The sequence below is a fragment of the Balaenoptera ricei genome, chromosome 6 (assembly GCF_028023285.1).
Source record: "Balaenoptera ricei isolate mBalRic1 chromosome 6, mBalRic1.hap2, whole genome shotgun sequence".
In the NCBI taxonomy this organism is placed as follows: domain Eukaryota; kingdom Metazoa; phylum Chordata; class Mammalia; order Artiodactyla; family Balaenopteridae; genus Balaenoptera; species Balaenoptera ricei.
In genome coordinates, this window is record NC_082644.1 from 27,921,876 (window position 1) to 28,053,078 (window position 131,203).

The 131,203-nt window shown below is 42.0% G+C and overlaps 2 protein-coding genes across 2 annotated transcripts; one reads left to right on the plus strand and one right to left on the minus strand.

Moving 5' to 3' along the window:
• The first annotated feature begins 1,088 nt into the window (after positions 1-1,088).
• Positions 1,089-80,456, plus strand: LOC132366910 (dihydropyrimidinase-like). Its single transcript, XM_059924365.1, is given in 10 exon segments — positions 1,089-1,415; positions 15,669-15,827; positions 21,159-21,338; positions 22,599-22,788; positions 35,836-35,992; positions 37,242-37,278; positions 37,280-37,384; positions 39,468-39,610; positions 69,569-69,776; positions 79,804-80,456. Coding segments are annotated over 10 exon segments (1,560 nt in total). The 5' UTR covers positions 1,089-1,151; the 3' UTR covers positions 79,921-80,456.
• A 29,484-nt stretch (positions 80,457-109,940) lies between these two features.
• LOC132366909 (dendritic cell-specific transmembrane protein-like) lies at positions 109,941-115,675 on the minus strand. Its single transcript, XM_059924364.1, is given in 4 exon segments — positions 109,941-110,054; positions 110,981-111,289; positions 114,648-115,357; positions 115,360-115,675. Coding segments are annotated over 4 exon segments (1,410 nt in total). The 3' UTR covers positions 109,941-109,979.
• Positions 115,676-131,203: the final 15,528 nt, after the last annotated feature.

Genomic DNA, 131,203 nt, shown 5'->3' on the forward strand with positions numbered 1-131,203 from the left:
CACCCAGGCGAGTGTTCTGAGAATGCACGGGGAGGATTTCCTGCTAAAGAAACTCCAGTGACTGTTGGCAGAACGAGGAAGAGAATAGACGATGCAGCAGCATGCGTCCACCACGCTCCCCACGCTTCCTGCGGCATTCGATCTCGGTGCTCTTGATATCCCGCATTGCCGTCTTCCCCCACGCAGGGCTCCCCGAGCTCCCTTCTCTCTCACGGCTCCTCCTCTGTCTTCTCTTCATCCTTCTCACCTGGGAGGAAGGGGGTGGTCCACAGCTGTCCAACCCTATCCCCTCAGCTTGACCACGTGGAGGTCACACTCAACTTGCCATCACCTTCTTGGCGCCTTTATCCAGCTGTTCCCTCACCCAGAGCATCGTCCCTCTTCCCACCCCTCCTCTCTCCATGTCCACGTCCTCTGCGTCCTGCTTCAGATACCTCTTTGTGAATCTTCCATATCTAATTTCCTTCAAGGCAGAAATAAACTCCCCCTTTCCTCTAAACTCGTATCTTTAGCCTCTCTCGAAGGTAGAATTTTCTGGTTTCTTTATTGTTATCCATTGAAATATGTATGTGTGTCACTGTTGGCTCTTAGCTCCTTGACGACGAGAATGTCATTTATCTTTGTTCCTCACATAGTTAAGAATATTTAAAAGGAAATCCAGATCAAGTGGTTCTTCGGGGCGTGGGTATTTTCATTGCTGCTGGTGGTGTCTGTCTGTCTGTCTCCCTCCCTTCCTCTCTCTCTCTGCCTGTCTCTCTGCGTTTTGGTACAGACACACTCTTCATAAAGGGAAGAAATGAGGTGGATTTCTTTCCCCAAAGTGCCTTTTCTTAGAAAGGAAAACAAACGTCCCTCGTCTTTAAAAGTGCCTCCAAGATTTTTCCCTTCCAATGACTGGAAGGGAAAAAAATCTCGGTGTACATCCAGGGTCTGGACGTACACCTGGATTCAGGTCGGTGGAACTTTCAGGTCAGAACCCCGCTGACCCCTGCGCCCGCCCCAGCCTTTCGCGCAGGCCCAGCCCCCCGGGGGTGGAGCCGCTCCTCCCCCACCCCCTCGCAGCGGGTCCTTGATAAACCCGGAGCCGGGCCAGCGCGCCCGCCCCGTGCCGCCGGAAGGAGGGCGGCTCCGCAGCGTGTGCGCCCCTCGCCATGGCGGCGCCGTCGCGGCTCCTGATACGCGGTGGGCGCGTGGTCAACGACGACTCCTCGCAGGTGGCCGACGTGCTGGTGGAGGACGGCGTGGTGCGGGCGCTGGGGCGCGACCTGCTGCCGCCCGGGGACGCGCCGGCCGGGCTGCAGGTCCTAGACGCCGCCGGCAAGCTGGTCTTGCCCGGCGGCATCGACACGCACACGCACATGCAGTTCCCCTTCATGGGCTCGCGGTCCGTGGACGACTTCGACCAGGGCACCAAGGTACCCGCCTCGCCGCGCCCTGCACCCCGGGACGCCCGCCGAGCCCTCAGCCGCCTCTGAGGCTGCCCCCCCGGGGTCTGGCCGGGCCGGCTCGCGCCGGCGTCGCGCGGGGGCCTGAGGGGGCGGGAGCGAGGCGCGGGGGCCTGAGGGGGCGGGAGCGAGGCGCGGGGGCCTGAGGGGGCGGGAGCGAGGCGCGGGGGCCTGAGGGGGCGGGAGCGAGGCGCGGGGGCCTGAGGGGGCGGGAGCGAGGCGCGGGGGCCTGAGGGGGCGGGAGCGAGGCGCGGGGGCCTGAGGGGGCGGGAGCGAGCCGCGGAGACCCGAGCGGGGTCAAGGCGCCCACGCTGAGCTTCCTTCTTCTAGGTGGCCCTCCTCGGTGGCATCAGCCCGGCTTTGGCCAAGCCGGGCGCCCCCTACTCACTTTGGGTATTTGTCCGGTTTACGGCAGCCTATTCCCGCACCCTCGTTTCTCTGCACCCCTCCCCCCGAACCGCTCTTTTTCACTGGGTGTTCTGTGGAAGTCCACAAGTCCTCCATAAAATCGATAGACTCTTTTAAGTCGACACTCCCAGACATTTGTCCCCATCATCCATCCCCAACCCAAATCGAGTGAAAAATCCATTCACCCGGAAGTTACTGGCGTCACTCAAAAGTTGCCAGTGCGCGGAGGGTGATGGCGATGAGCCCACGCGTCCACAGTCTTTGCCTCCACCCACCAGCCGAAAAAGTACGACGCGGACAGGGGTTTCCAAGAGAACTGTTGCAGGAATGGTCTCCCAGCACTCGCACTTGACCTGTCCCCACCCCTTCTCCGCCGTGCTTGCCCCGGGGACATTAAACACAGACCCTGATTCTTGCAGTTTGAGCACCTGCATCTTTACTGATGGTGTAGGAGGGTCAGATCACAGGTCCCCAGGTGAGGGAGGCTTGGGTTTCTCTAGACACAAAGGCCTAGAGGCTCAGTCTATGAAAAGAACCTTAAACGGATCTTCAGAGCTCCCGAAACCAAGATCAGGAGATGAACAGGGCAGCCTTACAGGAACGCAAAGTTAAAACTGCCCGCAGCACTTTGGCCGGAGCCAAACCTACACCCTCCTTGAGGCTTGCGTTTGGGGATGTGGTGGGAGCAACGGCTCCTTGCAACGTGGAAGTATCGATACCCTTAAGGTCTAAAATGTCACTCACGGAAGCGCGGGTTTTTCCTCGTGGGCCACGCCCTGGTGTGTGTGAAACAGATCGGGCTGTTTAGTGCAGGTGCAGGCTGCAAACACTTTCAGAGCAGTTTTGAGGATATATCCGTTACCCAACCGATTTCTAACCGTTTTACTCTCCTTACACCTCTCTCCCTCCACGTTCCCCAGTCCTCTAGGATAGACCAGAATGTTTCACAGAAAAAAGAACCATCTGACCCAGAGAGAGGGGTCTGGGGCAGGCTGCTGACGCCAACATTTGCAAAGCGGCCTCCTATTTACTAATTATCAACCTTTATCATCAGGCCAATGGTCAAAGTCGTTTGTAGGAAGGATCGTTATCTGTTTTGAAGAGTATTCCTTTTTCTCTCTTGCTAAAACGTGAAATTTGCTAAATTTCATTGAATTTATGTTGACATTTAAAATACATTTTTTAGATATCCAAGCAATACACGATTATAGACAATTGGAAAAAAATAATAGGAAAGTAGAAAGAGGAAAAGTATTACCCATAATCTCCCAGTCAGTGACAACCCATGTTTTGGTGTATTGTCTTTATGGTTTTCATATGCTTTATTTTACATAATTGAGGTTGTATTGTGCATGTGTGTATGAATGTGTGTACCTGTGTTACAAAAGTTTTGTAACCTGTTGTATTCAGTTATAGTACATGCACTTTCTGTTATCACAGACTCGTCATTCACTAAGCGCATTGCTGATGGCAGGGCATTCCATTGACACCCCCGTTTGCCAAGTGGGGACCTGCTGCTATGGCTGACCATCAGTCACCAGACCCACTAGCGTTATTCCCCCTCATTATTTCCCTTTCTCTGATCAGGGTTCCCGATGAAGCAGCCAAGAAGAGGGGTTAGAATGTTGCCAGGGCAGGACATTCCTTCTCATTCTCAAGTTTATCTGTGCATGCCCCAAGACCCTGGGAGGTGGTTCTTAGTTTTCTATCTGTTCTTGGCCATTCTGGGATTCCAGTGTGGAGAGATTTACGGTTCCATACTTAGAAGGCAGGTTTCTGTAGCATATATATATATAGTCTGTTCTCACCATTTGAAAGAACTTACTCACCAGTTGATTCTGTAGGCGTTTCTGTACTTAAAGGTTGTCAAAACATTAAAGGAAAACATGTTTTTCATGAGCTTAGGATCACAAGCGGAAAATGATATGGTCCGAGATAAGGTCAAAGATTTAGCAAAGACTAAATTCACGTGGAACATTAAACAGTACTCACAAAAGGGCCAAGTTGCAAAAGTCTACTGCAAAATTGGTTGGTTGAATCCCAGGACATCCCCATCCCCCAAACAGATGAGGCTCCGTAAAATGGAACCAGCCAGGTAAATACAGATAAACATGAGCATTAAAGTATTGGCCTGAGTTCTGAAAGAAGGGCATTGTGGAGTTATTTTGTCCTCTTTTCTAGAGTCTTCACGATAATTCCCAAGGCAATGTTGATGGAGTTTCTGGTTTGGGGAAACAGGGACAAAGAAGTCTTTTGTAAATGCTCATCATATTATATACCAAACTTGAAAAACATCTTATGAATACTGTTAAGTAACCTTTACTTTATCAAGTCCGTGCTATGTACTAGACACTGTGCTAAACTGTTCATTGTCTTCCAACAATCCCAGGTGCCATTGTCTACTCTTCGCAATTGAAGAAACTGAAACTTAAGTCACTTGCCCAAGGTCGCACACCTGGTAAGTGGTAGAGTGGCTCTTCAAATTCAGGACTGCCTGCCATCCCTAGAGCTCTTACCTACTAGGTTCTCTTCCTTTCTGAAATGATGATTGAAAAAAAGTCTAATGTTTAGATTCGTCAGAATGGCAGTAGGTAGATGAAAAAGCTGTAAATGTAAGGTGTGTGTTACTGTGAGAAGTCTTTTGTCAAAGACAGAGCAAAGTCATCTTTCAGAAATACACTAGCCCTTCTTTACCTTCCTGACACTGGAGGCAGTTAAGGTTGTCAAAATAAATACACATCTCATGGTGTGGGTTTGTGAGACATTTATGCGTGCATTTATAGCCACATCATCCCTAAGGCTACAGAAATGGGTACCTTAAGTACAGAAAGCCATAAAGTAAGAACGATATATCATGCTTTCAGGAGATGGGCCCCAAAAGGTTAGACCAATAGCTGTGTGCTTCCTGCAAGCATAATGCTAATCATTTATAATATCTGACAAACAGAAGGGATACTATTTGTGGTGGTCTATGTATTGATCACTAGATTGTGATGGACCCCAGTTTTAAAAATGAAATATAGGTCAACCAAAGGTTACATATTTTGGAAATCTAATCCGTGTCAGAGGTAGGTTTAAAGCTTATAATTGATTTAGTTAATTACAGGTAAAAGCTTTCCATCTGATGTAAGTAATGGAAATAGCGTTCTGCTTTAAAGAAATCATATTTCATTTTGTTGGTCTAGACTGGATGTACAGTGGTCTTCCAGTAATTCAGTATCCATCGTGAAAGACAGTGGGAGTTTTTTATTCAAATGGGTATTGAAAATTAGATAAACTTGAAGGAAATACGACTTTGCTTTTACTACAGCCTGTGATAAGAGAATGAATTAAAAGGACTTGGCCAGTCTTCAAGTATATGTATTTGTATTCAGACATAGATACAGCTTGGCGTGGGTGGACTCACATTGAAAACCTGGCAGCATCAGTAGCTGGCAAAAGGATCTTTTTTTTTTTTTTTTTTTTAATTGAGAAAATGCAGAACACTTTTTTTTGTAAAGGACAAAAAGTCCTCAAAATTATCAAGAGAGAAAATTATACTTTGCTCTGGAACATTTTGGTAAAATGCCATGGAGGTGATTACTTATAATAAGGCAGTGGAAGGTACATGATTAAGCACATATTTATGGTTGTATTTATAGAGCTTCCTCACCTGGTAGAAGAGCTGTGATTCAGAGAGCTTGGTTACAAACCAAATCCCTTTTTTTGTTTCTTGCTGGCGCTCCAGGATGGTTTTCAGAAGCTGTGCATGCTGACTGCATGACCTTGGGCAAGTCACTTCCTCTACTGGTGGTGTCAGCATTTCCGTATCTGTAAAACAAGGCAATAGTTAGAACATCTCGGATTAAATTTTTTTTCTAAGTAATGAAAAATACATATATTTATCATTCAGGAAAATGCTGGAGCATTATATTCGCTGATCATACATAGTTGAATGAAGACACTGCTTTTTTTGTTTTTAAAAAGGAAAATACAGAAGAGTATAAAGAAAAATAATATATAAATCATCTATAATTTCAGCATTTTGCTTTTAACATTTTCCTTTCAGATTTTTCTATTTGGGGGCACATATAAACATTTTTCCTTCTACTAAATGGTGCGTACACTTTGGAATCAGCCTTGTTGGTTAAACCTTTCCCCCACGGCCTTCACTGTTGTCAGAGAACGTGATTTCTGTGGCCTGTTGACATCTCCGAGGCTAAGTCCCAGATCTTTCTCTCTGGTCTTGTATCTCTTCCGTATCAGGCTTCCATTTCTGCCCATCGACAATGAATGTCCCACAGGCGCCTCAAACTTCAAGTGCTCGACCCATTTTTCATCCTCTGTTTCCCCAACTGTTAACAGCTCCACTCTCATCTTGTTCGTGTTGGACATTTTGGTGGTTTCCAGCTTTTTTGGCTTGTGCATAACAATGTTGTGATGTAATTCATCACTCAGATTCCTGATGATTGACGTAGAAATCACCCCTCAGGGTGAAATGCCTGGGCCAGTGAGTGTTAGATCCATCCTAAAGGAGTCTAACATACATCCAAATTGCCTTTCAATTTATGCCCCCCTCACAGCAGTACATCCTAATTCCCATCTCACTGCATCCTAGCTAATTGTGGATATTGACGTTTTTAAAATCTATGCTAATTTAATAGGAAAAACATAGAATTTCGTAATGTTTTTAAACAAGCATTTCTTTAATTGCTTGTAAGGCTGAGCTTTGAACATTCTTGTGTTAATAACTTCCATGTTCCAGCTGTAAGAGTGTATAATTCTGTCATTTCCTTCAGTGGCTATTTACTGATTACAAAGTTAATCTTTGCACTAATCAGAGGAAGAAAATAAAACCATCTCAAAGATTAATTTGAAACCACTTGACATTAAATAGGGCTTTGGGCCTATTGAAGGTATTGTGTGTTAGGAATCCTTTCACTGAATTTTACAGAATCTGGGACTTGCCTTCTTTCAGTTTTCATACTTGAGTTTTGCAGGCTTTTCACTTCCACTGCTTGTTTTCTCCCTCATTTATCTGGACTGTATGCCTTCAGTGTCTGACAGGGGTAGTCAGGATTCAAGGTTTCCTTGACGTTGCTGTCGGGAAAGAAAAATTTTTCCTGTAACCTCTTATGTTTAGTTTTTGGGGGCCCACAAATTAAACTGACAAAAGACAGATTCACAAGAGAAAAGACAGATTTTTAAAATTCATGTACATTCAGTGCAAATTCACAGAAAAATGTGCTTCAAGGAGGCAGTTAGAATTTGGGGCTTCTATATCACCTTAACAAGGGAAGGGGAGGGGAAGAAGGGCACTTACGGAAAAGCAAATGATTTTTAGGAAAGACCAGTGGGTTCTTAGGGGAATAGATGGAGATACGATAGTTCATGACGAGGTCTATTTAGGTGCAGTGCAGGCTTCTAGTCTCAGGTGGTAAGAGTCATCTTCCTGGAAAGGCATTTATGACAATTCAGTTCTTTTGAAAAGCTCTGCTTTTAGGCAGGTAAGGGAGTTCAGGAAAAAAAGCCTATTCTCAAATGCCTTCAGCTCAAAATGAGTTTTATGCCGCGGTGGCACATTCTGGACCTTGTCACTGCCGTCTAATATGGAATAACCTTAAGCTAAGGAATTTTCAAGTTGATAGTTATGTTCCGTGAATTCAGTCAACAAATAGTTCTTGGGAACCCACTACGAGCCAGGCATTATTATGGTTGGGGTTATAGAGATGAAAACTGTGGTCTTTGCTCGCAATGGCAGACAGACTGGAGGTATATGGGGTTCTAATTTATCTTGGCTTTAATAATAAATTATATACAGTGGACTTTTGGACTTGTAGACTTAACTTGGACAATTTGTGACTATTTTTGAGTGAACAATTTTTGATCTGGCATTTCCCCTTGTGCTTAGTAACCATTTATAATTGCTGGCATCGCTGGGCTGCATTTCCAATAGGTGAGCCTCAGCAACTCCCCAGAGCCTTCTCCTCAACACCGTTCTGTGCTTTTTCTCAGATGTCAAGTGACAGTTGAGGGAGGACACTGCAATTTTTCTGTTATGCTTCATTGCATCTAATAGAGGAATTTCATGTTATAGTGATAGTCATGCGTTCCTGAGCCCTGAGGATCAGTTCACACGTAAAAGCTTAAACTAAAACAAACCATAATCTTTTTTTAAAAACAGGAAATTATTGGAGGCATAGATATAGAAATAGGCTATAATTCTGTTTTGTTAAAAGTCCTCGTTAACGCTGATGAGGTAATGGGCTTGGGACAAAACTGAGCATTCAGCTTTCAAGTGTGCTCAGAGTCTACATTCTACAGTAACATTTTCATAGAAGGATTTCAGAAACCACACAGCCAGGGCTAGCAATATTTTTGAGAAACGAAATCTCACATGAATATGCAACTTGCGCAGCTTTCCCACTTTGCTGTTGGAAAAGTGAACCATCTTAATTCTTCCATCTCATAATTTCTGGGAGACATTCATTGGCCTCTCTTCCTTTCTTCCTTAAACATTTAAAGAGTATTTATGTACCAGGCACTGTAACAGGCACAGGGCCTATGGAGATGAAACTACATCAGCTAAATCAGAATCTCTGGGGGGCAGGATAAAAGTTCCCTAGACCATGCCAGTGTGCAGCCAGGGTTAAGAGTCGCTGGACTAGGTAGAGAGGGGACAGGGAGAGAAGAGTATGGGTGACTTGTCTCTCTGAGGTGGAAAGGAACTCAGACCATGCAGGGCTTTATGGGCTGTGTAATAATTGTTTTCTTCATCCTGAGAGCAGAGGGAAGTCAATAACAGATTGGAAGTGGCCCAGACTAACTGGTCTAGTCTAGTCAGAAGATGAGGGTGGCACAGGGCAACGGAGGTGCAGACGCAGGAAGTATGGAGACTCATGGAGTATGTAGGGGAAGGGATAGGTTGCTGATGGATTGGATTTGGGGATGTAAGGAAGGGAACAGGTAGATGTCAAGGGTGCCTCTTGAGTCTGTGGTTTGCACAGTGGGATGGGTGATGGTGTGATTAATATTTCACATTTGGGGAGGCAAGGAGTGTGGAGAGGCACTGTGGAGGACATCTTTACAAAGCTGGATATGCTTCTAGAGTTGGAACGTAAACTGGGATCATGAAGTTTGTTCTCATAAGTCTTAGTGACTATGAGAAATCTGAAAATTCAGCCACGTGTTTTTCTCCCTAAGGCTCAAATGTACTGTTGGATTTCTTTTTGTTTTATTTGGGTCGAGCAGGTCCTCTGATAAATTTTAGTGAAACAAAGTCACTTGTTCTAGGATGAGCTTAGAAATGAAAATTCAGTGACCCCATAAAAGGAAAGAAAATCCTTGGGATGCTTTCAATAATGATTTACAACCTAATACAGTCTTAAATAAAGTCTTGTGTTCTGTCATATTATGACCCCACTGTTGGTTAAGAGTTTATCCCAATTTATGTTCTATCACGTTTTCACCTAAGACAGCACATGCTCTTTTCCCCTCCAGACAAGGTTTTAGACAAATTGGAAGGTTTTCAAGGGAGAACAGCCAAAGTAATTAGGAGCTGAAAGAACTGATTTATGAGCCAAGATTAGAAAAGGCAAACGCATTTTGTTTGGCTAACTGACAAATAAAGGAGAAGTCAATCAGCAATAAATACAAAGGAAACAATTAGGTTTTATATAAAAATATGAAAGAAATTTTCACCCTTTACTGGTTCTCCCTCCCCTGAACTCTCTTCATTCTTCAAATGTTGATCCTGGTGAACATTTTGTGAAGTGAATCTAGAAGCATCTGATGTTAAAAGCAATTCAATGAATACTGAAAATATCCAAGGTGAGCTAGGAATGAGATGTTCTGATGAATTGGTTTGCTGGATGAAGTTAATTATCCCATGGCTAACAAGTGTGTGGAGGCCAAGAAGCACTGATATGGGCCTTTCCTTGTAACTCTTCTAGGGGCGCATTATTTCAATGGCAGCTGTCGCAGTGATGAACATCACATGAGCTTAATGAAGTTGCGTCTCATTTGTGAATTTACAATTTATAATTTGATGGGACTTGTTTTGTTTTGGTATGGCTTTGGGTTTCCTAAATGCTTGATTCATTTTACCAACCTATGCCTTTCTCCAAGTAATGATTCACTGATGACCTGGGGCAACAGGCTGGAAGTCAGATCACACTAAATGGAAGATGGGATAAGGGGGAATGGCCTGCATAGGGTTGAGGCCCAGAGTAGGCTGAATGTAAGACCTCCTGCTCAAAGCTGTATCCTCCTCCATGTTCCCAATGAGGATTTACCAGCTGTGAGACCCTGGAGAGTCATTTGACCTCTCTGAGCCTCATTATCGTCAACTGTAGAATTAAGAAAAGCAATTTCTACCTCTCAGGACTATAGCAAGGCTTCGTTCAATGAGCTAACGTGTGTAAGATGCTTAACCCAGGACTGGGCATTTGAACAAGCTCTTCTTTCAAGAGGCAGATACTTCCCGGGAGGGGCAGGTCTCCTTCACAGCTCCTGGTGTCCCCTCTAATTGGGATTATAGAACTGCAGCTCTGGCACGTGGCTCCCTGGATCCGGTGGAAAGAAGGCAACGTTTCAGATCTTGAAATAATAGGGATTTGAGATAACTTTGGGCAGCCAGGGGACCCTGGATAACCAGAGAGAACCGAAGAGGCAGGAGGAAGAAAGAGGTTCCAAGGAGGCTGGGGTGCTGACTGTCCGGCCACTGTTTGCCAGGTCCCAGGGTAGCAGCCAGGATCCCTGCGGCAGGTGGATGGATAAAGCCCCAGGGGTTTGGAAAAAGACAGGTTCCGTTTTCAATCCATTGCCTAGGATTGGCCCAGGCTATCCTGTCCCAGGCACTATAGTTTTTCTAGATCTGTTCCCATTTTGAGGGTGAGGAGAAGGAGGAAATTAGGGAGGAGAAACAGAACAAGAAGAAACCAAAGAAGACAAGTGGCTGCTCCTTTACTGTTCATTAGGGAGATAGAGCATTTGTGATAAATCCTTATTTATGGGCTTTTAAATGATAGCCCCAGGAATTTCAGTTTGCTGTAGTTTAAAAAGCAAAAAAAAAGTGGCCATTTGACCATCACATCTTCAGTCTCATAAGAGGCCCATCGAAGTTGAACTACTTAATTTATATGGCATATGCATGCATACCTGGATTTGTATCACATATATGTAAAATCTTTATTTTTTCTTCTTTTGAAAGTTAGGCTTTGTTATAGAAAATGTAGCAACTACTGAAAATAAAATTTAACTAGAGGAAAATTAAAAAGATCTGTAGTCACTCCACCCAGAAACAGCCACTGGCTCAGACCTGTTTTGTTTTCTTGCTAAGGGTTGGTATGTTCTGGAGCATGTTGCCATGGCGTCTCTGTCTCTCTGGTTATTTCCCCTGACCTTGGGACCCCTCTGGCCTCCTCTGCAAGGTGACTGCCACATCTTTCTCCTGCGTTTGAGTGCTCTTCTGCATCGGGGCTGCGTTTCTCTGTCTGCAAACACACAGAGTGGACATGTGCCTGAGCACCTCATGCTCAGGGTGCTCTCCGCAGAATTCATGCTCCCTCCAAAGACCAGATCGGCTGCCCTCCTCTGTCCCCTCATCTGCCACCTCTCAGTCACTCCAGCCAAAATCAGCTCCTGGACTCCCGTCACCCCCGCAGACAGCCGGCCACTGCCTTGCCTTCTGGGAACCATTGCTTCACACATCCCAGTCATCTTTTTGTAAAGTACAGTTGGTTTACAGTAGTATGTTGGTTTCAGGTGTACAGCATAGTGAGTCAGTGTTTTTGCAGATTATACGCCATTATAGGCTATTACAAGATAATGGGTATAATTCCCTGTCCTGTACAGTATATCCTTGTTGCTTATCTGTTCTATACATAGTTGTTTGTATCTCTTAATTCCATACTTATTTGTCCCTCCCCATCTTCCTTCTCTCCTTTGATAACCACAAGTTTGTGTTCTCTATCTGTGAGTCTGTTTCTCTTTTGCATGTACATTCTGCCCTTTACCACTTTTCTGCTGATGCTTCCTCACGGACCCTTTTCTCAGAGTTTCTCCCCTGCTGTCAACTGTTACTGAAAGCACTGGCTCTGGAGCCCAATGACCTGCGTCCAATCTTGCCTTTGTTACTCTCTAGCTGTGAGATGTGGGGAGTTATTTCATGGTGCTGTTCTCAGTTTCCTCAACCCTGAAAAGGGGTTAACAATATGACCTGCTGCAGAGCTGATGAGATGGTTAAAACACTTAGGACATCAGAATAGTTCCTGGCACATAATAAGCACTCACTACAAGTTAGATACTATTATCCTTATCGGCAACTGCACATTTATGTCCTAATGCTAATTCAAATCCCAGCTTCCTCTGATCTGTTTCCTTCCTCTGAATTCCCAGGAGTCTTTTCCTCTTCTAGGGAGCTTAGCAATTTTAACTTCCCTTTAGCAATTCCTATACCACATTTACTATGGAAGTGTACTTGCTACCTATTATTACCATCTGATTATTTTATTATAATTGTTTGTGCATGTTTCTGTCTCCCCCTCTAGACGGTCTGATTATTTGTGTGTGTCTGATTATTAGTGTGTCACATGGTGGAGTGACCAGGTGAACCACTGGGGTGTCCAGTTTCTTCCGTTTAGTCCCTTAGTCCTTGCTCTGTACAAGATCAAGAAATGGGCAGATCAAGAAATGGACAGTGTCAAAACACAAGAAACTGGTGATGTTGGTTGCTTCCTGGAAGTCAGAATTGGAGGGAAGACTTTTCATTGCATTGTGTGTAACAGCCCACTCACTCCCTGTAATGGCTTACTTGGGTAGACATTTTTTTGGTAATAATTTTATTAAGATGTAATTGATCTACAATACCAGTTAGCCATTTAGAGTGTACAGTTTAATGTTCTTTAGTATATTCAGAGAGCTGTGCAACCATCACCACAATCAATTTTAGAACATTTTTATCTCCCCAGAAAGAAGCCCATACCCTTTAGCTATCACCCCAACTTTCCCCAACCCCCCTGGCTCCAGGCAACCACTATTCTACTTACTGTCTATGGATTTATCTCTTCTGGACATTTCATATAAATGGAATCATATGATATGTGATCTTTTGTGACTGGATTCTTTCACTTAGCGTCATATTTTCAAGGTTCATTCAAGTTGTAGCAAGTGAATCAGAACCTCATTCCTTTTTATGGCCAAATAATATTCCATTGTATGAATATACCACATTTTGTTTATCCATTCATCAGTAGATGGGCATTTGGGTTGTTTCCACTTTTTGATTATTATGGATAATGCTGCTCTGAATATTTGTGTACAAGTTTTTGTGTGGACATGTTTTCATTTCTTTGGGGTATATACTTAGGAGTGGAATTGATGGGTCATATGGTAACTCTATGAGGAACTGCCAAACTCTTTTCCAAAGTGGCTGCATCATTTTATTTATATTTCTACCAGCACTGTATCTAGTTTCCCCACATCCTGCATGTGATAGACATTTAATATGGAAAGAATTGCCCTTTAAGCTTGATTTTCTAGTTCAGTAGACACTAAAAAAGTACTTTCTTCCAACACTTTAATTAACAGCACTTTCTATTAGAAAAATGCCCTTCAGCCTCAAGGGATATCTGTCAGAAGACATTTTAGAAGGAAGAAGGTGAGAAGGTTAATCTGCATTCGAATAAAAATATAGAGCCTAAGGAATTTTTTCTGGTATTGTCATTATACCAATAGGGATTTCTTAAGAAATGCAAATATGCATTGTTTTGCCATGCATAAGGCAATTGTTATCGAAAGATAAAGTACAGTATCCTGTATAAATAGTGAGATTTCTGAGAGCAAAAAGAGTTGGAGTGGGACCAAGTGACTTAAGGACAAATAAAAATCCATTGAAGTAAGCAAGAACAAGGAGATAGAATAGAGCTCATGTAGCAGCTGGGACCTTGGGAGCACTCGGCATGTCTGGGGGCCTGTGAGTGGGGGGGAAGGTGACAGGGGTGCAGACCTGGGAGGGAAGCTGGTGGCACTCCCTTCTTTGTTGTAACATGACCATGTTTCTGGTGGTGAGATGAGTCAATGTATGAAAAGTGGGGAAATGCCTGCTTCTAAAGCAGTGGTGCAAAGGCTCATCGCTCATTGTGGGCTGAAGCTTACGAAGCACTTACCGTGAGTCAAACACGGTATTAAGCACTTTATATACGTCACCCCAGTTTAATCCTCCCAACAACCCTATGGTTCAGGTACAATTATTGTCCTCACTTTACAGGTTAGGAATCAAAGGCACACAGAGGTTAAGAAATTGCTGTCTACACTCCCATGTTCATTGCAGGATTATTCACAATAGTCAAGATATAAATAAATTAACGTGTCCATCTGTGAATGAGTGGATAAAGGAAATATGGTGTATGTGTACAATGGAATATTATCCAGAAAGAGGGAAATCCTGCCATTTGTGACAAAGTGGATGGACCTTGAGGACATTGTGCTAAGTGAAATAAGGCAGACAGAGAAACACAAATATTACATGATCTCACTTATATGTGAAATCTAAAAAAACCAAACTCAGAGAAACCAAGAGTAGAATGGTGGTTGCCAGGGGCTGGGGACGGGGCGCATGGGGGGAATGGGGAGCTGTTGATCAAAGGACACAGACTTCCAGTTATAAGGTGAATAAGTTCTGGGGATCAAATGTGCAGAATGTACAGAACAATACTGTACAAGGAAAGAAGGAAGGAACGAATTAAGGAAGGAAGGGAAGGAGGAAGGATGGAAGGAAGGAAGGAAGGAAGGAAGGAGGGAAGGAAGTGGTTAAGGAATTGCTCAGAGTACCATAGCTGATAAGTGCTGAATCTGAGCTGTGCCCTGGAACCAATAAGCCTCTTTGGTCGGTGCCCTTAACCAGTGCACTAGTATATCCCTGCCTATGTTTTTTTTTTTTCACCTACATTGTCTGAACACAGCAGTTAAAACCACATTTAACCATCTTTTAATCTTAGTTTAAATAAAATCAAAGCCAGTAATTAGTCAAAGACATGATTTAATAACTTAATAGTTTTTAATCCAGTTGTAATGTAACATAGTGTAACATGCCAGGGAAAATAGAAGCTTCGAGGCAGATCGCGCAGGGCCTTGTAGATCATGTTAAAAAGATGAAACGCTATTCCAGAGGCAGTGAGAAGCATTCAGTTTTAAGTCTTGGAGTCAAGGGGCCCCATCTGTGCTTTGGAATTTCCCCCTAATTGCAAAAAGGGGTTTGCATTGGAGGAAGTAAGAGCAAAATTGGGGACATAAAGATCAAGCTGAGGGGTGACACTAAGACCAGAGCATTGGAGATGGATTAGAGGGGACAGCTGAGAATTAAGGAGTCACCAGTTGGTTGTGGGGAATGAAGGCGAGGTGGGAATCACATGAGTCTCCCAGGATTCTGTGTGGAACACAGTGTAGTTAGAGATACGGTTCACCAAGATTGATTCTAATGAAATGGATTGTACAATGATGTTTTCTTGAGAAGAAAAATGTTTGAATCTTCTCTGTTTTTCCATTTTGGTTTTTCTTTACAGCCTTCACTATTTTCTTTGGTCAAAGCCATTTTCATTTCATCAGACGTGTCATTCTTTTTGCAGAAGCAATTCCAGCTCTTTTAATACTTCAAACTTTAATTTATGGGACATCTATTCATGTCTCTCTAGATCTTTTCAACAGGCAGCATCTTTGTGCAATTTCCTGGACCCATCAAGTTTGCCCGAGTGCTTGCAAATGCATGTTGTTCAAGGAGATAAATGACTCAACTAGCAAACTGTTGGCTAACCTGTTGAAACTCTCTTGTGATTCCAGGCTGCCCTGGCAGGAGGCACCACCATGATCCTTGATTTCGCCATTCCTCACAAAGGCCACTCCCTCATCGAGGCCTTCGAGACCTGGCGAAGCTGGGCTGATCCCAAAGTCTGCTGTGACTACAGCCTTCATGTGGCGGTGACATGGTGGAGTGAGCAGGTGAACCACTGGGGGGTCCAGTTTCTTCCATTTAGCCCTTTAGTCCTTGCTCTGTGCAAAGATCAAGGAACAGGCAATGTCAAAACATAAGAAGCTGGTGATGTTGGTTGCTTCCTGGAGGTCAGAATTGGAGGGAAGACTTTTCATTGCATACTCTTTTGTACTGTTTGAATTTTGAATCATGTGAGGTATTATCAATTTAGAAAACTAAAAAAAATTTTAAAGCATATGAAGGTGGTAGGATAAATCCCTTATACTCATTCACAAAAGACTTTCCTAATATTTACTTCATGAATTGTAAATACTTTAAATGTAATTTTTAAAAGTACTGGACTTCTCAACTTCAACAATACAGGACACTTTTAAGCAGTCTTTTCCCACAGATCAGAACTTTAGTTAGAAATGTTTTTAATATCTGGGAAAAAACCAAGGAAGCAACAGACTGGGAATGTGTTCAAGGCCTTCTCCCAGCTGTGCACTAACCTGGTGCTCTGCGAACATCGACACCTGGTCAAAGCATTTCAAAACAGAGCTTACACAACCTTCCGTATCTGCTAATTATTTAGGTCATGGCAGAAATGATAACATGATTCAGACAGAAAAGACAGTTTTGAGAGATGTTAAAATATGTGTATTTTTTTTCCCGTGAAAACATGTATGTGTACTTTGGAAGAAACTTTTACTTGTGGTTTAAATCAATAACATGTTTTTCCACATTGAACTTAATTCAGAACTCGTTTTGCCAGAAAGGGCTCACGGGATGACTTTATTTGAAGTTACCATGTAACTTATGTCCCTCCTTCCTCCCAAAATTTGGACTGTAGACACCAAGTTAATATAAAACAAGTAATCAGTCTTTAACAGATAGTTCAGCAAACATACTAGCAAGGTTTATAGTCCAGAGAAAAAGTTAATTTTTCCCCAGAAACGCCATTCTAACTGAGGCATCTTATCTCTTTCGTGCTTTTAGGGTCTTCCTACCTTCCTACCTTCCTTCTTCCCTCCCTCCCTCCCATCCTTCCTCTCTATCTCCCTTCCTTCTTTCCCTTCTCGCTTCCTCCTTTCCTCCCTCTCTTGTTTTATAAGATAGAGCAAAGGTGAAGATGTTTGCCCTTACCAGTGTTTCTCACACTTTAATATGCAAATGATTACCTGGTGAATATTGTTAAAGCACAGATTATGTTCAGTAAGCGTATTAGTTTGCTAGGGCCGCTGTAACAAAGAACTACAAATTGGGTGGCTGAAACAACAGAAGTGTACTGTCTCACAGTTCCGGAGGCTAAAAGTCTGAGATCAAGGTGTTGGCCATGTTGGTTCCTTCTGAGGGCTGTGAGGAAGAATCTCTTTCATGCCTCTCACCAGCTTCTGGTGGTTTCCTGACAATCTCTGGTATTCTTTGATTTGTAGGAGCATCACCTGAATTTCTGCCATCATCTTTACATGATGTTGTGTGTGTGTGTGTGTGTGTGTGTGTGTGTGTCTAAATTTCCCCTTTTAATAAAGACACCAATCTTATTGGATTGTGGTCCACCCTGCTGACCTCATCTTTTTTTTTTTTTTTAAAGGTTTTTTTTTTTTTAAATTTATTTATTTTTATTTATTTTTGGGTGTGTTGGGTCTCCGTTTCTGTGCGAGGACTTTCTCTAGTTGCGGCGAGTGGGGGCCACTCTTCATCGCGGTGCGCGGGCCTCTCACTGTCGCGGCCTCTCTTGTTGCGGGGCACAGGCTCCAGACGCACAGGCTCAGTAATTGTGGCTCACGGGCCTAGTTGCTCCGTGGCATGTGGGATCTTCCCAGACCAGGGCACGAACCCGTGTCCCCTGCATTGGCAGGCAGATTCTCAACCACTGTGCCACCAGAGAAGCCCTGACCTCATCTTAATTAATTACATCTGCAATGCCCCTATTTCCAAATGTTGACCTGAAACAGATAGACTGCTGGGTATTTCTCCAGCAAAGATGGGTTTATTTGGGATCGGCAGAGAATTGCAGTTCAGGGTCTGCAAGCTTGGCCAGCTCCGTGCAAGTCCCCGCAGGGTAAGGGAAGGAGCAGGCTTTCATAGAGGGGGAAAGGAAGCTGGGAGGGCTGTAGTAAACAAAGAGCCCGTGACTTTTCATTGGCTGAGCCCTTGCCAAGAAAGGAGTCTTTTTTTTTTTTTTTTCCCCTGTGTTGATATGCAGGTGTGAGAGCTCCCCCTTCTGGTCTCCCGACATCCGCTTAATTGAGGTTTCTATTTATTAATTTTTTACACAAGTGAGGTCACATTTGGTACTGGGGGTTAGGACTTCAACATATGAATCTGGGGGGACACAGTCAACCCATAGCAGTAGTTCTGGGGCAGGGCCTGAGATTCTGCATTTCTAACAAGCTCCCAGGTGGTGCTGATGGTGCGAGAGCAATACAGTATAGTGAGACTTACCCATGGGTATGGATGTGGATGACAGGGACGTTTAACGAGGTCACCTTCAGAAAGGCTCTTCTACTCAGGGAGTAATAGGTATTTCATCTGAGCAATGCAGATCATAATTCCCTTTGGGAACCCCATCGTGTGAATATTCCAACAATGTTTAAAGCATGTTTTTTCTGACTATAAAAAATAATAGACTCATGGTAGAAAATATGAACTTGAAGCTTAAAAAAATGAGGCACACTATCCCAAGTCCTACCTTTGCTGTTGTCACTTAATGTACCTTGGAACCCATTCCATCATTTCAGTGATGACCACTCTCAACATTTTGGTGTTTGCCGTTCCTTTTCATGCATTTATTCATCCAACAAAAAGCTATTGAGTGGCCACTATGGACCAGGCACTATTCTAGGATATAGCAAGGGACAAACTGTACAAAGGCCCTGCTCTTATGGGGTGGAAATTCTAGAGGAGGAGGCAGGCCATCAACAAGTAACTATATTATATGCCAGGTGATAAAAGCGCCATGGAGGAAAGTAAGGAAAATTAGTAAAGGAATAAATAGTGATGGAAGTGAGTAACTTAATATGTGATATTGTCATTTTTAAAACTTTACTGATTCAGTAGGGAAAAGTTGCGTTGGTTTAAAAAATAAATTTATTTATTTATTTATTTATGGCTGCGTCGGGTCTTCGTTGCTGCACGCGGGCTTTCTCTACTTCTGGCGAGCAGGGGCTACTCTTCATTGCTGTCTGTGGGCTTCTCATTGCAGTGGCTTCTCCTGTTGTGGAGCACAGACTCTAGGCACGCGGGCTTCGGTAGTTGTGGCACGCAGGCTCAGTAGTCGTGGCTCACGAGCTCTAGAGCACAGGCTCAGCAGTTGTGGTGCACCTGCTTAGTTGCTCCGCGGCACGTGGGATCTTCCCGGATCGAACCCATGTCCCCTGCATTGGCAGGCGGATTCCTAACCACTGTGCCACCAGGGAAGTCCCTATTTTGTACTTTTTAATCAGTAGGAAGGTTAACATTTTTTCCATGTTTATTAGTCATTTGTATATACTGTTTGAACTGTAACATTTTTTACCTAGAATGTTAGGGTTTTTCTTATCAAGTAGAAACAGCAATAACTCTTTTTAAATTTTTTATTAACTAAAAGCTATAATTCTATGTCTGTTATACATTTTTATGTTTTGTTGTATATTTTTGTTTTATATTTTATGTTATATATATATATTTATTTGTATGTGTGTGGGGTTTTTTTTTTTTAACATGTAGAAATTCAAGCAATTTTATTTGATCAAGTCTTCTGACTTTTCCTTTGAAGTTTTTAGTCTTTGATGAGACTAGAATTGGACCTGCAAGGGCAATTACTAAGCTAGTTTTGATCTGAACTTGTCCCTTACCGTTGGTGTGATGTTAGGATTTATAATAAGAAATGCATGTCTGGTCTTCGTTCCCATTTCCTGCACAGAGCTCCTAAAACCCCTGGAATTTCCTAAGTGATGAGAGCAACAAAGGTGTCTTTTATTATGTTAAAGAGGTGATTTTTAGACCGCACCTAAAGATGGGGGCTGATTGACCCAGGAGCCAACTGTATTATTAGAGGGTTGAAAATTTCAGTCCCACCCAGCTGACCTCCGGGGAGGGCAGAGGGGCTGGGGTCTGGATCAGTTGCCAATGGCCAATGCTTTAATCAATCATGCCTGTGTAATTGAGCCTCCGCAACAACCTAAAAGGATAGGATTTGGAGAGCTTCCAGGATGGTGACCAAATGGAGATCTGGGGAGAGTGGCGCTCTCAGAGAGGGCATTCAAGCCCCGTGCCCTTTCGCCATTCCTTGCCCTGTGACGTACCTCTTCCATCCAGATGTTCATCTATATCCTTTATCGTTTCCTTGTATCATAAACTGGTGATCCAGTAAGTAAAATGTTTCTCTGAGTTCTGTGAACCGCTTTAGCAAATTAATCGAACCCATGGAGGGGGTTGTGGGAAGCTCTGACTTATAGCCAGTTGGTCAGAAGTGCAGGTAACAACCTGGACACCCCATAGCACTGAACGCTTAACTTGTGGAATCCAGTGCAGTCTACCTGGTGCAGGTAGACAGTGTGAAAATTGAGTTTAATTGTAGGATACCCCCCTGCTGGTGTCTGGAGAGCTGCTTGGTGAGGGTGGGGAACCTCCCCACCTCCACACATTGGAATCGGTGATCAGAACCTTTTAGTTGGCAACCCAGAAGGCTCCTGAGGCTTCTGACAGGTCCAGAGTCGCTCAACTCCCAGGAGCTGCCAGTGGCTCAGTCTGCATCTTCCACTACCTTCATCTCTGAACTCATCCTGTAGGTTTCAGATTTGACCCCAAACCCTTACTTCGCATTAGCTCTGATTCCTTCTAGAGACACAGTTGCTTCTGTTGCTGCCAGTGGCTTTGTTTTCATGTTCTAGAATAATTTCTTCTCATCAGGAGATAGATGCTGAGAATTTCATAAAGTATAACAATGAAGTATTTGGGGGAAATACTATTAACTCTTTCATGATTTAAAAGTATCGTAGGGACTTCCCTGGTGGTCCAGTGGCTAAGACTCTGCACTCCCAATGCAGGGGGCCTGGGTTCGATCCCTGGTCAGGGAACTAGATCCCACATGCCGCAACTAAAGATCCCGCCTGCCGCAACTAAGACCCAGCGCAGCCAAAATAAAGAAATAATTTTAAAAAATAAAAAAATAAAAGTATCGTAGCAACAGCAATTCATCACATGAAATGAGGTCTAACCTAGGGGAAGGATCAAGACCTTAATTACATTTTTCTGGAGTTCAACTGATGTCCTTATTTTACTTCATTTTCTTCTGAATGCAAGATTTTGGAGAATGCTGATATTATCTTTAAATTAAAGAGTGACATTTTGTTGTGGTTTTTGTGCCCTTTTAGGTTAAAGAAGAAATGAAAATCCTTACCCAAGATAAAGGTGTGAACTCCTTCAAGATGTTTATGGCCTATAAAGATCTGTACATGCTGAGAGATGGGGAGCTGTACAAGGTCTTCTCTCGGTGCAAGGAAATTGGAGCAATTGCTCAAGTTCATGCAGAAAATGGAGACCTAATTGCAGAGGTAAGTAACTGCCTTCCAGAACTTCCACAGAAATGAAAATGGCCATAACTTAAGGTGAGGATGACTGGCCCCATGTAGGTAAATTCTTTTAATGGATTGGAAGAAAGGAAATTCAGAAACTAATTTTATGTGGCTTGGAAACACGTGACTTGAATTACTTGCTGCCTGGCTCTGAGTTTTTTGCAGGTGGTATATGTATTGGAATGAGGAGTTCCCTTTTTCAAATCAGTTATTAGATCTCAGACAAGGTTTATTCTAAAAACACAAATATTTTTCTTTGTGTCCCTAGCATTTTTTTTTTTTTTAGGTAGCTCAAGCTGCTGGTTCAGAATGCCAAAGTGTGGACATCGGTGAAATCTGATGACTAAAGCAGTGCATTAGGTAGCTGTTTAAAGCCCCATTCTTTTCAGAAACTGGGTATTAAAATGTGCTGTGGAGGAATCTAGATGATATTTCTCATGTTAGTTCCATTATTAATGCCCGAAGGGTACACCATCTGCAAAATTTAAAGAGCTGTCTCTTACCCTTTATGTTAGCTGATCTTTCTCTCTCCCTGGGCTCACTTCCCATTAAAGTCAGTGAGATGGAGGCCCCATGGCCAGGATGGGGGGGGGGTTTGGTGGGCAGGGGGGCTGATAAGAGGAAAGCATGAGCTGTAAGCTCAAACACACCAGGTTTAAACTGGACTCCTCCGCGTCCTAGCTGTGTGACACCAGGCGAGTCATTCTGACACTCTGAGTCTTGACTTCCTGCCTTTTTTGTAAGGAAGGAATAACACTTTTGGAGAGAGGAAATACTGGTCTAATATCACTCCGTGGATTGGGGGAGGAGGCAGTGAAGAGAATGAATCAGTAAAACGTAGAACTAATTACATAATAGCATGAGTCGCTTCATCAAGGATATAATATGGGGGACTAGAATACTTTGTTTTATTATATTTTGTTCTGAACCAATAAAAAGTCTTAAATATGGACACTACTTTTCAAAGACTGTAATTAGAACAGACCTCATTATCTTTGTCACCTTTTCAATCAAAATAATTTGATTGTGAAATATGTATATGAAAAATTAACACATGCTTTGAGAGTAGTAGATTATTTTTACCCAAAACACACACTGTCTACGCCACAGTCACACACACCTATACCTATTAGATCTAAAATAAAAGCCTGGCAGTGCATTCGTTTCACAACAAAATTATGGGAGTTGTGGTTAGTAAACCTTTCTCACCGGTGTGCATGTTCCTGCTGCCTTTTTTAGGGAGCGAAGAAGATGTTGGCTTTGGGGATAACGGGTCCCGAGGGCCATGAGCTGAGCCGCCCAGAAGCGGTGGAGGCAGAGGCCACGCTGAGAGCCGTCACCATAGCTGGCGCCGTGAACTGCCCTCTGTGCGTCATGCACGTGATGAGCAAGTCCGCAGCAAGGGTGATAGCAGATGCCAGGAGGGATGGTAATTCCTGAACTGTAGCCTCGCTTACAACTAGTACTGTTAGCTGAAGAGTAAGGTAAAATAACGCCAACCCCTGCTTTTGCTTATCAGAAAGTTGCCCATGAATTTCCACAACTTTTCTTTCTTTTTTATTTTGAATCTTTGAATTTTATTTTTTTATACAGCAGGTTCCTATTGGTTATCTATTTTATACATATTGGTGTATATATGTCAATCCCAATCCCAACGATTCTTCCTCCCTTTTTATTAGCATCCTTTCTGTGTTCTCGCAGTCTTACACGTCTGTCTGTTTCTGCCCTCTTCAGGCGCAAGCCCCGCTCTTCACACCACTAACTGCCAACTCTCCAGTGAACTTTACAGAAGCTTCCCTGGCTCTTAGGCACCTCCGCTAGCCCTTCCAGTACCTGAATCAGGGTCAGGCAGGGCACACAGTAGGTGCTCCACAAATTTCTTTTGAATCGAATTGACTCGTCTCACAGCAACTTGGTTGTTGGCGCGATTGAAGCAATTATCCAAATAGTTTTTATGACAATTCTTTTAAGATTTTTAAAGCAAAGTTATGTTTACTCCAAATTGCTTAATTGCCTCACTTCTATAGTGTAATTTTATATGTAAACAGTCATCTTAAAAGAAAGAGAAAATCTCCTATTTTTGATAAGAATTGAACATGGAAATAATTTTATTCATTGGCCAGTAGTGGGAAAGGAAGAATGAAAAACAAATAAGGTGTGTTTTATTCAGTACTTTAGACCCTTCTGGGATGTGGTACTGGTTTCTATCTCTCACTTTTAGGAACCTGGATAATCAGAAATCGTTGTGTAAATCATCCTGGCTATTTGTTTTTTTAAACTGAAACTGGCTGCATTTTTATAACATGGATCTTAAAAACTATGAAAATAGATTTGGCATGTCTATAATTGACACTAAAATAAATTTTTTCAAAATTGCTTCTTGTTGCTTGAGTTTCAATAAGGATTTTGTGCAAGCTAAATGCATTTTTAAATGTAATATATCAGTATCGTGTACTAAGAGTCACCTCAGTTTCACACAGGAGTTAATAAGGTCTTACTACCAGCCATTTCTGGTTGCTTTTTTTCCCCACATATAGTATAATTTCAGTATAAAAGAGCACACCACTTCAAAAAGAATCTGTACTTCAATTTTAAGTTATAGCTTTAGGTTTTGCCACCAGATGGCGCCATTGCTAGCTCTATGAAATTGGTTTTCTCTATTTGCTTTGCAAGTGGTGTACCGTGTGTCCCATAGCCTGTCAGTTAGGTCCGTAATGTCAGAATATGGTTTAACAAACAGCAAAATCAGCAGAAATGGTCAATCTTAACCCACCAGCAATCTGTGATTTTGCCAGTTCTGTCAGGAAACAGTTTCTCGATTAGAGTATTTATTTTGCATTGGGATAGAATTCCATTAGCAGCGGAGTAAGTCTAGGGAAGGTTTTAGAATGTAAATCGTAGGCAGAAAACTATTAAAATTAAATATGAATATTTTAATTTTATTTTAAATTATTTTTAAATATAATTTTATATTTTGAATATGTAAAACGTGTACCTGGCCCAAAAGTCAAAGTGATATATTAAAAGATATATTCTCAGAGATATCTTGCTTCCTTCCCTAGCTTCTTCATCACATACTCCATAAGTAATTATTTTTATTAATTTATTTCTGGCCTACCTTGTAGTGTTTCTCTCTATGAAAAAGGAACATATCTATATTTTTATTTCTCTTTCTTTCCTACTTGAAAGGTAAAATCCATAGTGTTCTGTATCTTGTTTTTTCCTACTTGAAAATATGTCCTAAAGGTCAGCTCATATTAGGTATAGAGAGCTTCCTCATTCTTGTTTACAGGTGCAGAGCATGCCACTGTATTTGTTCAACTAGTCTCTAATTATGGATATTTGGGTCGTTTCCAATCTTTAGCTGTTACAAATAAAACCACAGTGATGTCCTATGCCTATGCTATTTCATATTTGTGGAAGGTGTATTAGTCTCCTATTACTGCTGTAACAAATTACAGCAAACCTAATGGCTTAAAACAACACAAATTTATTATCTTATAGCTCTGGAGGTCGGAAGTCTGCAATCGGTCACACTGGGCTGGAACCAAGGTGTTAGCAGGGCTGTGTTCCTTCTGGAGGCTCTAGGGGGTATGCCCTTCCTTGGCTTCTCTAGCTTCTAGAGACCACCTACATTCCTTTGTTCCTGTCTCCCTTCCTCCATCTTCACAGCCAGCAATGGTGGATGGAGAACATTGCATTATTCTGATCACTCTCTTCTACTTTAAGGGTCCTTGGATGACATTGAACCCACCTAATTAATTCAGGATAATCTCCCTATCTCAAGATCCTTAATTTACTCACATCGGTGAAGTCCCTTCTGCCAAGTAGGGTTAACATATTCACAGGCTATGGGGATTAGGACATGGACATCTTTGGGGCACCATTATTCTGTCTCCCACAAAAGGGTAGCCTCAGGGTAGAGTCCTAGAAATGAGAACCTGGAAATGGTTCAAAGGGCAAGTGCATATCTACTTTTTGGACGTTGCTAAATCCCTTTGCAAAGGGGTTGTAAACATGAAATACTTAAAATGTCAGCCCAAATGATTTACCGTAATAACACTTGTGAAAATACTCTAACGCGCAATTTTCAGAGGCAGCAGAGGTCCAGAATAAATTAGCACGAGAGATTGTTCCATCGCTGGCATGTGACCTCTCACAGGTGGTCAAGCAGTGTCAATCCATTCACATGGTGACTGCATCAGCCAATCCAAGGGCAGATCCATGGGGAGTACAGAGTGACAAGAGCTGGTGGACACACTGACCTTTTATAGAAGATTCCTCTACTCTGTATGCATGTATTATCTAACGTAATTTCTGAACATAAAAGAGCAAGATAGATCTATTCATTGTTATCTTGTTTAAAGAAGAAAAAATTCAGCCTTATAGATTTGTAATATGAACATCTGTAGATACCTTTGCCAGCCCATTCCATCATCTAGGGCCTTGCCACTCAGAGTGTGGTCCCTGGAACACAGTGCTGACATCCCGTGAGAGCTCGTTAGCGATGCAGGTCCTTGGACCTCATCGCAGATGCACTGAATCAGAATGTGCCCTTATAACCAGAACCCCAGGTGATTCCTATGCGTATTGAATTTGAGACTCACTGCCCCAGGAGGCACAAAAGATACCCGATTAGTAACTGTCTCTATTGTAGTTGCCTAGCAATACAATGCTCTTATTACCTTGGATTTTATTGTTGAATTGCCAACTATATGCCCCAAAGATAGCGACCTGAGGGTTAATGATTATAACAGCTAACTTTGTTGAGTGCTTAATATGTGCTTGGCACATATTTTAATATATCCTTTATCTCATTTCAAGTTTTATTATATATTATCTCATCAATGCATTGTAATATACAATATTTTTTAAAATTGTCATAACAATGCTTCAAGCTAAATTTTTTCACTGTTTTGTGACTGATGAAATTGAGGCTTGGAAAAGTTTGGTAAATTAAGCCCATGATCACTTTACTAGTAGGTGCTAAACCTGAAATTCAAGTCTATCCAACTCCAAAGCCCACATTTTTTCTTACCCTCCACCCTGTTCCAGAAGAAATCAGTTTACAGAGTTGGGAAATGCAGATACCAAGTTTATATTTAATTGGTTTTGTTTATTGGCCTTACATTTTTAACAAATTTATTTAAAATATTGCCATCATTTTGTTATTTTTTTATCATTGTTAAAAGGAGAAAACATTCCAGAAATGGAAATGATCAAGAATCTATTAAGTAAAGAGTAAACATCTTCTATCTCTCTTAGCTCAGTCCTTGGAACTAGCAATTTTTAACCATGTCTGTTTTTTTGGTGGTTTCCTTCAAATTTCTAAACCATAAATTTGTAAGTAGTGACTTATAAATTTTTGACAGTATCACTTGACTCTGAGTGATGAAAAAAGAACAGTCTAGCCTACATAAATCTTACCTCTCACCTCCTGAGTTTTGTTAGTAGTAAATGTTCACTTCAGGTAATATTACTTAAATTTATGTATTTTGGCTATTTTTTGTGTGTGGTATCTCTTTATTCTCTACTAGGCTGAGAAGGAATTGAGAGGCCCAGCATCACCCTCTCTGCCCCCTCCCGACTTCTTTCAGCCGTATTATTATCTTTACATGGACAGGAGTTACCGCATTTTCAGTTGGCTCTAGAACTAGAATCAGGTCTTCCAAGCTTTGTCTATAGGTTAGGTCTAAAATTTAGAACTGTTATAAAGTAAGATTGTGGAAATCTTCTTCTTGGTAGAAACAATTCAGGAGAAGAGAACCTCAGAGGAATTTCTATCACTAACCTGAGAGTGAAAGCTAATGTCATTTAACTCTTGGAGAGGCCATCGCCAAGTGTCAAGGTGAAGTGGGTTTCCTTTCCTACACTCCCATAAGATTAACGGCATGCCTTATTTTAATTGGCTACATATTTAGACCATTATTGTCTTGTAAAGTTTTTTTGGGCTTGGAATTTTTCCAGTTAGCTCTTTTGAATATAGGTTCAGAAAAGAAACATGTACACCTTCTTTACTATATCATGAAGATTTTCCAGCTTCTACCTCATACCTTCTATTGAATGGAATCAGCTTCTATTGAAATGAATCAGCTCTTCTTGCAGAGATATTTTTTTAGGAGGAGAATCTTTTGGCTTTCTGCTTTATTTTTATACTTTCCAAGCTGTAGAGATGCCATCCTTGGATTTCTTTTCACAGAATCCTAGGTTGGATATACTGTTTCTTGGATCCCATCTCTCCCCTTTCCTTGAATTACTGTGAAGATTCTCATGTAATTTTTTTTTTTTTTAAATACTAATTGTAAAGTCTGCAGTGGATATATAGGTGTTCAACTTTTTTCCAGATTTTATGTTTTTGTTTTTAAATTTTGTATTTATTATTTTTATTTTTGGCTGTGTTGGGTCTTCGTTTCTGTACGAGGGCTTTCTCCAGTTGCGGCAAGTGGGGGCCACTCTTCATCGCGGCGTGTGGGCCTCTCACTAGCGCAGCCTCTCTTGTTGCGGAGCAGAGGCTCCAGACGCTCAGGCTCAGTAGTTGTGGCTCATGGGCCCAGTTGCTCTGCGGCATGTGGGATCTCCCCAGACCAGGGCTCGAACCCATGTCCCCTGCATTGGCAGGCAGATTCTCAACCACTGCGCCACCAGGGAAGCCCCTCTCATGTGATTTTTTTAAAAAATATTTATTTAGTTAGTTATTTCGCTGCATCGGGGCTTAGTTGCCCTGCAGCATGTGGGATCTTAGTTCCCTGTGTCCCCTGTGCTGGAAGGCAGATTCTTAACCACTGGACCACCAGGGAAGTCCCTCTCATGTGAGTTTTAAAGGAAGAGTGTTAGAAGGTAAATTTTCTGATTCTTTGTCCTCAAGCTTGTTTGCAACTTGAATGGACATAGAATTCTAGGTTCAGAATTACTTCCTTGTGAATTATAAGGGCACCATTTCATTCTCTTCTGGCGTCTAGTGTTACTGATACATAGACAAATGCCAATAAAATTCATGTCCGTTTGTGACTTTTTTCACCATCCGGAAGATTTTTATATTTCCTCTTCATTTTAGACTTCCAGAAATTATATTAAGACTATGTTTAGCAGTAGGATTTTTAAAAATTCACCTTCATGTTCAGATGTCTGTTTAATCTGAAGGCTGATCTTTTTTTTTTTTTTTTTAATGTATTTATTTATTTTTGCCTGTGTTGGGTCTTCGTTTCTGTGTGAGGGCTTTCTCTAGTTGCGGCAAGCGGGGGCCACTCTTCATCGCGGTGCACGGGCCTCTCACTGTCGCGGCCTCTCCCGTTGCGGAGCACAGGCTCCAGACGCGCAGGCTCAGTAGTTGTGGCTCACGGGCTTAGTTGCTCCGTGGCATGTGGGATCTTCCCAGACCAGGGCTCGAACCCGTGTCCCCTGCATTGGCAGGCAGATTCTTAACCACTGCGCCACCAGGGAAGCCCCTGAAGGCTGATCTTTGATTCTGAAAATTTTTCTTCTATTATTTCCTTCATATTAATTTTCTCTGTTCCTCTCTTGGAACTCCAGTATAAGACCTCTTGAACTAAGCCTCCATGTCCTTTAACTACTTTCACCTCTGTATTTTAGGAAAGGATTTTGTTTACTTCTTCTTTCCTTCTAATAAACTTTAATTTTGGTAATCATATATTTATTTCCAAGAAAACACTTGTTCTCTGATAGCTCTTTTTTTTTCCTACAGTTGCTTACTTTTAAATTTTTTTCCTTCAATAGATGAGATCTTTTTGACCTCATTAGAATACTAACAGAGATTTTTTTTTTGTTAATTCTGTTTCCTGGATTATCTTTGTTTCTTGCTGAGTCAATTTTTCAGTTTTTTTTTTAAACATCTTGGCCCTTCTTTTTATGTTGTTTGTTTTTTCTTTAAGTGTCTGGTGATCTTGGGCTGTCTGTATTCATGACTGGACAGTTCAGGTGATTAGAGTAAGGAGCTGGTGTGGATTCCCTCTGCTGTTGAGCAGGCCCCGCCCCCAAATGAGAGCAGCAACAATGAGACTATGAACTTTGTGAATGTAAATGGGGCGTGGTCACTGGTGAGCTTCGGTTTTCAGGTGAGCTTCACTCTGTAGCATCAGCACCACCTTAGAAAGCTTTGTTCCCCAGGCAGAGGGTGGGATGAGGGCTAACTGCCCCAACTCATCCCCTTCCCCACACCAGGAGGAATGTCTGTCATGACCCTTCTGCTCGTTTGAGTTCAAGCTGTAGCTGCTTCTACTTTCCTTTATAAGCATTGCCATCCCATCAGCTTTCTGTCTTCCTACAATCTGTCATAACCTCTGGTCGGCCATGGTTCCTCTTTTTATTCTCAGCACAGTTTTGGATTTTGTTCATCTGTTGTACATCTTCACCAGGGTTTGATGTGAACTGGGAAGCAAGAGACGGGAATGCATGTTCAGTCCATCAACTTTCTTTCAAAGCCTGTGGTTTCCCTACCATGATATTTCCTTTTAGCATTCAGCACCTGCAATAAAAAGTGAAAAGCAGGTTACAGGGAAAAGAAGAAAGCTTTCACATGCAAGCCATGGAAAGCTGAGTTGCCTTTGACCGTTTGCAAGGAATTTCAATTTCATGCTTATTTCAAGTCTCAGTTAATCTAAGTTGAGTAACTAGGTTAGTTCCCATCTTTACTGTGAGAAGCCACTTTTGCAAAAAATGAGGCAAAGGAATCAGAAGGCTGTCCCTAGAGTGTTATCCTTTTCTTCCAGAAGCAGAATCCCCCCTCCCTTGCTCCATACCCCCAGTATAAAGTTGGACAAACCAGCTGAAATTGTATCTCATATACAAGTTCCCACCTGCCACTCTCAGACCTGTCTCACTCACTGTACTCTAGTCTTTGTCCAAATAGTATATGTGTCAATATATGTCATTTGTTTCAGTGGCAGAGGTACTTTTTACTTTGGTTTGAGTAGCTTTGGGTATCGATGTTCCTTTTCTGCCGTGTATTGACATATGGAATTAATAATGTTTAAAAAAACATATTGTTCACCTCTCCTTCCCACCTCCCAGTAAGACTTGCATGCATATGGATTCATTACTTTTCTGGTGCTTTGCTTAGAATGGTGGCGATTTCTCCCAGCAACTTACTTGATGCTCTCTTTGGTGTATATCTGTTATAATAAATTTGTTTACCAATTAATGACTGAAATTTTCAGTACTTTTTTTTAGTTCCCTGTTTAACTTGTTATAATTTACCTTAATAAAGCTAATTCTATTTTATATCCATATTTGTGTCTTTAGGGTATAAATATGACTCTCACTTGAACTTATTAATAAAATGTTTTCTTTATGCTTTTCATAAAAAACCAAGTTATTGGACATCTAATATATGCTTGGCACTGTGCTCTTGGCATTGGATTTGCAAAAATGATTAAGATAACTTTGGTTCTCAGGTAGCTCACAGTGAACTGGGCTACATGATGGTTGGGGGTTTTTGTTTGCTTTGCTTTGCTTTGGTTTTGGTTTTCCATGTTGTAGAAAGCTTTATTTTCTAGGCTTATTGCTGTAAAATATAAACTTCTCTTACAGAGAGGTTTAGATGTCCTATTTTCCATTTTATTTAAACTCTGCCCCCCCCACCCCCCACAGCGTATTTCTTTTGTATTTGGGGACTAACAGGGAAAAAGGGCCACACAGAGGCCACTCTCTGCCCATGTGGTCACACTGCCCCCTGCTTGTTGGTGCTGAATAGAGAAAACCAAATCTCACGCAAGTACTATGAGCTGATGCTTGGTAACCAGTGCTTTTCCTAAGAAAGGATTGATGTGTGCCCGAGTTAAGGTGGATTTGAATCTCAGGCTTCCTTTTTTCTGTCTTGTGCATGAACATCCGAACATCCCTTGTCCTTTAAATTTAGAACAAGATGATTTACCTTATGTCCAACTGCAAAGCAGTTCAAGACTGCCCATTTTAAAAGATTTAAAAAAAAAAAAAGAATTGTGTAACCATAAGGAAACTAACATTTGTAGAATGTATTTGTTTGCTGCTCTAACAAAGTACCACAGACTGGGTGGCTTAAAACAACGGAAATTAATTTTCTTACAGTCCTGGAGGCTAGAAATTCAAGACCTAAGTGTTGGCAACATTGGTTTTCCTGTGGGCACTGAAGGAAGGATGCGTGCGCTCCAGACCTCTCTCCTTGGCTTGGAAGGGCTGTCTCCTCCCTGTGTCTTCACGTTGTCTTCCCTCTGTGTGTGTGTGTGTGTCCAGATTTCCTCTCCTTATAAGGACCCCAGTCGTATTGAATGAGGGCTCACTTCTAATGACCTCATTTTAACCTAATTACCTCTTTAAAGCGCCCTATCTCCAAATACAGTCACATTCTGAGATACTGGGGGTTAGGACTTTAACATGTGAATTTTGACAAGGGACACAATTCAGCTCATAGCATGAAGTGACTGCAGGATCCCAGGAAGATGCTAGGTATTTTCGTATACGTTAAGTTGTTTGATCCTCACAAAATTGCCACACTAGAGGGACTTTATGATCCCATTTCATAGATGAGAAAAACTGAGACCAAGAGCAATGACTTATCATGCACAAGGTCACCAACTAAAAGCAAGATCAGGATGTGAACCTAAATCTGTGTGATCTACTTTATTATGCTGCTTCTACATATTTTCCTTCTCAATTATTTTCTTTCTTTGTAAGTGTAATATTTTGAATGCAAGCAAAGCCCAGGAAGGTTCTACTTTATCCTTCTAGCTGGGAGAAATTATTTTTATAAAAGCGTTTGGCCTTCTGTTTGGCAGGCAGTGCTTCCACTCCTGGGCACCTATGCCAGCTTCTCTGCATCTTTCAACCTTTTCTAAAAGATCCCATGACTTGATTACATGCTGCTCCCAAATTCAGACAAGATGTTAACATCTGCTCTGTCACTTTCATCTAATAAACAATGGGCTGTCTGGTCAGGGATGGGGCGTAGTTTTGGTTGGTTGGACATGTTTCACTATTTGGAAGTCGTAACAATCTCTCAGAGAGCGGAACTCCTTTAACTGGGAGATTGCATCATAAGTGAAGACTCTTTTTTGGTTTTGAGCTAAAGGATGGAGAAAGAAGGAGAGAACACGTATGGGGAGACAGGATACAACATAATGTGAAACTTGCTGAGACAGTGGGAGGATATTAATGATGGATATGTACTGTCTCCCAGGAGTTGCTGAAATCGTCTGGTCTCGAATGTAATCAGGAGAGTATCAGACTAGGACAGATTTAGGACTTTTCATTACTAACCTGTTAAGTGTAGCAAATCAAACCAGTAAGTGAAATTGGAAAATTGCTTAACCATGTGCACAGATCTTATGGTTGACTTTTAAAAATACATGCTCTTTACCAAGAAATGAAAAATGATACTTTTCCTACTAACATACTGCGTATGTATGGTATGTTATCAGTATACTAGGATTCTAATTCTAATGTACCACTCACTACCCCTGTGTCATAGACAAATTAGTCTTATTGAGTGTCAGTTTCTTTGTCTGTCAAATCAGTGTTTGGGTTGCCATGAAGGTCAAGTAAGGTATATGATCTTCAAGCTGTATTTGCAAACTCTAGAGTGCTATACATACATTAGATATGTTTATTACTACTTTATTTCTGGCCCAAATCTAACAGAACCCGCCATTATGCTTAATTAATCTAGTTTGATTCTTCAATTTATGTATTATCCAGGCCCCTTGTTTCCTTTTTACAGCTTGCATGCTGTTTAGTCCGTTGAAAAATGTCTTAGAACCATTGTGAAATACAGGGAAGAATAGTTAGAAATTTTTACTTTTTTATTTTTTCATTTTTTTAAGTACTTACAGATAATTAATGGGGAGACAGTTGAAAATAACCCTGTTAACGAAGAGATTGTTGTATATACCAAAAAAGTGGCACGTCATATTTTAAAGGTGCTAAGCCCTTCCAAGGAAATTACCTGTCATCTGGTTTCAAAAGAGTCCTGGCAAACTCCTGGTAGATGCTGACACTTTTAATTTTTCCTGAGAGCTATTAAAATTGTAGAAATTTTGGAACTGTATTCCCATACCACCTTGATGGGCCAAATGATTGAACAGAACATGTGATTAGACTCTTTCCTCTGTAATGAAGTACCAGGAAAAATCCTGAGTTGGCAACTTGTAAAGCGATTGCAGATCAAGAATCTGAGTTTTTCATCGTCCAAGCATCCATAAGAAGTTCTCTTGGAATAGGAAGGTCTCTTTGTACCTGCAAATACAATACCATGCCTGTCCTGTTATCTCTCCAGTAAATAGTGCATTACCTCTTAGTTCATGTTAAAAGTGATTGTTTCTTGTTCGGTACACCAGAAGGAGATACTAACGGCATTTCCTCTTTTCTGGGAATAGGACAGTAAGAAACGGGGTGGGATTCACCTAATGTGTGTATGTCGTGAAAGTGAAGGCTATTAGCCGTGGCTAAGTTCTTGGAGGATAACTTTTATTAACAGTAGTTTGATGCTAGGTTACATAAGAGGCAAAGTTGGTTAGGCTTCAAGCAGCCTTGCTTTCAGGGTTTTTCAAATCCCTAGGCTCACTGGAGGAAGATGGCTCATTTTGGGGAGAAATGATCTGTGAGGTAATAGGGTGCTACGTTCCAACTCAATATGACTCAGGCAGCTGGTGGCCATCCACGGTCAGGACTCTGAGGAAATCAGTGCATTTCAGTTGTGTATCAGGATTTTAACTAAAGTCTGGCATCTGGTTAACCAGAGTGAAGTAATTGGGATGCCAGCTTCTCCTTTCTGTGCACTCTCCTTCATGACTGCTTGGATATGAGCAGGTTGGTGCCAAAGAATCTATTATGCTGACAAATCCTAATCAGAGATAGGCTCCTGATTTTAAATTCAAATTCACTACAAGCTATTAACTTTTCTAACATAGTGTGCTTTTGATGGCCTCATTTGCATGATTTTATAAATATGCATTCCTGGCTACAATTTTATTATCTGAGGGTTATTTTATTTAACATAAGTTTTTAGAGGAGGTTTATACCTTAAGGGTGTGCAAAGATGATCAATCTACTTGCAACAGAGATATAGTGTGGTTGGACTCCGTATGACCATATGATCATTGTCATCAGGATAGTATAGTGTAGAGGTTAGGACCACTCAAGTCAAAATGCCTGGATTCGGACCCTACCTTCTCCACCCCATCTATGCTGAGTGCATGTAATTTAACTGTACAGAAGTTACTTAATCCTATAAGCCTTAACCTCATCTTTTTTAAAAGTTTTATCTTTATTTATTCTCTTAAAATATAGTTGATTTACAATGCTGTGTTAGTTTCAGGTGTACCGCAAAGTGATTCAGTTATACACATATATACATATATATATATTCTTTTTCGGATTCTTTTCCCTTATAGATTATTACAAAATATTAAATATAGTGCCCTGTGCTATACAGTAGGTCCTCGTTGTTTATCTGTTTTACATATAGTAGTGTGTATTTGTTAATCCCAAGCTCCTAATTTATCCCTCCCTCCCTTCCCCTTTGGTAACCATAAGTTTGTTTTCTATGTCTGTGGGTCTATTTCTGTTTTGTAAATAAGTTCGTTTGTATCATTGTTTTTTAGATTCCACATATAAGCGATATCATATGCTATTTCTCTTTCTCTGTCTGGCTTACTTCACTTAGTGTATGATAATCTCTAGGTCCATCCATGTTGCTGCAAATGGCATAATTTCATTATTTTTTATGGCTGAGTAATATTCCATTGTATATATGTACCACATCCTCTTTATCCATTCACCTGTTGATGGACATTTAGGTTGCTTCCATGTCTTCCATTTAGGTTGCTATTGTAAATAGTGCTGCAGTGAACATCGGGGTGCATGTATCTTTTTGAATTATAGTTTTCTCTAGATATATGCCCAGGACTCATACTTTAATGGAGATAATAATAGCTTTTCCCAGATAGGGTTTTTGAGAAGATTCCATTAGAATGGCACATATATCAGCCAGCTTTTGCTAGGTTATGCTACAGTTACAAATTAACCGAAAATATCAATGGCTTACAATGGCAGAGATTTATTTCTTATTCATACTCATATCCATCATCGGTTGGCTATGCCTCTGCTCTATAGTCTCTTCATTCTGAGACACACCTGAAGAAGCAGCTTCTACTGGTCTCATGACAGAGGGAGAACTCGTTGTGGCTTTAACAGGTTCTGCTTGGAAGCAGCACATGTTACTTCTATTCATATATAATTGGCCAAAGGAAGCCATGAGGCCAAGCCTAATATCAGCCAGTGGGTACAATCATCTACCACAACACGCAATGCACACTGACTGGAGCATAGTAAAGGCTCAGTAAACAGTAGATTTTACTTTTCAGTCCTGATCAGAGAGGTAAATTGTAGTTTCTGTAGGACAGAGAAGACTAATATTTATGTGTTTGTCAAATGGCTCTCTTAAGAGCAAATCGAGGTGCTGAACGCTTCCCTTTGAACTTTCCAGGGAAGGTGGTCTATGGAGAACCCATCGCAGCAGGTCTCGGCACAGATGGCACTCACTACTGGAATAGAGAATGGCCCCATGCAGCCCATCACGTTATGGGTCCACCCCTACGACCGGACCCTTCAACGCCTGACTTCCTCATGAATCTATTGGCTAAGTAATAGTTTAGTAGATGATTGTTAGATGTTTTGCCAAAAGAAGATGTTTTGCTAGTCCCAAAACTTGAGTGTTTTGAGTGTAGGAGATCTTGTCCTACCATCTGGACCTTCCATTGACCTCCCAGTCTTCTGTTCTACTTGATCTCACAGGCCCTGGGGAATCCTTCATCTGGAGACCCAAAAGCATTGGCTTAATTGTGTTATGATGTGGTGTAAAATCTCTCCTGGCCACAGAGAAATCAGATCATTTTTACTGAAATTTTCCTCTGCTCTGATTTTTTCGTTGTCTTTTCTATCTCTTGCTGCCTAGGACCAGGTCTCTTCAATATGCCCCATTTTTATCGTACAGAATAGTCTTGAATATTTTTCTATGCTGATATAACCCAGGAACCAGATGTGCTTGTTGTATAGATACAAGAGATGATGATCTAGGGCAGAGCCACTGGAGAGGTGAAAGGCAAAATCCTACCCTCTGAGCGGGTTATCCCCATGAAAGGCCATCCAAACTATTTTCAGATGCTGTTTTGGGAGACATTTTGATCATTTTTTCTTGAGAAATACACCATTCGTGGACATTCAGACATTCCCCATTCACGGATACTCAGATCCAGGTTAACAAAGAGCTTTTCCCCACAGACTGTCCAAGAGTTCACTTGCCATTTCCTTTCAGGCTCCTACCTCCTTCAGCCTTCTACATCCCCGAGGTGACTCACAGGTCAAAGCACAATTCCTGTTGCTCGTGACCTCAACATCCTCAGCCAGTGTCCCACCTCTGCTCATCACAACATTGCCATGTGGCCAGGGGCTGCCTCTGTTCATGTGAATCACCCTGGTTCATCTTTGTGTAGTTCTGTACTCACAAGAAATGTTCACTTATGTTATTGCCAGTGATCCTGAATAATTGTCATCAAGTATATATAATTACCAATTTCTAGATGAGAAACTGAGCATTGGACAAACTCATAGTCATATAACCAATAGGTGATGGAGCCTAGAACCCACTTTTTCTGACCCAAGCACGATCCTTCATCATGCTTCATGTAAGAGTATTATTCTCCAAAAGTGTTTCCTGGAATAGAGACAGGCATGGGTGAAATATGTACTTGAAAAAAGCTGCTCATTCTCCATTGCAGTTTTCTGACTATCAGTTGAGAATGGGGTCCAGAGACCAGGGAAGGTTATGGTAGCTTCCTCCTGACATATTCTATCTACTCACCCCTATTGCTCTTGTGTGTTTCTCTTTTACATTGGTGATCTAGCCATAACAGGGTCTGACCACTGCACTTTTCAACACCTGCCAGAAAGCTCTTGGGAAGGATGATTTTACTAAGATTCCCAATGGAGTGAATGGTGTTGAGGACCGGATGTCAGTAACATGGGAAAAAGGCGTGGTGAGTTTCACAGGATTCAGTCTGTTTTGCCTGATTTTTCAGCCAGAATCTGGCCCATTTTAGGACCAGAGTGGCAAAAGCCTTCATAGAGAAGTTTTTTGATTGTTTTCACTAGAGTGGAAACTGGGAATACAACAGTATCACCACCACCATGCCATCCCCCAAGATAATAATGAAAAACAATTTTCTTCTCTGCATGGTTTAGAGGATGCTTTGCACCATGATGCAGACATTAGGGGATAAATTTAGATTGGGTACCTAGAGGATTATTCTTGAAATCTTTGAAATGTAATAGCACTTCGACTTGATTTCCATGTCTTTGAATCCTAGTTCCTCATGTGTCACTGATATAAATACTTGGAATGATTGAAAGGACATGAAGAATTTTTATTACGTTCATACCTCCTTTTCATATAAAAATGTAGATATCCCTTTTAAAGAACTTTTGGATATTATGTTTTAAAAACTGCTGTATGAGGTTACATAAATAATAATCCAAAATATAGAAAGATTTTTTTAAAAATTTCATGATTTAAAATTTTCTACCTGAGGATGAAGAAGAATCAAATGGCTGAATGTTCATATGTTAGCCTATCCAGCCAGCTGACAAGTGTAGTTGTAAAGATCAGCAGTGGAGACTTGCCTGGTAAGACCTGAGGTCCCCATTGTCATGCCATTCTCACCCATCTCTCAGAACCCCTCCCTTCAATGGCACATTAATCACATCTCACACCTCAGAATCCCTTACACATACCCCTCACTTCTAGCTCTAATATTTTACCAGGTCTTGTCAATTTTATTTCCAAAATGCCTCCTTATTTCCACCATCATGTCCACCATTCTACTTTGAGTCCCATGTCTTGTTTGGACCATTGCAGTAGTCTCACAGCTGGTGCCCCTGCCTCCACTCTCTGGCTTACTACAATCTATCCCATACTCTAAGACCAGAGTTGCCTTTCAAACACCAGGGTCTGTTCATGCTACTTTCCTCTCTAAAATCCTTTAATTTTCAGCATTACTTATTGGATGATATTTGAACAGTTAATTTACATGCAAGGATCTTCAAAACATCTCTACAGCCCTATCTTCTACCAATTGTCCTCTCCACCCCCTGCTACCTCTACCCTAATTCTAAGCATCCCAGATGACTTTTCTTCTCTTTCTCTTTGCTTAGACTTTCTTGATAACAGTCCAACCTTTCACTTTGAACTTGTGTGAATTACAATGAGTCCCTTCATTACAGCAGATTTTCATAATATATAAAGTATAAATGGCTTTAAAGTGATCAGATACTTCTTCATAATATACAGGAGCCTATGTTATTTTCTGAAACATTCAGATGGTTTATTTAGGGGAAAATTACTTTCAGGACATGGTTCTTAATGTTTTTATGAGATGGGGACCCTTTGATAATTAAATAAACCTTAAGGATGCTCTTGCCATGTAAATGTACATAGGGATAAATTCTCAACATTTAAAAACAAATCATTTTAGAGGGATCACATCCCACTGAAGTTTGTCCATATTAAAATCTCTTAGAGCAGACTGTCCATGACTGTTGGTTCATGTAAATTTCAGTAGCACAAAATTGAACCTCTTAGTTGATTTCTAAAAGCGTTGTCACCTGAATTATAGGTCTATCTTATTTTAACTCTATAATATTCCATATAATGTCTACATGATCATCTCATAAATCTTAGGCCCAGATTATAAATGTAGTAGGTGGTGGTAGTAAACTTTAAACAAGAATTGGAAATATTGTTACCAATATTTAGCTCTTGTCTGTGTGATTTTGGAAAGAATGGGAAAAATTAATGGGGCTGTTTTGTTAAGCTGATAGGTTTTTGAAAAATTATCTTCAGGCTTCCATATATAACCCCATTCATCCCCATCATTATCATTATGATTGTTTAAGATTTATCAGTAGTCACAGATGTGTTTGGCTTCACGATGTAAGAAATTAGATGCAGTTTTATTTGGTTCTAAGAGAGAAAATTCTTATACTTTGATTGACAGGAGATTTTTAGTGTTTTATCATTTATCAGGAAAAGAAATGTATTTTCTTCCTTGAATTGTTTTACAGCACAGTGGCAAAATGGATGAAAACTGGTTCGTGGCAGTTACCAGCACAAATGCAGCTAAAATCTTTAATCTGTATCCAAGAAAAGGAAGAATAGCTGTGGGCTCAGATGCTGACATTGTGATTTGGGACCCAAAAGCCACACGGTAAGTCTAAGTTTTTGTATTGGCTTCTCCATGGAGACAAAGCACTAACTTGCAAAGAAATTTTCATTGGCCTTAATCAGCCATTTCTTATTAGGTGATTTATTTAGCCAGGCTCAGGTATTTTGAGCCTATGCACAAGACAAAGGTTTTGATATACAAACATTCTTTTGTTTTCCTTGGCATAGAGAATGCAAAAGTTGTGTTGCTTCCCATTCCCTGGAAATGCATGTGTGTATAAAACCAGTATGAATTTCCCACTTCAGTGCTTGGCAAACACCTGAGTTCACATGGAGGAAAGGTGCAGAGCAATGAAGGAAAGGCTTAGTTTGAAAAGGGCTGCATTGAAAACTCGAAATAATTACAGCCTTTTTGCAGCTTCCAGATAGAAAAATTCCAGCACAAAGGATGTCACTTTTAGTTAGCCAGATTTTCCAGCTGAGTTCATCTTGAGCCTGTCATTCCCAGTAGACTCCGGCTTTTTGTTTCCAATTTCCATAATTCTATGTGAGCATCGCAGGTTTGGCTGATTCCACCAATTCAGAAAAGTATTCAATAGAAGCTGAAGCTTTGTTAATTTCTCCTTATAGGATGTTGGCACAGACGACACCTGCATCCTGATTTCTGTTTTTCATAAACTCTGCAGCTGTAATGGAGAAAATCCCACGTACTTTAACATTGCGTGTGTGTGTGCATGCACGCGTACGTGTGCAAACAGGGATACGATAAGACCTTCTACCTTTACTGAATAGGCATTTATTCAAAGTCTATTAAGGGTTATGTTGTAGTAAACGGACGTCTATGTAGGCATACCTTATTGCACTTCACAGATACCATGTTTTTAACTAAGTGAGAGTTTGTGGCAAACCTGCATGGAGCAAGTCTATCAGCACCAGTTTTCCAATAGCATTTGCTCAGTTTGTGTCTCTGCATCATATTTTGGTAATTCTTGCAATACTTCAAGCTTTTTCATTATTATTACATTGGTTGTGGTGATCAGTGATCTTTGATGTTACTATTGTAATTGTTTGGGGACGAACTGAGCCCCTGTAAGACAGTGAACTTGTGTGTGCTCTCACTACTCCACCAAACGGCTGTTCCCCCGTCTCTCTCCCTCTTCTTGGGCCTGCCTGTTCCCTGAAACACAACAATATTGAAATTCGGCCAGTTAATAACCCTACAGTGGCCTCTAAGTGTTCAAGTGAAAGGAACAGTTTCACGTCTCTCACTTTAAATCAAAAGCTAGAAATGATTAAGGCAAGTTGAAAGCTGAGATAGGCTGAAAGCTAGGCCTCTTGCACCCAACAGTTAGCCAAGTTGTGAATGCAAAAGAAAAGTTATTGAAAGAAATTAAAGGTGCTACTCCAGTGAACACACGAATGATGAGAAAGTGAAACAGCCTTATTGCTGATACAGAGAAAGTTTTAGTGGTCTGGATAGAGGATCCAACCAGCCACAGCATTCCCTTAAACCAAAGCCTAATCCAGAGCTTTAACTCTCTTCCATTCTATGAAGGCTGAGAGAGGTGAGGAAACTGCAGAAGAAGAGTTTGAAGTTAGCAGAGGTTGGCTCATGAGGTTTCAGGAAAGAAGTCATCTCCGTAACATAAAAGCACAAGGTAACGCAGCAAGTGACCCAGAAGATCTAGCTAAGATCATTAATGAAGGTGGCTACACTGCACAACAGATTTTCACTGTAGATGAAACAGCCTTATATCGGTAGAAGATGCCACCTAGGACTTCCACAGCTAGAGAGGAAAAGTCAGTGCCTGGCTTCAAAGCTTCAAAGGACAGGCTGACTCTTTTGTTAGGGGCTAATGCAGCTGGTAACTTTAAGTTGAAGTCAGTACTCATTTACCATTCTGAAAATCCTAGAGCCCTTAAGAATTATGCTAAATCTACTCTGACTGTGCTCTCTAAATGGAACAACAAAGCCTGGCTGACAGTACATCTGTGGATATTGCTGAATATTTTAAGCCCCGCTGATGAGAGCAACTTCTCAGAAAAAAAGATTCCTTTTGAAATATGACTGCTCAGTGACTATGCACTTGGTGACCCAAGAGCTCTGATGGAAATGCACAACAAGATTCATGTTGTTTTCATGCCTGCTGACCCAACACCCATTCTGCAGCTCATGAATCAGGAGTAATTGCAACTTTTAAGTCTCATTATTTAAGAAATACATTTCATAAGGCTATAGCTACCATAGATAGTGATTCCTCTGATGGATCTGGGCAAAGTCAGTTGAAAACCTTCTGGAAAGGATTCACCATTCTAGATGCCATTAAGAACATTCGTGATTCATGGGAAGAGGTCAAAATATCAACATTCACAGGAGTTTGGAAGAAGTTGATTCCAACCCTCATGGATGACTTTGAGGAGTTCAAGACTTCAGTGGAGGAAGTAACTGCAGATGTGGTGGAAATAGCAAGAGAACTAGAAATAGAAGTGGGGCCTGAGGTTGTGAATGAATTGTTGCAATCTCATAATAAAACTTTCATGGATGAGAAGTTGCTTCTCATGTGTGAGCAAAGAAAGTAGTTTCTTGAGATGAAATCTACTCCTGATGAAGATGCTGTGAAGGTGTTGAAATGACAACAAAGGATTTAGAATATTCTGTAAACTTAGTTGATAAAGCAGAGGCAGGGTTTGAGAGGATTACCTCCGATTTTGAAAGAAGTTCTGCTGTAGGTAAAATGCTATCAAACAGTACTGCATGCTACAGAGAATTTTTTCGTCAAAGGAAGAGTCAATCGATGCGGCAAACTTTATTGTTGTCTTATTTTAAGAAATTGCCACTGCCACCTCAATCTTCAGCAGTCACCACTCTGGTCAGTCAGCAGCCACTAACATTCAGGCAAGACCCTCCACCAGCAAAAACATTAGGACTTTGCCGAAGGCTCAGATGATGGTTAGCATTTTTTAGCAATAAAATAATTTTTCATTAAAGTATGTATATTGTTTCTTTAGACATAATGCTACTGCACACTTAATAGACACAGTATAGTATAAACATAAGTTTTATATGCCCTGGGAAACCAAAAAATTCATGTGACTTGCTCTATGATGATATTCAGTTTATTGCAGTGCTCTGGAACCAAACCTGCACTGTCTCCAAGGTGCGCCTGTGTTCTTCCAGATTCATTACTCTATGGAGCCTCCTCTTCAGCCACCCCTTCCATCCCATTTCTCACATTCTGCAGTTTTCACACTGCAAAAGATGAATAAGCATAGTGCAAAAAATGCTGACGGTGGCTTAGAGAAAATTCTTAAAGGGTTGGAGAAGCAAGATGTAAGTCAAAGAAATCCAAAGAGGGCTAGATCATTTCAACACATCCTCCCAAGTAAAGATAATATTTCTCCGTGTTTCAAAAGGACATTAAAACAAGAAAAGAAAATCAAAAAGGTCTCCAGTTTTTTAAAAGTCTCCGAGAGTCAGAGAAATAGAACCCTATGGTTCATCTGCCTCCAGCCAAACTAGATAAATATAAAATAACCTTAGTAATTTTGTGTAACACTTTCTAAGGTTACAAAACATTTTTGCATTTCTCATGAGATTCTAACAAAAACCTTCTGAAGTAGGCATAAAAATTATTAATATCTCATTTTACAGATGAGAGAGTGGACGGACACTCAGAGACCTTAAATGACATGCCTGGGTTCTCCAGCTTGGCACTGATGAGCTGGGAACAGGATCTACACATCAGGCTCTTGGGCTGTGCTGGTTTTCTTTATGCTTAGCGCTTAGTTATACACAATAAGCAGACATCAATAGAGAAGACTCAGCACTAGTAATCACATGCCAGTATGTATCATTTAACTAAAAGACACATATATAAAAATGTAAATATTTAATTTTCTGATATCATTACTGTTACAAAGTGAAGGAAAGATATTATATAAGAAATAGTAGAGAACCGATGAGCGAAAGTGATAGAAACTTAAAAGCACAGAGGCTTTTTAGCTTGACCTTAAGTTAGTTATTCTTAGGCTAGAAATGAAGGAAATTAAGCAGGTAATATATAGACCTTAAAAAAGAATAAGAACTAAACATCTGGATCATTACGGGCTATTCTGAAACAACTGACTAGGAAAAGAAGGACAAAGAATGTTATAGAAATCAGTAGCTAACACTGGTGAGAGAGTGGTCTAAATTTATATAGTCTGAAAACATGACTCAAAGAGACATAATCACAGCCTATAAATATCCTCCAAGCAACAATATATGTGGTAAGTAAAGGAAGTGAATTATTCACAACCTGGAGTTCAGGTCATTTTTCTTTGTCCAGTTGTCTAAGGAAGACAATGCTTTACACCTGAGCTGGTGTTGTCCTCAGACTTTACAACAGCAGAGGAGACTTAAGGCTGGTACTGCTGGAGATACCCAGGTGTAGGGTTAAAAAGAAGATCCACAGGGAATGGCCTTCCCATGGCTCTCCACCTTGCTAGGAATTAGACCGGACAGTTTGAGTGTTTTCATTTCTCCCTCACCTTTGAAAAGGAATACATATTTGGACAAGGAGAAAGTGCATTTATCATAGTTCATATCAAAAGAGAGAATTTGACAGAAACTGAATGCTGATCCCTTATCCAGGTCGATCTATAGCACCAGCCATCTCTACTCTTGGCCTGCTTGTTAGGAGAAAGTTGCTCATCTGAGCTGGCTGTTCCTGGCCAAAATTTATGCTGATGACCTCAAGGAGGACCTGTCTGGTGCGAGACAATGTTTTAAGCCTTCGCTAACTGTCCGCACGTCACCCATAGCTTCCCCCTGTCTCCAGCCACTCCCCCACCTCCGTGACGGTTTGCCTCTCCTCGCCTCGCAGACTGCGTTCTCTGGAATGCCGCACGCCCACCGACCACACTGCTGCGTCACAGCCTTTATTCACTGTCTTTCTCCCTCGTTAACATTCTTGAAGTCTAATTCCATTTTTTAAAATAAACGTGTTGTTTCAGAATAGTTTTAGATTTACAGAAAAGTTGCAAAGTTAGCACAGAGACTCCCAAATGCCCCACGGTGGGTTTCCGTTATGATTATCTTACGTTGCTCCGATACATTTGCTACAATGAATGAACCAGTTTTGATAGGTTAGTATTAACTAGAGTTCATACTTTGAGACTTTCTTAGTTTTTGCCTAATATTCTTTTTCCATTCCAGGATCTCATCCAGGACACCACATGACATTTAGTCGTCATGTTTCCTTAGGCTCCTTTGGTCTCTGAGAATTTTTCTGACTTTATTTTTTTATTTTTATTGAAGTACAGTTGATGTACAATGTTGTGTTAATTTCTTCTGTACAGCAAAGTGATTCAGTTATACACACATACATATATATATATATATATATATATATATATATATATATATATGTTCTTTTTTATATTCTTTTCCATTATGGTTTATCACAGGATACTGAATATAGTTCCCTGTGCTGTACAGTAGGACCTTGTTGTTTATCCATTCTGTATATAACACTTGGCATCTGCTAATCCCAGCCTCCCACTCCATCCCTCCCTCTTGACAACCACAAGTCTGTTCTGTATGTTTCTGACTTTATTTTTGATGACCTTGACAGTTTTGAGGAATTCTGGCCAGGTATTTTGCAGAATGTCTCTCTGTTTCTTTTTTTTTGTTTTGACGTTTCTCTCAATGTTAGCCTGGGGTTATGGGTTTGGGGAGGAAGACCATAGAGGCAAAGTACTATTTTCATCACAACCTTTCAAGGGTACCTACTATCAACGTGACTTCTCACTGTCGTTGTTGACCTGGATCAGCTGCACCGTTTTCTCCACTGTACAATTAGTCGTTTCTTCCCCTTTCCATATTGTACCTTTTAGAAGGAAGTCACTATGCACAGCCCACACTTAAGGAGTGGGGTATTATGCTCTAGTTTTATGTTTTAATTGATTCTACATCCCCAGAGTCTGACCCAGTTCAGCACAGAGTAGAAACACAATAAATGTTGAAGGGGTGAGTGAGAAGGATACAGGTTCCACACTGCATGGAAGATTGATGTGATTAAGACGTGGCATAAACTCTATTATATACTTGAAAGTTGCTAAGAGAGTAGATCTTAAATGTTCTAACCACAAAACAGAAATGGTAATTATGTGACATGATGGAGGTGCTTTGTCAGTAATCATTTTGCAATATGTAAGTGTGTATCAAATCAACACCTTAGGGACTTCCCTGGTGGCGCAGTGGTTAAGAGTCCACCTGCCAATGCAGGGGACACGGGTTTGAGCCCTGGTCCTGGAAGATCCCACATGCCGCGGAGCAACTAAGCCCGTGCGCCACAACTACTGAGCCTGCGCTCTAGAGCCCGCGAGCCACAACTACTGAAGCCCGCACGCCTAGAGCCCGTGCTCCGCAACAAGAGAAGCCACCGCAATGAGAAGCCCATGCACCGCAACCAAGAGTAGCCCCTGCTCTCTGCAACTAGAGAAAAAGCCTGCACGCAGCAACGAAGACCCAACACAGCCATAAATAAATAAATAAATAAATAAATTTTTTAAAAAAATCAACACGTTAAACTCACACAATGCTATATGTCAATTACAGTTCAGTAAAGCTGAGGAAAAGTAAAGAAATGACATAAAGGAAAATTGGAAAGATTTTATTCAACGACAGTTACAGTGAGAGGAAAAGTAAGAAGAATAGCATTTTCTCACACTTTTAACGTATGGCAAGTTATCAATAATTGTTGAAATGAATGAAGATGAATAAAGGAGAAAAGATTCTCTAAGGAAAGAAGAAAGAACTGCTTCACGGGTCTTCTTTTCCTTGTGTCCCCTTCATTTTTTTTTTAATTCTTTTTTTCTCACGTCTTTTTTTTTAATACATATTTAATTTAATTTATTTATTTATTTATGGCTGTGTTGGGTCTTCATTTCTGTGCGAGGGCTTTCTCTAGTTGTGGCAAGCGGGGGCCACTCTTCATCGTGGTGCGCGGACCTCTCACTATCGCGACCTCTCTTATTGCGGAGCACAGACTCCAGACGTGCAGGCTCAGTAATTGTGGCTCACGGGCCCAGTTGCTCCGCGGCATGTGGGATCTTCCCAGACCAGGGCTGGAACCCGTGTCCCCTGCATTGGCAGACAGATTCTCAACCACTGCGCCACCAGGGAAGCCCCTGTCCCCTTCATTTTTGAGGTTGGGGAGCAATTAGCTTTTTAAGCAGCTCTTATAATAAATAAGAGAAGAAAATGAAGTTAACAGAGGGCTATCTTCCTGGTTCTTTCATTCAGTCAGCAAGGAGCACCGCTGAGAGCCAGGCATGAGGATCAAGGTTGTACAAGAGCCAGGCCCTGCCTTTGGGAAGCTGACAGTCTATGGAGAGGAGATAAGAGATAAACTCAAAGGGTCTCAGCCTCAGGAGGAATGTGTTAAGGGTATCACGTGGGAGGCAGAAACAAGATGCTACGGAAGCCCAGCGAGGAAAGATCATTCTTGCACTAGTGCAGTCGTTGGCATAGGACCTAGGGTCACATTAGAGAGGAGGGGAAATGAGGCTTCTCACCCTGAGAGTCAAGGCTAAACATGGAGGTGAGGTAGACTGAGGCATTGGTAGCAGGGTCTGGGTGGAGGCAGTTAAGGCCGGGGATTACAAGCAGGAAGACCAGGTTCAGGCTGTGGAAGGGAGTGGGAGGATGAGGAGGTCGCGGGCTGCCTATCTCCAGTTTTAATCCTGTTCATTACAGACACAGGCAATTTTAAAAAGAGCTTATCTAGTGAAGAAGCATCATTTAATCCAATGAACAAATCGATATATCTGTAGGTTTTTTTGTTCTTGCAAGATACTCCTTTTGATTTTACCTAATTTTAATATTAGCTAAAGGCTGGTGATGTGAAGGCTTTCTGTCTGACCACAACATTAGAGTTGGAACAGAATTTTCCTTCGAAATTTCCTGAAAGGTTTTTAGCAAAAGCAATTAATTGCCCTGCTGACTAACTAGTTAGTATGTCAAATGACAACAATGTGCATTTCACCCCAGAGCCTGAAGGGGGCGCCCACAGCCCACATTGAGCCAAGGGCCCCAACCAGGCCATTCGAGCTTCTGGTTATGCAAGAAAAAGCCAGCCTTTGGAGGATGGATGCGTTTGCTAATGATGTTTGGCTTCATGGAACATAGATGTTTTCCTTTTTTTTTTTTTTAATTCTCATTACTTATTAATGGCATGTAGAAGTATGCTTGCAACACAATCTGTAACCTTAAAAATGGACTGCATTAAAGTTGCTGAAGGAGATCAAGGGAAAGATAGGCAGTGCAGCCATGTTTCTTTTTCTTTTAAACTTATAAAAAGCCGGGTGATTCCAGGGTGAGGGATCTGACATGTGGTGCTGGATGCTGAGAGAGGATTGGGAGTGGGCGTCTGTAGAGAAGGTTTGGACACCCTGTTGAAAGGTTACCTAAGACGTTACTAGCCTGTAAAAAGTTCCTGCAAAAATCAACTGCAATAGCTCTTCTGTGTCATTGCACAATCAAAACAAACTGCATTTGGTGCATATGGAGCATTCACCTTTTTTGGAAGTAAAAAGAGTCTGCTGTATTCAGTGTGACGACCCATTGAGCCAGTGCCTATTGCTTGTGACAGAGGTATGTGCCCTAACACATCACTACTTGGGTCAGAGCTTGAAATTTAAGGACACATTGCCTATCTAAATGTTTGGCCCATTTCTGTAGGATATCTTAGAGCTTAGAGTCAGGAGGACAAAATCAGGATTATGATTTTCATGTAGTGTCAAGACAGAATCTTGTGGTATCATGTGGTGGTAAATACAGAGACCAGTCAAATTGGCCAACTTGTTAAAAACCTTATTAGAGAAGATGGCATGTGAGTTACTTGCAAGCCTATAGCAGCAGCAATAACTCATGTTCTGGCAATTTAAGACTATCCTATGAGCTTCCGTTCTTCTGCATTCATTAAATAGCACTTAGTTACCATGGCAACTGTCCCTTTTCATTATTTGTGAGCGGTAGGGTATCTCACAGACTCTCAAGCACACAAACACACAGCTAACACACTGTGTGCACTGGAACATTTAATGAAGACTTCTAGGCTGGACTGTATTTTGCAAAGCAGGCATACTTTGCTCACAGTTATTTTCGTTTATTATTTTTAACTCAATTATGGCAGGCTTCGACCTTGAATACACCATTCTTGAAGGCATTGTGCTGTCTTTCCTGCTTAATTTCCTTCCCTTTCTCATTGAAGATAGAGATAAATGAATTTAACTATATTCAGAGAAGAGTAATGACTTGCAGCTTAATGAAAGTGCCCCTCTGAGTTCTAGAGAGGGCCTTGTGTGTGAAAAGGAGAAGAATGACTATTTCATCCTTGGCTAGTGGGGAGTGTGGGACGTGGGGAAAAAGAAGAAATAGGGAGTAAGGTGCCCTCTGGTGAATAGTGATGACTGTGGCTGATTATTACAGCTATGTTATCCGTGACTATTTCACGGAAGCTACTAAGCATTTTCCCTTGAAGTTGCACATCGTGTATCATTTAACTAACTTGTACACTATCATCTTCCTTCTCAAAAGAAGCGTTGGCACACACACATGCTAGCACGCACTCACACACAGGCACATAAACACAACTACCGTGTCTCTGCTTGTAAATGTTGGTCAGCCTGAAAACTCTGCTTTTAATGCCTGTTTCTAAGACTGTTTATAACTCACTCCTCTCCCAGTCCCCAAACCCACACCATCACGTCATGTGGGAGGAGGGGAGAGAGACCCAGGCCTTGTACCACGTGTGTGGCTGGAAATGAAGACGATTTATGCCATGCTTTTTCACCGGGTTGTCTTGCAGACGTTCATGGGGGCAGCATGGCGTCAGGTGAAGGTTAACCAAGGCTCTGCTTTTGCACAGCTATCCGAGGACCCGTCACATAGTAGTTACCATAGATTTATAGAGTAATTTTGACAATTTTCTGGCAAATGATAGCAAAGTTTCTTGAGGAATAAATGACTTTTGCTAATCCACACAAAATCCAGCCCACCTTCTCAGCTGCTGGGGGCAGGAGCAGAACCAGAGCATAAAGAGAAAAAGGCTTTGGGGTTCAATTCCTACTCTGTCTGCCACATACTAACTGGATGTGACCTTGGGAATGTTATTTATTTTTCTGAATTTCAGTCTGTTTATTTGTAAAATAGGGATGTTGATGATGGTTGACGTTTATCTGATAGCATTGTTGTGTTTAAGATAGTGTACGTAAAATGCTTGGTATAATAAATGTAATAAAAAACAAAATATCTGAAATGCGTGGTACATAATTAATGTTCAGTAGTGCCTGGCGTGCAGTAGGTGCTCAGTAGTAGTAGGTGGTCAGTGTCAGTAGATGATCAATTGATCCAATAAGTGGGAGCTATTATTAACTATAATTGTGATTCAAAAGCAGTAATGACTTACTTCAGACCAAACAGGACTAAAATTATATTTCATGTAAAGCTCCATCTCTTGTGTTTCTTACACACCTGCAACTTGCAGCAAGAATGACTAAAATTAAGGAGCTTAGTGGATTCTTTAGGCTAAGATAACCTGATTAAATCAGAACTCATGTGCCCCCAGAGCTGACTCCTTTGAAAAATTATTTGCAGTGAAACAGTTTCAACAAACCACCTAAGATCCATTTTGTGACCTTCAGAAGACATTTGCTTTAAAAAAAAGTTTTGGACTATGCATGAAAAAAGCTAGCTTGCTGATTACATACGGGTGAAATTTTAACCACTATTTATTCCAGGTTGTTTATTTAAACATGTTCTTATGCAGCTGAACCTTTCAAGTGAACTAGAAATGATTTCCAAGGACTTCACTACTAATAGCTGCAATTTTCTTCAAATGATACAGGAAAAACGGCTTAGGGACAGACCACAGTAACCCATATTCTATCGTTGACAATTTGCCTTTGCCAGAGTAAGCATAGTTTATTTTAAGCATTAGGATTTGGGTAACAAATAAGCACCAAGGGGAGGTGGTTGTATGAAACGCATAGGCTTTTCTAACCTGCTATATTTTTCTTCCTACCTGACATATGTTATAAATTTTTCTGTCTTTGGCATTTGCCTGTCTTATTTACAGCTGTATCCCTAGGTACCAAAACAGTGCCAGGAATATATAGCAGCTCAATACTTATTTATTGAGTGGCTAAACCAGATATTAATTGTCTCGGGCCAGTGAACAAATGTGATTTTAAAATTTTGGTTGGGCTTTGTTTATCTGCTTCGGAAACACGTCCAAGATCGAGGTTTTACATTTTTCCCTCTGAGTTGAAAAAAAAAGAATTCTGGCACTTCTTCCTTCTCCTTCCCCAAAGCAGTACTTGACAAGGATACGTTCCAGAGTCAGTGGCCAGTAACATTGCCAGACCTGGCCTGGCCATGAATGTGGCTTAAGCCAGATTGGATCCTTTTGTGGGTTAAACGACTCTGTGTTTTGGTCCCAGACTCATTTCTAATTCTGGCCAGTTATCTTAAAAACATGGGCCCTTGGTTATGGAGGGGTCAGAAGATGGAATGAAAATGGATGGAGGGAAATTTCGTATCAGTACCTGAAAAGAATCCCGGTGTCCTTATATTCTTAAAGCACAGCAAAGAGCACGACTTCCTACAAAGGCCTTTGGAGAAAGCATCAGTTACTATGCATTGTTCTCTTTAGAGGGCGATCACAATTGGAAGTCTATTTGGAGGCAGTGAGTAATTTAGGGAAGCACAGTCTTTTCTAATGGCCTGAACAAAGCTCAAAAAACAAAACAAAAACAAAAAACCTTAATGTAAGCTAATTTACTTTTTTTTTTTTTAAGAACAGGGGTTCTTGGGACTTCCCTGGCAGTCCGGTGGTTAAGACTCCTCACTCCCAGTGCAGGGGGCACGGGTTCAATCTCTCATCGGGGAACTAAGGAACTAAGGTCCCGCATGCTGCATGGTGCGGCCAAAAAAAAAGAAAAGGGGGCGGTTCTTAAAGTGTGGTCCCTGGACCAGTAGCATCAGCATCAGCTGGGAATGTATTAGAAATGCGAATTCTCAGGCACCTCCCAGAGCCTGCTGTCTCAGAAACTCTGGGGGTGGAGCCCAGCAACCTGTGTTTTCACAAGCCCCCCAGGGGATTCTGTTCCTCACTCAGGTTTAAGAAGCACTGGTTCTCATAGTGTGAGAGAAGACTTTGGAACTCAAAGTCCAATTAACTCCCCAAACAGAGTTCTCTGTAGCCCTGCTTGATTAGTACTAGTTTTAGGAAACTTAACTACCTAACCAAACTGTTCAGTCCTTCCTGGGATGGTTGTAATTGTTAGGATGTTCTTACTTTGGTTGCATTAAAAATTCCCTCCTTCCAGCTGCTAACATGTTTGGCCTCTGAAGCTATGAGGAATGTATCTACATTCTCAGATAATAGTTCATTCATTCATTCATTCAGTCAAACATTTGAAGAAAGACATTGGCTCCAATAAGTCATCCCATCACCAGATAAGCATCCTCAGATCCCTCAGTGGATCCTTAGGTCCATGATAGCAGAATCCCAATGTCCTGACCACACTTCTGCTCACCCTTCTCTTGACGCACACTTGTCCACATCCTACAAAGATGCAAGTCCCAGAACTGGATCCGATTCTGCTCGTCATAGCACGAGAGCAGGAACATGTGAGGCTGATTGGTTTTATAACTAAATGCAGAACTTTGCATTTCCTTTATGACATTTTTTTCTGCGATGTACCTTATGAAATTGCCATTTGTAGGTTAAAAATGGGAAATGTGAGCAATTGTGTGGAGTTCTAATATCTTATCACATTTATTCAGTCAATAATATAAAAACTTATATTGGGCCTTCTCTGGTGTTTATGTTAAGATAACAGGATTATGCTAAATGGTTTTTGTTTGTTTGTTTGTTTGTTTCACACTTTTAAGTCCATTTGAGCAGATAGTAATTTACAGTGTCCATAATTCTTCAAAGATGCAATATTTAATATAAACAGAAGTCACAAAGAATAATGCAGTTAACATTTGTGTATTAACCTTCCCAAGCCCATCTCCTCCCCTCCCCCAATAAATACCTTGAATCCTGGATTTGATGTTTATTACTCCCATGCATTTCTTCCTATTTGTACGATATATATATATAGGTGCATTCCCAAGCACAGTATATACACAATAAATATATTTTGTGTATTTTTGGCTTTATATGGATTGTATTGTACCATATATATTATTGTGCAACTTTCTCAATATTATGTTTATTGGCACCTAACCATGTCGAAATGTGTGTAGGTGTTTCATTCCTTTCTACTGCTGTATCGTATTCTATTTTATGAATATAGCATGATTGATTATATATCTTCCTATGCTGGTGGACATTTAGGTTGTTTCCAGTCTTTCACTGTTTCAGACAGTGTGTACATGCTTGTATACATGTGTGAGAGTTTCTATAGGACATCTGTCTAGTCCCTGATTTGTTTTACATCAAATGCTGTCCAATTTTTGCCAGTAGAAAGATATAAAATTGCTCGATTCTTTGTAAGTAAATGCAGAACTATCCATTTGTCTCTATTACCTCTTATCTTGTCCCACATTCATTTATTCAGTTATTAAGAACCATATATTGGACCCCTGCCATGTGTCAAAGACCACAGTAGGCAGCTGAAGACAAAAGTGAGGCATAATCTCACTCCTTACTTGGGTGGCAGGGGCAGGGTTAGTGGAGAGGTGGTGGCTTTTGCTTTTTGGCTGCAGTCATTGTTTTGTGAGCTGCGAGCCTGACATTCCAGGGATCTGCTGTCACTAACAGAGTGGGATGGAATGTGGAGATGGGGTGTGGGTGGTAGGAAGTGGGGTTAGACAACTTGGGCTTACGATCCCTTCCTGTCCCCTGAGGTGACACAGCAAATATCCACCTGTACACCTGGCTTTGTACCTATTTTCTTATTCTAACTGCATCCCCAATCCCTGAGATACAGAATATTAGCATCAACCAAAGACACATGAACACAGACATATAACGGATTCCTGTTCATCAGGGCCTCTGGTTACAGCCTCACATATTTTGCATAAACATACGTGTTGGCCCTGATTTCCCCACTTTATCGTGTATACACTGAGATGAAGTTTATGTGTACATATAGACGCATCTGTATACGTGTATATATATGTAGCTTCATGCAGAGTGGTGAGCTGGGGGTGCTGAGCAGGGCACCCCTGAGTCCAAGGTCACAGCTTCCTCGCTGGGCTGCAGGGCAGCAGGCTGCGTGCTCTGTCCTCGGTGACAAGTGCGCACTTGGCATATAGGTCTCTGCAAATCTGCCAGGGCTCCTGGATCTCACTTCCCAGCACATCCTGCTGGCTGGGGGATTCTTCGGGCACCAGAGGACAGTGGACATTTTCCATTTAAAAGGTTTCCTGTGCCTGCAGAACACCTCCTCGGTGCCCTCCCAGAAGAGCGGGCTGTGCAAAGCAGAGAGAGCTGGGGGAGGAGAGTCAAGGTACATTAAGTTGATTTTGCAGCGGCAGCTGGAGTCACATTAAACCTATGGCCTAATTTCCTTTGTCTAACTTGATTTCTTTTTGGCTGGAAGGGAAATGGATCAGTCTTGCTTTTTATGCCGAGATTATGCTGCCTGAAGGAAATTCTCCATCAGTTCCCTGTGCCTGCCTTCAGTCCTGTAATTGGGACTGGGCAGCGACCTCCCCGGCGGCCTTCTGGAGGGGGTCACACAGGCTGCCCCTCCACGCAGAGCTTGGCGTTTGTGCCAGGCCTTTCTGCAGGTTTCTCTGGCCATACTCTAACATAGACAGCTTCATTTTATTTACTTTCTTCTTTCCTGTGAAGCCCTTTGCTCCCTACCTTTTCTCTATCTCTTTTCCTATATTTGGAATGCTCTCTGTCTCTCCAAAATTTCTTAAAGGTGGTTTCTTTATATTTCTGATATAATATTTCCTTCCTGTCTCCCCTCCTCCCACCCCACCCCAATGTGATTCTGCCCGTTTTTTTTTTTTTTTTAATCACCAAGGAGGGACATGTTTATACTTTGCTCTTGGTTCTATTCTCCTACCCAGGCATTTAAGGAAAGCTAAGAGTCTGGAGGCAGAAAAATGAAAAGGCAGTTTAGCCACACACAGAAAATAGGAGCATTTATCTGTGCGGAAGGGTTGCTGAGTTCCTCGCATGGTGGGGATGGGAGGAGAAAGTATTAACCGGTTACCTACAAATGTATTTATTGCGTGCTCACTCTGTATAAGAAATAGCGTTGCTAAGTGCTGTGAGGGACATAAATATAAGATTTAACACCTACCATCAAAGAGGCTGCATTCTGGTTGGACAGACAAGATATAAACATGGGAAAGGATAAGATAACTCTTGGAAGAGGAAAATTAGAAGCGCTCAACACATCAGTTCAAGAAGTGGGGAGGGTCTCATGTGCTTGACTCCTACCAATGAGTGGTCCAAATAATTGTCCTGAGTTGAGGTCATCAAGCCTTCACAGAAGACCGGGTTGGGCTTGGGAAAGGGCTTTGACCTAGCTGAATCCTTGGGGACGGTTCTGGATAAGTAGACGGGGGCAGTAAAGCCCTCCAGATGGAGAAGTCAGGGATAAATGAGGGAAAATGGAAAAGATAATTCAGTGGGCAATCAAGAGACCCAGGAGGCTGGGCAGAGGGGTCAAGGTGGCAGGCAGCTGGAGACAAGATTAGTCCTGGCCAAACTGCCAAGGGCTTTGAATGGTAGTTTGAGTACAGAAGATTTTTCTCTTAGGCAGCACGAGCTATTGAATGTCTTTGTGTGAGGATTTGAATTGATCTAAATCTGTACCTCCCTATTTTTACATGGCATAAGTGGAAAATGGTTATTTGTAGAGTACACGGCACTAAAGAGAAAGGGATTTGGAGACTGGGAGGAGAATATAGCAAAAGCAACTTGTCCTGGTTTGCCTGGAACCTTCCCAGTTTTCCCATAGCACTGAAAGTCTCATGTCCAGACAAATCCTCAATGACTGCTTGTCACCTGGGAGAATACTTGTGGTCAAAGGTGACTAGCCTATGAGCTCTGCCCACACCTGGTCACCCTGGGATCTCAGAGTTTCAATCTTGCATCCGGGCTCATCAGTTGGGAAACCTTGATTAAATAGTATTTTAGGGTTATGAGTGGGCAGGATGGGTTGGAGTCTGGAAGCATGGTCAGGAGGCTATTGGTGGAGTCTGGCTTGAGGGGATAAGGCCTCAAACAAGATGATGGCAAGGAAAATGGGGGGAAAAAAATTGATTTAAGACATTTTTCCCCCAGGGAGGAAAAGTTCTCCTAACAACCAGGAGAAAGATTGAAAATTGAATGAGGTAAAGGAGTCAGAAATGACTTCAAAACAACTGCAACTTTGTTCATTTATGACCCAAGCATTTATTGAGTGCCAACTGGGTGCAAAATATCATACTCAAAGTTGAGTGAGAAATGTGTTCCCCTTATATAACTTAGGACCTAATTGGACACATTAAATAAAATTTTTTAAAAAACTCTTCAAATAACTATAATATAAGGTAAAAGGTCAGGGTGTGTGGCACAGTAGTTAAGGGGCATGGGATTCAGAGCAGAAGTGGGTCACTAGATTCAAATCTCAAATACTAGCTGCATGACCTTGGACAAGTTACCTTTTCAATTCTCAGTTTCCTCTCAGACCCACAGTAATGTAGATATGCTAATCATAGTGCCAAGCTCTGGGCCTTGTTGGAAGGAGATAATACCTTCAACATGGTGCATGGCATATGGTAAAACTTTAAGCAACATTAATATCATTATCATTATCACGTACAAAGTGGTAAGACACGAGAGATTTACTACCTAGCAGGGAGGTGTCAAAGTAAATGACTTTTTTTTTTTTTTTAATAATTAATTAATTAATTAATTTATTATTTTTGGCTGTGTTGGGTCTTCGTTTCTGTGCGAGGGCTTTCTCTAGTTGTGGCAAGCGGGGACCACTCTTCATCGCGGTGCGCAGGCCTCTCACTGTCGCGGCCTCTCTTGTTGCGGAGCACAGGCTCCAGACGCGCAGGCTCAGCAATTGTGGCTCACGGGCCTAGTCGCTCCGCGGCATGTGGGATCTTCCCAGACCAGGGCTCGAACCCGTGTCCCCTGCATTGGCAGGCAGACTCTCAACCACTGCGCCACCAGGGAAGCCCTAAATGACTTTTATAAAGTGAGAACCTATAGGAAAAAAAAAAAAAAAAAAAAAAGCTTAGACGAATCAACAATAGTTCCAGAATTCCAGTTTGTTTTGTCAATCATAGTTTCACTCCTGTTTATGCATATCCACTTCTGCACATTTAGTTTGCGATTGGCGTGTCAGTGGGGTGCAGTTGTACCTGCAATTTAGGTAAAATGCCCCTTAGATGTCACATTGCAAAGGGCCATTAATCAGTGTTGGATGTCTGACCCTGTGGGGCAGTGGTCTCCAGAGAAGGGTCTCTATATAATTTCTTTATTTTAGTTATAACTTGGATTACTTTTTACAGTTTTAAAAATTTTTTTTTTCTTTTGCTATTTTAAATCCAAATTTTTGATTATGTCTATTGGATGAGTTACTAAGAGCAGAATTACTATATCAAAGGGTATATGCATTTAAGGGTTCTCTGCATATGTGGTTACCTCCTCATGGTTCCTCACCAACTCTGGGTACAATCTTTTTTTTTTTCCCTTTGATTTTTGTTACTTTTGCAGGTAAAAATTTTTACCTTTCAGCTACAAATTGCATATATTTGAGCACTAAGGAAGTTGAATACTTTTCCATGTTTATTAGTCATTGGGTTTTTTTCCTTATGAAGAAATATCGGTTCATGCCCTTTGTTCATTTTTCATTTGGTAAAGTGTTATTATTTGTCTGTTCATTTAAAGGGGTCTGTCTTATTTCTTGCAAACTCCCCAGGTTCTTTTGAGAAATAAATGCTATAGTTACATGAAAGTGTTTTGCATAAACTGTAAGGACCTATATGCATGTTATTATTATTGAAAAATTGACCTTGTTCATATGTTAGAGTCATATTTATAACAAAGAGGTCCTTGCAAATTCAGAAATAGACTTGACTAGAGTGTGAGCTCAGTTCCCGTCGGGATTTTTGTCTGTTTTATTCACTGCTGCATCCCCAGTGCCTAGAACAGTGTGTGGCATGGAGTAGTGATCAATAAATACATGTTAAATGAATGGAATATGAGATAAACACATAGATGGATAGAGATTTTCTACAATGTTCCACCAAGTTGACTTCATTTCATTTTCTTTTTTGCCTCAAGCTGGAAGCAAATAGAGTTGTGTATGGCTGGTAGGTCAGAGCTGTGAAATAGTGTTCTTATCATTCTGGACTTAGGAAGCTCATTTCTTAGAACCTAACTTTCTTTATGGTAACATTGTAAGCCTAATTAGTAATTCTACCTCATTTATTTAAGTGATAAACCAGAGACAAGAAGAGTTTAGTGACCCAAGCATGGCTTTCAGCAGTATGATAGAAGACCCAAGTTGTTGTTCTATTTTTATATAAGAGCATTTCTAATTCCTAAATCTATGACAAGCCTCCTAGTCTGTCCATGCCTCACTTGTGGTTTCTGGCAATTATGAGAATAAATTGTACACAAGGTCTAAAATAAAACATGACAGTATGCCTTAAAATTGATTCATTCTTTGGTTGCCTATTTTGCGGGAAAGGTTTTGCGTAGAAATTTATGCTAATGAGTTTAATCTCCTATATAGACTTAAATTCAACTACCCACAGGTGCCTGGTACCAGCTTCTTTTCTAGAGTTTCTCTGCTCTGTTTTTATCCCTAATTATCCTACCTCACATTGTTTTCCTTTTAAGGTGCTTTAGTGTTTCTGGAAGAAGATGGGGTAAAATTTCATATAAATGTGCATTTTGCTCCAGACTCGTGTTCTGGATGGATCACTTACAGTGGGAGGCAATACATGATGGTTAAGTGCTTTGTTTTTGAGGCACACAGAATCTTATTTATGATCTTAGGTGAGTTACTCAGCTTCCCTGAGCCTCAATTTCTTCATTTATAAAATAGGTATTTAAAAAACCCTGCTTCCATTGGATTGTAAGGATTAAATAAAATAATGTGTGAAAAGATGTTAGCATAGGGTTTGACAAATAAGCAAGCAGGAAATAGAGGCTGCAACTGAATATTATTATTTATTATTGTCATGTTCATCATAGATGGCTGGGCCATGGCTCTTAGCCACTGAGGTGCTATTAGCAAATGTAAGAAAGGCAAGTGAAAATGTCAAAGCAAGAGACAAGGAAAGAGAGAGATGCCTGCAAGAAACAATCCCAGAAGCACCCCATCCAGGATGTATCAGTCAGGGTTCAAACAGAGAAGTGGAACCACCTGGAGATACAGATATAGATACAGATACAGATGTATACACACATGCATATATACATATATGTGTGTGTGTAGATATATGTGCACATGTCTATATACATAGGTATACACATACATGTATGTATATATGATTTGACCTTTCACAACTGTAGGAGCTGGTTGATCAGTGTCTGCAAGGCTGCTGTCTTTGCATCTGATGCTGGAGCTTGAAGTCCAGCGGTCAGGCCATCGGGAGGGGAAGGTGGAGGTCCAGTGGGAAGTGCAGAGACAAGGTGGAACCACAAGCGCAAGCTGGGCCCGACAGGGAGGACGGAGTGACACCAGTGCCTGTTCTTGTTGCCTCTGCCCTTGCTGGTGTGGCGTGGATGTCAAACTTTGGTCATGGGCCCAGACACACACTGGGCCCAGGCTCAGCCCCAGTGGCTCCTCACGCCAGATGAGCCCGCAGATAATTGGAGCTGCACATTGGCCGCTGCTTCACTTCCACCCTCTGAGGCCTGGGTGTCATTATCCACGTGGTTATCTGTTTTGAGCTGAAGACACTGAGGGGTACAGAGAGGTTATTCATTTGCTTCAAATCACACAGCTGCAAAGGGCAGAGCTGGGATCCAGAGCAGGCCTGGTTGACTTGTTGACTAATCTCTTAAACACTGCAAAGTTACAGCTGCCCCAAAAGGCAGGGAAGGAAGGCATACCTACCGCCCAGCGGGTAACATGTGGTCTCTGGTGACCTTTTTAATGAGTGAAGAATGTAGTGCTTTCATCCTTGGAGCAGGGGGTGCTCACGGATGGTGGAGTGTGGTGAAGGAGGGTGGAATGGGGGTTCAGCCTGCCCGTGTTTATTTCCTCCCGACCGCGTACTTCCTGTGTAACTCGGACAATTTACTCAACCCCTCTCAGTCTCCATTTCCTCGTCTGTTAAATGGAGATAATGAGTTCTTGAGAGATGAGGTGAGGCGTGCACATGGAAGAACCCAGAATATAGCTTAATGGACATTGACCACACCTGGAACTTGCTGGGCCCCTAATTGAAGTGACTTGGAAATAGAATCATGTGACGTTCTGTTTGCCTCATCACTTTCTCGGGAATGCTGGAGGCCAGGGCTCTGTTCTTAGGATTGCGGAGCCGGAAATTCTCTCTGACTTTTGAGGAGGTGCTGTAGCCCATCCTGGTGGATTTCACACAGTTCATTGGCCGCCTGTGTCCACGGATCTCTTTCCTGGCCGCAGACTTTGCTCTTGTTCTTCACTAACACATCTCACTCCCGATTGTCACGAAGTTATCTTCCAGTGTCAAACTACATTTCATCTGCCAGCATTTCTGCTCACTACCTCTTTTTATTTTCCTCAGCAGGGATGGAAGGAAAATAGGTCATCTTTTTCGTTTCAAAAAAAAAGAGTAAAGTTTAGAAGTGCCACAGACATTTACGTGATCCAGCGTTCTCTTTTCCATCCCTTTATTGAGAACCCTACTGACTTCCCTTTATATTCCAGTAAGTCTTCTTTCTTCCTGAAATATGGTATTAGAGCTGAACATAATCATAAATACCTGGCCGACTCTGGTTTGCAAGAAGGATAGTGTGTGAATTTGACCCATTGTATTCCTGTGTAGAAAACGCACATCTTTTTCTGCCCAAGTTGTGCCCCTAGATAGTCTGTCAAACAATGTCATCTTGCCAAGGGCAAGGCAGCCTCCCAGGAAGGGTGACAATGTAATTACAAGACCAAGTCCACACCCCATCCCAGAAAGTTATTTCTAACTCTTACCAATATGTTAGGCCAACAGCCTCACCTTCCGAAAGCTAATAATCATACCTCACCTATAAGAACTTATCTGTTTAATATTCATAGGACATACATCCTAGTATCATGCTAGCTTTTGCTGATTCACATTCAGCTCCTCTTCCTTCAAGACACTAAATTATTTTTAATTCCCCACTTTCTGAAAACTAGTATATAGAACATGAAATATTTATGTTAAGTAGTAATGTCAAAATTTGCTCATAACTTAGTTTTAGATAAACAAATATGTATCTAAAATGCCTTCTATTTGCTCAGTGCTGTGCAAGGCACAGGGGGTGAAAGATGTGGGACCTACTTCCAAGGTCAACTTTCTAGAATCTAAATCCAGTTTATCTAACCATGGTCTGCACCACCATCCATGACCTGGATGACATAACTCCAAGGACGAAATAGCCGGCTTGCCCGATCGGTTTATTTCTTTAAGTCAATGCTTGGGCAGCATTATTGTGAACCTGTATTAAGTGTTTTGTTGTCCATGTAGCACCAGTAGAGTTCCAAGTTATTGTCCAATTTAGATTTAATAATGTGGCTGAAGCAGTTCCCATTTTCTCTTCTGTGGGAGGCGGTGCAGAAGTCTGCATCGAGGATGAAAGATTGATGGGTGCAGTGAGCAGCAACTTTGCTTAATAATGAGAATGTACTTGAAGTAGCACCACTTAGCATTTCCAGAGATGTGGTTGCTTTGCTCCCCATTTATATAACTTGTCACGTCCAAGAAACTGACAGAAGAAGTAGTCTGAAATAGACAGTTGGAGCACATGTCAAAAAAATATTTTCCATCATGATCACATGGAGAATGACCAATTTCAGTTTAAGGAATTTTTAATAGCATCCTAAATCCCTTGCCGCTAAACAGAAGACAGACTAAGAAACACTAGGAAGTAAGGAACGAGCTGCTTCCCATTTGTTTTCTGGTGGATGAAGAATGTTTTCACTGACTGCATGCTTTCCAAGTAGCTTCTCATAGAGCTTTCAAGGGGCAACACTGTCTAGTGGTTAAGAGCCCAGCCTTTTATCTCATCTGAGCTGCATGAACTTACTAGCTGTGTAACATGGGGTGAGTTATTCACCTTTTTGTGTCTCATCATCCTTGTCTATTGCATGGTGCTGTTGGGAAGCTTTAAATGGTTACTATTCCTTCATGTTGAATATACAAGATGTCATATAACACAGTGTAGAGAGATGAGGTATATTTTTAAAGAAGCCACTAATGGACCTGATATGATTCTTTCAACCTTTTTTTTGGTTCTCATGGCAACCTGGTAAGGATCCATCCATGCCATGGACAAAGTGGCTGAGTTGGAGGCAGTATAACAAAATACCTAAACAAGTCATTTCTCTGGGGTCAGGAAGACCCACATTGTTTTAAGAAATTATCTTCCTTTCCCCAGTGTTCTCTTTGAATGCACACGGGCAGTCTCCCACAGGCTATTTTGCTTCAGTGATTTTCTCATCTATAAGAGCACGCAGCTCTTTGATAGGAAGCTATTTGCAAAGGGACAGAATGTTTTTCTGCAGCTGTGACGTGAGTGGTATCAAAGTTATTGACACAGTTGAAAAATAGCTTAATGTTATCTTCAAGGCTTCCGCTTTCCTGTCGGCTTGAGCCTTGGAGATGTGTATAATTGGGACTCAGTAAGACAACCTTGACACCCCTCTGCAGAGAAATGTGCCCGTTTGATACAGGCTCAAAGCGAGTTTGACAAAGAGCAGCTTTTCCCTTGGGGCAGGGTGACCACGGAGAATCTGCTAATGAAGAGTTAATGGCCCAGGAACCCCAGCTTCACTTACCAGACGGGAAGGCTTTAATCATTCCTATCCTTCCTGTCACCACCAGGACAGGCCAACAGCCTAGCCATCCAGTCAGTAATTAGAGAGAAGGTATTTCTCTACTCTCCTGAGCTGACTGTCATATTGTTAAATTTGAAAACTATTTGATGATGAATCTCACAGCTCTTTGGTTTGACTGATGAGTGGAATCAGAGCACCGCCCCACATTCGCATCTGTTCTGTGGACAGATTTGGTGGAAAATAGTTTCTGGTTTCTTTTTGAGTCGCAGACCTTTTGACCTGTGCCTTGGAGACATCCATGGGCTCTTCATTACAGGAATTACTCTCCAAAGGACAAGGTCTTCATCAGTCAGCGTCTTTGGTTGCAAACCATAGCAACTAACTTACACGCAGATGAGCAAAACCACACTCTGTGGGAAGGCCATGGGGTGCCCACAGATCAAAGGAATAGTCAGTGCTCCAGGCTTTGAAAGGACAGAGTCCAAGGCAGCCCTGGACAGCCTGCAGCAGGAATTGCTCTGTGTTCAGGGATGCACCCTCCAATCCCTTAAAAAAACATTTCTTTTTGTCATTCTACCAAAGATTCAAATTCCCGGGAAACAATGCAGTTCCCCCTCTCTTGGCTAGGGAAGAATAGGGCACCATGCCTAACCATCTTGCCAGATATCTCCAGTGGGGGAGAGATGTTTCTTAAAGAAAAACTGGGGGAATGCTGAAACCAGAAGAAGGGAGAGTGTATGCTAAGGGATGGAACTACAGAGCTTGCTACACTGCATCCCTCAGAAGAGGATCACGTGTGTGGCTGAAATGCACTGCAAAGCTCCATGTCACCTGCTCCAATTTATCTCACAGTGTTGCTGAACCTTAGGACGGTGACATGTTAGCCCATTGACTGAATCCCTTCTAGTTAGAGCCCAGACGTGTGTTCCTGCTTTCTTCTAAGATGGTTGAAAGCAAAAGATGGATCAGGCAGGGTTCTTAGCTGCAACCAAGAGAAATCTGTGCTAGGTGGTTAAACAAAAGAGGAATGTACTAAAAGAACTGGGTGACTCAGAGGATCTCCAGGAGGGCCAGAAGACCAGGCTGAGGAGAGGGCCAATGCCCCAGGCCTACCATAGGGCAGTAGAGAGCCCCAGCGCTGCCCCTGGGCTCAGTTGCCATGGATCGCTTCACTGAGACGGGGCTTGGACCCTAGTGCTAAACCCCTGTCACAGCTGGCCTGAAAAACAGGATTGACCCATCTCTACCTTCACCAACATGGATCCTGCAGCACCTGCTTCCTGAGTCACCAGCTTGCCCTGCAAAGTACGGTGCTGGGGCACCATTTTGGAGGAGACCAGGCGACATGACCGGGCCCCAGCTGCAGAGGGGCCTGGGAAGGCATGTTCTGGCTTCTGCCTTAGAACAGAAGGCCTCTGCCTTGGAGGAAGCATGTTCAAAGGAACAGCAAGTGTCCTTAGAAAGGCAGTTGTGTGACTTTGAACTTGTGTTCATTCCACTAATGGACCACATCTCCCATACAGCACTAGTAATGAATAGATGTTAAATACATTTTGTAATAATTTTATAAACCTTATGATGATATTGCATTCTATTTTTTGTTGAAAACAAATATTGAAAATGTACCACAATTTTTTTAATCTTCTTATGACGGGGTCAGAGATAGACCAGTATGCTCAAAAAGTGGCAGTGATTCCAACCTGTCAGAGGTTCCTTCAATATCAAGCTGTATGAACCTTGGGCAAACTCTTACACAGCTGTATTTGAGCATTACCATCCAGGACATGGTGTAATAGTACTTAGCTGCGGACTTAATCGTGTTGATAATATTGGTATTGCTAAGTATTTTTAGGTATCAATAAACAAATGTTTCATCTAACTGGATAAGATACAACTAAGAATGATAATTATAACAATGTTCCTTTATTTCTTTATTTATTTATTACTAATGAGCTTGTACAGTTCACCAGAAATGCTAAGTACACAACAGAACTTTAGGACTGGATGTTTACATTCCATGTAAGTCAGTGTTCTATTATTTCCAAAACACTGTAATTATCAAGAGATCATTACAATTGGTTCAGATAATGCTACAACACAGAGGAAAATGCAAGGTTTTGCCGTGGGTTGTCAGGGTCAGCTTCTAGGAACCAGAAGCTGGCCCTTCCCTTCCCTTCCCTTCCCTTCCCTTCCCTTTCGTTTCTGTTTCATTTCCTTTCTTTTCTGTTTTCTTCTCGTCTTTTCTTTTCCAGCTTTATTGAGATATGATTGACATGGGACCAGGATTTTTGAGCAGCGTCTTGGGGCAGGGAGGGGGCATATCTGAGCAGTGAGAAGGGCACCCAGGGAAAAGGAAGACTCAGAAGTGTGGAAGTTCCTAAAGAACTGGAGACTCGCAGCTCTGGCTGGAAGGAAAAAGTTGGGTGAGGAATGACACCCTGTCAGACACCTTCCAGTGTGAAAGTGGAAGCACATTCTTTTTGCTGATGGTGATAATGCCGAGAATTTACATTTTGTGTTAATTTGACCTCATTGACATAATACCTTATTATAGAGAATCACTTAGATGTTGCCTAATTGCCTTCTTTCTCTTGCTAACCCCAATGCTGAGAAAGTCAAAAAAATGGCCTTTGTTTTGGCTGCGGCAGAGAAATCTGATTTGATATTTTGTTGTCACAGATCTTTTGCTTTCATATTTATTTGTTTTTTCCTAGGCCACCCAAGCACTTTAATTTGTATATTTCCTTTTGCATTTGTCCACATGCATATGTATTTTCCCATGCTTTCTGTAACTTTTTTTCCATTTAAATTATATAATTATCATTTTCTTTGCTTCCCCAGTGTATTCTTATTTCTAGTCTTTCACAGAAGCCCAATGTTCCATTGAGTAATCACTGGGAAATTGTTATGCTTCAGTTTTTCAATAGTTTAGATATTGTAATGGCAATTTTTGTGTATAGAACTTATTTCTTCTGTTAGATTATTTTCCTAACAGCATCTGTAACTCTTAACTTCCTGCTTGGAAAAATAAAGTTTTATGTCTTAGGGTTTTCGCTTTTTTGCCTCCCATTCTTGTATGTAAATAACCATTTCAGCATGAATTATTATGCATTTTACTTTCTCTGTATAGCAGCCTTACTAATACATCTGTCCAGACATGCTTATATAACATTGTACAGTATAAGCCCAAGAGCTTCTGCCATCAGTGTAACTGTGATATGCAGGAAAGCAGTAGCCCAGACTATGGAAGTATCGAAGAGAGATTGTGATGGTCATAAAACGACACTCTAGCCTGAAGGTCTAAATCTCCTCTATGTTGTTTCCTAGATTTATTTTCTTTAAGTTTGTGTCTTTCATCACCAACTCATAACTTATCATAACTCATTCTATACCTAGTAACCCTTTAACTATTTTATTCATTTTCCTACTTTAATGACATTACTTACTATTTGATCAGTACTCTTCCCTCCTCCTTAGTGTTTGAAATTATTGTTGTTGTATTTGTACCTGCCTCCTATTTGTTAACCTTTTAAATGTTTCTCTGTACCAGTAAGTTGGTTCCTAAGGATACTGAAAGCTCTTTTTGTGCAGCATACACTGGCCATAGGACCCAGTGATGCCACTCATGGGAATTTACACTAAGAAAAGCGTTCACACCAAACATATACATGAATCTTTATAATATCTGTATTCATAATCATCAAAAACTGGAAACAACCCAAATGTCCTTCAGTAGGTGAATGGATAAACACTCTGTGGTGTATTCATACATTGGAATACTACTCAGCAATTAAAAAGGAATGACCTATTGATACACACAACAACTTGGATAAATCTCAAAATAGTTATGCCAAATGAAAGAAGTCAGCTTCAAAAGGTTACATACTCTATGATTCCATTTACATGACATTCTTGAAAAGAGAGTGCTCTGGAGATAGAGAACAGATCAAGGATTTCCAGGAGTTATGCGTGGGGGGAGGTTATGACTACACAGGGATGGTATGAGTTTTGGGGGGCGATGGAACTGTTTGTGTCCTGAATGTTGTGAGGATAACAAATCTATCCAGGTGTCAACAGTCATAGAACTAACACTAAAAATGTAAATTTTATTGTATGTTAACTTAAAAAATATGAAAAGATTCCCGTTTCATCAAAGTAGTCGTAGGTCCTTTGACAAGTTATTTAACCTCTCTAAATCTCAATTTATTTACTTGTCAAGTGTAGAAAATACTCTCTACCTTGAAGAGGTGTCATAAAGATGAACTAGAATGTCATAAAGTATCTACCTGACATACAGGAAAATCTTCTTTTTCTTTTCCATGCTGATATTTCTCATTGGGAGCAGATTCTTTTTCATGATTATTATTACCTGGGCTTTTTTACAGTTATTTGTCTCTTGGGGAACAGACTGGAGGGTTTCAAGCAGAAAAGTGACCTGATCTGATGTTCATTTTTAAAATATCATTTGAGCAGCTTTGTGGGGGGGTGGTAAGGAGTGTAGGAGGGTAAGAATGGAAACATGGAGGCCAGTAAGAGGTGTTGGGGGTTGTCCAGATGAGAGATGATGGTGGCGTGGACTCGGTGGGAGCGATGGAGGGGGAGAGAAATGGGCAGGTTTGGGATTTATTTTTTTTTTGGAGGTAGAACCAACAGGCTTGATGATGGTTTGAGGAGTGAGGAAAGGTGGCTGGGGGTGTCATTTACTGAGATGAGAAACTCAAGGGAGGAGCAAACTCGAGTGTGTGGGCTGGAGTCATCATGGAAAATCAAGAATTCTGTTTGGATGTGTTAAGGAGTGGAAACCAAACAGATAATTGGGTACAGGATTCTGGAACCCAGGACCAGGTCAGCGTTGTGTCGTTCATTTCCACTGGAGGTGCCACAGTGAGTCTCCCAGCTCCTCCCCTCCAGATTAGGGTTGCAGGGGAGCTTTTAGCTGCTATTCCTTTGACCTAGCCTTGGGATTTTTAGCAAAGCACTTTTCTTTAATCCATTCCTGAGAGCAAGCGCTTGTAGAAACTTCAGATTATGCTTGTATGATCCACTGCTGCCAGATTTTCTTTTTCCTTTTCCATTTAATGTGATTTAGGGAAAGGCGAACACCCAATATTTCCAAATATTCAGCTTAGAAGTCATTTCATACTGTGTAAGATTGAAAAGTATTAATAAACTACTGAGACTACTGATGAATATGCAAATACATGACAAAATATGCTGAGGTTATATTCAACATATTTTGTTATTTTTATTGTCCTCAAATTTCCAGTTTTGCCACAGACAAGGGAAAGAAATTCAAGATATAATTTTCCTTTTCAAGGTATAATTTTTTCTATGTTGAATTTTTTAAAGTTTTATTTACTTTTTTATACAGCAGTTTCTTATTAGTTATCTATTTTATACATATTAGTGTATATATGTCAATCCCAATCTCCCAATTCATCCCACCATCACCACCCCTCCCACCCCCGCTTTCTCCCCTTGGTGTCCATACGTTTGTTCTCTGCATCTGTGTCTGTATTTCTGCCGTGCAAACCGGTTCATCTGTACCATTTTTCTAGATTCCACGTATATGCGTTAATATATGATATTTGTTTTTCTCTTTCTGACTTACTTCACTCTGTATGACAGTCTCTAGGTCCATCCACGTCTCTACAAATGACCCAATTTCGTTCCTTTTTATGGTTGAGTAATATTCCATTGTATATATGTACCACATCTTCTTTATCGTCTGTCAATGGGCATTTAGGTTGCTTCCATAACCTGGCTATTGTAAATAGTGCTGCATTGAACATTGGGGCGCATGTGTCTTTTGGAATTATGGTTTTCTCTGGGTATATGCCCGGTAGTGGGATAAGCATCATAAGAGACTACTACAAGCAACTCTATGCCAATAAAATGGACAACCTGGAAGAAATGGACAAATTCTTAGAAAGGTATAACCTTCCAAGACTGAACCAGGAAGAAATAGAAAGTATGAACAGACCAATCACAAGTAACAAAATTGAAAATGTGATTAAAAATCTTCCAACAAACAAAAGTCCAGGACAGATGACTTCACAGGTGAATTCTATCAAACATTTAGAGAAGCGCTAACACCCATCCTTCTCAAACTCTTCCAAAAAATTGCAGAGGAAGGAACACTCCCAAACTCATTCTACAAGACCACCATCACCCTGATACCAAAACCAGACAAAGATACTACAAAAAAAGAAAATTACAGACCAGTATCACTGATGAATATAGAAGCAAAAATCCTCAACAAAATACTAGAAAACAGAATCCAACAACACATTAAAAGGATCATACACCATGATCAAGTGGGATTTATCCCAAGGATGCAAGGATTCTTCAATATACACAAATCAGTCAATGTGATACACCACATTAACAAATTGAAGAATAAATACCATATGATCATCTCAATAGATGCAGGAAAAGCTTTCGACAAAATTCAATACCTATTTATGATTAAAAAAAACTCTCCAGAGAGTGGGCATAGAGGGAACCTACCTCAACATAATAAAGACCATATACGATAACTACCAATTAACGATTGCCTCTGGGAAGGGAGGGACAGGGATGGAATTTGAGGGACAGGGAGGTATTGAGGAAACCTCCACTGTGTCTGCAAAAGTTAAAATTCTGTGGAGTGGGTATTGAGTCAGTGTGTTCATCATACTAATCTATGTTTGAAATATTTTATAATTAATATTTTGTTCTTTAAACATATACATAAAAATAACTTAAAATTATAAACGAGAGACAGTGCCCTTCTTCCACTCGCTCCACCCTTATTAATCACCGTAAAGAGTGATCTACTGGGTTTTTCTCTCAGAAAATGTAATTACTTTGCAAGAAAATGTTAATGCTATGTTCTATTCTTAAAGTCACTTGTTCCAGTGATAAAGCTATGGCTTAATAGAGTTGCTAAATTTTCTTCTAAGTCATTCTTTTAATATTTCATATTTGTCAAATGAGCTGGTAATGATTGGGAACATCTTTGTTTTTACGTCAGGACCATTTCGGCAAAAACTCATCATCAGGCTGTTAACTTCAACATCTTCGAGGGCATGGTGTGCCATGGGGTGCCCCTGGTGACTATTTCAAGAGGCAAAGTGGTGTATGAAGCTGGAGTTTTCAGTGTCACAGCAGGAGACGGGAAGTTTATTCCTCGTAAACCATTTGCTGAATATATTTACAGACGGATCAAGCAGCAGGACCAGGTGAGTTGGGGCTAAGTGGGCTGTTAACACGGGCTGGATTGTCACTTGCTCCTGGATGCTGGTGATGGCGTTGTCACATACAATTGGTTAACATATTCACAGGGTGTTAGAAGAGGTTATGAACAAATACAGCTGTCAAAGAAAAAAGTCATTATTGGATGGATGCAGTTTCTTTTGAAGATTGGTGTCTATCGGGTTTCCTAATGGACCAAGTCAGGTTTTCCCAGGCAAGTGTAGGGCCCCTGTGGGCCTTTTGACAATTGCTGTTAGTCAGGGTCCTCTGAGAAGCAGCCATCCAGATGGATAAAGGTGTGACTTTTTTAAACACCTGGGAGAGAAAATGGGTGGGAGCCCGGGAAAGGCTGGGAGAGCCCTCAGCCTGCAGTTCAAGCCTGGCCCCAGTGAAGGAGAGAGGGAGAAAAACAAGTGGTGGAAACATCCTAGACTACTATACAGACGAAGAAAGGTTGAGCAAGGCCTACAAGCAGCCCTTGAGCCATCTCCTGCATCCAGCCACGTGGCGTGCTGTCATTGGCTGAGAACAGCAGTGGGAGGCATGTCCTCAAACGGACAAAAGGATGGAGTTCGAACTCAACTACTGTCCCTTGAAACATCAAGCTCCCTGTCGTTGAAGGTCTGCAAGGTGTATTCTAATGACCACCAGAGCAATGGCGGAGTTTGAGGTCAAGGTAAATATGAATTCTACCTTGGCTTCCCTTTTCCTAGCTGTGTGGCCAAGAGCAAGTTTCTCTAGCATCCTTGGTCTGTTTCCTCATCTGGAAAATGACAACAGTGTGTTCTCCCCAACAGATTGCAAGAGTCAAATGAGATTTTAAAACGTAAGGCACCAGTAGGAGGTCAGTAAACATCAGTTCAGTCTCTTTGCTTTCCGCCTTTGATGACCGAATTTATAATAAAGGCCTCCAAGTCTTTGTTATAATCCAGTTGTTAAAAAAGAGGTGTTTGTTCTTTTAATATGTCTTGCATTTTCCAGTGTTTGTTTAGCTCACGCAGTGTTTTAAACAGTTTTAAAAATTCACTTCACTACATACAGTAATATATCAGAATTTTCAGACTAAAACCATCTAAATTGCTGGGTTTGGAGAGAGGCAGGGCACCGTGTGCCCTCAATTCCACATGGTAAGAACAGGCCGGAGCTGGATGGCCAAGCCCTACAGAGGCAGCCTTTCTGATTTTCACCTACAGGCTTCACTCATTAATGTTCCCAAACCGGCTGTGTAGCCATTAGAATTTGTAACCCTTGGGTTAGTTCTAAGGCTTCTGTGTCTTCTTTCCATTTTAAAATATATTTCTCTTTTTCCAAAGTTCTCTGGCTGTTTTCCGATTCATTTCGTTTGGGTCTTGTAGTCTCTTTGATTTCTCCTCTAATGTCTTGTGAAAATTTTTTGCTTGTGGATTCTCAGAGTTTGTTAGATAAGATTCATCCTTTTTAACCACTTCCTAAAGCTTTGATTAAGTAAACAAGTGCTCTAGAATGCTTTAAATTCTCAGGATGCTACAATTCTTTATATACTGTATTTCAGTCAAAATATTTAAGGTTGCAATTTATTTTGCTGGGAGTTAATTTGTAAATATTGACACTGACAGGTGACAGGTAGGTAGAGGCTATAAGGTTTCCATGTATTTCTAAACATCACATGGTAAATAACAGCAATACTAACATTTACTGAGCTTTTACTGAAGGCAAGGCACAATGCTAGGGGCTCTGTCACTGTAACAACCCTGTGAGCGAGGGAGTATTATTTTCCCCACTTTAAGTATTAGGAAACTGAAGCTTCAGGAAATTAAAAAACTTGGTCATGTCACATAGCTAGTATATGGCAGGACCAAAACATAAACTCCGGTTATCTGACGACAAAAGCTGTATGCTTAAGCAATAAACCATATAACGTAAACCATAAAGATTGAGTTAAATGAGTTAATGGGAGATAAATTATTCTGAACTAGGTTTGGGGAAAAAATCTAAATGAGAGGCCTTGATGGCAGCTAGTTTATTCATGACACTTGTAGTAGTAATCCAAGGGATGAACAGATAAGCGTTGACTTAGAAGAGATAGTACCGACAGAACTGGGTGATGAATCATGTGACACTTGAAGTGAATCCAGGACCAGCCTGCTCCAGGCTGTCAGTACCAGTTGCCCACCAGCAGGGACACTAGACTAACTGGGAACCCCTGACAGACTGTATTTAAAGGACTGACTTTGCCTAAGTCTTCCTCTTGTAGGGAAAATATGCCGAGATCACCGAATGACTGGCTTCATCAGTTCTCCTTTTCAAATTGTTGTTGGGTATTTTATTGGCAAAATTAATGCCAACATCATTTTTTAGGAGTTCACTATCAATTTTGTGAGTTATTTTAGTTTCTCAATATTTTCTTCTGACACCAACTTTTTAGGTATTCTAGTGCATTATTGTTTTTACAATAACAATAAATAATAGTTGCATTATAATATATTGTTCTGAGCACTTACTATCTGCCAGGCACTGTATTTGGTGTAATTTATATTCATTATTTTACCTAACCTGCACAACAAGCCATGTGGGAGATATTATCATCCCCATTTTACAGAATAGGAAACTGACTCTCAGCAAGATTAAGTAACTTTCCCTGGGCTGAGCGGTAAGTAAACGTAAGAGCCAGGGTGTGTGATAAGACCTTTCTGATTCCCGCTGTACATGAGACCTCTGTAGAGCAAGAAAAGAGAAGAAAATGATTGTGAAACTCAAATCATGGGGAATGCATTATTTTAAAAAGTGTTGATGTGGAAAAAGTATCAAATAAAATGAATAAAATGAGGTTGGGGGACTGTGTGGAGATGTTTCAGACCTTTTTTCTCTCCATTAGGCGAAGATAATTTCATAGAAGAAAAATATTACGCTAAAGTTAAAAAGAGTTGTTAGGAATCCTAGATTTTAAATTCACATGAGGTAATTAGAGCTCTTACTTTGGTTTTCATTTGAAATATTCAGATTTCTTTGTAAGTGAGGATAAGAGTTTGAAGGCAAGCAGGAAAGGCCCATACCATTTCTCCTGCTCTCCTGTTATCCTTCCCAAGAAAATTAATCACTTGCCACTCTGGACTCCAAAGCACAGATTGTAGAGACACGCCAGTGTTTGTCAGTCCCAGAACTCAGCTGGTCTCCTGGCTAGAATTTTAGTTCTTTGAGGAACTTACTTTCTTAGTCCCAGTACTTCCTATGTAGTAGGCGTTTGATAAATAAACAAATTGCAAATGGAAGGAGCAAAGACTATAGTTTCAGAGGTCATAGAAAGGACTTGAAATAAATTTACACAGAAGATTGCCTCTTGCCTCGTCCCAAACAGTGGGGTTGTCTGTGAACTTGATTCTTATCCACGATTTTATTACTTAGTGAAACTTGGCATCGTGCTGTGCAGCTATCACTGTTAACGGATATTGTGAGGAATTTCAAAGGACAGAAATGACATTGTAATGCAATTTGACAGCTTCAGGGAATTGTTTACTTTATTTTAATATTTAAACAGGGGATCCTTAAGGGAAAAAATTTAAATCAGAAGATGAAACCTCAAAATTTATTTGATAAATGTTACATAATAAAATACATATTTCAATTCAATATAAAAAGTCACTTAAGGAAGAGGGTTGGGGGATTCAGGAAAGAAAAATAAAAGAGGAAGGAAAAAAAGGACATGGTCCCTCGGTATCCATAGGGTTTGGTGCTCAGTATCTGCAGATACCAAAACCCACAGCTGCTCAAGTCCCTTATACTGTTGGCCCTCTCTATCCATGTACTCAACCAGCTGTGCACATGGAGGGCCACGGTAACAGCAACTTGGGTGTTCAAGTACATTTTGAAAGAAGAAAATCAACTTACATACTATTCATTCTTTACCAAAAAAAACAAAAACAAAAACTTTTTAAACTCAAATGGTTTATTATTCCTAGAATTTTTGTGTGTTTAGGGTATTATAATTTTTACCAAAATTTGGAAGCACAGACATTCTTCAAGTCATCCCTTTTTCTCTTTTTTCAGTAATAAGCAACCCAATCTATTTTGGAAAATTAGGGTCACATTGCATTTTCTAGAGAAGCAGGGATAACTTCATGGAGTAATGCATGGTTTCAGAATACTGCTGCCAAAGCCTTTAAACTGGCTTGTGCCTTTGCAACCATAAGCATAATTTGCCTTTTAGATAAGATAAAATTAAATGGATGGCTGATCTAGTCCTTGAAACGGGTGTTCTCCATTTCCGAAATAACAGTTTGTCAATGTCTTTCTCAATGTGGTAGCTCAGAGAAAATAATTTCATATCATCAGCTGCCATGTAATTCTGATTTCCTCGGATTGATTGCTAGTAATCGCAAAAGGCGATACATATGTTGGAGCCAGCTCATTTTGGCTTATGAGAGACACTTGCATGTATCCCTTCCCAACTCCTCATTCAGTGGTGTCAGTAGCTTGAAATCAGCCATGGTGAGAGCATTTACACAACAGAAATAGGCAAGTGCTATAAATCAGGGCTTTAGGAGTGATGAGAAAAGGGGAAGGTGGGTTGTCAACATTTACCAGTACATCACTGTATACAGGGACTTTGTAAGTACTCTCTTTTCATGTTTTATCTAACCAATGTTCATCCAGTAAATACTTATTGATGACCAATTATGTGCTCACATTGTTCTTGAGAAATAGCTCACAGGGTATTTTGAGGATTAAATGGAAACATTTGGTGGATAGTAAAACATTATCAAAATGCAAATGTTCATGTTATAGATCACCTCTGTTGAATCTAGTGATTCATAGTCCCCTGGAGAGCTCAGTCCTGTGAGGACCTCTAAGAACCTTGAAGTTCACCAGGTACTGAATACCTACCTCTAAATTCACCAGCCAGGCATGGATTTCATTCTCAGGGAGTCGCTGCTCATTTGGACCGTTTGGTGTTAGGTCAGTGTCTGCTGTTTGGTATTTGGAAGTTCTGTTGTCTTTATCGCTATTTTAGTATCTTAGCCTCCATGATCAACATCGTATTAGTAACTTCTTGGGGTTCAGGATTCTTGTCTATGGTCTTAAAAATCTCAGAAAAATCTAGCATCCTAGCATTTTACTCTCTGCAGACAATACAGGTAAATTTTCTATCAATTTTAAGCTTCCTCTTTTCCCTGATCAGCTAACCAAACACATTTCTGCAATCATGCGGGTATAGTGATTGCAATTAATATTTATTCATAGCACTTCATATCACGATACAATTCTCATTTTTGTCTATAAACTCATCACAGTGACAATCATCATTAAGTACTATGAACTCAAATGGAGCTCCCATCTACCTAAGTAAACCACCAGCACCCTGCTGGGTGAGGTGCCATCCATGTTTCCTGTTTTACTTAGGATAGCCTCTCACAGTGTTTTACCCTCAAACCTTTCTCTTTGATTGTGAACCCACCAAGATGGGAAGAACTGCTGGCGGGGTGTGCTCGTCTAATTTTGGCCAGCCTGTACTGGGGGAAAAAGATGTCCCCACCCAGATCAGTCTTCCAAAGGTGTGCGCTCAGGATCCTAGTCTCTTTTAGGTGCTCCTTAAGAAAGCTTTCAAGTGATTTTAGATAATGCTACCCTCAGGAGATTCTATTGCCCAATATCATCTAAAAAGTTCTAAAAAGTCCTACAGTCAAGAAATCTTTCATTTAACAAATGTTTGTTAAGCACCAGATACAATTCCATATTCCAGGTGCTGGGGATACAGGTGTAACTAAGACAGCAGTCCCTGGGCTCAAAGAGCTTTAATCCTACTTCTCTTTCAACTATAGTTTGTGGGTGCTTAAGTTCTAGTTCTGTTTGAGATGCTAATTACACCTCCCTGTGAAGAGGTCAGTTAGCCACTTGGATAAAGGAGTCTGGAAATTGGGAGGCATTGGGGCTGGACATAAAATTTAGGAATCCTGGCATCTACATTTATTTAAAAACACAAGTCTGAGGCCACCAGAGAGACTGTAGACAGAGAAGAAAGGGGACTTGAGAAAGAGCTCTGGGGCTGCCAACCTTCAGAGGCTGAGGAGAGGTGGAGGGGAGGAGCCAGCAAAGGAGCCTGAGAAAGCTGACCAGTGAGATCAGAAGAAAAGTAGGAGAACACGAAGAAGATAAGAGACCTGCTTACTTTGTTCAACCCAGAACCCTCTGATACTTCATCCTGGTCTTTCTGTGAGCTTTATGCTGCATTAATGTCCTCTAAGAAGTAGGTATGCAGGGACTTCCCTGGTGGCGCAGTGGTTAGGAATCCGCCTGCCAATGCAGGGGACACGGGTTCGAGCCCTGGTCTGGGAAGATCCCACATGCCGTGGAGCAACTAAGCCCGTGCACCACAACTGCTGAGCCTGTGCTCTAGAGCCCACGAGCCACAACTACTGAGCCTGCATGCCACAACTATAAAGCCCGCGTGCCTAGAGCCCGTGTTCCTCAACAAGAGAAGCCACTGCAATGAGAAGCCCGCGCACCAAAACGAAGAGCAGCCCCCGCTCGCCGCAACTAGAGAAAGCCAGCATACAGCAACGAAGACCCAACGTAGCCAAAAATAAATAAGTAAAAAAAAAAAGAAATAGGTATGCATTTAGTTGGGAAACTCAGGATGGTGTCCCTGTCATCACTGTACTCATCCTGGATACCTGGGAAAGAAGCCCACTTTGGACCCAACCACTAGGATAAGCTCTGAGCATTATACACTGGTTGCACCAGATGCTGATGCCCGTGTCAGGGCTGGGCACGTCACACTGGAGATGGAGTTTGCCATTTGCCGCTAGAGAGAAGCCACGTGACTACTTTTCCTGAGAGCTGCAGGGTAAGTCTGCTTAGAAAACATGTGCAGCCGAACTCTGGAATAATGCAGGGAAGGCTTAACATTCTGCAGAACGAGTGCCATCACCTTTCTATTTCGTCACCGTGAACATCTACTGAGGTTCTCAAATGTATATAGAGTACAGTGCCAGGGGCAATAGACAGTACAAAGATGGACAAGACCTGGGTCTAGCATTAAAGAGCTTATGTAACCACATCTAAGGATAAGAAAAGATTAGAAGGTTGAAAGTACTGCAAGGCTTGAGACCAGAACTTAAATTGTCTTTGATTCCTGTCAACTTGTCTATAAAGGGGAAGACTGTGAAGTGTGGGGCAGCAAAAGCCTCCCCAGAGAGGGTCAGTCTGTGTCTGAGGTGGCGGTGTGGGCAGGAGTGGTTAACAGCCCACAGCCATCCTGGCGGGAAATCGGTCCCTGCCCGTCCCGAGCCTCAGCAGCAGATGAAGAGGAAGGCTGTGTGCACGGGAGACCTGGCCAGTCAGGTCAGAGACATTTGACGGTCAGTGTGACCAGAGTGACCAGCCAGGCTAAGAGGGGCCTCGTGGCATTGCTAGTACAGTGACTGAGCAGCCGGAAAGGGATTCTTAGACAAGTGCAAAGGGCAGGTGCAACCTGGGGAGCAGATCAGTGCTGAAGCAGAACAAAAGAGGATGAGGGAAACTGAGTCAGCTCTGGCCAGGATAACTGACACAAAGAGGAGAGGAGCTCAACTAGGGATCTCCTTCCCACCAACATCCTTCCACCCTTAATAGGAATTTATCAAGTATTTACTGAGTACTTGTTTTGGAGAAACAGAGCAATAGACCAACCCTGAGTCTGCTGGAGGAGATAGACAGATAATTACAGAAAATGGTAAGCACGATACTGGATGTGGCAGAGAGGTCTAAAGCTCCCTGGGCTAATGATTGCCTGGGCTGAGTTACCGAAGATCCATTGGAGATATTTAGGTTAAAAAAAAGAGGGTGGGCATGCCATGATGGTTGAAGGCATGGCCCTGGCAGAAAGATGCTTGGAAGGATGCCGATTCACCTGGTTTGAGTCACCCCTGAGCCTGCAGCTGGGTTCAGGGAAGGGATCCTCCGAGGGACCTGCCGGCTTGTGGAGCAAGCCCACCCCCTGAATGAGGGGGGGGGGCCCGGGCTTGACGGTCCCGCTTAAATCACTGGTGTTGGTCATCAGTCCCCAGGAAGGAGTCCAGGAGAGACAAACAAGTACAGATGAAAGCCACAAACAGAAAGGTTTCGAAGGAACTGTTGGAACAGGGAGATGGGGGTGCTGATGAGGGACATGCAGCACAAAGGCAGGTGGCACAAATATCTGCCCACTGGTGTCACTTTCTCCAGGGGCTGCAGAAGAGGCTGATGCTTGAACTGAAATATGCCACGGGTTTTGCCGAGTGCAAATACCAACAGGAAAAGAGAGAAAAGCAAGACTCTTTACGTTGTCTGCAAGAGAAGGGTTGAAGGAAAGTGGAAACAAATCCTGGTTTGCTTGGATGGTCCTGAATTTTACCTGTTAATTACGTTTAGTACCCTTTACACTCTCAGAAGTGTCCCAGTTTGGATGATAAATTATATGGTCACATTAGGTTTAAGTACATACATATAGTTGGGCTTGAAAAATAAACCAGGAGAAGAAAAAACATGGAGACTAAGACCTGAAACGGGGGATGTGGTCAGAGAGTGGGGTATTAAATTAATTTAAAGTTTCAGGTGTGGATTGGCTCCAGGTAACTACAATGTCCAGGGGCTGGGTGGCCGCCAAGGGAAGTTGGTGCTTCATTACCCCGTGTTGATGTTCAAGGTGATGGCAGGAGCCAGGGCGAAGGAAAGGACTGAGTCGATAGCAAGCCAAGATGCAAGTCCAGCAAAGCATCCAACCAGACACAGAAAGTGGACAGAGGCTTGGACTTGTGCACAGAGGGCAGGGGTCTTCCTAGTCACTAAGTGATCAGTGTGCTTCAAATTCCACTGTAGGGACACGGTCTCTGTCTTGTTCTCTGCTTTATCCTCTGTGCCTGGCAAAATACCTGGGGCTTGTGTGTGCTCAGTAAATATCTACTGAATGAATGAAGGAAATGCTTTGTATCTGGGAAATCTCATGTGCCTGTGAGGTAGGTTTTATTCCTTGCATTTCATAAATGAGTGAGTAGGCTCAGAGGAGCTTATTAACTTGCCAGTTTCCTACAGCCAGTAAATGGCAAAGCTAGAATTCAAACTTAGACCTACCTTTCTCCAAAGCCCACACGGTTGATCACTACAATATATTAGTTTTGGTGGTCAAAATAAGACAGATGTACACAAACGTACACACACACATATTTATTTTTTAAGAGCTTTTATATGCTAGGCATTATTCTAAATGCTTTACATATATTTAATCCTCACAACCCCCCTATAAATTAGGAGCTATTACGATCCCCAGTTTATAGCTGAAGCACAGTTTTAAGTAACATGCACAGGCAAGCTGGTTCCAGAGCCCATGCCCTTAACCACTGTGGTTTACAATTACTTGACTTGCCAGTGAATTTGTGTCCACATTGACGAACAGTAGGATTTACTTACTTCTTATGAATCCCTTTGTTTAGAAAGTCCTGATTTCAAAAGTCTGCTCAAGCACTGAATTAACTCTAGCTGAATCCAGGGTTCTGCTACACAGTTGGCCACCAAAGAGGTATAGTTCCAGATGGGAGATTCTGTAGAAGGCTTGTTACAAGCGGGGACTATCAGGAAAATGAGGAAACACACACACAGATTGCTAGAATCTGAAACAAAAAGCTGAAAGTCTTAGGAGACGTACAACAAAGCACTCTGGGAATATAGACACCTAGAATTGAAACTACAAGAAAAGGTAGAATGTTGGAAAAGCCTGTAAGGTGGTTATAGAACAGAATGTGTGAGGATATGGCAGAGGCCCCAGTGAAAGTTGCACTGGAAGGAATGATTGTTAGGAAGTGTTCCCTGGGCCTTTGTCTGATGCAGATCAACCCCAGTGAAAGAGTGGGGCAATGCTGGTACCCGAGGTCGCCGGGAATTTCTGTGAAAGGGCAGGGCATGGGAGGCACATGATAAATTCACAAGGCTCATTTTTGGTCTCCCAATTCACTTAGGGAGCAGAACTTAGCTTTGAATTCAAGAAGTCAATAAGCCACAAGAGAAAAATGAAATGTTCTGTTTCAGACTTGCACGCCTACCCCCGTGGAGCGTGAACCCTATAAGGGAGAAGTCATCACACTGAAATCCAGAGGGACAAAAGAAGACTCCACACATGGGACCAGGAAACAGGCCCACTCCTGAACCAGGTGCTGTCAGTAAGGGATAGTGGGCAGAGAAAGTTTTCCTCCCTGACAGCATATGGAATTAGCATATCTCTTTCTTCCTTAGTGTTTAAAGAGTCCGTGGTCAAGGTCAAAGACTTCAAAGTGACCTAAGACTCAAGGACAGTTCAGCCAAAGGGCAGGCTGATAAAAGACCTCTTGACGCAGAACACTTGGATGAGCCTTCCAGGTTGAAGAAGGCCTTGGGCTAGCTGGAGGTTTATTCTCTGAGGCGTTAGGAAACATTGCACAGAGGCCTAGAGAATCAAGTATGAGCAAGAGGCTGGTAACACAGAGGGAGGCTGTTATTGAGGAAGGCTGGCACTACTTAAAACTGAGAGTGCAAGTTTATAGTCAAAATTTATAAACCGATTAGGACTTTATCTGGAAGAAATGAATCTATGTATTGTAAAGGCAACCATATTCTAGAACTTAGAATGGAATGAAAAATGAATCATGTTGCTTTGGGTATAATTTTTCAGGAAAATTATTTGATAGCTTATTTCACATAGTTGTAGAATAATATAGATATGGTCATTTAAAAAACATTTGAGTGCTTCATCAGTTTTCTCTTAGTCTCTTGACATTCAAATCTTTCTTTTTGAAACACATATTGTCATCATCCTTGTCAATTTTCTTTTTCTTTTTCTGGGTTTTTTGGGGGTTTTTTTCCAGTTGTTTTCTGGTCCTGCTCTGCCAGGTACCTATTTCACCATGGCTTTCCTGTGATTTCAACATTTCTCTAACATCATTTCCACTGACTTCATGAAATCTACATGTTTTGCCAGTTTTGCAATTTCACTAGCCTCTATGGCTTTGTTTTTTCTTTTTAATGTGTGATACATTTTCACATGTTTCAGCACGTAGCAGTCAGCAAAAGATTACAGAGGAGGTTGACAAGACGGACAGGGAGAGACGTTTGTGCTAATTAGGGACACTGTCAAAGGCCTCGTTTTATGCAAACCCAGTTAGGCATTGCAGGTTTTTACATTGTGATAATAACCTGTGCTTCCTTGCATAAACCCTGAGGCTTGTATAATGGGGCCCTGTGTACTCCCAGCTGTGTTCTCTTTCAGTATTGAACGCTGTTAAGTTTTTAATAATGCTGTAGAGCCAGCAGTTCCAGCTTTGTTGTCATTTCCTGACTATTGGAACTATTTTTCCAATCCAGGAAGGTTGTGTTAAAAATCCAGAGGAAGATTAGCAAGAGGAAGAAATTTTATTGAATGCTGTAACATGCTATTACCAGCATTTGTAGGAGCGGGATTAATGTTTACTTTGATTACAGGATTTCTTGGGGGTCAGGCTTGGGTTCTGCATCTCTTTGTGAGGGAGAATGTTACACTGCGTTCCTTTTATTCTGTTCAAAGGTAAAATCAGAGAAAAGGATGCTGCCGTTCCCATCCCAGTTAAACGTTGTCAGCCCGTGGAGAAGCAGGCCTTATTTCAACTCCCCAAGATCCTTTTGAAAAAATAATCGCTCTAGGCTTCTTTGATTTCCTTTCAGAGGCAATTGCCGTCTTTCTTACTGTGACTTTGTTGCTGTGTAAGATTGAAGATATAAATGAATATTATTGTGATAGAAAGTCTGTGTGAAAATTCACTGATGATACTTTAAAATGTCATCTTTGCTTGCACCAGATTTCTCACTTTGAATTTTTAAAAATCACTTTCTTGTTTAAAGTTTTTTAATGGCTACATTTGTTTAAAAATAGCTAACTCTGTGATTTTACATTCTATTGTAATTCGTAAACATTTAGATCTTTATTGTAATTAATAAACATTTAGATCTTCATTTTATATCCTGTTATTCCTGTTATCTGAGTTATGTGTGTCTTCTTTTAACTAGTGGGATTGGGAGTCTGGGAGGTTGGTTTTTTTTTTTTTTAATAAATTTATTTATTTATTTATGGCGGTGTTGGGTCTTCGTTTCTGTGCGAGGGCTTTCTCCAGTTGCGGAGAGTGGGGGCCACTCTTCATCGCGGTGCACGGGCCTCTCACTATCGCAGCCTCTCTTGTTGCGGAGCACAGGCTCCAGACGCGCAGGCTCAGCAATTGTGGCTCACGGGCCTAGTTGCTCCGCGGCATGTGGGATCCTCCCAGACCAGGGCTCGAACCCGTGTCCCCTGCACTGGCAGGCAGATTCTCAACCACTGCGCCACCAGGGAAGCCCGGGGAGGTTGGTTTTGATTCACAATTTCCTGAGAGACATCTGCTTCCGCAACTCCTGGAAATCAGGTCCCTCCGCAAACCCCATGTAATCAAACTGGATACTCAACCTTAGAATAACTCCAAGGCAAATTATCCAATTACACTGATGAATGCAGGATTTGAGGGAATTAAATAGAGTCAACGTGGCTGAAAGATGCTACAGTGATACCTTCTGGCCCCTGTGCTTCCTGGTCTGTGCTCTGAACCTTCTGGGTGTGCAGAGAAGCTGAGTTTATATTCCTTCTCCTGGGTAACTAGGCCAAGAGGGATTTTTAAAACATGCAGTAAAATCAGGGCACTTATGTTCTCACTGCAGACACATCTGCCCCGACTTACTCACTTAGATCTGGGGTGTAGTCACACTTTTGACAAAGGATGGTAGGAATCTAGTTTACTCAGTTGTGATTCGTTTTGAACACACAGTAAAAAGGATGATGAAATACATCTACGGAAGAATCACAGGTCTTTTTTCTCAGGTAAGAGATACCTTAAAATATGACTTTTCTCCTCCACTTTGGTTGATGAAAAAATTCGACAATAAGATGACTGAATCCTCTGAAAAGAAAGAATGAAATTACTTTTTTATCTAGAAGCCAATTTTCACTCATCCTTTAGAATTCAGCTTAAATATCACCCTCACTCAGAGGCTTTCCCAGACCCAACACCATAGGGTTAAGTCCCACTTTCTGTTCCTCCATATCAAGGCCACCACATACCCCATCACAGCACCACATCCAACTGTACTATATCTACCTGCTTTACTTGTTGGCCTCCCCCAGGAAACTGAAAGCTCGTTCAGGGCAGGGCTGTCTGGTCCACTGTTATTTCCCCAGCATCTACCAGAGCACCAACTGATGGGCATTCAATGGATAATTATCAGAGGACATGGAGGAGTTCCTGCTAAGTTCCTGAATTGATACTGATGAACTAAGTGAGAACTTTCAACAAAATAAGGATAAATTTTGTGGAGTATTTTAGTGTAAAGGGGCTTTAAATGAAGAATACTGACCCATTATCTGGTATTTGATGGATCTCTTTGGGAGAATGAAATAGCCTTAGGACTCTACATTAACAAAATCATTTGAAATGAATGTGGGGATCCCTTTGTTGCTTTCCTTAGGCTTTGTCATGAAAATGTTTGTAGAAACATAGTTCTAAATAAATGACATAAGGCAATGGAAAAACATGATTTCAAGCTATTAATATTTAATACCTTGTTTTTCAGGATTGCCTCTGGTATACAAAGTAAGGGTCCCTTTGTCACTAAACAATTGCATTCTCAACGTCTGTCCAAAGACTAGATGGAATTAGTAGCTTTTTTTTTTTTTTTTTTTTAAATATTCACTCCTTCCTCTGATGGGCAGTATGATGTACTGGGAAGCAAAAAAGTGTGGGATCTAAACTTCTATTTCCTAGTTGTGAGGCCTTAAACAATTCTTAAAATTAAAATACATTATGAATTTATCAAAACATACCAAAAGCAAAAAAATTAACATAATCACACTTATATACCTATGATCCTGTTTAAGATAGAAAACTTTACCAGTACAGCTGAAGAGCCCTGCGTGCTTCTCTATTCATTTCCCTTTCCTCCCCCAAGGTAACCAGTGTCTGGAATCTGGTGTTTTATTCCCATGTACAATACATCTTTTATATATTTGCTATATGTGTACATATCTCTAAGCATTGTTTTGTAGTGGTTAAATCTCATAAAAGCATTATATAGTATGTGTTGGTTTTTTCTTTGTTTGTTGGTACGTATTGTTTGGTTTCTGCTTTTTTGCAGTCAACATGTTTGGGAGTTATTTGTTTTGCTAGGTCTAGCTCTAGTTATCCATTTTATTGCTATACAGTATTTCCTTGTATGACCACACCGTAATCTATTTACCCATGTTCCTGTTGATGGACATTTAGGTCGTTTCCATTATCATAAACAACACTGCTATAAGCGTTTTTGTACCTATTTCCTTGTGCTCACTGAGTGCTTCCCTAACGTATATGCCTTGAGTGAAGGGGAGTGGAACTGACGGGTCCAAAGGTGGGCGCATTCTCCCCTTAGTTAGATACTGGCAAATTCTTGTCCAAAGTGGAAACGTATGCCCTCCATAACAGAGTGGAAGAGTTTCTGTTGCTCCAGATTCTCACCAACATGAGATATTGTCCAACGTACTAACTTTGCTAATTTGATTCTTTTCAAAGTTATCTTATCGGAGTTTTAATTTGCATTTTCTTGGGTGCTAATGAAGTTGAGCTCCTTTTTATCATGCAGTTTAATTGATCTTACTAAGCGTCAGCGTCTTCATTTATAAGATGAGAATAATAGTATCTTCCTAATGCACAAGGATGCTGTGAGGGTTACAAAGCCCATACTGTGTGGTCAGCATGGGCTAGCTAAGATTACTGCTAATAGTGTCATGATGAAATAATAAACAGTGTGCTGCCCAGAGACTGCCGAAGTCTTGACTGTTCTCCTTCTGTGGCAAAGCTCACCAGGCTTGGTAATGCCAGCTCCTTTGGCAGCTGGAGGAGCATGGAAGCCAAGACCGGAAGGGCGGAGTGAGAGCAGGCACAGGGTGAGGGATTAGCACGGGCCTGGGGAGGGCCCAGTGGGCATGGTGGCCCTGGGTCCTGGCACATGTGAGCAGTCAGCAGGGGCACAAGCAGAAATACGGGGGATGAGCAGAGCCTGGCTCTCAAGTGACGCCTGTAGATCCAGCAGGTCCCAATGGCAGCATCTACCAGCTACACCTGGGACCCTCTTCTCTCAGTGTTTTCTCTCCCCTCTGCCTGCCCACTGGAGAGGAGACAGCATCTTGTGGGGGAAAGAGTGTCGGCCTGTCACTGCCTTTAAAATCACAAAGCTGGATTTGAACCAGGTGATCTAGATGCTTGACGTTCCTGAGTCTGTTTCCCTACTGGTAAGGTGGGAACAATTACTAATACTTCCTTGGCAGGGAAGAGGCGAAAGGATTAACTGAGATGATATGGAAGGTCAGATTCATCCTCTTCCTGTGGCCCTCCCCTACACCTGCTTTTACTCTTTTTTTGCCTTCTTTCTCACTTACCTACTATCGAACCCCCCTGAAGGCACCAATAGATTCATTAGATTTCTTTGTGTCAAACCCACTGCCTTTCCTTCTTTTTGGAGAATATCTGCGGACAAGTTAAAAGGAAATAAAGGCAGTGGATCTATCATTTATTAAACACCTACTGTTTATAGAACACAAACCAAACCCCTCAGTTTTGGCTGCCACTGTCCCTCAACAGTACAGTGAGTAACACAAAGAAGTGCTCAATGAATTCATCTTGGGAAGAGAAGACAAAGAAGATTATGGTGATGGAGGAAGAAGAGAGAAATAATTCACGAATGAAAATCAACACTACAGCAAACCATTATTTGTGTTCAGGGGTCAGGACGGCATTTATCTCAGGAGCTATCCATAGCGTGTCAGGGGAGTTTGTAAAAATCTAAATGGCCAGTTGTGAAATATATTTGCCCACATTTTAACTCAGCCTATACAATAATCTAACACGATAAAATAACTATGTTATATTTGTTATACAAAATATTTGCAACTGCATTATGATTGTAAGTTCCTTGAGGGCAGGGACAGTTTCTTAACAGCTTGTGCCCCAAACAACACCAGCACAATGATTTACCCAGGGCAGACCTTCACGATGGGCTTGGTGAATTGAAATGAATGTACCGTGGCTGAGGGGATTTAAAGGAAAGCGTCTGCATTTGGAAAGGCTCGCTGAAAGAAAAGGATTTAAAATCCTACTGATGAAGACAGTCACAGCTGGCAGAGGAGAGAAGGAAGTATATTCTAGGAAAAGGAACAGCGCAGCAAAAGCAGAGGTTGGCTCAGCCAGGGCCACCAGCCAATGGAGGTTCACTGGGGACTGGCCATTGTGGCTCTATGGGCCAACGGAGTTTTCCAAAACAAGCTGTTGGGGTAAGGAAGTATTAACAGTATTTGCCTTAGAATAGGATGTAGTCTCCACAAGAACACAGAACCTTTGGCATTTTCTTTAATGATTTCTATAAATGTGCACAATAGATCATTAATATAACATTTATTAGGCCCTTATTGAAGCAGAGCAGGACCCATTGGGGCTCCTGGACATGGAAGCCTTTCTGTGTCCCCTGTTTCTTGTTTGTAGGGAATAGACTCCAGCCTCCATGACCTTCCAAAGGGCAGGTTTGAACAGTTGCTAATCAGGGAAGGGAGGGGATGCAGAGACAAGGGGGGAGACCACCTGAGGCCAGGTCAAAGGAACCAGAGAAGCTCATCGGGAGACCACCGGAGGCCAGATTAAAGGAGTGCAGGCCCTGCACACACCCTGATCCTTATCAGCAACTCTGCCCCTAAATCATTGCTATAAAACTCCTCACCAAATCCTCCCAGGTTGGGACACATGGTTTTTGAGGCCTGAGCCTGTGATGTCCCCCTTTGCCTGGCAAAGCAGTAAAGCTATTCTTTTCTACTTCACCCAAAACTCTGCCTCCAAGATGCGCTTAGGCACCGGTACACAGAGGCCGAGATTTCGGCATCATTATTAGGTGTCTAGACCAGCGTTGGAACCTCCCCCGAACCCCGTGTTTGTGCCTGTCCTGTTCATCACCCAGCGAGATTCCGACGGGCGTGTCACCGACCCTCATCCTGCGCAGGTGCGGCCCTCACTGGGCTGCGGGGCTGAGTGAGCGCTCGCCCCACCCACTCCAACGGCATCTCCTCCCATCCGCGCACCAGGAGACTGCTCACCCCTCTGCAGGCAGACATGTGGGAATTATTTATTCTCCACTCCCCCTCCTCCCAAGGCCTGCATTCTTTTCTTAAGTGGTTTACAATACTCTGAGTTGCTTTACACCTTCTATGCAACTCGCTCTTAAGGCTTCTCTTCTCTGGGGAATTCTAGTAACAAGACGGCTTGCTTTCTCTTTTCTAAAAGAGCACGGCCCGTCCCCTCCAATCAATATTTACTGGCTCTAGGTCTGCTGAGAGGGAGAGAGGTTTACATTAAGAAGATGTAGACACAGCGCTCAGGGAGCTTATAATAAAAATGTTACAGGGAGAGGAGTCAAAAAGTTACTAAGATTCTTAGGAGTGGAACTATGCCGGCAGTGGTGGGATTTCAAGGGAGTTCCTGAAAAAAGGATTTTCTTGTTGTGGTTTTTGTGTTGTTCTTTCCTTCTCCTCCTCCTCCTCCCCCCTGCTCCTCTTTCTTGTAGGCAAAGAAGGAAAAAATGAAGGTTTCTGAATCTTAGTTGTAGGATCCTAGAATCTACCTTTATGCCATGGAGCTAATGAAAGAGGGGAAATTGAAGGCCTGAGTTGGTATTTCTTTTTCTTGAAATTCTTTGGAGGACAATGGTCTAACACTAAGAAGGAAAGATTCTTAGACTAAGATGGGAAGGGTGTGGGCAAAGACTCAGAGCCCCAAAAGTTATGCTTCATGCACCAGAGGACACATGACATGGGCAAGGAGCCTGAGATTTGGAATGAGAAGGTGGTTTTCATCACTTCTCAACGTGTGGCTTGGGGAAAGTCACTTAACCTCTCTGAACCTCAATTTCTTGATCCATGAAATGGAAATGATGATACCTGCCCTGCTTACTTTACTGCTTTGAACTGAATGAAGTTTGTGGACAATAAAACATTATGAGTGTTATGAGTATAATATGATGATAATATCAATGCCAGGCTCAAAAAGTCAGTTACTCTGGAAAGCTGGTTTGTAGTAAAAAGAAGATTCAGAATGAGAGAGATTATAAAGGCCATGGGAGATTTTAAAATAGCCTGGTGAGATCACTGTAATTACAGAAGGGCACTTTTAAGGGGAGGGTGACAAGAAAAGGAGAAAATAACTGAGAACTGAACAAGATGTTTAACAGGGGCCACAGAGAAGGAGGAAGTGTTGCTGGGTCCCACTGGAGGAAGCTGGAAGTTTTGTTCACTGATATATAGAGGAATGGGGCTGGGGAAGAGCTTAGAATGTGAGCATTTACTGTGAGTCACTGTACCATCCCTATTGAGTGTCACATGTAAAAGCCAGAGCCAAGAACAGGCATGCCAAGTGAAGGCTAGGACTGCATTCAAGAACCCATGGAGAAGATGCACTGAGCTGGGGGGACCAGCGTGGTGAAAGGAGTTGGACACTCCAGGCAAGTTCTGAGAAAGCTCAGCAGGAGGCGGTGGGAGGAGTTCAGAGCGAACGCACGGATATCTGGGCAGCGAAGGCTGCCAGGAGGTGTAAGGACCTGCCATGGGGATGGGTTGGAAGCCAAGAAGGTCAGTTCAGAAGGAGCTGGAATCCTAGGCAGGGTGGCAAGGATGCTACCTGGTCAGGAAGGAGACTTGGCAGACACCCTAGATTAGGACCAGAGCTACAGGGCAGAGAGAAGCTTGATTCCCAAGAGCGGGACATGAGGACAGTGTTTAGGTCCTGCTCCCCCAGAGGGCAGTTAGGGACAGCAGGCTGCTTGTGACCTGGGACTATGTCTCATGGCTCTCTGTAGCCTCACTACCTAGCACAGTGCCTGGTGTTCAGAAAGCACTTGATCAGTGTTCGTTGGAATGAACCAACAAATGAATGACAAATGAATAAGGCCAAATTCAAAATACCCAGTAAGCTTTGAATTTTATTCCTCCCTCTGGTGGCTTTTGACAGCCTTTGGCTTTCTTTCTAGTGCCAGATAGTTCATGTGGAACCACCCTAACGGTCCCTCCTGAGAACTCTTGGCCACCCAGTGTGTCTCCTTCCCTTCTCTTTACGTGGTAGGTGTGCTCGATATGGCCACGGTCCACTTAGCGGCTTGTTTCCATGGCAACTTGCTTCTTCCTTATGCCACACTCACCCTGCCTCTCATTACCAGGCATTGTCGTATCTTATTCAGATTTCTAACCCTGTCAGTTCCCAGCCGTGTTTACATCCTGTCTGATATAGAATGTCTTACATTAAGGGAACATTGTCTTCTCAGAAAATTAACTTTAAAAATTGCACTTAAACACATTATGGCATGATTTTTTTTCCAACTAGAAATATAAATTTTCTCCACAACTTCCTTGCCAAGAAACAAGTTCCCTTGTCAGCCATTTTCACTGACTCTTTTCAAAACTTTTTTCTCCATGCATATTTTAAAGCCCTGGAAAGAGTCTCCAGGAGAAGCATCTGGCTCCTGAAGTAATGTATGGCTCTCAAACTTTCACCTACATCTGCGGACTCTACCCGCTGCTGGTCACTGCCATGGTCAGACCACCAGCAATCTCTCCCTTGGTACTGAAGAAGATCTGAACACCATCCCAAGAAAATGTAGGCACAAGAGTCACAGTACATATTTAATTTCATTTTATTGTGTCACTTTTATTAGACCAGTCCATTTGTGTTTTAAGGCTCCCGACATGGTTTTCATCACTTTAATGAAGAAAGATCAAGCTAATCTGTTCTTAGAATCCATCTTGGTCAATTTACAGAGTGTGTCTTGACCTTAGTCTCTTTCTCAGCTGTCAACTATTTTAAGAAACACTCAGATGGGACCCACTAATGCCGGTTCAGGATCACCTCGTCTTTTCTTTTCAAGGCAGATTTTCACATCTGCTGGAAGAACTGTCTGTCACACACCTGCCACTTGTAACCAGTGTGGGTAGGCTTGTCCTTGGTCCAGCGGCTCATCCTGTTCCTCACTTGTGGCCTTTCACCATTCCTTACCTTCCCATAAAGCACCAAATGGATTCCTACATTTGGTGTCTCTCACTTAGAAGGTCCCTCATGGCTCAGCTCAGTGTATTGCTGGGATCCTTCATTTAGATCTTTTCCTCAATGCTCAGTGAGACTCTGTGTAGCAGAACATTTATTGTGGCTAAGATATACTTCCAAGTTCCATAGAACAACTTCCCTCTGGTTGTGCAGAGGAAAAAAAATTCAGTTCTGAAGGACCTACTATATAGCACAAGGAACTACACTCAATATTTTGTAATAACCAATATGAGAAAAGAATCTGAAAAAGAATATATATATAACTGAATCACTTGCTGTGTACCGGAAACTAACACAACATTGTAAATCTACTATACTTCAATTAAAAAAAAGGAAAAAAAATCAATTCTGATTTCTCCTGCCCTTTTCACGCCTGCATTTAGGGTTAGAATGCATCAGAGGATGTGTAAAGTTCATCCTAACCGTGCAGCTCTGCTATAACCCAGTAGAAGATATTTTCTAAAGGGTTGGTTATGCCTGCCGGACATACCGTACAAGGGGTGATTCTTTTAGGGGAAAGTCTGTGCTGGTTGTTTACTGTACTGGGTTGAATTGTGTCCCCCACAAAAATACCTTCAGGTCCTAACCCCCATTATCCGCCAATGTGACCTTATTTGGAGATACGGTCTTTGCAAATGTAGTCAAATTAAGATGAGGTTATACTGGATTAGGTTTGGTCCGAATACAACGACTGCTGTTCTTAAAAGAAGGGAGAATATTGGACACAGAAGGATGAAGGTCATGTGAAGACAGAGGCAGAAATTGGACTTGTGTTGCCATAAGCCAAAGGATGTGAAGAATTGCCAGTAACCACCAGAAGGCAGAAGAGACAAGGGAAGATTCTCTCCTAGAAACTTTGGAGGAAACATGGCCCCGCCAATGCCTTGAATTCAGCTTCCAGGCTCCAGACTATGAGAGCATACATTTCTGTTGTTTTAAGGCCTCCAATTTGTGGTCATTTGTTACAGCAGTCCTAGGAAACCAATACATTCACCACTGGAAAACTAAATAAAGGCAAGAAGTTTGAAACTTGAGAATTTTGTCCTGCCTCCAAGGTTCAAATCCCCCAAGGATAAATGGGAATTTGCCCAGTTTGTTTCTTGGATATGAGAAAAAAAATAGAGACATTTTTTTCCTCCCCTGACATTGGTATCATTGTTAGCCGTAATATATTAGACTATCATATTTGAGCTACTGCCTAAATATTTACAGCTCCTCCTGGAGTATGAATGCCTAACATCCTGATAAGAGGCTGCTTGAGAGACACACCCCTGACCATGATGCTCAGCTTTGCACCCTCCCTCCATGCCCAGCTAGTGAATTAAACATGACTGCTTGAGTTGACTCCTTAATCTGCAAGGGCAGCAGGCAACTTGGGGGTTGGATGTGATAAGCAATGGGGATTCCAAGTGACCATTGTAAATTCTCATCCAAGGAAAAGCTCCGCACAAATTGCTTTTTAGATTATTTTTGTGTTTGTTGTTTTGGGAGAAAGAGTTCTAGAGCTGAGGCTTGATGGAGAAGCTGGAGTAGGGATGGGAGCAAATGCAATGGTTTGGTAAGGAAATGATATTGGCAGTTAACACTGGAAAAAAAAAGGAGATTCAAGGGATGTGCAGCAAAGGAATTGGTTGGGTGTTGGATAGAAGCAGAATTACAAATAAAACTGACTCCTAAGCTGAGAAAATCTGGAAAATATTTGGGTCACTGATCGTGATGGGGAATTGATCTTTGAGACTAAGAAGGGCAAGAAAGAGGGTGATGAGGATGGGGATCTAGCAGCCTCATGAGCTAATAGAGCTTGTAGGGCTCTCAAACTCATTGACTCCAAGGGTCACCCTGAGGCCCACAGAGGGGAAACTACTCAACCAAAATCCTACGGCCAGCGACAGACAGAGCCCAAGTCAGAATCCAGGACTCCTATCATCGTCCTGTATTCTTTCCAAATTAGAAGACTGGAAGAAAGTGGGAAGCTTTAGGCTGAAGCATGTAGATTTTGTAGAACCCCGCTTTATAGCTGGTAACAAACACGGTTCCCGAAAAAGAATGTATGAGCAGAGGCCACAAACCACCAGCTCATGGATTGACCTCGACTCTATTTTTTTAAATTAATTTTTGAATTGATTATTGGGAATTCCCTGGCGGTCCAGTGGTTAGGATTTGGTGCTTTCACTGCTGTGGCCTGGGAACTAAGATCCCACAAGCTACATGGCGCAGCCAAAGAAAAATTTTTTTAATTGATTACTAACATTTAAAAAAGTAAGCAATATATGTGGAATCTAGAAAATGGTACAGATGAACTTAGTGGCAAAGCAGAAATAGAGACACAGATGGAGAGAACAAACGTATGGATACCAAGGGGGGAAGGGAGTGTGGGATGAACTGGGAGATTGGGATTGATATATATACAATACTATGTATAAAATAGATAACTAATGAGAACCTACTGTACAGCACAGGGAACTCTACTCAGTGCTCTGTGGTGACCTAACTGGGAAGGAAATCCAAAAAAAAGGGGATATATGTATACGTATAGCTGATTCACTTTGCTGTGCAGCAGAAACTACAACATTGTAAAGCAACTCTACTCCAATAAAAATTAATAAAAAATTAAAATAAATTCATTTAAAAATAATAAAAGGCCTTAAAAAAAGAAAAAAGAGTAAGTGAACTCCCCTAAAACTCTGGCTGTCTAGCTGCTCTGGGAAAAGTCAGTGGCTCTATGTGAAAGGAGGAAGAGCTGCCCTCTGTTTAGATGAGGAAGGCAGGCAGGCAGGCCCAGGCGGGTGTGCCCATCTACCTGGCCGGCTTTGCTAACTTATATTCTCTACCTGGCCCCTGCCGGCCCTGGAGTCTGCCAGCCCTGGGAGGTGAGGAAAGGCAGAGGCCCTGAGCCCGAGGCCGAGGCCAGAGTTGGGACTATTAATGGCAGGGGTGAAAAGAACCCGGCAAAGAAACCCAGGCACTAGGAGGACTAGAGAGCCTAGGTCACAGAAGCTAAGGTCTTGTCCAAAAAGTCAGGGACAGACTTTTCATCTATTTTTAGATAAAGCAACAGGATGTGGAAACCAAAAATGTGGTCAGTTCTCCCATACTGCGCGATGGGGATGACTTATGCACAACATCCTCTTTTCCTATTTTTTTAAAATTATTTATTTATTTATTTATTTTTGGCTGTGTTGGGTCCTCGTCTCCGTGCGAGGGCCCTCTCCAGCCGTGGCAAGCGGGGGGCCACTCTTCATCGCGGTGCGCGGGCCTCCCACCACCGTGGCCTCTCTTGTTGCTGAGCACAGGCTCCAGACGCGCAGGCTCAGTAGCTGTGGCTCACGGGCCCAGCCGCTCCGCGGCACGTGGGATCCTCCCAGACCAGGGCTCGAACCCGCGTCCCCTGCACTGGCAGGCGGACTCTCAACCGCTGCGCCACCAGGGAAGCCCCTCCTATTTTTAACTAGATCACAGAAGCTGCATCAGAGGACTGGCTGCTGACTAATCCTGTTGAGGCGCCTTTCTCTGAGTTGCATAAATGTCATCTACACGAGCTAGAGAACATTTGAGAAGGAAAAAAAAAAAACCCTGTAAAGACTACTGCACGTAGGGCATTCTTAAAGATAGTCTTCTGAGTGGTATCAAGGTGTTCTGGGCCACAGCTTTCTGGAAGTTGTCTAGGATTTCATGGCTGAATGGGGCAGACATTCAAAGAGAAATCATTCATTTATTAAGGCTGAATTAATGATCCATGACTTTTTTGGACTCCAAAGTACAGTGATGACAGTTTTTCAGTAGATTACCTGGAGAATTACGCTGATTTTTTCAGCAAAACTATTATCTAGCTGTATAAATATCCCTGCCCCAGGAACAGGCATTTTATTGGAGAAAAGGAATCAGGAATGAAAGCAAAGCGTTGTCAATGCGTTATGGATGAGAACCACATCATGACAATGGCAGGCCTTGAACGTCAGCAGAGAGCTCAGCCATCATGGAAGGCAACCTTCTCACTTTACTGAGGGGGAGATGGAACTGTTGCAGACGGTGTGCAGGCCCTGCTCCTCACCCCCGGCCCCCCCAGGCCTCACCACTTCTGTGCGTTCCCGCTGTCCTCCAGTGGCCAGACTCTGAAATCTCTTTGCCTGGGGGCTTTTTTCATAACTGAGGAAAGCCAGATGCGCCAGGGAATAAATACCACCCAGAAGCAGCAGTGGCCCACGATCAGGAACTGGTAGGACTTGGTGTCTAAATACCCCAGGCCCTCACCCCTCAGTGGGATAACCCCTAGGCATGAGCTCTACAAGCTGCTAACACAGAGAAAGTAGGCTGCAGGCTTTGGCAGGCAAGTATCTTGCTAGAGTTAATGTAACAATGTTGTTTTGTTTTCAATGTGTGTGTGTATGTCTGTGTGTGTGGTATGTATAGTTTATATATGTATATTTAAGATGTATATATTGTATATATTAATGTATATATGTAAATATGGGTATATAATAAATAATGTATATATGATGTTTATATAAGTTACTTTCTATTTACGGAAGGTGATACTGTTTTTCTATTTACAGTGGTGTTATAAAGTTTCCTTTTGTTTTTTAAAAATTTATTTTGTTGAAGAATAGGTGATTTACAATGTTGTGTTAATTTCTACTGTATAGCAAATGATTCATTTATACATATATATACATTCTTTTTCATATTCTTTTCCGTTATGGTTTATCAGAGGATGTCGAATATAGTTCCCTGAGCTACACAGTAGGACCTTGTCGTTTATCCATTCTATACATAATAGTTGCCTCTGCTAGTCCCAAACTCCCAATCCTTCCCTTCCCCATGCCCTGTCCCCCTCGGCAACCACAAGTCTGTTCTCTATGTCTGTGAGTCTGTTTCTGTTTCATAGATAAATTCATTTGTGTCATACTTTAGATTCCACATATAAGTGATATCATATGGTAATCGTCTTTCTCTTTCTGACTTTTGAAGTTTCCTTTTAGAATGAACTTATTTAGGTAAAAATGTTGAGTTGACTTAAAGAACATTTAAGTACACGCTAGAACATGCACTATGCTAATATGATAAAAAATGGTGGAGGTTGTACATGAATGACTAAAGTTAGTCTGGGGTCTCCTGCTTTGTTTTCAGATCCCTCAGGTGCTTGGGGAACTGCCAAGACGGAGGAGAGGAAGGGAAGCTGGCTTCAGGTCATCAGCCTCTCTTTCAATCATGGCACCTCTGTCTTTGTTGGGTTAGGAACTGGTGATATAAAGAATGAATTAGAGATACAAACTACTAGACATAAAATAGATAAACAACAAGGATTTACTGTATAGCACAGGGAATTATATTTAATATCTTGTAATAACCTATAATGAAATATAATCTGAAAACAAAAGCTGGATCACTTTGCTGTACACCTGAAACTAACACAACATGGAAAATCAACTATACTTCTATTTTAAAAATACATTGTAGGCTTTGAACTGTACATTTAAAAATTGTTAAAATGGCAAATTTTATGTTATATATATTTTACCATATTAAAAAATACAAAATAAAAATATATAGGTTTAAAAAAAGGTGACTTAGAGGAAGGGGGGTTTACTGCTTAAAAGAATAGTAGTTGATACGTTTGCAAATTTCAAATGGAGTCCAACACTCAATCGATCGCGAAATTGAGGCCCAGAGAGATTAAATGACATTTCCCAGTTCCCACACAGAGTCGGTGACAAAGCCAGGACAAGGTCCCATTCACTTAACTCCCACCCGTGCTCTTCCCACAGTGCTCACTTCCTGAGGAGGCGGGACTTGAAGAATGGGAGGAAGTGAATGGGTAGAGAAGATTGGAGCGTGCAATGAGGAGGTCCAAGAGAGCAAAGGTGTGAAGGGGGAATGCCGGCGACTCTTCGCAAGCCAGGTGGGAAGAGCTTTTTGACTAAAGGGAAGGTTGGGGCAGAAGCGGAGTGAGAAATAAGGTGGCAAAATAGGCTGGGATCAGATTGGAGGGGAGTTTGAATGCCCAATGGGGAGAATGTTAACTCCCCAGGACCTATGATGCAAATCTCTGAGCTGGGAAACAATAGGTCAGAACCATGCTGCAGGAGGTAGCATGGCAGAAAGTAACTATGCTCAAATATTGTTTCCAGAACACAGTGCAGACAAGTTACTTAGCCTCTCTGTGCCTTGGTTTCTTCACCTACAAAACAGCAACAGCGTCAGAACTTCCCTCATGAAATTTTGGTGAGGATTACTGGAAATAATACACCAAAAACAATATCTAGTATCTAGTAAGGGCTCAATAAATCATAGCTATTATGATTTCTAAGGACTGATTTGACTCAAGAGACAGAAGTGCCTTGGCTGAGCTAGTTAATAGCAGAGCCAGAATTAGGAGTCAGTTCCTGTAATTTCTAACTCAACGTTCTTTTTCTTTCATTGTATCATATTTTAAAACAATGTATTATTTATTTTCTGGTATGTATTAGCATTTCGACTTGCAAGACATAGCACTCTTATTCTTTGTGTACAATCATTACAATGGTTTCCTTTTGGAAAAAGAATTTTGATCAATTTCTTTCACTCTCTAATTAATATATCACATTTAGAGTGACTGCACTGTTTGCTTTGAAAAAGAAAGTCTTTCAATGTTCAGGTCTTCAGGCAACTGACATTGCAGCCTGACTTTAAACCATAAGAAATTACATATGACATTTAGAATATAATAACTATTCTGATTGCTTCTTTGTGTCTGGAGAGAAAACATTTATTTTTACCAAATGTTATCTTTTCCCTCTTTCATCAAATGAATCATACTTATGACCCAAGAGCGTCTGTTATTCTTTATGATTCATTGATCAACCATAAAAGAACAAACAAATCAAATACTGAAACTTGGGTGGCAGTTTATTGGTGATTCTCTCCAGGAGACTGTGGTCTCCCGAAGAATCATAGACCTTAAGAGATGGCAGCTTCCTCGGAGATTCCGTATCCCTGCTCCTTCATCTTTATAGACGAGAAAATTCAGTTCAGAAAGGTGAAGTGACTTTTGCAAAGTCATCCAGCTAGTTGATGGAAAAGAGGGATTTCGATCCCATTTTTTTTTTTTCTAACTTTGAAAAAAACGAGGGATTTTGATCCCCCACCCCCTTTTTTTTTCTGGCATTGCATCATGTCCTGCATCAACTCATGGATTTCTGAAAAGTCTTCCTGCGTTTCAGGCAGACCAGATCCAGTTTGCTGCTTCTTTGTGCAAATAAAGTTTTATTGAAACACAGCCATGCTCATTCCTTTACTGATTGTCTATGGCTGCTTTCTCACTACAGTGGCAGAGGTGAGGGGGTTGCACCAGACCCACATGACTGCAAAGCCTGAAAGACTTACTATCAGTCCCTTCACAAAAAAATTGTGTCAATTTCCATCGTATATCAAGCCTAGTTGAAATTCTGTTTTTCGTTTTTATTCTTTTTGTATCAGACCCTAATGTCAATGTTGAATAAAGTGGGGTTTGGCAGGGAAGAATGGGAAAGAAGAAAGAGAAAGGAAAGAGCTAACATTTATTTGTCTCATTGGGGGAGACTTTTTATGTGTCACCCCATTTAATTCTCAAAAAGATGCTGTCAGATTGCTCTTTTAAGCCCCATTGTATAAATAAGAAAACTGAGGCTAAGAGAGATAAAAGCCAAGTTGCCTAAGTTCATGTCACTAATAATTAGCAGGACTAAGGTTTGAATCCAGCCTTCCCCATTCTAAAAATCTCTGTTCTTTCTTCTGTACCGTGTGATTGTCATAGTCAAGGTTACCTTCTATTTTTCAAAATGTGATATACCATCCCTTAAATTGAAAGAGTTGAATTAAAAAATAATATTAGATACCAAATCATATTTGATAAATAGTTAAATACTGGTTACAGTTGTCTAATTCATGATGCCATCATGGGTTTTATTTTCCTTTGGGTGCTCATTTACTCAAGTGGGGGAGTTGGACTGCAGAACATAATAGTATATTTTTTGACAATTAGCATTTTGCATTATTGGCTAAACTTGATGGATTTAATAGCTCCTTCAGCAACTTGTAGAATGGAAGTCTTATGTAGATGTCCACACAACTAATTACATAGATACCACATAGATGTGTTTTTATTTAACCAACAATTCCTCCTCTCCAAAGTTGGCTACACTTCTCTAAAGCAGTGTTTACCAATTTGCCTAATCATCTGAATTGCCCGTGAAGACCCTTAGAAGACAGATTCCCAGGACCCTTCCAGGACTCTCTAGTTAGTATATCTGGGTTTAGGTTTGGGAATCCATAATTTTACATTATTTTGTAACCTCGGAAGATAATTCTGATGATTAATCAGCTCTGGGAACCACTACTCTGTAAGGTCATGAAGGGATGGATGTTCGTATCTTTGTCTTAGTCCTTCCTGGTCTTCCCTTACGTCCTCTAACCTGTCCTCTTCCTGAGTCCCACTCGGTGATCAGTGGATACATTGTTCCTTGTCTTTGCTGAATGAGGCTGGGGGCGAGGGCACCTCACACACCACACTATGTATTTCCTCAGTGTCCAGTAAAGCAGTGCAGACACTTTCTGCCTTAATTGTAGTTACTGTGTTTAGTTATGCTTTTATTTTTCTCATTGCTTTTTTTTCTTTTCATTTGCATTTGCAAAATGTCCTCAAATACAAATCTGACTAACTTCTGCTTTTTGACTAAAAAGTGAGGTTCATAGACACCCAAAATTTTGATCATAAAAGGCTACTATCCCCTGTACCCTGTTATTCATCTCCCTGTCCTTTCCAACTTTTAAAAATGTCACTGCAACCATTAGCAATTAAAATCAAAAGGTACTTTGTACCCTGAAAGTTTGGTGGTTTCAGAGACGCATTAATTTAAATCTTTCCTCCCCACTGTACAGGGTTTACATTAGCCTAATAGAACAGGCTTTTAAATATACATATGTAACCACACTCAACCCACATTCATTTTATTAACCAGTTCCTCTCCCATAGTATAAATTAAATAAAATAATTATATATAGTAAGGTGTATATGTTAATCCCAAACTCCTAATTTATCCCTCCCCCACCCCAACATTTCCCCTTTGGTAACCATAGTTTCTTTTCTATGTCTGTGAGTCTGTTTCTGTTTTGTAAATAAGTTCATTTGTACCATTTTTTTAGATTCCACATATAAGCGATACCATATGGTATTTGTCTTTCTCTGTCTGATTTCCTTCACTTAGTATTATAATCACTAGGTCCATCCATGTTACTGCAAATGGCATTATTTCATTCTTTTTTATGGCTGAGTCGTATTCCTTTATATATATGTACCACATCTTCTTTCTCCATTCCTTTGTCAATGGACATTTAGGTTGCTTCCATGTCTTGGCTCTTGCAAATAGTGCTGCAATGAACATTGGGGAGCATTCTTTTTTCGAATTATGGTTTTCTCTAGATATATGCCCAGAAGTGGGATTGCTGGGTCATATGGTAGCTCTATTTTTAGTTTTTTAAGGAACCTCCGGACTGTTCTCTACAGTGGCTGTACCAATTTACATTCCCACCAACAGTGGAGGAGGGTTCCCTTTTCTCCACACCCACTCCAGCATTTATTATATGTAGACTTTTTAATGATGGCCATTCTGACCAGTGTGAGGTGGTACCTCACTGTAGTTTTGATTTGCATTTCTCTGATAATTAGTGATGCTGAGCATCTTTTCATGTGCTTTTTGGCCATGTGTATGTCTTCTTTGGAGAAACGTCTATTTAGATCTTCTGTCCATTTTTTGATTGGGTTGTTTGCTTTTTTGATGTTGAGCTGAATGAGCTGTTTATATATTTATAAAATAAATAATCAACAAGGACCTACTTTATGGCACAGGGAACTCTACGTAATATTCTGTAATAACCTATGTGGAAAAAGAATCTGAAAAAGAATGGACATATGTGTATACATAACTGAATCGCTTTGCTGTACACCTGAAACTAATACAACGTTGTAAATCAACTATACTCCAATATAAAATAAAAATTAAAAAAAAAAAGTCAATCAGGACTGTTAAAAAAAATAAAAGAGATTTACAAGCTTCCCATTCAAGATGGGGACCTAAAAGGACCCTGAACTCACCTCCTCCCACAGACACACCAAGTCTACAACTACACATGGAACAATTTCCTCTGGAAGAAACCTAAAAACTGGCTGAGCCACTCCTAGCATCCAGCGCACGAGAGAAGGTCCACACGGAAGCCCCCGGTAGGAGAGGCTGGGATACAATCTCGCCATAAACCCCACTTCCTCCTCCTTCTCCTCCTCCTTGACCCCTGTGTGGAGACCCACAGCTTCTCACTGAGGAGCAAAAGCTTTAAACCCCACATTGGGCACCTCCCACTTTTAAGATCTGCACCTGAGAGACGGGCCCCCAAAACATCTAGCTTTGAAAACTAACGGGGGCTCTGTCCACAAGCCCCACAAGGCTCTACGGACCTGGGCTCTTAAAGGGTTCGCACTGGGATGCACCAGCCCCAAAGCTCAGGGCAAAGCATGGATGCAGGGTGCCGGGACTTGTAGGGGGAGAGGCCCACGTGCTGGTCTTGGAGTTGGCCTGGGCTCAGGCATCTGATCAGACAGGCATTTGCTGGAGCTCTGGGGGTAGGGGTGGGGGCTGGCGGCTGCCATCTTGGCTCTCCCTCCGCAGCCTCCGGGGGCCAGGGTCCCCTGAGCGGAGCTTCTCTATGCGTCTGGCTGCCGCCCAGGAGCCACTCCTTGATTGCCCGGCTCTGTTGGCCAATGGGGCTGGCGTCCTTGGGTCCCCTGGGAGTATGGTAATCTGCAAGGTGGTTCTTGGTCTGCCACCTGGGGCAGTGCGCAGACAGCCGTCTGAGGCACCCTCCCCAGGTTCTCTGCGAGTGCAGCCTCTTTGCTGGTCCTGGACTTCCGGTCCGAGGTGCAGGCCCACCTATAGGGCTCTATGGACGTCGATGTGCTCTCAGGGAAGGTAGGCTAGTGTAAGGCATCTTTGCGCTCTCCCTCTGCCTTGCTATAGCTCACAGACAGGAGTTTGTACACTCCTCTGGAGTCCCAATTTGGGGGACTGCTTCCCCGGGGGACACCTCGAGATGGTGGCCAGCGAAGCATACACTTGCAGTCCCATAGGACTGTATATACCCGCATACTTTAAAAGCTGCTGCCTGAAGGTCTGGCTTCTTAATCACATACCACAATATAGCACATTAGAAAACTCTAAATATGAAAAATAATCTTCCACAATCTCACCAACAATCACTGACTTTTTCATTCATGCCACCTTCTAGTCGCTGTGAAGCTCATTTTCAGAATCTGTATTGACTTTTTTCTTCTTGTATTGTGATTTTAAAATACAATATTTGTGTAACCAAAAAAAAAAAAAAACACACTCTCTTAAAGAGCTATGCATAAGCTCTACCAAGCACAGCATTGATTTCTAATGTGTATGTGAGTAATAAATTTATGAATATCATGGGTTACCCTCCTTGTGTTTCCTGTGCTCTCCTGCAATAGTTCATGGACTGACTTTGCTAATCGGTGCTTGTCCAAATAGATACTTTATATTCATCTCTTCAGTTCTTGCTTACTAAACTTCACAGATAGAGTGGTTCCCCATGATATATTATTAAGAACAAACAATTAACTTGTCATTTTATTTAAAAGAACAAAGTTCTCATTTCAAAAGCTCTGCATGCATTGACCATAATTATATGGGAATCTTTTCAAAGCTGCTTTTTCATCTTTTGAGGTTCCCCCACTAACTTTGCCAAACATAGTTATTAATAAATCTCTACAATAATTAATTTTAAACAAATTTGCTTACAATTTAAAACAAGTTTGGAATGTTTTATTTATGTAAGCACTTTTGTAAATGTAAAAAGATATTGGGCATCCTTCAAAGTAATATTGGGTTGGCCAAAATTTTCGTTTGGTTAATGAATACATTGTTCAATAAAGTTCTTGGTGAAAATGAAAAATGTCTTTTATTTTTACTTAAAACTGAACGAACTTTTTGGCCAACCCAATATTTTAAAAAACTGACCTTATAAATTCTCTGATGTATGAACTTTGTAGTAATACTTATATAAATGCATACCACCACCTCTTCCATTACCATAGGCTTAATGATTATGCTCTTAGGGTAATGTTAAAGATTTCTTTTAAATAAGTAGTACCCAACATCTTTTTGAGAACATTTAACTTTTTTTACTTGGAGGCAGTGTGAGGGATTGGTGAATCTAATCATTGACATCAGATTCAATCTAGTGTGTATCCTTCCTTAAAGTAAATGAGTTAACCTTATCATTAAACCTTATTTTGTTTTAAATGCAAGAATAATAATAATGATAACATAATAATAATAAAATAATTGACCTCAATGGTCTTTGTCAGTATTAGTGACTTTGGGTGAAAAAGTTAGTTCCTACTCACTCAGAAATAAGATATTTTGATCCACCAGAGGGCAGACAGAAGAAGCAAGAAGAACTACAATCCTGCAGCCTGTGGAACAAAAACCACATTCACAGAAAGACAGACAAGATGAAAAGGCAGAGGGCTATGTACCAGATGAAGGAACAAGATAAAACCCCAGAAAAACAACTAAATGAAGTGGAGATAGACAACCTTCCAGAAAAAGAATTCAGAATAATGATAATGAAGATGATCCAGGACCTCGGAAAAAGAATGGAGGCAAAGCTCAAGAAGATGCAAGAAATGTTTAACAAAGACCTAGAAGAATTAAAGAACAAACAAACAGAGATGAACAATACAATAACTGAAATGAAAACTACACTAGAAGGAATCAATAGCAGAATAACTGAGGCAGAAGAACGGATAAGTGACCTGGAAGACAGAATGGTGGAATTCACTGCTGTGGAACAGAATAAAGAAAAAAGAATGCAAAGAAATGAAGACAGCCTACAAGACCTCTGGGACAACATTAAACACAACAACATTCGCATTATAGGGGTCCCAGAAGGAGAAGAGAGAAAGAAAGGACCAGAGAAAATATTTGAAGAGATTATAGTCGAAAACTTCCCTAACATGGGAAACAAAATAGCCACCCAAGTCCAGGAAGTGCAGTGAGTCCCATACAGGATAAACCCAAGGAGAAACACGCCGAGACACATAGTAATCAAACTGGCAAAAATTAAAGACAAAGAAAAAGAAGAAGTAAAGAAAAGAAAGAAGTAAAACTGTCACTGTTTGCAGATGACATGATACTATACATAGAGAATCCTAAAACTGCCACCAGAATACTAGTAGAGCTAATCAATGGATTTGGTAAAGTTGCAGGATACAAAATTAATGCACAGAAATCTCTTGCATTCCTATACACTAATGATGAAAAATCTGAAGGAGAAATTAAGGAAACACTCCCATTTACCACTGCAACAAAAAGAATAAAATACCTAGGAATAAACCTACCTAGGGAGACAAAAGACCTGTATGCAGAAAACTATAAGACACTGATGAAAGTAATTAAAGATGATACCAACAGAGGGAAAGATATACCATGTTCTTGGATTGGAAGAATCAATATTGTGAAAATGACTACACTACCCAAAGTAATCTACATATTCAACGCAATCCCTATCAAATTACCAATGGCATTTTGTACAGAACTAGAACAAAAAATCTTAAAATTTGTATGGAGACACAAAAGACCCTGAATAGCCAAAGCAGTCTTGAGGGAAAAAAGTGGAGCTGGAGGAATCAGACTCCCTGACTTCAGACTATAGTACAAAGCTACAGTAATCAAGACAACATGGTACTGGCACAAAAACAGAAATATAGATCAATAGAACAGGCTAGAAAGCCCAGAGATAGACCCACGCACCTATGGTCAACTAATCTATGACAAAGGAGGCAAGGATATACAATGGAGAAAAGACAGTCTCTTCAATAAGTGCTGCTGGGAAAACTGGACAACTACATGTAAAAGAATGAAATTGGAACACTCCCTAACACCATACACAAAAATAAACTCAAAATGGATTAAACACCTAAATGTAAGACCGGACACTATCAAACTCTTAGAGGAAAACATAGGAAGAACACTCTTTGACATAAATCACAGCAAGATCTTTTTTGATCCACCTCCTAGAGTAATGGAAATAAAAACAAAAATAAAGAAATGGGACCTAATTAAACTTAAAAGCTTTTGCACAGCAAAGGAAAGCATAAACAAGATGAAAAGACAACCCTCAGAATGGAAGAATATATTTGCAAATGAATCAGTGGACAAAGGATTAATCTCCAAAATATATAAACAGCTCATTCAGCTCAATATTAAAGAAACAAACAACCCAATCCAAAAATGGGCAGAAGACCTAAATAGACATTTCTCCAAAGAAGACATACAGATGGCCAAGAAGCACATGAAAAGCTGCTCAACATCACTAATTATTAGAGAAATGCAAATCAAAACTACAATGAGGTATCACCTCACACCAGTTAGAATGGGCATCATCAGAAAATCTACAAACAACAAATGCTGGAGTGGGTGTGGAGAAAAGGGAACCCTCTTGCACTGTTGATGGGAATGTAAATTGATACAGCCCCTATGGAGAACAGTACGGAGGTTCCTTAAAAAACTAAAACTAGAATTACCTTATGACCCAGCAATCCCACTACTGGGCATATACCCAGAGAAAACCATATTTCAAAAAGACACATGCACCCCAATGTTCATTGCAGCACTATTTACAATAGCCAGGTCAGGGAAGCAACCTAAATGCCCATCGAGAGCCGAATGGATAAAGAAGATGTGGTACATATATACAATGGAATATTACTCACCCATAAAAAGGAACGAAATTGGGTCATTTGTAGAGACGTGGATGGTTCTAGAGACTGTCATACAGAGTAAAGTAAGTCAGAAAGAGAAAAACAAATATCGTATATTAACGCATGTATGTGGAACCTAGAAAAATGGTACAGATGAACCGGTTTGCAGGGCAGAAGTTGAGACACAGATGTAGAGAACAAACGTATGGACACCAAGGGGGGAAAGCCGTGGAGGGGTGGGGATGGTGGTGTGATGAATTGGGCGATTGGGATTCACATGTATACACCGATGTGTATAAAATTGATGACTAATAAGAACCTGCTGTATAAAAAAATAAATAAAATTAAATTTAAAAATTAAAAAAAAAAGAAGATATTTTTATTTCTTTCTCTTAGGTGAATTAAGACAAAATATATGATGTGTGAATATGTCAACATATCCCATATTATAATTAGGATTGATTAGGTTCTAACAGAGAAAGCAGCAGATATAGGATCTAAGAGGAAGGACAAGGTTTTACTTCCTGAGTAGAACAGTAAAAGAGATCTATTACTATGAAGGTGTTTAGAATTATTGTACCTTACTGTCAAAGAGCAACGTAACTGACAACAAATATGGAGTCAATGAGGACATCATAATGACGCTTATAACAAAATACAGCCACCAAGCTGAGATTCGTTAGATGAGAAATAGTGACTTAGACCATAATGTGATACTCTTTTATAAGCCATTAACATTAGAGGTGAAAAAGAAGTTCTATTAAATTACCTGGGGCAATATCTTTCTTCCTCTACAAGATTAACAGAGCACACTTGGCAATAGATGTCTCAAGAAATTGAACTAACCATTTGTTTAAATCTAACATGGGTAAGCTGCAATTAAATAAACATTTTATGCCCTACATTAGATTGGCCCTAATGAGTAAGTCTAAATCTTGTTTTCAAGATCAAAATTGCCTTTTGTGACAGCACCTCTTTGCCAGTCTGTCCTTCCAATAGGGACAAGCACTTCAGAGTAAGGGCAAGCATACCTCACAGATAAAGACAGCAGGTCACTCTCTAGAAGTCTCGAGAACTGTTCAAAGTCACGGTCCATTAGAAACAACAGAGATTATGCTACTTCAGAAAGGTAGTTTGGTTTCAAGGAAATTAAGACCCTTTTCCCAACCCCTCCAGTGCCCTTGTCATAGAGAAGAGGGGTAAACTGGGCATTCGTAATAGACGAGGGCAGAGAAACTGGCCGTGATTCCCTCAAGGCACTGCTTGCCCGGTGCCCTTGGCACTTACCAAAAGCTACCACATGTTGTTATTTTTTGTCTAAGCATCTGTGTGTCTTCCTGACTAGATTGGAAGCATCCCAAAGGCAGGGGCCAAGGCGAGCTGTCTGGGCATCACCAGCACCTTCTGTGTGCCCTGTTCAAATGTTTCCTGTAGATATTGGTGATATTTTTAGGTAAATAAGTAAGTTAGTTAATTAATAGAATTTCGAAAGACCAAAGGATCCAATTTTCTCTAAAACTTGAGCAGTTGATTTAAAAAGAATTCTTTTTATTGAAGTATAGTTGATTTATAATGTATTTCTGCTGCACAGCAAAGTGCTTCAGTTTTACATATATATACACATTCTTTTTTTAATATTCATTTCCATTATGGTTCATCATAGGATATTGAATATACTTCTCTGTGCTATACAATAGGACCTTGTTGTTTATCCATTTTATACATAATAGCTTACATCTGCTAACCCCAACCTCTCACTCCATCCTTCCCCCAACTCCCTCTCCCTTGGCAGCCACCAGTCTGTTCTCTACGTCCGTGAGTCTGTTTCTGTTTCATAGATAGGTTCACTTGTGTCATATTTTAGATTCCACATATAAGTGATATCAAATGGTATTTGTCTGTCTCTTTCTGACTTACTTCACTTAGTATGATAACCTCTAGTGGCATTCATGTTGCTGCAAATGGCATTATTTCATTCTTTTTTATGGCTGAGTAGTATTCCATTGTATATATGTACCACATCTTTATCCATTCATCTGTCGATAGACATTTAGGTTGTTTCCATGTCTTGGCTATTGTAAATAGTGCTTCTATGAACACAGGGATGCATGTATCTTTTTGAATTATAGTTTTCTCTGGATATATGCCCAGGAGTAGGTTTGCTGGATCATATGGTAATTCTATTTTCAGTTTTCTGAGGAACTTCCATACTATTTTCCATAGCAGCTGCACCGACTTATATTCCCACCAACAGTGTAGGAGAGTTCCATTTTCTCCACACCCTCTCCAGCATTTGTTATTTGTAGACTTTTTAATGATGGCCATTCTGACCAGTGTGAGGTGGTACCTCATTGTAGTTTTGATTTGCATTTCTCTAATAATTAACGATATTGAGCATCTTTTCATGTGTCTGTTGGCCATCCGTATTTCTTCTTTGGAGAAATGTCTATTTAGGTCTTCTGCCCATTTTTCAATTGGGTTGTTTGTTTTTTTGTTGTTGAGTTGTATGAGCTGTTTGTAAATCAAGCCCTTGTCATTTGCAAATATTTTCTCCCATTCTGTAGGTTGTCTTTTTGTTTTGTTTATGGTTTCCTTTGCTATGCAAAAGCTTGTAAGTTTGATTAGGTCCCATTTGTTTATTTTTGTTTTTATTTCTATTGCCTTGGGAGACTGACCTAAGAAAACATTGGTACAATTTATGTCAGAGAATGTTTTGCCTATGATCTCTTCTAGGAGTTTTATGGTGTCATGTCTTATGTTTAAGTCTTTAAGTCATTTAGAGTTCATTTTTGTGTATGGTGAGAGGGTGCATTCTAACTTGAGCAGTTGACTCTTTGCCTAGTTAATGTGGAGCAGATCCCTTCTCTGTAGGAGGAATAAATGCAAAATGAGTAAAAAAAAAAAAAATCACATATTGTATTAGTTCATTAATATATAATTTTAATAAACACAGTTTTGTTTTGTTTAGAAAACACAGTAAAGCATAAAATCATCAGAATATTTAAATAAGCCAAAACTAAAAATTCATCTTCACCTTCTCAGATCTTTTTTGGTTGAAAGTTATGCCAGTTATATCAGTATTTACCAGAGTATGGGCTGTAGAACTGGTCCTATGTGCTGTTAACAGTTATTACAGGTAAAATTGTTCCATGGTTTAATAATTTGAGAAAATTTTGGGTGAAACAAGGTTAAATGAGATTTCTTTATTATAGGGTTTCTCAAAGTTTTAAAATTATGCCAACATGCATTATGAATCTTCAAGGTTGGAAGGCAGATGGTGTGGATTTATTGACATCATATAACTCTTTTATGGAACAACTAAGGGATTAGTGGTCTGAAAAACACACTTTGGGAAATGCTGACTCAGATTTCTAATGTAGGCTCCTTCTGCTAGAGAAATTTCACCACTGAAGACCTGTGTTGAAAGACCTGCAATTCAGTAAAACTTCCTGGAATGATGGTTCTCAGTGCTGGCCAACTATTAGAATCACCCGGGAGCTTTAAACGTGCCAGTGCCCAGGCCCCAGCCCAGGCCAGCTAAGTCAGGGTCTTTGAGGGTGAGTTTTCCCATCTATAAAATAGAAATAATACTACCTACCTCACAGGATTGTCATGAACCATAAATGAGACTGTATGTGTAAAATGCCTACTCTGGTGCCCAAAACAAAATTTGGTCTTTGAAAAAATGGTTCATTCTGGGGAGAGTGTAGAATTTCAATTTTAAAATGTAGAAGATATTATTAAAATAGAAAATCACTGTTCGGCTGGCACAGTTTTGCATCCATGGATGCTAAAATTAGAGGGTAAATGTATGATGAGAAACCGGATGTTTGTATAGTCTGAAGGTATTTCCCACAATATACTTATTCATTCCAAAAGGAAAATAGTAACTTCAACAGTGGAAGAATCTGCGGACCCCATCTTAACTAAGTGAAGAAAGGTAACCTTACCAGTAATGAGACATATTAACATCACATACCCCTGATCTCATGCATTGAGAAGAGCATGTCAGTGCTTCTGTAGTATTGTTGCCCAAAAATACATTACCTGGGTTTACTTATAAGGAAGCATCAGACAAACGCAAAGCAAAGGACATTTTACAAAATAACTGGCAGCACTCCTCAGAAATGTCAAGATCATGAAAAAAAAAGAAAGACAGACTGAGGAACTGTCCCTGACTGGACGAGACTAAGGAACCATGACAGCCAAATGCAATGCATGAGCCTGGATTGGATCAAGGACTAGCCCTTGGGACATTAGTGGGATATTAGTGGGACAATTGGTGAAAATCCAATGAGTTTTGTAGATTATGCGTTTTTCAGTGTATTTATCTGGTTTTGACAATTGTGCTATGGTTATGTAAGATGTTAATGTTCGGGGATGAGGGGTGATGGGTAAATGGAACACTGTACTTACTATTTTGCAACTTTTTTGTAAGGCTGAAACATTTTCAAAATGAAAAGTTAAAAAATTGTTTTCAAATTTTAATGTTTCTTCATTTCTTCCCATTCTGGCACTTTAGAGATAATAGAATCAGTATTTTTTCCCTCTTAGGTATTTTGAATATAGGGGAAATAGGCCCCTGTACTGTAGAGTGTACATTGATTATAGTGAAAAAGAGGCCCAAGATGCACATTGTAGGAAGCCTCTCATATGATTTTAATAAATGTGTTCTCTAAATAAATGTGGCTAGAGGACTTGGTAGAAGAGGAAGAACAAAAGAGATCCAGGAAAGTAGAGGACAGGAGCAGAGCAGGTGGCGAGAAGAAATTAGGAGCTGCTGGAGATGGGTTTTGGAAAGAGTTCTTGAATAAAGGGGCAGGGGGAGGCCAGACAGTTGTGGGTAGGAAATAGCTATGAAGGACATTAAGAAGGGCAGAGAAGGGACAGAAGCATTTAAAGATATTCTGCTGGCATCACACATGTATGTTCTCCTTGATATTTGTTTGTGAGCCTGCAGTAGAGATTTTGATTTTTTCCAGTTTTTTTCTTTGAATATTACTCTATGCTGAGACTCTCCTTGAAGGACCTGCTTCTAGTCGTGTTACACTGAGATACAGTCCAGATCATGTGCCCTGTTTGTGAGACAGACAACACAACAATTTATCTGGTAGCCCTTTGGCCCTTATGGAAAAAAGTAGCTTGGCGCTGCAAACTCAAACCGCTGAAGGACCGTGCAGTGCAGTTCTCTGTTGCTGGGCATGAGTAAGGGTCACCATCAGGAGACTTAAGGAGAATTGCTGGAGCAGCGTGGCTGAGGAGCTGCATGGGGCCTCTCACGGGCTCTCTTCACTGGCCATGTCCATTTGTTTCCTCCCAATCATTTTCAGGACTGGAAGCCAGAAATGAATCTGAAAAGACACGAAGCTGGATGAATGAGCATTAGAGTCATTTCAAATGCCACTGACACAAACTTTTCACAAGACTTTGAAACGGCCAGAAAAGCTTATCCTTAGGGATTATTTTGGTCTCTCATTGTCTATGAAGTATTTTCCAGTTCTGTAAGTTGTAGATAGCTGATGGCAACAATGCAAATGATTCTTGTCTATGAACATGCAAATGAATTTCACCCTGCAGAGTACAATTGATCCTCCCATCCTCCCTTGTGGAAGAAGCTGGTTTTGTATCTATTAAGCAAATTCATTTTGGTATTCACGATGGCCTGTATACATGTGTGATTTAAACGGTTCTTTGAATTGGTTGGAGTTTCTTACTGTTCCGTCTTTAATACGTTGAATAAAATCTTTGACAAGTGTTCATTTTATATGTGTATGGAAGTCATTATGTTATCATATATATGTATAAATATATACATATCATATATATATATATCTCATCATATATATTTTTTAATGCTGGAGGATGAGCAAATTCTTTGGAGTTTACCAAGCTGTAGTAGATACTTCCCTTCTGTTATTTATCTATCCCGGTAAAGTAACTCTGACTGGGTATTGTTCTTTAACAGCCATTAGGGCCTTCCCAGTAGCTTTTCTACAATATGACCGAACGTACTCAATTGAAATCAGTGTTTTGAAGGCTATCTTGTAGAATCCTCTGGACCGTCATTGCTGTAGAGTCTTCTGGACTTAGCCATGTACATCCGTTCCCCGTCACTGCCCACCCATCCCACCCGCCCCCCACCCGCCCCAAAACAGTGTCCTATCTGTTGCTGGGGATATAAGCCCTAATGTAAAGTTGAAGAGTGCTTTGAAATTCCATTTGCCCTTCAAAATCAAAATTTCCCTAATTACAGGTTATAACCCTATTTTGGCTTTACCTTTGTGAAGTACAGACTCAGTTTCCTTTTTACTTCTCCCACTGGCTGCTTTGATCGTTTCTTCAGTAGCTTTGCATGTAGGTATCGGATGCGCTCCCTCTGCACACTTGGGTAGAAGGATGCTGACACCAGGATTTTAAGTTGCATCAGGATGGAGGACAACAGTCCTAGCATCACTAGTATCACAAGAATAAAACTGAGAGGAATCCAGGTCTTAGACAGAAGTAGCTTTGGTTTAGGGAGGCAACTGGGTTCAAACAGAGATATATTAAATGAAGAATCATGGATGATGTCTTGAGCTTCTTGTTTCTAAAATGAAAGAATAAAATCATCAAGATCCATGCCATTTTCATACTCTGTCCTTGTCTTTCTCAATACTGCCCCGTAGCACGTAACATTTATCTTAAAATATGCAGGGAGCTTTGGCTGAAGGGGCTATTCCTGCTCCTTTTATGTGCTATGATTGGAATAAAGGAGAAGGGATGAATTTTAGTTGTAGCCACTGCAGAGTTTTCCAAAGTGGGACTGTGGAAATATAGATTTCCTTGAGAGAAGGATATCAGATAAGTTTGTTTGCTCTGTCCTTTCTTTAGAGAGTCACGATGGCCATGAGACTGTTGAAGGTGCTGAGAAGAAAGCAGAGAAATTCGCTTAACTTCAGCCAACGATTCTCCTATTAATTTTGACCGCATAACCCATTTTTATGGAACACCTATTTCTACACTTCAGAGCATGTGGGACTAATGAAAGGTGGTTTTCGCTTAACTGGGGGAGAAGTTTTTTTTGTAGCAGAGCCCCTCAAGACCCAGTCATAGCCTCTCCATCTCAACAAACACCTTGTCAGCAGACCACAAGGTCATAAAGATGTGGAGGCATTAAATTATGTTCTAAGTCATCCTTCTAGAGCTTGAGGTGGCGGGGGTGGGGGGGTGGAATTATTCTAGATGCAAGAATACAAAGACGAGTATATTTACTGAAAGTGGCTCTAAAATCCTATTTATAGAGGTCTCAAAATAGGACATTTTCGCATCTCTCTTAGATGATAGGAGGGGCGCATTCCTTCCTGCTTGAAGGCAAGAGAATAAGCCAGTTGCTCTCAACAAACTGACTCAGAGGGCAGATGACATTGAGCCACCCAGCCAAGCCACCAGCAAGAGAAGTGTGTGCTGATTCAGCTCTTACTTTTCCCTGACCTGAGAAAGCCATATACTCTCTTGGTGGATTTGTTTTCCCATTTGGTAAAACAGGAATTAATGGACCAGATCCTGCCCATGAATAAACTACTCCCAGTGTAAATTAAGCACCTTGGGGATGGAGCATTAACGTTACAGACTGGAGTACTTAGTAAGTTATTATCACCCCAACACCCTAGAGCCCTGGGGCCCAGAGGAGGAAAATGACTTCTGAAAAGAACTCAATCACACCCAGAGAACACCGCGCACCTTCGATTTACCCCAATACCTGTGAAAAATCTGGAAACCCCAAAACCTGGGACTTCTACACAGATGTCAAGTCAGATCTGCAATTTCCCCAGCACTGTGGCTAAGCAATAGAAAGCATTTGTGTTGCCTCTCCTTTTCTCTTATTAAAAAGGCAGTTCACCTACGATTAAATAGAGAGATTTCAGTCCCCAGAGCAGAGGCATGCATTCTTTTCAATACTGTTGAAGAAACAAACACATCGATTGAGTCAGTGATGAGAAATCCTGCAATAAGAAAGCAGCGGGTGTCCGGTCTGGGAAGAAGTTATTTAGTCTAGGAATCTAACTGGGGATTTTGCAGCTGGGAGTCAGGGCTTCAGACAGGTTGTCAACACTTTTGTACGGGCTTGGTGGAGGGTAACAAACACTCAAAATACCGAGCAATGTACTAAATGGTACCCCAATGTTTTAAAATGTGTTTGCCTCTCTCAAGTAAACAATTTGCCAAGATGGTATGGAGTAATGGATGGAAGATTCACTCTGGTATCAGACAGTCCTGAAAAGTTAATGCAGACCAGTGCTGGGCACATAGTAGGTGCTCAATAAGTAGCGACTGTAGCTATTTTTACTTACAGTGTCCACCCATCCAGCCAGGTCTATTCACGTCGTTTCCCACTTTTCTTCTTTCTTTAAAATTGTATAAAAGTGGGAGAAACCTTGAGCCAATGTTTCTTTTCTTGCTTGACTTCTCCTTTGCAAATCTGCTGCAATGGAGAGACCAGGAACCTCCAAGGGCATCGTGGGATAAGGGCAGGGCACTGCCAGTTACATGGAAGCCGGCTGCTGGTGGCACAGCCTCCCAGGCTCGGCAGGAGAGAGTTTGAGACGAGCTCCCACAGCAGTCTCGTGCTCGCATCTGTTCTGCGCCCACCACCCTGCTGTCATTGTGAGCGTACGTGGTGGCCTCCCCCGCCAGGACGTGAGCCCCTCGATGGCAGCCATCACGGTCTAGACAACTTTGCATCCCCAGGACCCAGCAACACCCCAAAATGTATTTGCCAGGACATTGTCATTGGAAAGCTTCTGGGCCTTTTTTGGAAGGCAGACTTGCTTTTCTCCACTCGTCTATCTAAAACAGTGAGAATTCACAAAACAGGCATGGGTTTTGGCTCAGAGAGAAATAGATGAGAGAGGAGCAAAAAGATAAAGAAGGAGAGGAAGAACTGAGAGGGGAAGATCAAAAAAGGGACTACAGGAGGGGGATGCACTATGGGGGAGAGGAGGAGAGAAGCCCTTTTACCAGCCGCTGCCCCGGATCAAGCCTGGCTGAAAATCTTGTTTGGCTTTCATTTGAAACACTGTTTCCATTATCCACCCTCCTCCAGATATGTAGAGCAACGGGGGGTTCTTGTAATTAACTGAAGACTTCAGAGGAAGCAGAGGGCTCAGAGTAATCAACTCTGAGAAGCAGCCCAGGATTAGGCGGGGCAGGGGCCAGACAGTACCTGCGGAGCCAGGAGAAAAGGGGAGGGAGAGTGTGGATGCAGCAGGAGCAAATGGGCTTTCAAAGGAGGGTTTCCAGGTCCCCTTCTGCCCTTCCCCTCTGAGATTGCCCCAGCAGAGGCACAATCAATTGTGGCTCGATAAAGAGGAGGGAAAATCAGACATATGGAAACAGTAGATGGCATGTTCACCAGCCCAGGCTAGTGCACAACACCCAGCATGCATGACATACACACACACACACACACACACACACACGTGCACATGTACACACATACAACTACACACACTACGTGTGCACATGCACACAGAGGCACACACTAGACACACATGTGCACGTTCCACCTAGCGCAGAACGCTACGTTTAAAAACAAATAAGACAAGTATCTGACAGTATCCAGATCCTCTGAAATGTCTACATAATCATAAATTTCCACAGGGAAAAATGGAAAAGAGAAAAGATGGGGTGAACAAAGATCATGGTCTCCTCTGTTGCGGTACGGCTGCCACAGGAAACTAATACAGTGATCAAAAATGTTCAGAGTGTTCTCATACTCTAACATTGGGGTTTCAACTCAATCTAACCAACATTTTGGGTGTTCTTCCTACATGCCAGGCTCTGTGCCAGGCACTGAGGATCCAGAGGGGAATAAGACACTGCCCTGCCTTGGGAAGTTCACGATCTTTTGCAAACACACAGCAAACAGCTGGGATACACAGTGAGACGGGCCTGCGAGCACCTACCTCTCTGTGCAACTTCAAGTGAACCTCAAGCCCTGGCAAGCTTTGGAAATGTTTGCTGACGGAGAAGATGAGCCAATACAGCAGATAATCTATGGCTGCAAACAACACCCAGATGTAGAGATGGGTAAGCACCGGGAGGAAAAACAGCCCCAGGTTTTTCCTGTCTTTAGGAGTCAGCCAGAAAGATGGGATGATGACATACTTCTTCCTTTCCTGCTTATTCAGCGGGAGGACGCAGAGCCTCTGTGCATGCCTCCCCCTCTCGTCAAACTGAACAAATTGTCTGGTGATGTAGATGTTCTCAAACTTCCAACCACAGGAGCCCAAAAATCGCCTCATGAAGAGGCCAGTGCCAAGTAGCACCAGCAGAAGCCCTGTGAGGGCAAATAGCTGCCGCCCCAGGGAAGACAACACCTCTGTCGCCCTCACTACCTGGTACAAGACATGCAGGGCTCTGTCTGTAGTGTCACTGAGCTGTGCCTCCAGGGCTTGGCTGGGACTAAAAAGAGAGACCTCCAGGGTTTGGTTCCAAGAAACAAGGTCATCAAATAGACTTAGGTGAGTGGCAAGGCCGTATATCCACTGAATTGCTTCAATATATTTTTTCAAAAGTGGAAAATGGATGGAAAAGCTCTTTGCCCTTAGGTTGCAAGTCATACTGTCCAGGAGACCTTTAAAGTTGTGAAAAATATTTTCCACGTGTCCAAGATTACTATCCCTGTGCCAGCGGTGATCAAAGCGTTCCTGCCTTCACGCAGGCCACACGAGAGGAAGAAGGGCAGAATGAAACACCGTGCGTGCTTGGAGCAGCACAGCAGAGCACACGCGACCATCCAGGAGGTGGTGAAGACTACGAATGAGGACAGAAGCCAGGAGAAGGCCCCAGAGAGGAGGCCCACGGAAATGAAAGCAACAAAACAGCAAGTGCCCAAATGTTGGGTGAAGTCCATCCATCCAAGGCTCCTTGGAGACACATACATCCTCCAAAGACTGAGGAAGATATTGGTGCCTGAGGCCCAGACACCCATGCTCCCTGTGTCCCTGGAAATGAAAGAGAAACAGGGTCAGATGTTATGTGTAAATGTCCTCTGTCACTTTGTAAAGGGCACGATGATAGATTGATTGCAAAAAATGGCCGTAATTTTTTACCCTTCTCAGTCTCTACACTATTACTAAACCAAACTTGGGCCCGCTCACCGCCAATCCACTGACACTGGATTGTGCTGAAGGGAAGTGCAGAGTTTATTGCAAGGTGGTGCCCAGTGTGGCCAAGCAAGGAGAACGGGCAGCTTGTGTTCAAAAGACCCGAACTCAATATAAATGAGTTTATTTACAAAACAGAAGTAGATTCACAAACATAGAAAACAAACTTATGGTTACCAGAGGGGATAACGAGATGGGGAGGTGCGGGGGAGCTAAATTAAAACTTTGGGATTAACTGCTATGTATAAAATAGGTAAACAACAAGGACCTACTCTACAGCACAGGGAACTATATTCAGTGTCTTGTAATAACCTATAATGGAAAAGAATCTGAAAAAGAGTATATATACAAATGTTTATGCATATCTGAGTCACTTTGCTGTACACCTGAAGCTAACACAACACTGTAAATTAACTATACTTCAATTAAAAAAACACGGTTTAAAAAAAAGAGACCTGAACTCCGCAGTGGCTTTCGGGGAAGGGTTGTTAAAGGCAAGGTGAGGGAGAGGGTTGCAGGTGCCTGATCAGCTTGGTACATCCTTCTGATTGTGGGTGGTGAGGTAACAGTGTGATGTTTCGGGAATTAACATCATCAACCTCTGGTTCCAACCCCTCTGGGGTCTACATGCTTATTGTCACATGCAGTTAACTTCTTCCACCTGGTGGGGGGTTTTAATGTCTGCAAAACACCTCAAGGATATGGTTCAGGTTATTATCTACAGCCTTGAGGAGGCACTAAAAGTCCTTGACTTTGTGTTATGGCTAAACTCTTATTATTTTGTCTTACTTGACTCTTTTCCTTTGTTTCTGCATTTTCTCACTTTTCTCATTAAATTTGCTCTTTGGACTTGGGGGGAGGCCTACGAGGCTAAAGCTTTTCTACAAACAAGAGGTGGGGGACACGGGGTCTGTCCCTGGGGAGGCCCCGCAGGGTCCTGCTCAGTTTCTACACCTCCTTGCAAAGTGACATTACAGCTTCTCCCACCAAGAAGTGAGAGAAATAGAATCACATGGTGGGGTTTATTTCTCCAGTCCTTGAATTTGGGATGGCCTTGTGACATCATCGGCCAATGGAATGTGGCAGAAGTAATAGTATGCCTATCCTGAGTCTATGATTCCCTCCTGCCTCTCTTGGAACCCTACTACTAACTTGTTGACAAGTCCAGGTGTATTAGCTTCTATTGCTGCTGTAGCAAATTTCCACAGACTTAGTGGCTTATAGAAAAACATATTTATTCTCTCACAGTTCTAGAGGTCAGAAGTCTAAAACTGGTCCAGAGGGCTGCAGAGGGCTGGAGGTTCTAGGGGAAAATCCATTTGCTTGCCTTTTCCAGCTTCTAAAGGCCACCTATATTCCTTGGCTTGTGGACTCTCCTCCATCTCAAAGAGAGCAATGTTGCATCTTCTTTTCTTTCTGACCTCTGCTTCCATCCTTATATCTTCTCTCATGACTCTGATCTTCCTGCCTACCTCTTCAAAGGACCCCTGTGACTATACTGGGGCCACCCAAGTAATCCAGGATAATCTCTCCATCTCAAGGTCCTTAACTCAAGCACATATGTAGAGTTCCTTTTACCATGAAAGGTAACATAGTCATAGGTTCTGGGCATTAGGACATGGACATCTTTGGTAGGGGCTCGGGGGGTGGGGTCATTCATCATGTCATACGAGGTTGGGCTGCTGAATGACAAGAGGAACATGACCAGTCTATTCCATCAACTCAGCCAATAGCCAGTCAACTGCCAGATACGTGAAATGGGGCATCCTAGGCCAGCCAGGCCCCAGCCACCAGCTGATCACAGATACTTGAGCAATAAGAAATACTTATTTACTTTGAGCCCCTGAAATCTGTGCTGCTTTTTTGCACAGCGATTGTTAACTGATAAAAGCAGCAATCCTGTGCCATGGGTCTTATTAATTGAAACAAACCTTAGGTTGATGGACAGGCTGAAATTTCAACAAACTGCATTATATAAGATCACTTTCTGACAGTCATCTATTTTCTTGTGCTCTAAGTTTACAGACAAGAAAGCAAACCAAAGGCATCCAAACTTAAACGTGGCATTGGACTGAGGCCATTGTATTCAGCTCTGTAACCATTCTGCCTTCCCTCCCTTGCTCCTACCCTCTGAGTGCAGTTCTCTCCTGAGAATCTTACAAGGAAAATGAGAATATTTTGTCACCGAGTTAATCATCTTTTCTTTTTTCCCAGATCTGGCATAACAAAAGTGAAGGTGCTATGGGGCTGCTACTGCCCTGTCAGTCATGCAGATTTAGGTGTGTGATGCACTCAGAGAGCCTTGGGTTCATTTGGGATGACACAAAATAAATTTGAGCTATCTTAATTGACATGAAAATATCTAATGAGCATTATGCCCTATGTATGGAATTTTAACGAAGGCATTGATCAGTTTTTAAACATTCTCAAATAAATCCCTTCTCACGTCAAATATTTTGGGGCTGGATTTATGGAGTAGCTTAATACTGTTTGAGCCAGTGAATTACACTGGTAATGTGAGAAAGGTATCCAGTCACTGGCGGGAGGGCGTGAACTGAGCAACCTGAAGGGAAGAAATGGTTCTCTTTTTGGGTTCGGGCGGAATGGGGTCAATGTAGGACAGAAATGAGATGGGGAAATAGGCAGGTTAGGAACAAACCTGTGGAAGTATCTTCAGCAATAATATAGAGGGCTTGCAGCTCCTGCACATAATCTGAATGGTAAAGTTCAGTGCAGAGAAGAGATACAGGGAGACATTGTGTTGAAGAAGGGTCATTACCATGTGGGACTGGCCTTACAGAAGATTCGAGATCCTCCCTAAGAAGGCGGTCTTACTCCATCCGGAGGAAAGGAAATTGGAAGAAATGGACATTAGAGTGGGGACCAGCAAAAGAACAGAGTTCTTTTTTCCTGCAAGCTTGCTGCCTTTCAGAACTGGAGGTTGATTTGGAGGTTGGCAGTACTCCTGCGCACCAAATCCACTCCTATGCCTCTGTGAGCCCCAGAAATCACTGATAGCCCCTGTGCTCCTGAACTGTCCCCAGCCTTGCCAGTGCGAGTCAGCCCTGCTTCATTGCCTGGGTCGGAGGACTTGATCAGTCAGCCGTGAGCAGGGGGACAGTGGGCAGGACGCCCAGCACCACAGCAAATTGGGAGGTGCTGCCTCTCCTCCTAGGTGTGTCCCCATTTGCTTTCTTCAGTATGGCTTTGGATTTGGCCCCAAACCATTATCTGAGTAATTGGTACACTAATAGATCATAATTGTCTATTATGTCCTAGGAGCACTTTATATATAGCATCTCTCTGCATCCTCCCTAAAGCCTCTGGAGGTTGCTTTTCACACAGTGGACGCCGAGGCTTAGAGTGCTTGCTGAAATGTGTCAGCGATCACACGGAGAGTAGGTGGCACAGCAGAATTCAGACCAGGTCTCCCTGTCCCCTGAGCCACGCCCACATTCCACGGCTCTGGGTTATGTGACAGGATGCTCAGCTTACTGTATCTGCTGGAAACACATCACACTTTCTGTCAGTGACTGTTTAAGAGCTGATTTGTATATCACAAATCCATTTCTATCTGCTCATCTTTTTGCATCAAAATAGTTTACCCTGTAAGAATGTTTCTCAAATCAGCAGATTTTTCTCTACAGCAAATCAAAAATCCCAGCTGTTTCATTTTTTTCTAATATCCTTTATGAGGTACCATGTTGCTTGCTGTCTAAAAAATTAATAATGCAGATTTTAGATTCATTTTTCCCTCCTCTTGCCTTCATCCTTGTACAGTGTGTTCTTTAGAAAGAGATTTCTCTGCAAGTGAGAAACAGATTTATGGATACAATAAAATTTTAGCCTTCGGCAATAAAATCTAATAACAATTAAATAAGATATATTACTGCAGTTTTGTCTTGTAAGAGGCACATGTTTTCTTAACAAGCAACAGATCTAATATTATTCCCCTTTGTTTCTGTGCTGAAAACAGCATGTCACCAAAAGACATCAAAACTTTCTGCAGCAAGAGGACCAAATGCCTTCTCTCCTATTTTATAGCTCAAGCCACAGAGGCGCGTTTGGACCACAAGCTCAGGGCTGGTGTTCCAGTCTGCCCTTCCTCTCACTGTTGAATGTGGCCTTGATTTCTTCACCAATCTCTGTTCCTCATTTTCCCTACTTGAATAAAAGACCTGCCTGAGCTCCTTCCTGGTGAGGTTTAAGGAGGGAAGCTTTGGCAAGCACGTTAAGATGGCCTGGAGATAAGGGGCCTAGGAAATGCAACCCGTTTCTTCTTGTTTCTTTGCTGCCACAGCAAATTGAGAACGTCCCTCCTCTGAGGCTCTTTAGGCAAGGCTTCAATGTCCCAACGATGAGAGGCTCAGAGGCAGGAGCTGGATTGCACCGCCTTCCCAGCACTAATGTTTGACACGTTGCCTTTAGATGTCTGTTGATTTCTATCCTCTCGCTCCTGCAGAGGTGCAGTCATTCTGCTGGTCTTTCTTTCTCCAGACGGCCCCAGTTCTTTCCTTTTAGAAAAATCAGGGAATCAGGATTTGGACAAGCTCGTTATTTATTCCTTTCTCAAAGACTTTTTCAGGCAGATACCCAGATTCTTAAATTTTACTTTTAGAGCTGGAAGAAATATGATAGGTCAGAGCTTCTTAAACTTGAGGATGTTATCACTGGGGGAGTCTTGTCAAAATGCAGATTTTGATTTCAAAGGTCTAGACTGGCACCTGAGAGTTTGCTTTCCTAACAAGTCCCAGGCGGTACTGATGCTGGTCATCTGACGACCAGGCACTGTGTAGCAATCTCTAGAATTCAGGACTGTCTGATAGCACTTTCAGCGGTGATGGAAACGTTCTGTATCTGTGCTGTCTAACATGGTCAGCACTAGCCTGATGTGACAATTGAGCACGGAGGGCTGGTGCAACTGAGGAGTTGAATTTTTAACTTTATTTAGTTTTAATTCATTTAAATTTAAATAGTCACACGTGGCTGGTTTCTATCTCCTGAACGGCACAGCTCTAGATGAGCAACACCTGGCCGGCTGGTTTCCGCAGATGAGGAAACGAAAATCCAAGGAGGCGACTGGGCTGGCCGAGGCTGTCCTAGACTAGAGGCAGCAGTGGGAGGGAGACCCCAGTTTTCTACCACAATGTGACACATTTCCCATCACATCAACATCTCATTTCTGACTCTTCATGAAACCTGTTTTAAAATTCCTACCAGAGTTCCTAAGCAACCGAGTTAAAATTTCCCACATACCAAATTTGCCTTTAGGCATCACAAAATAAATAATTAGAAAAGGGGACAAGCAAAATAGTAATAATAATAGATAATAGTTACCAAGTTGTTACCAAGCGTCTGGCCACTGTTATGGCATCCAAAATACATTATTCCTAATTTTCACAGTAGCTCTGTATGATTATATAGATACATTTTAGATGAGGAAACTGAGGCTCAGAGAGGTTTAATAACTTGTCCAAAGTCACACAGCGAGTAAGTAGAAGAGCCAGGATTCTAACCCATGTTTACGTGGCACTGAGGGTTCAGGATAGGCAAGTTTCTCAGACTCTCTTTAACATGATCCTCAAAGAGTTGCTTCTAATTTTGGTTGAAATATATTCCCAGAATCCCAATTATGGGCGAATCCTGAAATGCCATTCAACACTGTAGGTATAAACTCTCCTTGCGTTGTCATCTGCATGGGGTGTCCTCCACCTCCTCTGTCAGCACAGCCTAACTGAACCCTCCAGAGCTGACTACAGATCTCCATCGGGTGTCAGGCCCATCCTGGTCTGAGGTCTAGGCTGCAAGGCATTCGTTCTCAACTGAACCGTCTCTCCCAGCGTCAGGGGATGAGAGCAGCATTCAGTGTTGGTCCCCACCTTCTCTGCTGAGCTGGGGGTTAGGGTCGGGGTTTTCCCTTTGCTGGTAAATTAGGGCAGTGTGGGCAGCACTGAGCCTTTACACGCCTGCAGGGGTCAGACAGGCACCGAAAAGAGTGAAGAAAATCAAGAGATACAGAGACTTCCTGGGGGGCAGGGGTGTGGGCAGTGGGTCCTGGGGGGCTGGGAGCCCATGTCCCAGCTGAAGTTGCAGGAGTCCAGCCCAGCAGATTTTCTTCGAGGCTGTACACAGACCCAGTGTTACCAGATTTTCTGATTTTTTTTTTTTTAAGAGAAGCCAGGAATCTAATTTTCTTTGGATAGCATCTCCTGATTAAAAAAAAAAAGAAAAAAAAGTTTGGCTCAAATTATTTTTGAATAGTCTGACACTGATTTTGGCTACTGGTTGTCAGTTTGCAACCCTTGGTGTTTGGGGAAATCCTCACGTGACTTCCTCCTCTTCTCTCTGCCCGGCCTTCCTCCTCCCCTTCTCCTTCTCCAGTCATCTGAATTACTTTACCCTCTTTTTATTCCCTGGTACCTTTTAAAATCATGCTGTAGGCCAGATTCCAGTCTCATGCATAAAGGTTTTTCTCTATGCCTTGGGAATATTTTTTCCCCAAAGATCTCTAGCTCTATTTTATTCCCTTCTCTTGCTCTCCTGGATTGAGCCCTTCCCTCTCTCTCCACTGCTTCTTCCAGCAGCAGCTAAAAGGCTAACCTGATCCCTTTAACCTGCAGTTTCTCTTTACGGTGCCTCCATTATCAGTAATGTTTATCTCAACATCAGTGTCTCCCCAGGACCGTGTACCTGCTTTTTTGCTTTTACCAATGGCAATATCCCAAGAATAATTACCACTTTTCTGCCTTTATCCCTAAACTCCAGTTTGCGCCACAACCCGGGGCCAGGAAACCACAGCTGCAGTTCACAGGAGAATATCACCAAGGACCCATCTCTCTTTCACGGGATGAAAGGAGTTTTTGTGTGGCTGGGTGGGAGGGAACGAGTTACGGAACAGGGGCAGTGATGAGAAGCTCCTGGTCCAAGCGCGGAGCCACGCAGAACTGTGCGGTCTGTGTATCCAGCCTGAGCCCACACTTATCTGCTTTCACGCAGAGCTGAGCTGCTGCCATGGGAAACAGAAGCGGCCAGGCTTCTCCATCAACCTGCGCACGCCAGCAAAACGCCGGCTGTGAGGTGCATAGGCAGTGGATTTGATTGTTTTCCCCGGGGGGTATTCAACGTCAGTGGCAGCAGCAAAAGCCCTGGCACGGAGGACACAGGCTCCCAGCCCCCAGCCCCAGCCCCAGAGCCCTGTTCGCCCACTTTGTTGGGGAGTCAGGGCGATGAACATTCCTGTGTTGTCCTGTGATTCCTTTGAGCGCAGATGAACTCTCGAGGTGCAAAGAACGCATCCTTTGCTTCAGATACAAGGCCCAGTCAGCAGCTGTGACAATAATAACTAGAGCCTCCAAAGTGGCCCAGCCTGGGCGCCTTCAAGATTGGGGGGATATTGAAAAAGCACGTCACCAGTGTCGCTCTGGCGCTGGCAAACAGAAACCCACAGGATCATTGCTTTTGCAAGTGCAGGAGAAACCAATGCAGCCTTCTTTGGGGAAGGACCCAGAGGACAAGGAACTCAGCGCGGTCCTATTGCTTCCCTCCTTCCCCAAGTGGGGAGCCCTCACCTTGTCTGACAGCCTGAGATTTCCAGTAAGTGAGACCTGCTCCTTCTGACCCGGCTCCCCATGCAGAAGCCAGTGGCTTATGCTCAACAAGCCCAGATACAGTCTGCAGACAGCCTGGGGGAAAATAAACCCCACTGCCGATGTTCTCTTTCTCTGCTTCTCCGACCCGCTCTGCTAATCCCCTGTGGGAACCTAGTCTAACACATCAGCCTCTCATTGACCTCAGGACTTGATGGGAATCTCATTTTAAAGGGGATTTGGAGAAAGGGCAGAGTGGGATAGAAAAAGACCACGGGGCAGGGAGACAGGAGACCTGTGGTCCGGCCTGCATGTGACCTTGGATAGGTCACTTCACCTCTGGGGACCACAGCTCCCTTGGGTCCTGCCAGCCCACAGTCTCGGAAATAAAGGCAAAGGAGAGTGGCCGAGCCCACTCTGGGTGCTGGCATTTTGCAGAAGCCCAGCACCGGTAAGGGGGACAAAAGGAGGACGGAGCGTTTCTTGTCCTTTTCTCTTTTTCTTTCTTTCTTTTTTTAAAGCTCTTGCAAACTTATAAATTGGTCGGGAACGCAGTGTTCTCTGAGCCTGCCAAAATAGCTCGAGCAGTGCCAAGAGGTGAGATGAATTCCTCATAATTTTGTTTTCATCGTTCTTGCCTTGGGAAAGCCAGTGAACGCCTTCCTCTCTGAAAGCAACCTTCACACAAGAAAGGAAAGATTAATGAGAGCTACTGGGTAAACAGAGGAGGGTCTACAGAAAAATTCAGTCCGGCATGGCACTGTCTGTGAGGCCTGGCAGCCTTTCCGAGCCAGCCCTGCTCCTCTCCCCGACCCGAGGCTTGGCTAACAGATCAATTCTTCAAAAGCCAGGGATGGCCCAAGTCCACACAGCTGTTCTGTTAAGAAGATGCTCAAGCTGCAGTCCTCCCTGAGATGAGGGATTCAGATCCCTCAGGCCAAGGTTAACAAAGACTTTCTGGTATTTCTGTACAGAGGTAAACTGTCGGGGATAGAGGCAGAGGTTTAAAGTTTCCTCTGGTCTCAACTGTTTATTCCAAGTTACTGATACTTAATTTTTTCTTATAAAAAAAAAAGCAATTTCAAAATCAAGATTATTCTGAAAGTTTACTTACAGGCTCTTCTCAGGTTCTTCTCTGAGTGCAAAAATGCCCTTTCCTAGGGCTCTGAGTCTTGATATAGAACACGGAAAAAGGAACCAGAAGTGACAAGAGGGTCACATAGCCATGAATCAACCTCTTTAATTCCCCAGAGAAGTGACTAAGTCGTTTAATATTGACAAAGGGGATAACAGATGCAAAGAAACTACATATTTCTTTCTAATATTTTTCTTGGAATAGATGTTGCAGAAATCAATCCTAGAAAATAATGAAATAGGGTATTTTCAAACGTCAGAGAGTAAGTTACGAAAACTTGGGTGGTCTCTTGCCCTCTTCCTCTTCTTCCTTCATTCATACTCCCCACCCCCATCCCTACCCCCACAGGTGGGACCAAACATTCACCATCTCCACTCCCAACCTCAGCTGAAGAGACAAATTGCATGAAGGAGCCACCTCTGTCTTGATGACTCAAGAGAGGTGTAGTAATCTGTGTCATGCGTCTCAATCTTTTTTTTTTGTAATATGTATTTATTTATTTGGCTGTGCTGGGTCTTAGTTGTGGCATGGGGGATCTTTATTGCGGCATGTGGAATCTTTAGTTGCAGTATGCAGGCTCTTAGTTGCGGCATGCGGGAACTTAGTTCCCCAGCCAGGGATCAAACCCAAGCCCCCTGCATTGGGAGCGTGCAGTCTTAACCACTGGACCACCAGGGAAGTCCCACACGTCTCAATCTTGCTGGGACTTTCCATCTTAGAAATTTAGCTTCAAGTCAAGAGGACCAGCTTGCATGGTGGCAGGGAATTAGGAAAGCTCAAAACCCTTCCACAAAACTGCTCTTCACTTTTTGATTGGGACTGCAAGAGCTTTTATCTTAAACATTCACACATTCCTGTAAATTGGTGCAGCCACTATGGAGAATAGCATGGAGTTTCCTTAAGAAACTAAAAATAGAGTTGCCATATGATTCTGCAATCCTACTCCTGGATAAATCTGGAGAAAAACATGGCCCGAAAGGATACTTGCACCCCAATACTCATCGCAGCCCTATTTACAATAGACAACCATGGAAACAACTTAAATGTCCATCAACAGATGAATGGATAAAGAAGATGTGTTACATATCTACAATGGAATATTATACAGCCATTAAAAAGAATGGAATAATGCCATTTGCAGCAACATGGATGGACCCAGAGATTGTCATACTGAGTGAAGTAAGTCAGACGGCAAAAGAGAAACATCATAATATATTGCTTATATGCAGAATTCTAAAAAAAATGACGCAAATGAACTTATTTACAAAACAGAATCAGACTCACAGACTTAGAGAACGAACTTAAGGTTACCAGGGGGGAGGGGAGGGGGGAGAGATAGTTAGGGAGTTTGGGATTGATATGTACACACTGCTATATTTAAAATGGATAACAAACAAGGACCTACTCTATAGCACAGGGAACTCTGCTCAATAGTCTGTAACAACCTAATTGGGAAAAGAATTTGAAAAAGAATAGGTACATGTATATGTATAACTGAATCACTTTGTTGTACACCTGAAACTAACACAATATTGTTAATCAACTATACTCCAATAAAAATAAAAAGTTGAAAAAAAATTCACACATTCCTGCCAAAATGCAAACATCCCTGAGAAGGGTCAGTGTAAAGAAAAATCTAAAACAAGTAACTGTATAGACGAGACACTGAAAACTCATGTCAAACATGGTGAAGATACACAAACATCTGATATTTGGGAAACACAGCCATCCACTGATAAACAGTAGGGATCCAGCAAATTTTGTGAGCAAATTAACATTACAAAAAAATCAGCGAGCATCACTGGAGTGGGCTGGAGGGGAGTGAACACAGGAACAGGGAGCTGAGTTAGGAGGTAGAACAGTGTATTAGTCAGGGTTCTCCAGAAAAACAGAAGCAATAGGGTGTGTGTGTAGAGAGAGAGAGGTTTATTTTAAGGAATTGATTCACATGATTGATTGTAGAGGCAGCTCGTCTAAAATCTGCAGGGTGGGCCGGCAGCTGGAGACCCAGGGAAGAGTTCATGTTGCAGCTGGAGTCCAAAGGTGGATTGCAGGCCGAATTCCCTCTTCTTCAGAGGACCTCAGTCTTTTTTCTCTTAAGGCCTTCAACTGATTGGACAGGGCCCACCCACATTTGAGAGGATAATCTGCTTTCCTCAAAGCCTGCTGACTTAAATGTTCATCTCATCTTAAACACATCTTCAGAGTAACGTCTAGATTCATGTTTGACCAAATGGGTTCTGTGGCCTAGCCAAATTGACACAGAAAATGAACCATCACAACCAGATTGAGTACTAGAAAGGAAAGACAAAGCATAGGGCTTTGTTTGTTTTGCTCGTCTGTCTGTTTAGGCTGTGAAGGATGAATGGACAGAATTTGGTAGCTGGGGGGAGAGAGAGGAAAGGAATCAGTGCTGATCAGAACCACCCATCCTGCGAACAGGCAGGGACATGGGTCTGGCCTTAGGAGAGGACGTGAGGTATAAAGGCGGAGAGCTGAGAAGTAGCCAGACGTGTGCTTGCGGGGCAGCATCCAAGCGTTTCTGCTGAACTGAGCTGCAAGTTGACACTCTGAGATGGAATGGATGTTCAGAGGGAGCCAGTGTGGAAGCAGGAGACCGAGGACGTCTGTTTGTGGCGTGCTGGGCTACACGGTACCTTCCTGGCACCCAAAGGGCTGAGGCTGCTGCCGAGTTTAAGCGCGTAGAACACATTCAGGAAAAGCAGCAGGAGCACGGCTTCCTCCACTGAGGTGGAGAGGCGAGTGGTGGCGGGAAGAGAGGTATTCCAGACAGAGGAAACAGCACCTGCAAACTCATGGAAACCAATGAGAGGGCTACAAGAGTCTGGATGTGACTGAAGTCTAAGGGGCGAGGGACAAGCGGTCCCAAATGATGCAGGCAAGCCTGCCGGGGCCACATCCGTGACAGCCCATCATGTCAGGGGGCTGACTTAGTCCAGAAGGTAGCGAGAGCCCCTGAAGCAAGATGTTTTCATTCAAACGAGAAGGCCCAGACTGCAGTGCGGAGGGCTGATCGGGTCATCCGGAAGCAATGCTGGGGGGGCAGGGCAGGGAAGAGTCAGCGAAGGAGAGTCGGAAGCAGGCTAGTGACCGTGAGGGCAGGAGAAAGAACAAAGTCCTGGAAATGGCCCTAGACTTTGGTGACCAGGAGGTCACTGGTGCTCTGGCAAGAGCCATTTCAGTAGAGGGCTGGGGGCAGGAACCACAGGTGAGGAGGGGAGGCGCAAGCCAAAGGTCACCGTGTAGCTGTGTTGAGGATGGAAACGGAGAGGGGAAGGCAAGTCTTAGAGAGGCAGTGATTTTGGTTTTTGGAAGAACAGAGAAAACTTTACATATCTAGCTCACAAAGGAGATCAGATGAGGAGAAAAGGAACAAAGCTGGTGAGGATGGTCTCAGCCCTCTTGGGGAAAGAGAAGAGGGGACCGTCTGCTCAAAGAGAAGGGAAGGAGACAGAGGTTGCTGGGTTGAGGAGAGCAAATCTGGGAGCAGCTGCTGGAAGAAGCAGTGGGAGGAGGGGGGGACCCCAGGCCCCAGGGCCCATCACGGGGAGCCAGGGAGCATGGTTTGGAGAGCCGCCTGGCAATGCCCAAGCTGGGAGTGGGAGAAAAGGGCCAATTGGGTTTAGACCTTAGAGACTCCTAAAACTGGGTGCAGCTTGAGGTTGGGGGGCTGGGATGCAGGTGAATGAGATGAAACGATTGCTGCAAGATTTCTTTCCGGTGCTTCCAGTGAACTTAGAGAATAGAAGAGCTATGCTCAGCGGAGAATCTCAACCTGATTCAGCTCAAATGTTCCTTAAAGACTCTGAGTCTGCAATTAGTGGGCTGGACTCTTTAGAGAGCGTCTGTACTCCTCAGATAAATGGCTTCAGAACAGCAATGGTCCTGATATGCAGGAACCATCCTGATTCCAATGCTAGGGCCTGCTGGCCACCAGCCAACTAAGACTGGGGCTCGAACTTCCAGGGCGTCTCTAGAATTCTGCCTGGGATGGCCGGCAAGGAACAGTCAGTCGCTACTGAAATGACTGTACAATCCTGGGGTCAGGAGCATCTCCTGTTCTTTCTCCTGCTGTCAGGAATCTCTGCCCCACAGAGGTGATTTTCGATCTGATGAGTCATGAAGCATGGATAACCTGAGGCTCACTTCAGACCCACGTGACTCATCCAGCCCAAAGATACCTCTGGAGAACTGAGATCGGGAGAGGGTGTTTTGCGAGGCTGCAGGGCCTGGCATTAACAAGTGTAGTCACTTTGTCCATTTAGTAGCTTTTAACCACTTAAAAATTGTTGTAGTCTTTCCTGAACGACCTATAAGTTCCACATGTTGAATGAACAGAGCATTCTGTCCCATGAGGCCAGCTGTGCCATCTCTGTTTTAAAATTCTCTCCTTTCAATTTCAGAGTGATATTCCCAGGTCTATTTTTTCTGAGCTCATCTAAGTGATGTCCTTTATCATGCTAGGTCTTGATCATTTCTGCTGCTTCAGTACTGAAGCCTTCCAGTGTTTAGTACCCGCTTCTGTACTGACTCGGCTCCTCGCCTCCCACCTCCCACCTTTGCCTTGTGTCCTCTCCGGGACCTTTTCTAGCTCCATCAGCTTTTTCTTCCTATTCAAGTTCACTTTTTCAAGCATAACTGGGCTAGGTCCCGGGACTCTCCTAATGAAAGAGGGGGTGGTTCTAGAAGCTCACGTCTGGCCGTTAAGACATATGCACGCAAAAGGCAGTCTAGACAGAAGGACAATGAAGTTATATAGAAAGGCCTATGGGAACCCCAGTGAGCACCACTGAACCCTCTGGGGTAGAGAGTGGGGTAAGGGAGCGCCAGAGAGAACAGAATGAGGCTGAGCGCAGCAGGTGGAGAAAGCGGGAGGAAGGAGCCACACAGCCTTGTAAGTGCCAGAGGAGTGCTGGTGGATGCCCACGGGGAAACCCTCCCCCTTCCGCTTCCCAGACTCCCTTACAGTCAGACCATGGATGTGCGACTCAGCCTTGGCCAATGGGACCTGAGGGAAAGTCTCTGAAGAGCTCACAGGAGAGTTTTCCTCTCTCTTAAAAAAAGACGTCTAAAAGAAGAAATAAGTTCATCTTTGCTACACATGGCTGTGCCTGCATGTGACTTCTTGAAAAGCTGCATCCATTTTCGTAACACGAGGAGGGGAGACACAGCCCAAGGATGGGAAGCATCTGTGTCCTCAGTAGTGTCTGTAGCACCTGAACAAACCCTTGACCCCCTCTGCCCCCAGAGCCCTGATATGAGAGACAAAACATATTCAATGGTTCAAGCCAGTTTTTAAAAACTAAACGTTACTTTTTAGAGCAGTTTTAGGTTCGCAGCAAAGTTGAGCAGCCAGTACAGCGATTTCTCCTGTACACTCTGTCCCACACATGCACAACCCAGCCTCACCATCAACATCCCTCACCAGAGCGGAACATTTATCACCACTGATGAATCTACATTGGCACGTCATAACCACCCAAAGTCCGTAGGTTATATTACAAATCACTCTTGGTGTTGTAAATTCAATGGGTTTGGACAAATGTGTCCACCATTATAGTGGATACTCAGTCAGACAGAATAATTTCACTGCCTTAAAAATCCTCTGTGCTCTGCCTGTTGATCCTTCTCTTCCCACCAACCTTTGGCAACCACTGATCTTTTCATGGTCTCCATAGTTTTGCCTTTTCCAGAATGTCATATAGTTGGAATAATATAGTATGTAACCTTTTCAGATTGGCTTCTTTCACTTAGTGTTATGTATTTAAGTTTCTTCCATCTCTTTCCAAGATCAAGCCATTTTTAAGTACCACTTTCTTAAGGTATAATTGACATACAACAAACTGCACATAATTTGATGAGTTTCAATGTATGTGTACACCTGTGAAACCATCATCACAAGCAAGATAGTAAACATACCCACCCCTTTTGAAGTTTCCCTGTGCACCACTGTGACCCCTCTCTTTCTCCCCTCCCCACTCCACCCTAACCACAGGCCACCACTGATCTGCTTTCTGACACTATAGATTAGTTTGTATTTTCTAGAATTTTATAGATGGAACCATACAGTATGTAGTCTTTTTTTTTTTGGTCTGTCTTTTTTCATGCAGTGTAATTATTCTGAGATCTCTCCATGTTGTTGCAGATATCAATGGTTCATTCTTGTTTATTGCTGAGTAGTATTCCATTGTATGGCTATACTACAATTGGTTTATCCATAAACCTGTTGATGGACAGGTTGTTTCCACTTTGGGGCTATTAAAAATAAAACTGCTACGAACATTTGCATATAAGTCTTTGTATGGGCACATGCTTTCATTTCTTTTGGGAAAATACCTAGGAGTGGTATGGCTGCATCATATGGTAGGTGTATGCTTATCTTTCAAGTTTTCTAATGTGGTTGTACCATTCTACATCCTCTCCAGCAAAGTGTGAGAGCTCCAGTGGCTTCATGTCTTCGTTAGCACTTGATATGGTCCATCTTTTTAATTTAACCCACTCTAATAGGTGTGCAGTGGTGTATCAATGTAGTTTTAATTTGCATTTGTCTAGTGAGTAATGATGTAGAGCATCTTTTCATACACTTATTTGCCATCCCTATATCTTCTTTG